This window comes from Coturnix japonica, chromosome 20 (genome assembly GCF_001577835.2).
Source record: "Coturnix japonica isolate 7356 chromosome 20, Coturnix japonica 2.1, whole genome shotgun sequence".
Classification (NCBI taxonomy): Eukaryota; Metazoa; Chordata; class Aves; order Galliformes; family Phasianidae; genus Coturnix; species Coturnix japonica.
In genome coordinates this window covers 3200637-3325833 of record NC_029535.1, presented here as the reverse complement: position 1 = coordinate 3325833, position 125197 = coordinate 3200637, and the positions used below count along the sequence as shown (strand labels likewise).

Genomic DNA, 125197 nt, shown 5'->3' with positions numbered 1-125197 from the left:
AAAAAAAAAAAAAGGAAAAAAAAAGAAGTGGTATTCAGAGCTATGGATGGTAACAATACATAAATGAAGAACTGCACTTTGCACAAAGAGGAGAAGGAAAAAAGAGCAGTGAAGAATGAGCTGAGAGGGCCCTGCTTTTCTGCACAAGCATTTAAGTTAAACAGCATCTCACCTCTATCACCCATTTGGCCACTACTAGAGTAGAAAACAGTTATAAGTCCTCAAGTTGGACAACGGCCTCAGGATGGAGGTGGGAGAAAAATCAGCATATGATAACCAGAGTATAACAACCAGACCCTCAGGACATTCATTACCTGCCCAGAGCACCCAAACACCAGGGGCAGGGCAGAGGGAAGGCAGCAGGGCTGCTCTGCTCCAAACAGACACACCAGCACTGCTGTCAGCAGCCATCAGGCAGCACTCACAGCCAGTTTGCTTCCAAACCTGTGGGTCTCTTTTATAGGTAATACAAAAATAGAGCTTGAAAAGTAACCCCACACCAATTTACCAATTGATTCAGAATAAATAGGCTGAAGGTTGCAGCCTGGGGATATTAACAACTAGAGATTTTAGGCTGTACTTACATTTCAGAAAGATTCATTTTGCAACCAGAAGAGCATCTAACCGGGCAAGTGTCATTAATGGTTTCATTTCTTCAGGCCTTGTTAGAGGACAAGGTGAAGCAAGACTCAGCCCAGTACTGATTTGCAGCCAACAGTTGCTGTTGCAGCCTCCCAGATCCACAGCACAACACCAAACCCCTTTGGGACCAGCACCTCCATTCCCTTGGGCTGTTGAACTGACAGAAGTACACCAGGGTTCCTCAGACCAAAGATGGGGCCAGTGAAGGGCAGACATCTTCCTGGGCACCACAGGGCAGATCAGTGGGCAATAACAGTTCCCAGGTGCTAAGAAGGAAAAGGCAGAGCATGAGGTCAACAGACAGCTAAGCAGCAAATCTTAAAGTAGGAAAATGGAGGCATTTTTCCATCATATAACATGTTAAACAGTGGAAGTTATTCCCACATTGTACTGTGGAAGTCACGAGCATGCATATGTGCAACTCAATAAATTCTCAGAAGGAAAATCCATCAAGGGCCATTAATAATTGTGTTCCTGTTGGCTTCTAAGATCCTCCATAATAGATTGCTGGAGGGATATACCAAAAGAAACACTATATGTATATAACACTTACACTGATCCACTTCTGGCCACAGCGGACCCCAGGTCTGAGAGAACAGCCATATTTTGGTTGTTTTTCAAACCTCTAATTTCCCTTATCTCTTTAAAAAAATCACTTAGAAACAAAAGCAATTCAATTTAGTTTAAAAGTAACATTCCTTTCCATTCTTTCAAAGTAAGTATTGAATTGAAATATTCTCCAACAAATATATTCAGGTGCTATTAAAAATCAAAGTGAAAAAGTAGTTCATTGGAGATGGCAAAGGCCGTATCAGAACTGGATGTAAGCTTGTCTGTCTGCACCCATCACTTTTGCAGTTAAGTACTTGTTTAATGCAAGACTATCTCACCTATTTTGCTTTCTTATATTCAGGGATAGGCCAGGTACACCAAGCTGTCCATCTAGAACAAAAAAAAAAACAACTTGATTTACAAAAAGTTAATTAATTAACCAGCTTTTATAATATCAAGGCTCAGCCTTCTCAGAAGTAAGTCCAGAAGGTTTAATGACAAAACCTGTTACCAAAGTGTATTGGGGAGAGAGAAGAACGCCACAGCCTGCTGCCACCGCTCCCTCATCATCCTGAGGATCAAGTCCAGCCAAGGTGCCACACAAACTCAGATTAGAGTTAGGGGTTGGGGAACTACAGCTATTGTAGTTTAGTCAAAGAGATGCCTGACGTGGTGGCTCTGTAGGAAATAAGGATTGTTATGGTTAAGAATGCATGGAAAAGCTTGTGTGTTCCTTTCCCCAACAACTTTTAGTGTTGCTGCTAAATAAAAATCCATTTTTATTCTTAAGGGAGCTGAGCAGAGAGACGTTGTTTTACATCCTGGCTTTTGCCACTGATGATGTATGTTCCTTTTACAAACTTATCTCTGGGTTTTTGCTCAGTTTATAAGCTAGGAGCAATCTTTCTTTCCTAAAGCTTCCTTCTCTCACAGTCTGGAGGAACCTTGAGATTTCCTGCCGGTGATTTAAAGGGCTATAATACTCGCAGGCTAGATTTGTTTTAGTGTCCATAAAACTCAAAAATTTCATAAAACAATTGGTGAAAATAAAATTACCAAAAAATGATGTACTGCCAGCAGACTGTATAATAGTTACGGGGGAAATGGAGAATATGATTCACTGGGGTATAAAAATGACAATGTATTTATTGCAGCGCAGTGACAAGAAACTAATTTGTCCCTTTTACTTTTCAGACAGGGCTTGAATTCCGATTTTTCTCTCTCCTCTGGTAGCGATGTGTTGGCTCTACAGCCTCTCAGCTGCAGGGGCAGATGCAAGCGATCATGTTGCTGCAAGAAGAAACAGCAGCAAGAACTGACACTGCAGAGTTAAAGACTCGCGAAGGCTGCAGAAATACTACAGCTACAAACAACTGGGACTAAAATAAGGAGGATTTCGCACCTCAAAACAGAAATCAAATCAGCCTTTTTGGGTGAGTGAAAAAAGAGTTCAGCTTACTCTCCTTAACTCCCTTTGACTCTCTCTCAATCTCTCTTAAAGACTGGATTATTTAATAGGTACAGAAAGTTCAAACATCAAGAAAACCCAGCGCTGGTCAGTGAGAATGCTTGGCATGATCAAGCTGACAGCACAGGGCAAACCAACTTCAAATTCCTTCTTTGGGGGGCACTTTCAGGTGATAGGACAACTAGAGCAAATGTCAAGTGTTAACATGTTCAAAAGATCAGGTCCTGGAGAAGAGGTGAGTACCTTGATGCCTTAGACCGCACAGAAAGGTTCTCTCTGCCCCACAACAAACCTTTATGTGTCTGCTTCCTATCAAACTCAGAGCTGAATGCAATAGCTCTGGTCTATTTCCCATTAGCCCCATGCCATAAAGTGCTTCCACCAGCAGGCTTTGTTCTTGAAAGCCCCAGAACAGAGCAGGATTGAGACCAGGAATGTATAAACCAGGTTTAGCGAGGCAAGTGAAGTGGATAAACACATTGCCCATGTCACTGTCCTAAAATACACCATAAAAATGCCCTAAGTTATCTGTGTTTTGGGGATGGAATGAAAAGCTTACATTTTTTTTCCAGCTTGCTCAGGTCTCTGAAGTTAATAAGTTCCTGTAGATTATAAAACCCCAGAACAGGATTTCAGTGCAATTTCAATTTGTTGTTCCATTCCTTGCCATTAAATACATTTGGTTTTAAGAGCCCCCATACTCCCTTCAGTCCCCAAAGAATTGGGCACATCCTGCTGTTTGGTCCTGGCCCGTAACACCATAAGCTCTCTTGGGCCCCACCTGTAAGCACTACTACACAACACAAGGCACTGGACCACCTCTACATGGACTGGTTTACAGGCTGATGTTCTGGGGGCAGCTCTAAAAACATGAATGTAAGGAAATATAGCTGGAAGAGGCCCTGCACACCAGCCTGGTGAGCAAAGTCTTAATTCACATACCCAAGAACCTGGTGCTTGACACCACTCACCAACCTCTAGGCAGCAGATGTGACCAAGCAAAACAGTTTAGTTAGGGAAAGAAACCACTACTTGCCTCCTGCTGCCTCACAGACCTGACACCAAAATGCAGTCTGTGCATGATGAGTCCATAGTGGTTATCCTCCTCACAGAGTACTGTGATGATGAAGCTCTCCCTCTGCTCCTGCACTTGGCCGCCCTTTCTTCCCCTTGAAGAGGTTTCTCCTCAAATGTTATTGTATTTGCATTATTAATGTCACCGTCTGAGTTCCTCAACCTACTTACAATAGCCCTTAGATCCCAATTTATTATCCAAATGCCAAGAGTCTCATTATCACAAATGAACTTTGGGAAGAAGGAGAACACATACACAATGGGCTGAGCTTATTTGCTCAGGTGGCATCTTTTAACTAGTGAAAAATCTTACCTCTTTAAATCACATGGCCCCAGATAACATCTATCTGCTCACAACCTGGTAACTGCTGGGAACGGGGTTGATGATCTTCCCTGTCACAACTGACAGCCTCCAGAACCAGGATCCATTCCCTGAGGCTTTGTCTGAAATAGCTCAAATTTCTCAACATTAAAGCAATCTCCATCTGGAAATAAAGAAATAAATAAGGAAATCTGTGAATTTCTGGACTGTAGATTAATTTCCTAAAAGACATAGGATACATGCATATGGGCCTCAAGATTAGCATGCTGTTCCTCTTGCTGTCATCTAATTTTGCTCAAATAAAAAGGAATAATGTGTTTTGATTAGATAATGAAACAAATGACTTCATTAATTTAATGTGTGCTACCGTACAGACTGCAATCCCACGACATACAGAGCAATTTTGTGATCAGACAGGTCAGTAGCAGATTGGTTGTGTCACATTAGTGCTGGGCAAAAACTGTGAACACAATACTTGGATTCACATATGTAAACTATTAGTTGGGTTATGGAGTACTGCTGCACACAGCTTTAAACTTTATAGATGAAAAAAAGCTTTCATACCATTAGGATTTTATAGTCCCAAGTTTCATGGGGGAGAACTTGATAGAAAGGCGTGAACAGAGCTGAAGCAAATTCACTAAAGATGTTACACACCTCCTTAAAACTGCACGTGTTTGGGAGTTCTGCTGGGCTTAATACTGAGCAACAGCCCTAGAAATCCTTGTTATTCCAACTGATGTTTTGTTTCAGAGAGTTTTGGTCCATCCACACACAGGATGGCGTTTCTGACAGAGATTTGCAGCGTTGGAGCTAAGGACCAACGCCAGCATCTCGTGTTTCATTTGTGGATGGACACAGCTGTCAGGCAGACACCAGAATGGTGGGGTGGAAGATGGACTTTTCAGATTATGACATTATCTGTCCCTTCTCTTCTGGCCATGTCTCTTAGGAGCTGGGACACTCACCACCATGCAAAACCTCCCACTGTCACATCACGTCCTGCCCCTTCAGAGCCTGGAGTCCATTTCCTTAATTCCGGTTGCAGAATTTCCTACAGCTGCTTCCACCCTTTCATAGTGGAAATTAACCATGAAAAACCATTTCTGCAGCTCACGGTTCTACTGCTTTGGCTTGCATTGGATTTGCAGCAAGTGAAGCAACTCTAGAGGAGGAGAGCAGAGTTTCAGATATTTCTGCTATAGCTGATGGCAGCTGTTCACCAATGTCTTACTTAGACCTGAGTTTTAGGGTGATAAAAAAAACTATGTTTTTATTTGCCTTCTAGTTCCTGAGTCTTTACAGTGGAACCAGATCACGTTTTAAAGGCGTTCTCTCGAACTGCAGTTAGTAGAAATGCTTCAAAACAGAAGCCAAGATTCTCCAGCAGCCATTTGCCTCCAGGAGCTGGGACTATAAACACAAGACCAAATATCTCAGTAAAAGTACAAGCAGGCAATGCTGTCTCCTTTCCAAAGCTTTAAAAGATATTAAAAGCTCTGGTCACTAGAGGATGTAAACCAAATACTTAAAGGATCTGTGACTAGAGATCCTATTACACAAATTGATTTGCACAGCTCTAATTTTATGGATGAAGCTCAAAAAATAAATATGCCACGTAAGGGGCTATTGATCAGCTCACCTGGGGCAAGTAATCCTTGCATCGATGGGCACTGGCAGAAGTGAATGAGCCGTGTGCCAGGTGAGTGCAAACCCCAGCAGCTGAGCTGGGCTTTGTGGTTGTAAGATCCAGGCAGGTCCTCTCTTTGACTTCATGGCCAGATCCAAGAAATTCTGCCTGCTTTTTCTCTAACTGCTTCACAGTTCTCTTGGAAGGGAAAAATAAGAAGAAGATGGATAGAGGAAGTTGGCTTTACTGTGACAGTTTCAGACCCAAAGCAGCTCAATGGTTCTGCTCCATTTGCCAAGAATATTGATTTTTGGTCAGCCCAAAACTCTTTAACACCCCCAAAGTGCCACAGAAAGTTGTTGAATTAATTTGCAGTTTCTCACCCAGGTTTCACTCTGTCTGACACCTCATATGCTCAACAGGAGGAAGGGATTTCTTCTTGCAGGTCTGGTGTACTGCGAGGAAAAATTCATTGTAAGATGGAAGAGTTCAGGAAGAAGACAAAGGATCACAGAGCTGGATGTGCTCAGGGGTAGGAGGGTCCTGCCCAGGAACCCTGTAGACTTTTAAATGAGGTAGATCAAGAAACACCTTGCACAAGTGTAGAAGATGTTCTTTTTTCTTCTTATCTCTTTCTGCACCTAAACAATGCATCACTTATATTCATCCAGTAAAGACTGAGCAAAAATACGAGCAACCAAACAAGGAAATGCATTCTGTAGGAACATCTCAACACAGATAAATGCAGCCTGAAGTCTTTTTATCTCTGTACATCAAAGATGCGCTCAGAAAGTCTCATCCCTGGGCTTTTAATAGAGCACAAACCTCCCCACTCCTGGGTCCCAAATCCTCAGTGCTGTACATGCGTCCCTTCTTTTCTTCAATACTTGTTACCCTTACAAACCATAACACCAAGACACATCCAGTCCCTGAGCAGAGATGCTTGAATTTACAGTGCTTTCATCTAAGTTGTAACTTCAGCAGTTGCTTCAGAAGGAGCAACATAGGCTGTATGATCACAGCTCTTCCCAAAACATCATTAAATTGAATTAGGAAAGGACTGACTCTTGTTGCTCATCAACCAATCTCTGTTTCTAGATGGAAGAGATAGAGACATTACTTATGAAGCAAAGGACAAAGGACTCAGTCCATCTAGTTATGGAAGTCTGGGAGATCAGCAAATGCTTTCAGTATGGTATGTCCTGCTGCATGTGCTGAGAACTGAGTCAAATCCTGACTGGCTTTTCTTTCCCACTGATGTAGTATTAATCACATCCTGATTATCAGGTGACTTCAAAGCAATAAGCATACCTCACTAGAGGATTTCCAAGAGCCCTGCCACCAGTCATAGCTTTTACATGATTTCTCCATGCTGTTCTGTAAAGAGCAAAAAGAAGCTGGGACTTTAGGACAACGTAAGGAAAGAGCCTCAGCTTCCAGGTCTGTATTGCACGTCAGAACTTCTAAAGCTCGGCTCATGGCACTGAGAATAAGCAGCCAGCCAGTCCACTTAGGTTACCCCCGTGTGCACTCAGAGTCCTAAAAATAAATCTGCAAAATAAAAGCTCCCGCCTGCTGCACCAAAACACAATGGGCATCAAATTGCATTAGAATGTTTATATTGAGGAAAATTGCATCCTGCAAACTTAAATTATCTCTCTCCTCCCTCTCCCCTCCCACCTGCCATGGCCCATTTCCTATTATATTTTTCTAACAAACCAATAGATGCTTGAAATCACGGAAAGCCATAAAGAATTGGAATCAAATTAAGTCTACATTCTAACTGCATTAGGTGCTGTCAAGCATAGTTTACTCACTTTTCACAGTTCTATCTAGAGGCTAAACAATTTTGTACCCTTTCTCTACTAATCAAAACTGATTACTCTGATAATGGACCCCTGACGCTGAACACTTTATGAAGGTAAATTATGCCATATCGAACAGGAAGGGGAATGGAAAAATCACCCAGAGATAAATAGGCCTAAAGATGCATATATTGATCTTGCACTCATTCTTTCTCTCTCTTTCAATGCCTGCAATGGCTAAAGGTTTAATCAATACTTTCAGTGCTGTAACGCCATCTTTTATAATACCATCGTAATTGGCCGTTACCACAGCTTGCCCTCAGATTGGCTTGTGCTGGGCCTTTCAGAGCCAAGGTCTTTTGTTTCTTCCCTTCCAGGGCACATAACTGCTGGGTGGGTTGAATGCAGCCCCGGCATTCTCCAAGTTAAACCCTCCTGGTGCACCAGGGCAAGGAGAAAAGAAATGCTCAGCCATCAGCTGAAGCTGCTGGGAAATCCAGCCAACAAGCATCTTCTAATTCACTTACCAAAAAAAATATTGAAAAGAAGAGAAATTACAGTCAAGCACGTGGATTTTTGATCTGAAGACACAATATAGCCTTACTGTTCTGGAACTTCAAAACTCTTCCCAGCCCAAAAAGAAAGGATGGCTTTGGTTCATGAAACCTCCAGCAGCTAACAGAGCAGGTGGCTCTAGGGAAAGAAATTTTGATTAGGTGACTGTGTGGGATGAATTTCTATTCTGTCAAAGAACAAAACAGCTTCCCATTCCCATCCCAGCAATAACCAGCTTAGGTTCCCAACATGGTGCCCTTCCCTGGTGCCTGTTAAGGCCTCACCTTGCTGAGCACAGCTCTGCACCAGCAATGGAAGCCTTTGCTATTAGAACAGCTCACAGAACCCTCCAGGTTCTGTGAGCAATATAGGCATGAAATTTTCTATAACCTCAGGACAGGGCATGATATGAGCTCATGGAAACTTGAAGAGACCTCTTGGAAATCAGTAGGGGGAAAAGAAATAAAGAAGTAGGTAGAAAAATAAAAACAAGTCAGCATCTAGCTCTCTGCTGGATGCTCCAAGTATCTGCTCCAAGAAGTACAAGCAAATCCTGATACAATTCCTGTATTATGGCTATAAATGTTCCATAAGTTTCCTCCACTTTATCTACAGATTGGATCAAGACTTGAAAAGTCTCCAATGTTGACACCTCCCCAGGTCTCCTGGAGCCGGCTTCTCTCAATGCAACCAGCTCACTGGCCAGCCTTGATCAATGCAAACAGGGATCACAGCATCACCTCAGCACCCAGCCAGACACGGACTCCAACACAGCCATCCCATGCTGATGGCCAGGGCTGCTCACAGAGGCTCAGCAAGATAAATGCCCTCCTCCATGAGACGAGATGCCTATCCCACAAATCACTGCTCTCTTCCCCCCACACCTTCCCTTCCCTCTAACCCTCTTCCATTACTCATCTACTGGAAGAAAATGCAAAGAGTAATAATAATTAGACAAGTACAAATAGCCGGGCTGTGCCATGGCTGGCCGTTGTGCTAAGTAATGGCCGTTGCTATACCAACGGGTGGGCTGAACAGCGGCCTAACACTGCTCACAGGCTCTGGCAGTGGCACATCATCTGTTATCCATTCCTCAGCCTGGCCTGGGCCACAGGGTGCTGCCGGGTCCCTTCCAGTTGGTTGGACCTGCTGCCTCTTACAGCTGATGTGCCAGAGGACTCTGTGCTGGCTGCAGGTCGAGCCACAGCTCAACTCTGCTTTGAAGGGGAAGGATGGGGATGGAATAAGCCCACTGAGATGCTCACAGGCCATTCATGTCAAAAAAAAGCCCTCAAAAACTTGGTAAATAGAGAGGGCTGTGTAGGAAGAGCTGGGCAGCCATATGGCATTGCCCTGGTTGGCTGGAATGCCCAGACGCAGAAGGGCACATATCACATCCACTTCCCAATACCTGTAACACAGACTGGCTAGACAGGGTCTCTCACAAACAGCCAGAAGTTGTAAGACACTGATGAATCAGCAGGGAGCAAGCTGTGGAGGGATTGATGACCTTGTCCTTTGAGACAGCAGAAAACATGCTACATTCCTCACACTTCCAGCCATGGGTCCAGCGCAGAGATTTTGCTGAAAACTTAAAATGCTTCATTATGTTGCAGACACACAAAAAAAGGACATCAAATAATACTGGCTGTTGGATCTCTGAGCCCACATAGCCAAACAAAAATCATACGAGGTAGCAGTGCTTACAAGAACTCAGCTACACAAAGGTGGATGCTCTGAAGGAAAGGAAAGCCTCTGTGTCAAAAGCAGACATAACAAGCTTTCTCTGTGGTTCTGCTAGCAAAATTAACAACAAATCAAGTTCAGACTGTTTTGGAAGAAGCCCATAGCAGAGGAATGATGCTCTTTGAAGGTCAGTACACACCTCCCAACGCATGTGATGCTGCGGGGCATCCCAGATCCAGCTGTAGGTGTCCCTGTTCACTGCAGAGGAGCTGGACTTGGTGACCTTTAAAAGTCTCAAATTACTCCATGATTATGATGCTTCTATGCATCACTATCTGTCCAACCCTTTAACGCCAGACAGCTGACAGCAAGAGGTTTTCCCCTCTGAAATTCTGGTTACCGGCTTTTCTATCACACAAAGAATCACATGATGGAGAGAGGAAGAAGTTAAACTATTGAATTTAATTTTATTAAACTACTGAAGAAGTATTTTGTGAACAAACAGCTGTTCCATCTCATAGTGAAGGTCATCATTTTTTTTCCCCCTCTACGTTTTTATTTAAGATTTTATTATGAGGCTTAGGGTTCACATATTGATTTAATTAATTTAATCTCTCTTTGCTCACTGATCTGTCCTTGCTGCATGTAAAATAGTCAATGTCCCAGTTGAAATCTGCAATGCGTTTCTAATGGTGATATTATCCATCACAATAAGCACCGCCTTCTGGTCTTAGGGCCTTCAAATCTGAATTTTAGGTGCAGCTGTTTCTAGTATCATAAAGAAACGTGATGAAGAGAGTAATGAGGTTAACCTTTCTTCCCAGAGCTGTATAAATTCCCTTCTCTGTCAGCTTCCTTCCTTTGCGGTCTCTTCTCTTCCCCCACTACAAAACCTCTTCAGGAGAACCTGGCAGTTTCTGTGCTAAAATTATTCATTGTGCAGATGCTTTTAGGATGCTACAACAGAGATCTCACATTCATCTTCAGCAAGCAAATTGGTGTTTGTTTTGTCTTCCTTTCCCTTCTTTACTCTACAAGGAAGGAGGACAAAAGCCATCAGTACCACCACAAGAGCCATGGAGAAGGAGCACTGCAGGAGCACTCATTTTATGTTGCCTCGATCCTGAGCACGATTGCAGCCTGAGATTCCTGAGCAGACTTATGTTGGCCCGATGGAGCCCTGCAGCCATTCCAGATACAGCTTTCAAAGCCACCAGCCCTCCCCAGCATCACTCATTCCTTGCTCCCCTCTGGAACAAGACCTGCTCAATTTGCAGCCCCCCTTTTAACACCATACCAAACCTTCATGCATTCCAGCTCTTCACCTGTGCCTCTCTGCAAAGCAGCCTCGTCCCTTTTGCACTGAACGAGACAAAGAAGATGGTTAACAAGAATTTTTGCAGATCCATTTCATTTTTACTTTACAGACCTTCGCAAACCAACTCATCTGCTCTCACGGGCTCCTTGCTGATACGTCTCACTTTATTAGTGACTTTGGCCTTGAGCGTCTCAGCTGTTTGATCAATACTGCAGGAGGTCAGTGATATTTTCTCACTTTTAGTGGCTCGCTGCCTTTAACTTTGTCACCTGATGAACAGCACTACCCCTGGAACGCTTATCTCTTATTGATTTTCTCCAGGCTCCTGCTGCATTTCCAGCCATCCCACCATTTCCCCCCCTGTCACCGCATGCCCATTTAATGTTAACTTATCCCCTTTCTCCCAAGCTCCTCGTTCTCACAGAGGATTTTTTCCCCCCCTCACACACACACACACACACTCCAGCAGATTGTCAAAAAAACAGCATTTCCTTTATCCACCTCTGACTCATTGCTATCCTTCAGCCCACGGTTGTTTCCCAGCTGGGCACCCACAGCTCTGCATTGGGATGGCTCCTGAAGAAGAGCAAAGGCCCCAGTGGAAGCCCCACATACTGTGCCTCCCCTACTCAGCTGAGTAGAAAAGATCATAAGCAAAACTTTACCGTCCTCACCCAGAGCAAAACCTTTTTGCTTGCCTCAGTAGTATGGAGAACAAAACAGCGTGCATTTCACGTGGGATGGAAAACCAACCAGCCATACCAGCAGCTTCCAAATGCAGCTCAATAAAACAATGTTGACTTAAGCCAAGTCCAGTGGAGTTCTTGGGAAGCCCCACAAAGCACAGGGCATTCAGTCACACCATAGAACACACTGCTCTGAAGCAGCTGGAATATGAGAAAGCCTCTCCACCCACGTCGCTGGCAGTTGGCAGCTGGTTATAAAACTAACCTGGTGCTGCCCAAGGAGAAAGTTCATTCTGTGTTCAGCAGTGGCACAGAAAACCATGTCCCCCTCCATCCTGCCTCATTTGCAGGGCTTCAGGGCTCCTGCTACACGAGCTCTACCAGGTGGGTAGGGGCACCACTCACATCACAGAACAGAACAGCCTGGGTTGAAAAGGACCACAGTGCTCATCCATTTTCAACCCCCTGCTGTGTGCAGGGTCACCAACCAGCAGCCCAGGCTGCCCAGAGCCACATCCAGCCTGGTCTTGAATGCCTGCAGGGATGGGGCACCCACAGGCTCCTTGGGCAACCAGTTCCAGCGAACCATCCTCAGCTGAGAAGTGATTTCTGCTTAGAGATGAAGAACTTCAAAACAGCTCCAGGTACAAACGGAGGTACCTCCATTTAAAATGAGTCAATAGAACACCACAACAATTCATCTGGAGTAAAAAGTAAATTAAAAAAAATTCACAGCATCCAGTGGTTTTTGCATTCCAACAGAAAAAATACAAGGCAAAAAGTTGTTTCCTTTGATATTTAGCTTTTAAATTTTCAGGCCTTCAAATGCCCCCCTCCCAGCCACCCTAGATGCTCCGCTTGTCCTTCAAGCAGTTGTATCCACGCTCCCATCCCTCAGTGAGGCGTAGCCTTCTCTCCCCAGCATTAGACTCTCAGATTTAATGTACACGGGCTCTTTTACTCATCTAACAAGTTTATTCCTTTGTCAGGTGCAGCCTCATATCAGAGGGCTGTGTCTGAGGTGGTTACACAGGGAATTTATTGCTAGAACAGGTTTATTCTTACAACACCTACTCATTTATGCAGGCTCCCTCCTGTTTGGCATCCTTGTGTATAGCAGCAGCTCTAGGCAGCAGTGAGCCTGCATTGCCCTCCTGCGGCCAGCCAGCTCTGAGAGCCCGCTCATTAATCATAGCAGCAGGAGTGTAAAATTCAATTTTACCTCTCCATTCATTCTGAGATAAGTTGAAGGCCGGCCTTGTACATATAAACCACACTTTACTTCATCAGAGCCCCGGTAACAAATGGAGTGTCTTCTTCGGGGAGTTTAACCATCAAAAAACACCGCGCCATTTAATTCCACGCGTGCCTAGGGTCAAAGCAGGAGCTCTTGGCATCAGCAAATGCTTCAGCCCTCAGCTGTGCAGTAAACTATGTTTTAGAGATTGTTCCTCAATACGAAATGATCAGTCCATTTATCTGCTCAAGCAGCCTGTCTCTTTGTTCAGTCTCCCAATATTTTTTCCGCTGACCTGATCTGGACAATAAACCAGAGTCATCTTAAGATATTCACCGTTCAATTTGTTACTTGAGTGCCCCTGCGCCCGGCTGTCCCTGCTGCCAGCACCACACACTGCCCAGCACCCACCACCACACTGTGTCTGCGCTGGAGTCCCCGGCCCATGGGGGGAACCAGCGCAGTGACATCACTCATTGTGCCCAGCTTACAGGCAGGGGCTCCCCAGCTGCAGTAATTGTACAACCCCAATCCCTGCCACATCCCAAAGCCCCCCCATGGTGCTCTTCTCTCTGCCTGCCCTCTCACACTGCATGCACAAGCAGCACTCACTCAGGGATGGGGTCCCTCAGCTGTTCACAGGGCTGCACTCACACTCCTAACTCAGTACACATTGGCTGTCTGCTATAGAGGAAACTGACGTGTACCCAGAGGATGCAGAGTGTCCCTCTTTATCTTTGAGTCCCTCCAGAGGCACTGAGTTTTACCTTCTACCAAAGAAGAAATCAAAGCCTCGCTGCAGGCTCCTAAGTGGACGCATCAGGCATGGAGCCATCACATAGAGCAGGGATTTACTACCAGTCCATCCAGTCCCACAGACATAACGACGAGTCTTCCAGCAGTGTGGTACCACAAGCTAAATCCAGCAAGGCTCCCATGTCCTTACGGACCTCTGTACATGCACTATCAAAGGTCAGTGACATGGTATGACCACGTTTATCTGCCGCAGAAGGACTTTATAACCTGTGTGCACAACTATATCTATGTTGGACATCAGCATGCCACTGGCGCCTGGATTTCCAATTTTGGAGCTGGCACATGGATATCTCTTTCACCTCACTGGAAAGGCTCTAGAAACTCCAGAAGGATTGAACTGAGGATTAGACACCTACACAAGGCTGCGGTGTCCACTGCAGGAGCCAGACATGCACAAGTCAGACCTCGCAGATCCCTGACTCACCCCCAGAGCCCTTTCATGCATGTAGCTGTAAATAACTAATGCAAGTTTACACTACAGTGATGGAGGGATTTAATCTTCAGAGATGTAAAAAGTGCATCCAAAACCACAGAACCATACTGGCTGTTCAGACAAGAAGTTTCTTAGTGAAGCTGCTCCTCATAATCATTAGTTTTCATTCACTTGCCCTTTTTCATTACACATTTGCCTCCATGTTGCCCCATTTAGGAGTCCCATATTGCCTGTTTGGCACTGTGCAAGCACCAAGATGTTCACAGCAGCCTGCTGATAGCAGGAGCTTTCTCAATGCTTCCCATCTCCATTGCATCACACCAAGTACTTCAACCCAAGCAACACAGGTGCAGCAAAGCAAACAAGTCATGCCTGAGGCCTCACACATGGGTGGCACTTTCATTGCCTCACAAAGGCCCAGGGAGCTGGAGTGCTGTAAGCATGCACGTGTGTGCACAGCACAACCATGGAGAGGAAGCCTGAATGGCTGCACAGCAGCAGAGGGAGCCATAATTGGAATCCTTCCATGAAACCCAGCCTATTTGTGCAAAGAAATACAGATCATCTGCATGCATGGGGCCCAACGGCCTCCACCAGGTTTACATACCTGCCCTGTTTCTCCATTTGCTGGAATAGGAAGCCATTAACTTGCCCATAAGCTAGAAAATCACCAGACCTAGACTGAGTCACATGGATCTCTGGCTCTGATAAGCTCCCTTTTCAGTCTAAAGACACACACATAGGCTGATTTAGCACCGTTTTCCCATGCTTATCTGCAGTCTGCTTATTGCAACACACACAGAATTAATCAATCTTAAAAAATAAGTTTCATATCTTGAAGCTTAGATAACACTGCTCTGTGCATGTAACAATAACCGACAATTATTCCATGGTACATGCTAATACTAGTATTCTACTACACAGATATTTTTTATCATAAAGCACTGAGAAGTGCATATCCCTAAACATTTGATGTAGTTGCTTAAGAACTGGTCTTTCTTCAGATTAAACAGAGTTGTGACTGTTTTCCTATCCATTTAACAGAATCCTTTTTGATCTATAAGAAACACATTCCAAATAACATTGACTTTGTCAAATTTCTATTCATACTGAGCAATAACTCTTTCTACTACCGACAATCCCAATGTCAGAAACACTGAGTGCACTTCCTGATGGATTTCTGGAGCACAGCTTTTTTTTTGCCACAACAATTTGAGACTAATGGATTGTAGGCTTAGATTTTAGAAATACTTTCCTCCTCTTCAGCAGCAGCACAGCTTTATTCAAACAGCGTTTTAATTCCAGACGGCAGCATTTTAACATCAATCCCCAAAGGCCAGATTTTACATCTTTAAACTGTTTCATAAACTTCTTTTCATTCATCTTCAAACGCCACCAACCTCCCCCGCAATAACACACCAACTGTTTCTCCAGCAGAGCCAACAAGGCAGGTATCCATCTGCTCCATCAAAGTTACTTACAGAGCTACATACAGGTCTAGCAGAGCTGCAGGTCACAGCTGTACAAAGTAAAGAGATTTTTGGTCCTTTCAAGTTTTGGGTCTCTGCCCTCAAGCACCTTCAAAGAGTGCACATTTCTGAAGATAGCAATGCTTTCTCTCTAAAGATACCCTATGCAGTCACTAAAAGCACCTACCTTAGCCTGCATCTCACACATAAGCGTTCTACTTGTGTGTGCACCTCTGGCAATACCCCACACTGGGAATGCAAGTCTCCACTTCTGCTTTTGTTTACAAAAGACCTACCGTGCCTATTCTTACACCAGTACAACTGCTCACAGCTTGGCATGGAGCTTTTACATCCCTGGCTGTTCAGCTTGGCAAAATGATGTGCAGCTTCACAGCCAGGCAGAAATACACCTGGAGAAGACAATCAGCCAGAATCAGCCCAAGTTCCCCAAAGAATGAAGTGACAGCGGCCATCCACCATGTGCACACCCACCACGTGCCCATCACCATTCAGACCAGCACCACTATCCTAGGGAATCACCTCTAGTCTCGCTGAAGTGAGGCACTCCCAAGCTTCCTTGATTCAATGCCTTTATTTTTCTTAATATTTCTAGAGGACGGAGGGACACAGACGTTTTAAAAGTCTTCTTATTCAGTTCTTTCTCTGATCCTTTAAGAGAAAAGAAGAACGACAAAAAAAAAAACTGTGAATTGAAACTCTTTAGTAAGTGCCAGCAGTACTCTCAGCTCTGGTTAGGAGACAATCCCTGCCCCAAAGAGCTTCCATTCTAAAAGAGAGTTAATACAAAGGTGAGGCTCACAGTGATAATGACAAAGAAGGTGATACGGTTTGTAACGCTGCTGGTGCCATCCACTGGGACCAGTGCACCTTTCTGTGCTGGCCATCATAAAGACACTGCACATGATGGAACATGCTCTTTCTGCACTGGTCAGACAGGAGAACATAAAGAATCATCCAAACAAGTTTCCAAGGCAGTCCTGTGATAAAGGAGGCATTTACTTTACATAGGGATTTTTGTCTATTTACACATTTCATTCTCTTTTTTTCCTCAATTAAAAAAAGAAGATTATGGTTAACATGTCAAAAGCATTCATCAAATCAACTGCTTTACAAAAATAAAGTTTTTAGACATGTTCATAAAATAAATATTGATAGAAAAAAATAAATATATGTATACATCATACCTTGTTAAAACACACTAAAATACAGGTCTTTACTGAAAAGCAGCCATGGAATCCTGGTTTAAGCAGCAAACATTCAGAGCATTCTTCTCTTACAGTAACATGTGCAGCCCCAAGCAGCAAAGGACAAATTCTTAATTAGAAAAAATACACAGGACTGAAGTTCTGTAGTTTCCAAATAAGAATATTTTCATCTCTGCTGAACAAGAGGCAAAACCAGTGATCTCTGGTTTCCAAGCAGTGAGAGATTAACAGTTTTTCTTCACTAGGGAGAGCAGAGAAAAGAGTGAAAACTCATCAGTGAATTTGAGTAACTGTAAAGATGTGTGTGGTCCCTTGATTGAGGAAAAAAGTTAATCCTTTATGAAAAGGTTGAGCCACTCTCCCTCCCCTTCCCCAGATAAGGACTCTCAAATATGCTTGTACAGAATTGAGACATTATACATAGTGTGTTACTTACTGAAGGACAGGGAGCAAGAGACTTTTACTGCTTGGGAGCACAAGCTGCACCAGTTTGGTATGGTCTAACGTGAAATCAATGTTTCCATGGCAGTCCCTTGCATTCCAAGGGCCAGTTCATTGCCCTGAGCTACCTGCTGTCAGGAGTCAGTCTCAGTTTGGCCGGCAGTAGTCACAGTGCTCTAGGTAACAGGAGGCAGGGTACCCCATTCCCCACTCTCATAAGGCAGACATATCAACTCCAGGAAATTCATTTTCCTTCTTGAAGGTCTTTTTTCTTCCTTTTTTATGATCCTACATGTCCTCTTTTTTTTTTTTTTTTAAATAATTATTTTTTGTCTATCTATTTAAAAGGAGCAACATGCCTAGATTAACAACAGTGGTCAATTAGGCAAGGAATAAAATGTCCACAACGCAAGCTCTACATAGGTCTATAGTGTACTGGTCATGCACAAATCCCTACAGATCCTGGCAGGCATTTAACATTTAAGTTGATGTAAGATCAAGTTGGTAATGAACTGACTGCTGGATGGGCTGTGGCCAGCTTCAAATCACTGGTAGATTCTGCATCTGCCATCACAGGACTTAAGTCACATCAAATCAGTGGTCATCTACTTTAGCCCTTTTTGCTTTCAAGGAGAGATGCTGCAAGAAGAGAGAAAAAAAAACACTCAGCATATGCACCACAATTACATAAGTTCAACTGGAACGCTTCTACTCATTAAATCTAAATTAAAACAAATGCAAAGATGTCAGACCACCCTTCCCAAGCCCTTGCTTATCCCTGATACAGCTAAAATAAATCCATGAAATCAAACAACCTCCACGCATCCAAAAGTAACACCTCGGCTTGGTGTAAAATATCTTCAGGTACTTCTGTATTAACTCCAAGCACATCAACAACTCAGCACTTGAAGCAGCTTGTCAGTGTGTATAAGTGCACTGAAGGGTACATGTGTTCCCAACAATGCATCAACACAGACACCAGGAACAGAGGCATAAAGAACAAGATTTTAACAAACACATTAACACTAAGGCTACAGTTTCACTGCACCTTGGAATCCATATGCTCTGAAAAATAAAGGCACACAATCGTGGAACAAAAACATGAAAATCACCTTCTTAAACCACTGCAGAAGTTGAATGAGACAGAATAGTCTGAAAACATAATCAAATTGTAGGAACAAGTCTTGACAGAGAATCCCATTCAGGTTCAATTGGGCTTTTTTAAACCTGATATGGGAATTCAAATGATCCCATTTCAGGGATACATTAGCAAAGTTTTAAGTCCGATTTTCAAGGACTTCTATCTATACACCTATGAGGTATATGAGGAAGCCCTGGCTGATGAGGATAACTGACTAAACCAAAAGAGGTGTTTTCCCTCAAAACTAGCTCTACCTCCAATAACTTTCATCAGCTTTAGGATGAAAGTAACACTTCTGCCACGCTGCAAGCTAAGTACAACCTTATTGGATCAAAAAGGCTGCAAGCAGAAGAATCAGGTTCTGATGTGATTTTACAGAATATCTACAACAGTTGTAGCATTTCAAGACAACTCTCCTCTTCCAAAAAGCAATTCCATGTTGCTTAAACGAGTCACTGAATCACATGTCCCAGCACCACCTATTTAAAGGAAAACCTCAGACCACGCTGTAGCCCATGGAGAGGTTATATGGTAATAAGATGTGTTATTTATGGGATATTACAACATGTAAATACGTGAGTCAAAAGGATGAACTGTTCCAGTAGCAGATTCAATACAACAGGAACGCTGCCTCAACATTTACCACACCTGCAGAATATATCTGACTGCAGCTAAAGGCTCAAGGGTGTATCCTGCACAGTCATTACTACCTTTGTCATATGCATTATAGAGTAAAAGGCAGAATGTATTCAACTGCTTCGTAAATGTATTTATAGCTGGCAAATGTCTACGCAACTGAGATGAATTATCAAAGCTCAACATCTATTAAACAAAAAAATTCCTCCCATGTCAATTACATGAACACCAATGTCCCTATATACTGTAGCCACATAGATATAGAATGTATCTATAGATCCATAGATGCTCCATGCTGTTCAGTGCTTTTCTTTTTTCCAAAAAGCCCAGCAAAGCAATGCTTCCTGATGTTTGGATAGAACTTGTCGTGATCCACTTTGTGCCCACTGCCTCTCATCCTGGCACTGGGCACAACTGAAAAGAGCCTGACAGCCTTCTTTGCATCCTCCCTAGAGGTACTTATCGACTTCTCTTTCTTCTTCCTCTAAGTATGTATACTACACAGCAAAGCTTGCAATAAAGGTTGTACAAACAGCTGTCCCTTCCATGTTTTTAACAGATCAGAGGTGACTTTTTGTAGTAGATAATCAAAAACAAGGAGTACAAACATTTACAAAGAGTAGAAAGACTTGTGAATGATTGTGCAAAGTATGACCACTTTCAGTCACACTGATGGTCTCAGAAGAAACCTCAAACACCTATATTTAAGCATAGAATAGGTTAAGATTTCATCTTTTGGAGGAATATGTTGTTCTGTAACTTCTCAATCATGTCTGTTGTTTGGATAATAGGGCAAAAATCTTTCATGCATCAATTTACTATTTTCTTCCTTTACATTAAAACACTTAAAACACTTTTTTACTATTAAATGGATGAAAACAATGACAAAGCAAAAAAGATTAAAAAAAAAATCACTGAAAAATTCAGATACAAAGCTGTTAATACAGCAGTGGTACCGTTTGGGCTTTATGCCGATTCCGTACCGTTCCTTGCTGGTAAAAATGAGGTGCCAGTTCCACGAGCCATGAAGATTCAATGGAAGTCACATCTCTCATGTAGTACTTGGCAGTCTGTATGACTTCATTGTACACGACCCTAGGAGAAAGAGAAGAAAAACATGTTTGTGCTATAAGGAAACAAGGGACAGAGGTGATTAACACCATATTAAGAAACACATACAAGCTGACATATAATACTCAAAGCAGGATAAGGAAGTCTGTAGATTGTGCAGTAATCTCTTATCTCTTTTTTTTCCTGGGTTGTTCAGAGTACTCTAAGTTAGACAGTCTTTAGACCACCATAAAAACAAATTCACATGGTAATAGGACAGACCAATGCAAGGTTTTAGAAGAGATAATGGGACCAAGGGTATTCATAGCAAATACTTCGGAAGAGAATGTTAGTTATTCTGTGCTGTCAGGGGGAAGGATGCTAAAGACACCAAAAGCCTGGGACCACAATAGGCTGGACCCAAGTCACAGCACGAACATCCCTCATGAAGACAGAATGGATAATGATTAGAGCAAGAAATCAGCTTTACTTGCTGCCAGGACATACCCTGGAAGAGGTTTAGAAACAGCCAGCTATATGGACTCAAACATCCACAACCACATGAACAGAGAGGACAACCTGTTTCTGAGGATACCCTAATGCAGGGAAAATCAAAATCATTTCTACCAAGGGAATGCAAACCCACACTCTGAACAATTAGTCACCAAAGCCACAAGTCACTATCAGCCTCCTACACACAGTAAAGCTGCCACAAGTTTCGTGGTTTCTCATTAATTGGTATTTTGCTCTCAAAGCAGAGGAATACAAACTCTTCTTCTCTGCCAAATGGAACAATACAACTAAAGAGAAAGCTAAGAAAAAGAAAGAAGAATAAGAACACGTTTTACACACATCTGAAACAGATGGAGAACTGAAGCCTTCCATACAGAAGGTGCTCCTAAGCAACTGGAATTAAGGTTGGCAGGTATGGTAACCTGTAGGAATCCTAAAGGATTCCATGAGAGCACAGGGTTTAAGCTGGCTGTGGCAATCCTGTGTGGCCTTGGAAGGCAGCTCCAAGCAACAGTGCTGCCATCAACACCAAACAGGTGGTTTTCAAACATTTTGAATCACAAACTGTATGCATTTGCCCTCGTCTAGGAAGCCATGTACAAGCATTGCAGCGCAGTGCACTTATTTATTAGGCCTAATAAAAACAATCCTAGCTCTATCTAGGTATAGAGACTGCTCACAGACCAAGCAATAACACAAGACACAGAACCTATTAAAAAGAGTCAATTTGCTCTACAACCTCTACAATCTTTCTGATAGTTAGACATCACCCTCTTTCTTTGATTTACTTGGATATCACCTACAGAGTTGCAAAGGAAATACCATCTGAATTCTCTCTTTGGAAATCATGACTTTCTACGTTTATTCCTCCACTGATAAAGACAATCATAAAAATGTCTGGATACCAGGAATGCCTTATAAAGATCACAAAGCAAGCACAATTTGCTTTAACTTACCAGCGTGGAGGTTTCTCTGCATACAGTACTGAAGTAGGGTGGATATGAAGTTCATGGTCATCACGGATAGTCCTTAAAAGGAAGATTTATTACTTAAATTTGATTAATTTCATCCCCAGTAAGAACGTTAATAAGAAGCAACAGTGAAAGAAATGAAGCAAATTAATAAGATTTCCATTTAATGAAGAAGCTGTTGGTTGGAACCAGGCCTAAATCCTGGCCAAAGAAACAACTGATAATGTAATGATCTACACTAAATGAAGAAGCAATGTTTCAGATTTTTATTCAGTGCACTGGAAGTCATATAACAAATACATGGCGCTTGCTTGCATTTATACAAGTTAATTACTGTTAGTAACAGATTACCCATTATCAATAACTCAATATTTATATTTGACAAAGAGACATCAATGCAGTTTGAACACACAAACCTCCATAGATGTAGTAAATCAATCACCACGTGTTTCTTACTGCAAGTGTCCAGAAGCACACTTGTCTGCTGATTGTGTTTAGATTTACCCAATCAAACAAGCTTTTCAACTAAGCAACAGCTGTAATGAAACTGCATATATTACCTGTAAGCTCCAGTAGAGTGGAATTTAGCTGCGTTAGCAAAGAATCCAGAAACGATGCATCTTAGAACAGGATCTGGATCACCTGAAGAAAAGAATTTTTCTGTAAAATCAGTCAATGGAAAGATAAAAATCCCTTAAACATCATTTAATCATCTCAGACAACTTCTAATGCTGCATCAAGCTTTGATAGCAATTAAAGCTGGAAGGCAGATGAGCCCTGCAAACTCTTGTAAAAAACAGTAGCTGCCACTGATGTCTCCAAAAAGACAGATACAAAGTCCTTAGGAGCAGCCCTGTGTGACAGCAAAGTATTAAAGTCAGATCGTTCACAGCAATTAGAAATGAGTGCTGAAAACCAGTCATGGCATTCATATCCACATAACACAGCTAGCAATCAGATCTCAATGTCTATGCATCATCATGAATACAGCACAAAAGGACAGTTTTCTAAAGCCAGAAGAAGAAATGGGGTGACTTTCTTATAACTTCTTTGTAAACTTGTCCTTTAAATCCTTTAAATCCAAGGTTAATGGTGATAATCTCTTGCTAGAAAATGTAACTAATGAAGGTTGGCCTAAGTGCTTATTGTAAAAATACACCAATTTGCTCATTCACTGTCATTTTTAGGAAAAAAACATGTATGGCTTTAATTAATGTTATTTTTAGGCCATGAAAAAAAAAAAATACAAGAATGGCAAAAAGCACAATGGCAATTTAGAAGCTACCCTCAAAACATACTGGATACAGATTTAAAAGAAAATGAAGGAAGAAAGAAGCAAACTCTCACCTTCACTGGACTTCTTTGGCACTTTAAAGCGTACAAGAAGCTTTTTGAGCTGCTCTCTTACAACAGAAGCTCTAACAAGTCCTTTGTAGTTCAGAAAGTGTTCCTGACACCACTGAGAACTTTTGCTGTGCTGTAGAGTAAGGAGAAAGAAATTACCATGAAAAGCCACCAGTAAAACAAAGACTATGATCCAAAAGAGATTGATCATTATGTTTTGTTTTGTCTTCTACAATGTCATTTATTGTCCTTTTTGCTTAAAACCATCATCTTACACAGCAGCTAACAAAAGTAGGTAGCAACAGTAATCACAGAGCATGTTTCAAGCAACCCCTAAATGGCAGCGTAAATCTCAAAGGGACATTTACTATTCTTCATTTCTTTTTTTATGTGGTAAAAGACAAAAGCATCCATCATTCTATTTCCATACACAAATGCATCATATAAAAAAAAAACAGTCTGTTTTTAATCTCAAAATGTAAACAACATTTTCTTTATCCTGATTTCATTGGTCTCCTTCTCCAGAAGCCAGCACTTAGTCCAAGAATCTCTGCATTCAGCTGCTTTAAGAGACACGTGCAGACTCAAAGTCAGAAGGGCAAAAGTTTCATTTAGTGCCAAACTGGATAAGAAGAAGAAAGTTTCCTGTTTAAATACTAGAGTAGTTATATTGGTTCAACTCAAGACTTTTAAAAAGATATTGTTATAGAAGCGCTCCCTATCAGCAAACTAATGAGGCAGTGTTTTAAGGGAAGACAGCTAGAGCTGGATGTAGTTTATCATCAATAGAATACAAATATCTCTATAAAAGGGATGTAGGAACACAAATTTTACTCAGAATTTGAACACTTGTTTTTACAAGACCCTTTCAAAAAACCCCATCTCTCTGAAAATATCATTATGTACCAGTAAGAATCCTGGGCCATATCTAAACTACAGAAATCTTACTGTTCTGTGATTGAAGGAACTACAGAAGATCTGTGGCAAAATAAGACCAGAGTATCTTTTAATGCTGAACTATCACATAGTAGACTTGGCAAGTCCTCAGCTTAGAGGATTCTATCTCCAGAACTTCAGAACAGGAGATACTTCACATTCCCGCAAATCCACATACACTTGCATTGACTTACTTTGACAAAGGCTTCATAAACATTAAGCATAGTGAGATGATCACCTTCCTCCACAGCAAACTTTCTGTGTTGCCTGGCCTGGAGGAATATAAACGTGTTTTAAAAGCAGTCATGTTTAATGACCTCAGTTCCTATTGTCTCTGTATTTCCTGGTGACTATCAGAATTCTTACCATAAAGAATAGATCTTCAACACAACATCTATATTCTACCACTCATATATATTGAGTTGGTGTTCTCAGACTTAAATTAGAAAAATGAACTGAAAATAAATCCCAAAAATCTAAGAGAAACGCATTAAAATTAGGCTCCAGATACCTATCACCTGATACTTTCCTTTTTGTTCTCTGAAAAGGAAGGACTTGTGGAAGTTTGCTTAGTTGCTCAGCTTGTTTTTATTACCCTCCTCCTTCTTGAACAACCTCTTATGCTGGCCAATATAGCTTTATAAGCCTTCACATTTCTGGTCCTGAAAAGGAGTCTGTTTATAGTAGCAAAGGACACATGGACCCCACTGTCACTCAGTTTCCCCTTTTACCTAGAACCATTAGGTACAGTTCAAAGCTTTGTTGCATTTCCATATGAATTTGCATGCATTAATAAAATACTTGGTGGAAAACTAGAAATACAGAACGCACCAAAAGAAATAACCAAAGTATGACTGAACTTACAGCTTGCAATTTTTGATTTGGAGGGATCAAGAAGATGTTTTGAATCTGCATCATTGCAGCAATTGTTAAAATCTCCTGGGAGCAGCCAAAATTTCCTGACAAATAAGTGGAGAAATTCAGTAAAGGAAATGCTCTCCCATTCATCTTACCACACACACAGAATAGAGGACAATGAATTCAAAAAAGATATACGTTTATAGCATAACAACACAAAGTATCTACTGTGAATGTTCTCATGGACAATTGAAAGAATATACTAATTTTTTTATGTGTTAAATGTTGGTTACTGTTAGAGAGGCCCATGAGTTTAATGGCTCTTTTTACTAAACACTACACCAAGACGGAACAGACTGCATGCTTCAAATTTAGCCTATATCTAATAGCACGCTACTATTACTAGAGGCAATGCCCACTACTCAGAACAAGGCTATGAAGAGAACTCTGTTTTTCCCCACCTACCTGATTCCAGAAGCATCTTTGCAAACATTGGATTCAGAGGAAACTCTGCTATTCTCATTCCCAGAGGCTCAGTTAAACGGCAGTGCATATCCAAACCTACAGCACACCAATAAATGTATTGAGGATCCAGGTAAAACTGTGAGCTAAAAATACAGCAAATACACCCAGGAACATTCCAAGTTACATCTGTTTGGATCATAGAGAAATAATTTCACAGCATCTAAACCAGAGAAGCACAAATGATTCTCTGCAGCATATCCTGCTTTGTGTGTCAGTAACTGAGCTAACAGCCATATTCCAGCTATAGCCTTTTTACAGGAGCTGGAGTGGTACAGGTTTGAAGGCATGGCAGCTTGGTTTCCAGAGCATGAGAGAAGCCACACAAGGACAAAGTGATGGGAGCAAAGCATCAGGACACTGGAGCACTGTAGACTGCATAAATAACCACACCAGAGCAGACTGAGGAACCATACATAAACATGCTATTTGTCAGACCAGGTGGTGGCAAAAAGCCACACAGAGAAAACCCAAACCACAAATCAAGTCAAAGGAGGACAGCTCCAACAAGCCGTGTCAGCACACCCAAAGCCACAGCTACCTCTGTCAAACATTTACTTTCCTCTATTACTTGATAAGACTTTTATTGAACTTCTTATGACAATACAGTAAGTTGCACACCACACCCCTACACTAACACAAGATACTGCACCTACTGTAATAATATTTTCCTTGGAGACAGGTACAAAATGCATCTTATGTGTAGTGATGAAGTAAGGTATCATTAGTTAGCACTTAAGCCTTGGTCAAGTGGTATCTTAGAACAAGGAGCACCTAATTTAGAGAAATGTAACTGGGTTCCAAAGTAGGGAGGAAGAGAAATCATCATCCTTTCAGCTTTCTACAGGTATATTAAGCCATAGCCTATTGATTTCTGCTGAATTCCTTAAGTGTCAGTGCAATTGTGTATGGACATACACAGCTGGTGTGCAGATGTCTTTGTAGCAGTAAGCCTGAATTCACAGGGAAGGGCTACAATGGACACAAGTTTGGAACAGCTTTAATGCAACAATCTTAGAAGCAACTGCTGTATACAACTATGGAGGAAATCAGAGCTCTGCTTGGATAAAGATATTGAAAAGATTACTACTGAGCATGCTTCAAGTACCTTGTCAATAAGAAGCTTCAAGTACAATCACTAGTAAATGACGGGTTAAGGAAGGAAAACATCCAGTTTTAAACCTGGCTGGACAGCAACATAAGAACAAATCTTCAACAGAATACTGGCTCTGAAGTAAAGCTATAAATAAAATCACTTCTTGCCTGCTTATCCACATTCCTTTAAATTATGCTTAAAAATAATAAACTCCAGCTGACAACACTGACTTTCAAATGGGCATCAAAGGAGAAGGCTGAAAAAAGGTGCTCCCAATGTAATCTGTTCACATCACTGCAAAAATAATCAGTCTGAGAACAGTGATGTGTTTATTCAACAGAACTATCTCAGCCTGCACAAGTTGCTCCATAGGGTACTGACCCTAAGCTGCACGTTTACATGATATTACAATGCAAGTGTCGAAATACAGGTTCATACTTGCATAAGAGAAATACAACCCTTACTGCACTTGCCAATTCCTGGGCAGCTTTATCTCTTAACTTATAGAAATCTTCATGAAACCAGCAAAAACCTGAACCTTCAGCAAAAATCTCAGAGCTAACCTGTGTCACAGGCACCGCATGCATTTCTTTCTACCTCAAACACCAATATCAGAGCTTCTCTGTTTTGCTACAAAAGCTGCACAGCCAACAGACTAACAGCTCCATACTTTCCTGTGAAACTACTGTGAGTTTAATGCTTTTGCCAAAACAGCAGACAGATGATCTGTGAGTTTACTGACCTTTCCTCTCCATCTCTCTAAGGTGGCTTTGGCTGCAAATTCATCCTTGCAACATACCTCAGAACCAGCAAGAAGGCACTTGTTCCAGGCCGAAATGGCTGCCAAGAACCTAATGCCTCAGGTGGAACCCTCCTTTGCTAGATGAAACTGAACCAGCACAGAAGAAACTCCCAGCCAACAAGCTACAGCTCCATGAGAGTAAGAATCACACCACCTGCCACAAATTACAACACAGCATTCATAAGTGATGTAGAAAATGGCCACAGACCACTGGAAGCTTCCAGAATTTACACAAACTCTTCTTTGCTTTTCCTCTTGTTTACATTATCACAGAATGGGGGGGTTGGACTCGATCTCTAGAGGTCCCTTCCAACCCCTACAATTCTGTGATTCTGTGAATCATAGAACTACTGAGTTGGAAGAACTTTACAGCTCCCCCAGCCCCATCCCTGCTGTGTGCTGGCTGCCCCCCAGCTCAGGCTGCTCAGGGCCCAGCCATGGCCTCAGGTACCTCCAGGGATGGGCACCCACAGCTCTGGGCAGCAGTGCCAGGACCTCACCGCCTCCTGAGTGAAAGAATCTCCTCCTCATAACTAACCTAAATCTCCCCTTTTAGTCTAAAGCCTTCAAAATCATATCAATGAGGGGTCCAGAAACTAATGCTTCACACCTGTTGTGCTGAGCTATTGGGAAGCACACTTTGTTAGATTTTGAATCCAGTCTCCAGGCTTTCTGCTCTTGATCTCAAGTATCAGATTGTACTTACAATGCACAGACAGAGTCAAGATCAGATAATGAATGTAACAACGTTAACAGAAAAACTGCAAATGCTTTCTATGCTTCTTGAAGTCCAACCAAGGAAGAAATAAAGTAGCAATTATATTGAATATGATAAATTCTCTTTTGTGGTCAGACTGATTTTAATAATACGGGTGTCACACCTTTACTTCCAACTTGTTTTCTTCTTTATACCTGTTTATACTTGAAGTTTCCATCACTGGCATGGTAACACAAAATGAAAGATTGAATATCCAACAACATAAATGCATATATGTGAATTTAGTGTCTTACTCATGTACTGGTCTCATTGGTGACCTACCTCCTTCCATAGCTTCATAACACTCTGTAAGAACTGGAGAACACAAGATCTGCCTGAGCAAATCAAGTCAACACTATCATCAGCTCAGAGCTCCATTCCTATCAATGGCAAATACTTGGTTCCCGCATGAAAGCACGAGGCAATGCAGAGAAGATAGCTATAAAATCTGCTTTTGCATGATCAAAACAGTTTAACTGTAGTTTATACTCTATGCAGTAGTTCCTCCCAGAAGGTCACTGCTGCCTTTCCTTGCTTACCTGTGTGAAATAACCACTGAACAAAATAAAGTAAGTTCTGAGAAGGCTGAAAGTACATTAAAAAAAAAAAAAAAAAAAAAGCTTGAGCTGACCCATGCTGCCATTTCTGTTCTGAAAAGCAAGTCTGACTCATGATTAATGCCCATCCAATCACCAAATCCAAATAAACAACTTTTTTCCCCACAACTCCCATAAGAAAAATGTAGTTAAAGCAAAGTATAATATTCTCACCTCCTAAAGCATACAGTAATTCTAAAGCTTGTACCATTGACTGTGCAGGAGGTGGCTGTGGAAAACAAAAACATGGATCGTTTTAAGTTCTCACCAGAAAATGTAATATTTTTCACAGAAGTTCTTCCACAAAATCATTCTAATTATCTTTCTATACATACAAAATTAAAAGAGTTCTCAGACTCTTCTTGTCAATCTCCTATTGACCACCAGTGCTGCAAATCAGAGCCATCTCAACAGGTTCAGGATCATCACTATGACACAAGATCCTATCAGTATACAGAATCAGGCCAAGCTATAAAAAGCAAGTTCTCTTTATCCAAAAGCAATGATGAAATCAATTACTTCTCGGTTTTCTCTTCTACTCTTTTCTTTACATAAGAGTAGCTAGAAAACTTTAGATAAATCCAATAACTGGTATTGCTTTTTTTTTTTTTTTTTAAAATAAGATGGACAAGAACAGCTTTAGCTCTGTATATCCCCCCCCCCCTCACAAATTCAGTGCAAATCAATTAACTATAGTTTCACAGAATCCCAAAGACTTTTCCTTTCCAAACTGCTCTCAGCTTCTCCACACTCATAACAGCAAATTCTAAGATACAACAGCTGTTGTTTCTAAGTTGTCACATATTACTTGCAGTAGTTGATGCATAAAAAGATACTTTGCCACCTGATAGTGGTCAGTGAGGTCGAATTCCCAAATCAGCAAGGCAACAGTTTCTGGTTCAATGGGTTACCAACAAGTCACCTAGTGATCACTGTTGGCATTAAAGGAAGATGACAGAATTCACAGTATAAGACTCACCGAAAGGAAGGGGAACCTGAGCACATTGTCAATTCCCAGAGCCTTCAGCTGCAAGATGACAGGTGCAAGGTTACTGCGCTGCATCTCAGGAACTGTAGACTTGGGCAACTTCTCAAAGTCTTCCTCTGTCACAGGAAATAGCAAAGATATTTGGGATTGGGTTTCAGCTCTTCCTGCGTGCAAGTCACCATGATAAAACTACCCAGTTCAACTTAAAACTATTGACTATGAACACTTAATAAGTGTTAAAAGAACTCTTTCTCAAAATGACATTATTTTAATTATTGAATTCTCAGTTACTTTAAGGTGAAAATTCTATATTTATCTACACTTGTGATTCTGTATTTGACCCACATTTCAACATTCATTCACTGGACACACAAGTTTATGGAACAAACCACGTCTGTCTTTAACATGGTAACTGCTGGCAAGCACATACACTTTTTGAAAAGATATGCTTAATCTCTCTAAGTCTCAAAGCTTGGTAACATCAGAGGGAACCTGAGGCACATAAGCAACTGCAGTGTTCAGCTGTAAAGCTTTTTCCTATCCAACAGCTGAGAACAGAGGCAGTTGGATTGCAGCATTTTGAACACTGCCGAGCAGCTGACAGATTCATTTATAACAGTTATTTTTGTACACTGCCAGCTTCAATTCTTCAAGGCAGCATTTGAAGTTGGCACCTATTGCTATGGAGACCACATCAGGAGGCTTTCCTCCATCAGCTGACAGACATCTGCAATCCTTCGTTAGACATGCAGTCCAGCAGACACTTCAGTCACAGAAGAGTGTGGCACAGGTGGCTGTTGTTAAGTGATGCAAATCTTTAGAAATCAAAATCACTGAAAGGCAAAATTCTGTGCAGAGCTGCCACTCTGAAAGATACATCAACACTGCAAGTTTGCAATTACTGAAGTTTCCCTGCTATGTTCGTATGTCTGTTTCATAACAGGATCCCATTTCCAGTGCTTAGCAGGTCTGAACAAAGCATTTCTAAATAAGCCGGAGTAGTAATGAAGGGAAATAACTATCTCTTGCTGAAAAGAAGATGCAGTTTTGTTCTCCTTAAGCTAACGCTAAAGCCACTGTAAAACAAAATGCAAGTCACGTCAGCAAGCTCACCTTCCCAATACGTCCAATTACTGACCTGTATAAAGCCTGTAGCATTTCCCAGAGCGGTTCCGGCCTGCACGTCCTGCTCTCTGATTAGCTGAAGCTTTAGATACCGGTACCACCACAAGGCATTCAATGGCTGTTTTTGGATTATAGGCTCGAAGCTTCACAAAACCACAATCAATTACATATGCAATGCCATGAATTGTGATAGAAGTCTCAGCAACGTTGGTGGCTACTATCACCTGCAGATATGGACACAACGATGACACTGTGAACCTTTCAATCTCAATTGTGCTGTCAGTAGCATCAATGCACCAGGGCTCACATGCAACATATTTAAAAGATATCAGATATGACAGTTCCAGGAAACGCACTCTGTAGTACAAAAGGATACAGTAAAGGCAGCAGAAATAGTTCTCAATTTGATCTAACTCTAGTTTTTACAGTTTCACAATCTATTTCTTATTCAGGTTTATTCCTTCTTAATAAACGTGGAAAAACTTGGTGTGTCTGCAAAGAAATGTAATCTAACTGTAAATCAAATGTTCATAATTAGTGAACTAAAATATTGTATTTATGCTCCTCAGTTATACTGAACTGGTAACACTGGGACAAGGCAGGAGGCAGGGGAGGATCAGAGCTGATTAATTGTCCACATTCAGTATTCCTGCACTTGTACACATGTTCTACAATATTAAAAATAATTGCTGCGAAGTGACAGGGGGAGATTTAATCCTTGTTTCACATGAAAATGAAACAGTAAATCTTAGCAGTTAATCATCCTGGAGAGAAAAGAGCTATTTATCACTCAACAGTCTGCAGCATCAGATGAACAGCATCACCCATTAGACTCCAGCAGGCACAAGAAGTACAACAACTCACTCTATGTAATTGTCAGTTTATCTCAGCCCCAACACAAGCTCTGCTCAAGTAGAAAACTCTAATCACGACTGATTAGATGACAGCGCTTTGATGTTAAACATCTAAACAAGGCTTCCAGAAGTCAAAACAAAGCCTTTTTTTTTTTTTTTTTTTTTAAACTCAAGTCAAGCAAGGTCTAACTTCTTTCTTAGATGCAAATAGAGCTTTCACCCACTCCAGCCTTAATTTTTCCTTTCTTGGTACAGAACAACTTAGTATAGGTACCTTGTCCACAGAGAGAAATGAAAACAGGTGAAAGCAGACTTCAGAATGTAACAAACTACATCTGGACAGAAGCAAAAGCTGCAAATGGACAAAGATAAATACGTGTGGTATGTAAAAAGACTCTTAAAGATTGAGAAGCTGAGGTAGAAAGGAGAGGGAGAACTAACATATCTCGGACTGATTAATGGTCAAAAGGGAAGGCAAAGAAAATGGTCTAGGTTCACAGTGTGAAGGATGACAGGCACTATTAGGAGATGCAAAAAGTTTTGCTCTGTAAGAGCGAGCTGACAGTCTCATAATGTGAACATTACTTGCATTAACCTGCAAAACACAGACAGCCTTCTGGATAGTAGAGATTACATTAAAACCTTACCTTCCTGACATTGCGAGAAACTCTCTCGAACACTTTCATCTGATCAGGAGAAGGCAGCCCAGCATACATGGGGAGAACACGGAGATGCTTTTTCATTCCAGAGCGAGAAAGGGCCCGAGCCTGTTCTATAAGCATAGAAACAACAGTCTCCACTTCCTCCTAGAAGCACAGCAAGACAGAAGAGCATGAGAGTGCTTTCACTTACAAATTTCCTACAGATATCACCTATGCAAGACCTGCATCAAAATAATCCTAATATAATTTTAGTTTTTTGAAATACAGGACCAACTGACCAGTTCCCTCCATTCTGCAATACTCTTATGTTAATTACTATTTATATTAATGCTGCTATTTATATTAGTTATGGCTGTTGTTCAAGGCAGTGTCCCATCACATATATATGAGAAAAATAATGAGAGATATGCTGAACAAAGTTCAGTAATAAGGAAGACCCATTTTCCTCTGCATCTCTCAACTTGTGAGATCAAAATGAGGGGCTGATCTGTTCTGACTGTGCTGTAGGTCTTAAGCTGGAATGACACACTAACAGCATTAACACCTATTGCTCAACTTTGCATTTAATCTCAGAGATCAACTGTGGCTCTCAAAAAAACAACAAAAAAAGAATAAGGTTTAAATATAATCTCATCAGATACTCAATTATCTCTTTCAAAGTCAAATCGATAATAAGCATGAAGAATTTCTTATAGAAACATGCAAGACGCTAGTGAGGCCATTCAAGGTAGTCTGTTCTGCACTGTGGAATTGTAAGCTCTCTCAAATTCACTGTTCCAGGCTGCAAAAGTAAGCTAACAAGCACACAGAAGTAAAACATAGTTGTTAGGTTGTTTGTTTTTTCTTAATCTAATCATACAGCAATTTGTTTTTCCTTTCAAAGACTTCAGATTTTAAGACTAATATACATAAAATTCCATTTGCATTAATTATTAACAGTGACTCACTGTCAAACTGAACAACTTTGTAGGTGTGACTATCACCAAAAAGCACACCGTTCATGTATTAACAAGGCCAAGATCATGCAGTATTAAATGAGAAAAGCCATCATCCCTTATCAGCTCTGATAAATTCAGACCATTCCATCAATACACTTTCTGGAAGTCCTTGGAACCAGTCTAATTCTGCTCTCATTGAAAGGTTCGTCACTTTAACAGCAGTAAAGAAAGGAAAGCAGGAGTCCAAAAAAGCTTCACAAAGTCAACAGCACAACACTGTAAAGCAAAAAAGTACTGTTGTCTATACCTGGCCAGTTAAAAATGCCAGTATATCACCATCATTCTCCATCTGGTGAATTTTCATTGCAGTTTCCACAGTTGATTTTATATAATCTGGAACAGGACTGCAGAGAGAGAACACAGAATATTGTTAGTTAGGGTAGTACAGTTAGGTTGTGGTTGGACTCAAAGATCTTTAAGGCCTTTTCCAGCCTTAGCACTTCTATGATTCTATATCTATTTGTTTAAAAATAAAAATAAAATATTGTAAAAAACAGCATTTTTTTTTACTGTTTTGAGTTTAAAAAGTCATTCTGTGCATGTTCTGCTGCTGCAAGCAATATCCTATCTCTTCAAGAGCTTTTTTAATGTCATTTTCTCAGGCAAATATTCTACAGTTCATACTTCAAACATAACTCACATGACCATGTGTCTGCTCTAAGAAAAAGAACATAATTTTGAGGTTTTACATATGTTCCTATTTTATCTTTTCCATATAATTAAAGTACCTGTCATTGGAAACATTTCTCAGCACATGCATGAAGAGTGGCATCTCCCCATGGGAAGTAAACTGACACAAATAGAACATGATTTTCATCTCTACAAATGTGAATTTACATGCACAAATTCAAAAGTTCTTTTGAGAACTCTGCTTTAATGTTTTCCACATATGAAACTGCAGTACTATGAGACACCTTTAAGAGTAGAATGGAGTAACCCAGTTGGAAGGAACCTTCAAAGATCAACCAGACCAACTGCAAAAGAACAAAGCACTTGCAGAATGGAGACCACTGAAAAATAAATCTGAGGAGGCTTTTGAGATGCTCTATGCATTTATTTAAAAAAAAAAAACCTCAGGGGTGGAAAAAAAGCTCCTTTAATTGGTCTATAGCTTAAGATGTTTCATCACTTTTGTGCTTAAATATATTCCTGCTGCTCACTTAAGTGAAAGATTCATTCAATCTTGTATCTGTACTTCTGTCCTTAATTTCTTGGTACCAAAACCATGAAAGTGTTTTGAAAAAAGGGCTATGTTTGCCAAATTGAATGTTGCACCTTGTTATAACTGGTCTGGTATGTACAAGTTAGACACCCTTAAGCACCACCAAAGAGACCAAACAAAAACACACCTCTGTATGTAAAAGATGTCCACTGGAAACGTTCTCCCCTCCACAGTAAGGATCACACTGGTATCTTTGCTGGGGTCACCGGTATCATTTTGGTTAAAGAAATCCCTGAATTTCTACATTAAAATAAAGACAAATACTTTCAGTTTGAAACTTCAAAGAATCAAGGGAGAAACCTAATGACATTAAGAGGTCAAATTACTATTACTTGAATATATTTTTCATAAACTTGAGTCTTTCCATAAAGTTCTAATTTTAAAAAAAAACTTTAAAAGTTGGATTTTGCTGCCTCAGATTCAGGCAATCAGCACTTCCACGGATGGGGCATCCACAGCTCTGGGCAGCCTGTGTCAGTCTCAGCACCCTCTGAGTAAACATTTTCAACTTTGCATCTTACCTAAACCTCCTCTCTTTTCATTTAAAACTGTTCCCCTTTTTCATCACTATCTGCCCATGTGAAAAGTTAGTCTTCCTCCTCATTATAAGCAAACTTCAAGTACTACAAGGCTTTAATGAGGTCTCCCCAGAGCCTTCTTCAGACTGAACAAGCCCAGCTCCCTCGTTCTGCCGTTGTAGGAGAGGTGCTCCAGTCCTCTGAGCATCTTCATGGTCTCCTCTGGATTCGCTCCTTCCTTCTTCAGCACACAGGAAAAGCTCCACATGAACAGAAGTGGAGCATGCACTTAAGTGCATGCTTCACTTCACTTTAAACCAAATTTGTAAGATATACCTCTGCATCCAAGGTGGCTGAGGCCACAATCAATCGAAGATCTCCACGCTTCTTTTGAATCTAGGATCAAAGAGACAAAGAACACGTAGAGTAAAAATGGTCTTCTGAGCTATAAGGCTAGAAACAAGTTTTAGAGCATACAGTAACTTCTCTATAAAAACAGTTTGTGATCAAGGCAGCTGATGAACTGAAGCACCTTTAGCAAGCCATGAGCATATCAACCCGGGAAATGCATGTGGAGCTCTTTATATTTAAGGCTAAGAAAGAATTGAGGGTATTCAATCTGAAATCATAGTTTGCTCATAATTTCTGGTGGGAGTCAGATCACAAATGGCTTTCAAGTCAGCAACTCCCTCCAAGGTCACTTCTCACAATCAGCATCAGCAAAATAAAGACTGTCTTTCCATAATGTAATATAAAGAGAAAATTCAGCCTCGGGGGGAGAATAATAGAGGATCCCAAGTGTCAGATGTGTAAACAGACAATACGTACAATGGGCTGTAGGAAAAACTCCCTCGAATGAGTTCACTAACAAAATATCAGGAGCAGTAGTTTAGTAAAGATGATGACAGAGGAAAGCATTACAGACCACATTAAAAAAATAACCACCTTTTTTAGTAATCCAATGGCAATATCTGTATAAAGAGTCCTTTCATGGGCTTCATCCAGCATGAGAACACTGCAAACAGAGCAGAAAGATAAGATCTATAACTGGAACGAATGATGCTAGAATCAGTATCTTCCTATATTAAATATCATTGTTTAATTTTGTTGATGATTATTGCTTACATTCATTTAGAAAACTTTTAACATAAGAAGGTCAGACTTCTGAATAATATTCACATTTTTAAACTTACATTAATCATACCTCAGCCTAAAAAAAAACCAAAACACCCAGCTGTTTACCAAGATACACTTCAGCAAATGTTCAGTCCACGTTTCCTTACCTGTATCTTGTTAACAGAGGATCAGCCATCATCTCTCTTACCAGCATACCATCAGTTAGAAACTAAAAGTGAATGCAAAGAAAAATGGTAAGAAGCCAAACAAACAAGCAAACCCAACAAAGCCTGGGAGGCAGTCCTAATTACACACGTGATGTATGTACTACAATAATTTTCTAAGCTTTTGCCTAAATTTTTACCTGCTTTTCATTTTCTAATGATCTGTGAAGTTGTTCTACTTCCAGCTATGGAAGCTAATGACTTTGAGTCAGATGAGGTCACACTAGTGCTGTACCAGCAGCTGGCAACAACCACCTTGAAAATCTCCTTTAATTTTACAACAGTGGCTGTCAGACTAGCACAATAAAACACTATTAAACTCTAAATAGCCCCAACCATTTCAGTACACTCTTGAGGTCTCCATCTGGAAAACCAAAAAGCTGTCTACTCTCTTTACCAGGCATCACAACTTTCCCACTGATTTTGCAGAAGTGCTTTAAGAGTTTCAGCTAACCCTTCCAGAATAACCACATACTGTTTCACCTTAATTCTTGTAGCCTGCGGATCTGTGCAGTCATCAAAACGAATGCAATATCCAACTTCATGACCCAACACTGCACCCCTTTCATCAGCAACTCGGCCTGCAACCTGACGATAGAGATTCATGTAAACAAAAAGCAGCTAATAGCAAAATTCATTATACCATTGTTTTGTCCATAGAAAGTCAGCATTAAAACAGAAACAAAGCTACTGCTTCAGAAGTATAACTTATTCTTAATCAGATGCAAAATTCTGTTTCATGTCACAGTGCATGCTGAACATGCAAGAGGTAAATAAACCTTTAAGATGCTTCAGCATGACTTGATCTGTTTCACACTTCTTAAAACAGGTTTAGAAGTAATTTTCTGTGAAAAGCACTGTCAGACCCACAAAGGTTGGCCTTCAAACAGTAACAAAGCTGGGGAAGGACCACACACCAGCAACTGTGGAAGTACAGTTTCAGAACACAGCTGGCATGCTAGAAAGAAGAGTACGCTGTTATTTGTTAAGCTGATATGGCCCTGAACTTACTCAGACTTTTACTTCTTTTCTTGTTATCTAAAGATGCTAGTCTCCTCTTCATAACACTTAAATTTCTATGCAAAAAAACAGATAGAAAAATGGCAGAATAACTAAAAGCAGCAACAATTTTTGGAAGAAAAGTGCACTGGACCAGTTTTAAGCAAATTATCTCCTTTAGCTGAAATCCTGATTTACTATTCTACAGAATATTAGGCACTAGCAGGCTATGGTTTCATCAAACTACAACAGGCAATTAAAAGCTAAAGACAGAATAAAGCCCCAGAACACACACATTAGTTCTATTAGAACTCCAGCAGTAAAGTTTTTTCAGTCATTCAAATGACATTCTAAGCCACACTGACAGGAGGGGAATGCATCATTTATCACTCCATTTTCAGGCAAGCACTCAGAGTAACTGTCAGCCTGAGTAATGCAAGCAGATCTTCAGGTATTTCTAAACCATGCAACCTTAACCAACTACTGCTCTTCACTTGGGACAACCTCCACACTCTACCTGAGAAAGCAGGTAAGCACATTAATTATAATTATAAAAGTCTATTTCAATTCACAACAAAGCAATAAATCACCAGAGTCTCTCATCTCCCAGCAATATTTATGTGGTGCAGGAAGCTTCCAACCACATTCACAAAGAAAAATCCTACTGTAACTATAAGCTAAGCCCTAACTGAGTAATCCTATTTTAGGCTTAAAAGTAGTAAGCTAAGACATAAAAGAGAAATATATTTGTTGTGAGAAATCACTGCAGTATATGCAGCATTTCCTGTAGAACTGCTCAATGTCAACTGAATGTCCTATGAAGGGGAGAAGGAAGGACACTGCAGGCAAACTGCCTAAGCACAAGATGCAGATCACTGCTACAGACCATTTCTTTAATGACAGTGGATCTAGTAAAAGAGCACTGGATGAGGTGAACCTTCGAGGTGGACAATTACTCAATCTAGTGCATTTTTACCAGATACATTGCAGGTACAGTTAAATATCATTAATTTAAACAAATCATTAATTTAACAAAACAGGCAAAATGAGGACTACTGAGGCACCTCAATTTACTGCAGAAAGAAGAATTGGCAGCAGAATAAATTCAGCTCACCTGATCAGTGTTTGGTGGCAGTTATGAAAACAAACAGCACTGGATGCTTTCTGTGCAGATTATTAACACAGAGTACAATTTGTGGTCCTCAGTATCTCTTCTCCTTCTCATAATACACCTAACTTACATTATGTGCTCCTAGACACACCAATTAAATGAAAAGACTATCAAATTTGTTTCTTCTTTTCTTTCACCCTCTTACCAGGGGAAACAGACAAAAAAAAGTTCAAGAAAATTAGGTATGAGCCACTAGAAAGAACTATACAACCTCCTCCACTGACCAGGTTACTGCACACAGACTTGTACCACTACTTTACTCAGGAAAACAAGCTAGAGACCATACAATCATAATTCTAGCTCAGAGATAATCACAGCTCAACCTTGCACAGTCCTAAACTCCCTGTATGGTTCTGCTGATGCAACTCAATTTTATTTCTAAGCTTCTTCATCTGCTATTCTGGCCTTGAAATTGTTGACAAGACCTACTAATCGTGCTGAATTCAGCATACAGTAACATAATTTCTGGAAGGAAGATAAGCAAAATCCCCTATTCATTCAGGAGCTCAGAGTTGCCATTCCTGTTATTCAGCAAAAACCGCTAGTAAACACGAAGTTATAATGATAATAAAGTGGGAAAATTTGGACATGGAGAAACTCACTGAAACAGCAGCAACCCGACGAGGCTGTGTCACCCCAACCACTCTTCCTTCGGCTGTCCAGCCAGCTTCTGCCAGGTACTGCAAACAAATATTTAGGGAAAGAAGTCCTTATGATTACAAGGTGAGAGCTCTCCACACTGACTGCTTTACTGATTCTGACACAAGCTTATGCTTGACCTGAAGCAAATCAGTTACTTTCTGTGCATTATTTGCCTCAGCATTAAAAACAATATAGTTTCTTTAATTGTTTTTAATTAAGAAAAAAAAAGTGTAATAACTACTTCCTAAGAACATCAGCGTTCAGAAGGTATGCTAAGAGCAATACTTTGAATCTCGAGTATTAATTTGAACTACTTAATTTTTTAATGCCTTGCCTGTATTTTATAACCTCCTTGAAGACAAAAAGCCAAGCAGCACAAGTCAAGTGCTGCTACTGAAACAGATGGCATTCATCATTAGCTTGCAGTTACTTAAGCTAAAAATCAAGAATAACTTATAAAAACTTATAAGAAACCCACACTTCTTTTCCTTCTCTAAACCATATTTTCAACAAAACTTTAAACTTAAGTCTGATAAAGTTATAAAACCATTCACTTTAGCAGAGTAACTACTATTCTTTCAGCATAAATGCATAGGGTATGCTCCTTTCCAAGAGGGGAAGAAGGCTTTGTATCACAGATATGCCAGCTCTTGCTATCAAATACGAAGCTTTACTTTTCACTCCTTTTGGTCACTCACACACACACCCAACAGTGGTAAACTCCATTTTACAGCACAGTTCTGGGATGCTGTTTAATATTTCATGCAAAACCCATTGAGGGAATACCAGATTTTACCAAGCTAAACACACTCTTACCTGTGGAATTTGCGTTGATTTCCCACATCCTGTTTCTCCAACAATCACCAGAGTTTGATAGCTCTCCACTAGATAAAGTATGTGATTTCTGAGCTGGAAGAGATGACATTTAGGTATCAAAACCAGATTTTTACAAAAATAAGAAAACTAACATTAGTATTTACCTAAGCAAATTCATTTTACAGAGAATGTACTATCAAAAGCTAAAAGATTCCTTCAAATCTACAAATATTATGAATGCAAAGTACAGTAAATAAATTAAACCTACAAAGCCCATAAAACTATTGGCAACAGCCATCAATGAGAATAATCAATTTCAGCAAATAAAGAGAATAAGATCATATAACAACTGTTCTATGTTGTAAAAGGTTTCTATGTTGCTTTCTCAATTACAAACAAACCCACAAAAGCCAGACAGCACCCAACTGATCGAATATCCCCCAGAACTTCTGTACCTTAAAAACAGGCAGCTTTTGTCTTTGTTGTTCAATAGACAGAGAAGCATAAGGATTATAGATGACAGTTACACCACTGCTCTCTGCAGGACTCTGCCTCTCCTCCGAGACGCTGACGCCAGGACCTTCAGTGCCTAGATGACAACAGTTAACCTTTACAGTACAACCAAAATCAATGTGTTCCTTGCAAGGAGGAATTGGGTGCATACTAGTATATATCAAGACACCAATTTTTTCTAGAAAATTAGTCAAAAATATTCTATATCAGCAAACAAGCCAAAATTGTGTCAAATCCAATGTCTTTCTCCTGCTAATTCACTAATAAGAGCACATATGTGAATTTCTAAAGGGGGGAAAAAAGCACATAGGAAAAATAAACAGCAAGATCTTAGAGCAAGATCTTAGGACTGTTACTTTTCCTTGCAGCAGTTCAGATACAGCTTCAACATTAATCTCAGTATGGCCACGGATTTCAAGCCAGCCAGCCACGTAACAGGTCTTATTTGGAGTAACATGAACCACAAATGCATTCAGCTTTGCCTATTGGTGAGATAAACCACTGCAGCTCTACATTTACCTGAGGATCTGAAATTCAGTTTATTTCTGCCCTATGTTAAAATAAAACCAGCGATAACCAAAAATACCAAATAATGCAGGCAAACCCAAAGCAAAAACTCATCTCAACAAAGGAACATATTGTCTCTAGATGCAAATTCAACTGGAAAAAATCTGAGAGCAAAGGAGCTTCCCCTGCTTCGTATTATTTGTTCGTTTGGGTTTTTTTCCCTCTTTTTCCCCTGTTTAAAAGCAATTCACCCCAACTCAAAGTTACCAAGTTTTGCAGCACACTGAGCAGCAATTAGCACTGACTCTGATAACCATCCACTCCCAGAATGGGGGAGGGAAGGCTCAGGATCCCACTGCCACTCACAACACAGAATTGTTTGCAATGAAAGGGACCTTAAAGGTCATCTAATCCAACTCTCCTGCAATGAACAGCGACCTTGAATGTCTCCAGGGATTGGTCTTGACAGGAGCTTCACCACCCTTAGTACAAATAGCTTTATTTCTTATATCCAACCTAACTCTTGCCTCAGCCCTCACCGCCCCACAGCTACAAGGGCCTCTCCTCCCGCCCACCCACCGGCTGAGGGGCAGAGCGCTCCTCCGTCAGCGTAACCCGCGCAGCCCCCCACCAACGGGGCCAGAAGCGCTTTAACCCACGGGAAAAAAAGGATAAATAAAGGGAAAGAAGGAAGAACCAACCCTCCCCTACCACACAGCCCTCACCCGGCTTCCAAAACTTCACCGGTCCCACGGGCGCCGCCATCTTGAGGTGAGAGGGTAACGGGAAGCGGAAGGGCTGAGCCCGTCGTCATGATGGCGGCCCACCCGTATCAGTGTGGAGGGGCTCATTAAGAAACGCCCGTCGTTAATTAGCAATTAACTAGGGAAGCTAATTGCTTCCCTATACACCGTGACTGGTGTCACCGCGCTGGTAGCGTAGCGATGACTACATCACCGCTATGATCACACAGGCAGTGTTTTAAAGGGCACAAAACTGCCTCCTTGAGGGCGTTTATGGGAAACGGAGTCCAAAATAAGAATAAAAAACACGACTTTTCGATTTCTTTTTATCGGGATAAAAGCTCACGTTGTCAAACTAGACTGAACATTTACAGATAGGGATCACACTGTTACATTGGCATGTTTGTAAGCAGAAAAGGACACCTATAGCTGTATCCAGATCAGCACATAGGCACGATGCAATGGCAAGAAATGCCATTTCTTAATAGATTTCAGGCCTACTCAGCTTCTCCTGTAAGATCAGGCAGCGGTAGCAACCATTAAATCTGTAATGCAGAAGGAAAAGGTCTGATAAGGCTTTGGTACTGATATTAGTAGGTTTTTAGTCATAAAGCCCCTTAACTGCAGGCATTTGGAGTGTGTTTATTGTGATGGTCACAATCCAAGTGTTCTTATCGCTAACCAAAAAAAGGTCATTTGAAATGAAGTCATAGCAAAAACGTTAATATATCTGAACCCGTTCTGCCCAGCTGCTCAGCTTCATGTAAACAGCATGTAATATTTAATAGAAGCCAGGCACTGATCTGGTTTCTAGCTCCCATCCAGTTCTGCATTATACCCCAGGGAGGTGGTTGAATCACCATCCCTGGATGTGTTTAAGAGCCGTTTGGATGTGGTGCTCAGGGATATGATGTAGCAGAGGGTTGTTAGAGTTAGGATACTACAGTTGGTTGGACTTGATGATCTTCAAGATCTTTTCCAACCTGGGTAATTGTATGATTATGGAACTCTTTGTGGAACACAAAACGAAGCTTTGACTGATTTCAGAACCATACAGCACTCCTGCTATCCATCTTTACAACCTTAAGCAATATATATTTTTGAAGGAATGTACATATAGAAAAAATGAGGCTACTGAACTAAGACATCGCCAACCCATTACATTACAACAATCAAAAATAGGTTGAAAAATGAAGAACTGACAGAGCACCAGAAGTTAATAATGGCTTCTCAGGCATTACAGAGGTTTTTGTTTGTGTTTCTGCAGATCAGACAATACCATAACTCTATCTGCTGACTGACATTGCAGAGGTGTTCAACTGAAATCACAATTCCAGTATTCCTTTCTCTCAGCTTGTGGTTGCCTTCCCAGCAGCTGGCACAGATATACTGTAAGGCAGTACGGGACACAGACCGAGGTTTTGCATTTCGCTCTTAGTGAACATGCAATTCATCTCTCTATGATCCAGTGTGGCCTCATAACTAAAGAGCCATTCCTCTTAGTCAGTGGTGGAGAAACATGCATTGCATTACTGGACACATAGACCGCTTCCCTTGAGGCATGCATCCAGTTTCGCTTCCTTTTTAGATTTCCTACAAATGCTCTAAGATATAAAAACTCCATTCTCAGAAAGTTTTCCCTGGTTAAGTCTCTAGAAGCCACTGTAATCCTGACCAGTTCATCAAACACCTTATCCTTCTTGCTGCTGGAGAACTCTTTGAGGCTGACAGGCTTTGAGTGTGCATAAAGAGTCCGAAATTCCTGGTCAAAGTGTGCAACTGCAGGACCCGACAGGATCAAAATGTTACTGCTGTTCAGCTTCCCGTCCATCCATGTAAAACTGGCAAAAGGAAGAGAAAGTTCCAAGTTAATTCAAAGTAATAAGAGATATCCAAGCACTGAATGAGAAGTCTCATAGCCTCATTTTAAGGCCAAACATTACAAGCAACGTGCTAGTAAGGAAAATGGTTTTAAGGCCATATGTTACAAGCAATGTGCTAGTAAGGAAAATGGTTTTTAAATGCTACTATTTCCTGTTTAAAGAAATCATATAAAGAAAAAAAACCCCGACACTTGCCTGTAGGAACCTGTTGTCACTCTAATGCCATCAATTAACATGAACTTTTCATGGACTTTTCCAACAATTTTGGTACCTGACCTTGTGCAATATGTGCTCCCAGTGATATTGCGAACTCTCATCAACTGTTAAAGAGATACAGAAAGCGATAAATGAATTTCAATGTTAAGTGATTGAAGTACATCTAAAAAAGTAACACGTGACAGTAAACAACACTGATGCACAGGTTGCTGTGTAGCACAGGATTAACCAGCCAGAAACAGCTTTGTATTGGTTTAGCCCACAAAGACAAAATACATGGGGCAGATCCATACACTGATGGTGCAGAATGTGCAATCGCAGAATCAGCAAGCCTGAGCGATTCCACATATCCTCTTACAAACTGGATATTCATTTTCTTCAACTGCTCTTCTGTCCCTATAAATACCACAAGACTCACCTTCTCCTGCTCCAGATCAACTCCCAGATCCCTGCACATTTTCAGGAAGTGGGGAAATGAAGACTGATCCAGCAGGATGTAAGCTTTGACTTGCCGTTGGCTACAAGCTTCCAAGAGGTCTGTGAAGATATCGGTGTCTGTGAAGGAATCCATAACCAGGGCGATCATCTGCAATGAGTTCCAGAGATCATGAAGCTGTTTCCACAGTATCCCAATGGAGAAAGGAGGAATGTGACTTTCAATTGAAAGATCTCCTCATCCGCCCACCCCTTTTTTCCCTCCTGGTGACTGCACAGGTACAATCCTCTGCAATATGTCCTTTAGTTGTTCAGAGGAACATTTGAAAGACGTGCAAGGGAAGAGAAAGGAACAGTAACTGTGAATGGACTAAAGCCCTTGGATGAGAATAGCACGTTGATACAGATGATTGCAGGCTACAGTTCACCAAGGCACATCACTTGTTGCTGCCATCACTTTTTCACATCCTTATGTTGTTAAATAAGGAAAAAATACACCCTGAGCTTATCATGGACAGAACCCACTGTTGTTTGACCCCATCCTGGCATTGTTTGTTCTGTTTATAACGTATAATACCTTGCGCAATTCTCTTTCAGAATTTCAGTGAAGGACTATGAAAGCCCCATTGCCTGGATGTGGATGTGTGGATACATTGGGCACCACTTGGAAGCCTACAGCCAAGAGCACCTTTACCTTCTTCAAAAAACAGGGGCTGTTTATGGCACAGCTCCATCTCCGTGGCACAATGACACAAACCCGAGCGTTCCTGCCTTCCCCCCCTCGCCGCCGCCGTCCCGTGTGTCACCCACCTGCCGCGCGGATCGGATCTGCCGCCGCACCGCCTCCTTGCAGCCGTACGGGCTGTCCCCGCCGCCCGGCTGGAAGTGCGCCTCCACCCGCGTCAGCCCGCGGAACGCGCCGCTGCCGAAGCCCGGCCAGCCCAGCTCCAGCGCCGGCGGCTCCGCGTCCGAGCGCTCGGGGAAGTAGGTGAGCGACGACGCGTCCAGCGACGCCTCGGCCGCCGCCTCCTCGGCCGCGTTGGGCGGCACGGCGCCCCGCGCGATGGCCTGCACCTCGGGCTCCGACAGGAAGGGCGGCAGCCGCTCCCGCCGCAGGAAGGCCCGCAGCGCCTCGGGGCCGCCCGCCACCAGCTCCTCCAGCGCCAGCCGCTGCGCCTCGCTGTACGGCCCGGCCGGCTGCGGCGGCCATTGCCCGGCGCCCTCCTCCAGGCACTGCGACGCGTTGGCCATGGCCACGGCGGGCGGGCAGCGCCAATATAGCGCCGGTACAGCGCCTTTATAGCGCCTTTATAACGCCTCTATAGCGGGCAGCCGCTCCCCGCCTCCCGCCCGGCCTCCCGACCTCACACCGCCGCCATTGGCCGCCCCCGCAGCTTCTCTGGGAACCAGCCGGGAGTTGAGCGGCTACAGCGCCCTGAGGGCCGCGACCCGGGGCCCAGTGCCATGTAAATAAAAGACGACTTGAAAGCTCCAAAGCCTCCCGGCAAAGTGAATTTATTTGTAAACAGTGCATCGCTGCTGCAAGTACCAGAACAACCCGACAGTGCAACTGAGTTGAGAAGTACACACAGCAGAGGTTACAGAGTTCATTTTACACATTCAAACACCGCCCAATGCCAGCTCTTAAATACAAAACCGTCTCAGAGAGGCTCTGAGCATTGCTTACTGCTGCCCCAATGCGGGGGAGAGGGACAGATGCTCTGACACAGCCTACAGCAGCAGCCAGACCTTCACCAAGGGAGACTGTAAAGGTGGAAGTGCCACAGCTGATAGGATAGAGCACATCTATGCTTCCATTACAGCCCAGCTGCTCTGGGTATTTCCCCAGTCATTTCTGTTTAGGGAATTGAATCTGACAGCTGAAATGTGCCATCTGCTGGACAGATACATCCATAAATAAGCAGGAGATATCTTAACCAAGCTGATTTCACTGCAGGATTCAGCCTGGTTAGTCACCAACACAGAGGCAGACAGGTCTAATAAAGAACAGCACAGGTCAGACCTCAGCAGGCACAAACACACACACACCTGCTGCAGTGTCTCTGCCAGTTGACTTAACCCACAGCCCATGTAGTGTTGAAGGTATTTTCAGAAGCTCTAGGGGCTCTCAGGTTCCCCAAACCACATTATTAATGGATAAAATAGAGACAGAGCAGGAAATACAGTAGTGGAAATAAAAGCCATTATTAAGAAGGGGAAATAAATGTTGATATTGCCATTCTGAGAACTTAAAGCCATAGCAATCCTAAAAACAAAACAAATACTTTCTAAGTCAAATATCCATAAGTACAGTAAACCTATACCACTGATGCTTATAAGGGGCACATGCAAGTGGTTACAGTACACATGAAAAACCTCATTGCTTAAATTGCATAGTGTAAAACAAAGTGCTGGAAAGTGATGTGCACGTGTATTAAGAAGGATAAAAGTACCAAAAGGAATTAGAAGAATCAGCAGATATAAAGTGATTGCATTTTGCGACCAGAGCTTTCATGCTCTGTATTCAGTGCAACAGTCATTTACTCCTAGAGGAGTGAAACATCCCGGGGGCTGTTGCAGGCTGGCACTGATGTTTCACCTCTACTTCAGGTTGTACCTTCCCCTGTAGTGGTTCATGTAGCTTTCAGGAACGTGTCTCCTCCAGGACAAGATATCCACCATGTGGCTGAGCTTGGATCTAATGGTGGAGTAGTGGAACTGCCTCTCCTTGTGCAGTTTTTGGAAGTACTGTGCCCTGTGAATGTTGGGGTATTCAAAGGACCGGAGAGAAGACAACGAGCTGGTAGAGCTTGTGCGAGACATCTGGGATGATGATGAAGATAGAGATCGCAGACTAGAATTTGATGAAGACTTTCCAGGTAGAAAAGATTCTTCTTTGGAAAACTTCCTGGAAAGCAGAGGGGTTTCCACATACTCATCTTCCCTTGTCTGTGTCACCGCAGCCTTCAGCAGAACTGTAGTCTGAGTCCCGGTCGTTCTTGTAGCAACTGAAGTTTGAGTGTCAGCTTCTTCTGTTAAAACATTGGTCTGCATGCCGACGTTACACATGGCCACTGCAGGCTGCGCTTCCCATGAGCCAGTCTGAGTTGATGCATTCTTTTGTCCCACCTCTGGGTCGCTGAGCCACTCGTTACTCATGTGAAGATGTCCCAGGTTACAAGGTTTGCCTCCAGGAGCATCTTCAGCCACATCTAGATCTTCTAACAGTTTTTTTGGAGTACTAGACAACCTGGCAAATTCTGCCCTCAAATTGCCCTCCACAGTGTATTCTTTAGAGGACTCTATTCTTTTCTCCAGGTGATCAAATATACCACTGTTCCTACAGCTTGATCGGCATTCAGGATTGATAGGATTTGACTGGGCATAAAGAATTCGAAACTGCAGGTCAAAGTGTTCAACCACTTGACCTGACAATAGCAGCAAGTTACTGCTGTTCAGCTTCCCGTCAGTCCACGTGAAACTGTTGAAAACAAACCAAGATTCTCAATTAAATTCCAGCACACTGCAACACGTAGTACCAGACAGCAAGACTTAGTGTAGAACCTAGAAGACTAAGCATCATTATGCACTAATGGATCCCAATACTTGCCTGTAGGAGCCTGTTGTCACTCTAATGCCATCAATCAACATGAATTTTTCATGGACTTTCCCAATAATTTTGGCACCTGATCTCGTGTAATAGATGTTCCCAGTGAGAGTTCGAACCCTCAACATCTGTTTCAGGAAAAGGGAAAAAAAACTAGCGTCAAATTTCAGTTTACTCCCAAGACGTTTTGATCATTAATTCTATATAAAAGCAACAAGATTGGCTGTGGAACACAGGAGTAAAACAAGCTTCCTCAAACTGACCTGCAACTGAAGTCCTACTGGTTCTGTAGTGCTAACCTTGTTAGACCATAAAGGCTGTAGAGAGTTAACCTGGAGAGAATGGTGAGCTCTAACTCATTACTGTCCACAAAGCTGGGGTGCCTCCCAGCAACAGAAGCCCTCACTTGGGTCAGAATAAGCCAGGATATAACACAGTAATGTCAGCTTACATTCAGAGGAATCAAGTAAGCTACCTGGGTCACATCCTCCAAACCCTGAAGATAAAACATGTCCCCAATGCCACACCACCCCTGAGCATCCTGTTTGCTTTCCTCAGAGCTATTTGCCTTGGCGAGCAGTTCTTTGAGCCATAGAATAAAGCTACTTAGATCTTCTGAAATTAAACACTTGGAAATAGCCACTTCTCCAGCAGGGATCACAGGGATCCACCCAGCACGTGGGGAGCTGCACAGTATGGCTGTCATTCCTATATGCAGGTATGTGAGGCAAAAAGTGTGAAAGTAAGCGTGCCTTTTCTGTGTGGTTTTTGATGAGTTTGTGAGAAATTTCACCCCTTTTGGATGCTTGCAGTACAGTCTCTAACCAAAGTGGGCCTTAACTTTCAGCACCTCCTTATTTCAGTGTCCAAACACCCAGAGTGCTTCAGACTTTTAAGGAAACCTGATGATTTGCACAGAGGTGTCTCTGATGTACAAAACCAAAGCAGAAGGAAAAACAAAACACCTCCACTCCATCACATTTAGTACTTACATTCTCCTTCTCAGGACAGACACCCAAGTTTTTGCACATCTCCAAGAAATAGGGCAGAAAGTCCTGATCAAGAAGGATATAGACAGGGACCAGGCGCTTGCTGTAGGCGTTCTGAAGGTCACTGAAGATATCGATATCTGTGAAGGAATCCATAACAAGGGCAATCACCTGTAAAGAGAAGCAGCAGTTCAAGGGCTTTAATTTACAGAGGACAGAAGTGGCTCACATGGCCTCCTGCACAGCTGAACATCTACAAACATTCCCTGTTTTCTCTTCAGGCCACATGATAGAAAGGCAGCTCTGTCCCTGCACAAATCACCAAGGCAACACAGCCAACTGAATGCATCTCATGAGAGCCTGGGAAGAGCACATTCTGGGTTCCATCCAACACCTTCACAAAAAAGAAACACCCATCCACTCACAAGCAGATGCAGATTCGCCATCGGAGTTCTTTCCAACAAGCAAGTCCAAAGATGGAAAGATTTTCATTCAGTGCAGGCCACAGACAAAGCGTTCTTACATTTCTAAACAGTCTCTCCATTCAGAGCAACACCACACACCATTTCCCAGATTTCCAGCCCTTTAACTTGGGAACACACAGCTGCGTGGGTGCAGACACAAAGGTTTGGCTTCGTGACTTACTGTTGTCCCGCCAGATGAGCAACGAGAGCTATTGCACTTACCTGCCCCTATCTGCTCACCTGGCACACACCCCCTGCTGTACACCAAGGCCCAGGCACACAGCGCTGTGTGTGTGGCACTGCTGGTGCTCAGAGGAAACATTTCCCACAAGAACAGACTCAGCTCTGCATTCCCACCTGAGCCCTGTCCTTAGGGGGTTGGCCCTAAACAGGCAATTCCTTAGTTATAAAACACAGGCAGGCTGCATTTCTAGATATAAGTTAGTTTATGCTTTTGTGCTCCTCACATACAGCCTCTGGTCTTCTCCACTCTGTCACTTCTCCAAGTGCCAGAGCAAGATGGAGAAAATTAGGGCAATACCGATGAGATGAGGTAGGAAAGAAATTAAAACTGAACAGTAAGAACACAAATTTTTTGGGAAATACTGCTGCCTTCAAACAGCAGCATCTGAGTTCTAATAATTAGCAGTATTAGCAGCTAAACAGGATAGAAAAGCTCAAAATAAAAGTAGTTATAGGAGGTAGAGAAAACCCTCTTCTCTGTGCTGGGCTCTTCCAGGTGCAGAGATAAGGCAGCAATTGCACCCACCTCAGCCTAAGCTGGAAGGGATCCTCAAGGATTACAGAGCCCAAGCCCCAGCTTCACACAGCAGCACCCCAACCCAAACCCTATGGCTGAGAGCAATGTCCCAACACTCCCTGAGCTCCAGCAGCTCAGGGCCATGCCCACTGCCCTCTGGGGCAGAGTCTTTCCCTGCTATCTCCACTGTCCCAGCTCCATGCCTTCCCTTCAGGTTCAATCTCTGCTCATCAGAGTTTAGTCCCTCAAAGTGAGAGGGAACTCAGCAGTGCCTGAAGCTTTCCTACTGCCCACATTAACCCTAAGGGTGCAGACACAACCAAACAGCACATCAGTCAATCATTTCCAGGGTGTCTGTTCTTTACCCACAAAAGCACTTCCCAGGCAGTGAGGAGAGCAGCGTGCCTGGCTGCTGCCGTGGTGCAAAGAACACGACAAGGAACAGCTCTATTGAAATACAGCCGTTCTATGGGGCAGTGCGATGATTCACCAGAGCCCCACACAGAACCCTCGGAGCGGCTCTTCCTGCACAACAGCCCCTGAGCCAAACCTGTGTCATGCTCATCGCTCACCTCGGTGCCACATGGCAGCACTGAGCCGGGCTGCCCCGCCCGGCAGGGAGCCGCGCTTTTCAATTTCAGCGGAGCCAATGGGACTGCGGCCGGGATCAGGAGCTGCTGCTGGGCGATGAGCTCAATTAACGACTCCCAGGGAACAGTTACGGCTCAGCGGGGCTTTCAGACCGCGCTCTGCATCGGCCCAAAGCCACGTGCTGCCTCTTTATGGCACAGCTCCATCTCCGTGGCACAATGACACAAACCCGAGCGTTCCTGCCTTCCCCCCCTCGCCGCCGCCGTCCCGTGTGTCACCCACCTGCCGCGCGGATCGGATCTGCCGCCGCACCGCCTCCTTGCAGCCGTACGGGCTGTCCCCGCCGCCCGGCTGGAAGTGCGCCTCCACCCGCGTCAGCCCGCGGAACGCGCCGCTGCCGAAGCCCGGCCAGCCCAGCTCCAGCGCCGGCGGCTCCGCATCCGAGCGCTCGGGGAAGTAGGTGAGCGACGACGCGTCCAGCGACGCCTCGGCCGCCGCCTCCTCGGCCGCGTTGGGCGGCACGGCGCCCCGCGCGATGGCCTGCACCTCGGGCTCCGACAGGAAGGGCGGCAGCCGCTCCCGCCGCAGGAAGGCCCGCAGCGCCTCGGGGCCGCCCGCCACCAGCTCCTCCAGCGCCAGCCGCTGCGCCTCGCTGTACGGCCCGGCCGGCTGCGGCGGCCATTGCCCGGCGCCCTCCTCCAGGCACTGCGACGCGTTGGCCATGGCCACGGCGGGCGGGCAGCGCCAATACAGCGCCGGTACAGCGCCTTTATAGCGCCTCTATAGCGCCTTTGAATCCAAACGGCGCCGCGCAATGCCGCCATTGGCCGCCCGGCCCGGCCCGCCCCGCCTCCCATCTCCACAGCTCACCGCTGAGAAGCCCCACAAGAACCAGCAGCGTTTTCTGTGTTATTAAAAGAAATTTAATATATATATATATATATTCTTTTTTTAAATTAAAAAATTCATTCTCTCTATTAAAGACGCGGGTCAATTGCTAATACTGTCAGACATACCCTTTTGGCATGAGTTTTTACATAAAATTGAAGATTCTATGCGTTGCTTCAATACGTTAAGAAACCACCTCTTCATACTTACAGTAACAACAAAGTCAGTTCCGTACAATATCAAATATCCATTAAAAAAAAAAAAAGTTTTAAATATATTAGACTCTGATTGCCAAAATGCCATTTTTATACACAAAGCTGCTAATACAATATACAGTCCTTAACGTTATTTTTCCTCACATAAGATACACCTGGTGGGGTTGGGCCTGCACACTCTGCAGTGGGTGGATGGGGTGAGGGTTATTGCCCTGTGCGGCTTTTGCACTGCTGTGTAACCCGTATCTCTGTCCTGGTGGAGGTCAGTGTGTTGGTGAGGTCAGAACACGCTCCTTCAGCGTTGGCTCCTCTACCACAGCTGGAATACAGCGCCATGTTCTGGGTCAGACGTTGCCTGAATAGCCCAGTGATACCCAGTGGGGACTGCAGCCTAGTGCCTGTGTGGGCAGGATGAACACAGCCGAAGAACAACCAGTTCTGATGTATGGCCATAAAGAAAACAGAACTCTGGATATTAACAGCACTCTGAGCACGTGTTGGACTCTGCTTAGTTAGAGCTGCTATACTGAAAGAGGTCAAAAAGATTTATTCAATTATCCTGATCCTTTCCATTCTGTGTGTTATAAACAGTGAACATGGGAGAAATGAACACACAAAACCTTCAACACCTGGCACGCTCTGAACTGTTTTGCCTTGCAAAAGCATTTTAGAGACCAACAACAGAGTAATTTTAGCAAGTATAAGGCACAGAAATACCCACAGACACAGGGAGGACACCTTCCAGCAAGATGCACAACAGTTAGTCCACAGCTCAGCACAGAACACTGCTGTTGCTTTCTCAGTTATTCATTTCAGGTAGTGCCGGCTGTGCTTCAGTGTGCAAGATTTGGGTAACCAGAGGTGCAAGATTAAACTAAAAGCACACTGAATGGATGTTGTAAAGCCAGCTGGGAGATCATAAGTGCTTTCATCTGCAACCCTGTGAAATAAGACCTTTCTCAGTACACCAGAGAATTCACTGCCTCCGTCACAGATTGCACTGATTCCTTATTGCTGCTGCCCCGCCACACACTGCTCCTTCCCTACCAGGAGATGCTCAGCCTCTGGGTGCCCAACCACACCTGCTACAGCACCACACCAGCTGGAGTCCCTTCTTGGCAGAACAGAAGGTTGTAGGATTCCAGAGCACCACAGAAGTGACACTGAGCTAAAATCACATCAAAGGGTACACCAAGCACAGATCCAGGTCTGAAGTCACACAGATCCCAGCAGTGGTGCTTAAGCCCTTTTCTTGACATTTCATTGCTGGGACTTCCTCAGCTGAGCTCAGTAAAGCAGGGATGCTATTTTGAGAGACGCTTTATTTTTTGCAGCTAAGGCAAGTCTTTTGATGCAGAAAGCAAGGAAGACTCTGTAAGCAGGGAGGTCATTCCTATGTGCAGCTCTGCCTACAGCAGGCTAGCACTGCACTGCTCAGATCTCTGTGTGGCCTTCATGAACCACTACAACCTTAGGCTAATGCTGTTGAAGCGTGACTCTGATCTGACCTCGAATCTGTATGTAGAGCATTATTGAACCCAGAGTCACTGATTGTAGTGTAAAAGCCTAAATCTTCCTCTAATAAGCCAAGTGCTTGATATGCCAATCAACACAATTCATAGTTTCCATGGCTTTTTAGCAGAACAAAGATCTAGTGAATTAGCCAAGGTGCTTCTGCAATGTGCTTTGGACCTTTCCACTATGATAGCCTTTACTCAAACACACAGATATAGAAAGCACTACTGTTACAACACTGCTAAGTTTCACAATTAAGAGCCCTGCTCCTCGGGGTAAGCTCCTACAATGCACACCTAAGAACTTCTATGTGTTCATGAATCCCCCCCCAAAGTCGGCCTCTACAAAACACGCTGCCAGAAGCAGGCTGAGTACCCGTTAATACAGAATCACTCATCCCAGACCTACAACCAGCAGCTCTGCAGGCACAACTGTCAGCCTTCCCTGAGCTTATTTGCAAGTGCTCTGCGGGCACTGACCATTACATCCAGAATGTCACCGACACAAAGGTGCATATCTACCTCAGGTCACTGTTCCACAGTCCTCCCAAGTCCTACCCTGATGCAACTTCAGCCCAAAGCCAGAAGGAGATAAAGACGTGGCTAAGAAACAAATCCTGGAGCACGTATCGATTACTGACTGTGCCATCTAAATGAGAATTGATTCCATCCAGCCAGACTTCAGTGAGCACGTTACCTTGAAGTGGTAATGCTGGAAGAGTTTATTATGGCCAATTTTACAGTTACAACACAAAGACCAATTAAGGGAATGATGAATAACCTAGAACCTGTAGCATCTTTCCCCTGACAGTAAATCAATTGCTGCTTTGCTCAAGATCACAGCTAGAATTAAGAATTCCTGGGGCTTCACATATAAGCAGAACGAGACAGCAATTAACTAAAATCTATTGGCCTAAAATGGACTGGCTTCCTACAGCTTTAATCTATCAGCAGCTCTCAGTGAAAGCAAACCTCAAACTACTTTGCACTGTTGCATTCAAGGGCCTCCTTTTCACTTATATGGAGTTACAGAGGATTCGATACACTTGATGGTACAAAACTGCTCTGAGAAGGAGAATGGTCCAACAGTGAAGGAAGGCATCGGCTGGGCTGAATTTGCACCATGTATTTTGCACCTAGTGAGTAGCAGCACCAAAGATCTGTACACTGAGCCCAGAGTTCTCAGGGGGATGGATGTGAGGAGGACCCCCAGCACCAAGCGAGAGCAGAGGCACCTGGAAGAACATCTTCCCCCACACAGTGACACGCAGCTACACTTGGTATCATTTCAGATGGATTTTCTCTAGGTGATCAGAAGACTCACTGTTAACAACACTTGGATGCTGTATAGTCTGTTTAGTTGCCAAATTACCCTCTTTCTACCAGAGAGTGGCTTTTAATTTCCCTTGAAGTTAAACACAAGAAGTATTTTCTGGTCTTGTACTGTTGTGTTCCAGTCATGGAGGAGCTCAGCAGTGCAAGCTGCCCAGTGCTATGTTAAGAGAAAGCCCAACTTCTCTGTTTGAAACATACAAAGAACCACTTTGCCTTTAACTGAATGAAAGTTTCAAAATAAAATAAAGTAAAATAAAATCAGATCAACCGCTGCGATTTCCCAGTTTGTTCCTAAAGCTGAGAAGGGGAGGAATGTTACACTGACGTCTACCAGCTGCAGCTAAAAGGCGGATGGATAGAAGCTGCATTTTCTGCTGCTTGGCTGAAGCACAACAGCATCACTGCAAGCAGGATTCAATCCTCTGCTGGCTTACAGAGACCCAGACACTCAAGCCTTGTTCTGATGGATGCTGATGACTTCAGCACAGAAGCTGGAAATAAAAGCAAAGAAGTCTCCTTTCCTGCTGCAATGTTCAACTACCAAAGCAATGATTTAAGTTACTCATCAGCCTAAGACTTCAGGTTAACACAAGGTAACACCTACAGAGATTAGAAATGCTTTCAGGCTTTTCTGGATTAGTGTAGACAAGCCCTTCCACTTCGCCCCTCCCGAGCCCCGTGGTTCTGGATGTCCCGAAAGGTCAGAACACAAAGCACACCGCCCCAAGAACCTGTGCTGAGCATACAGAGTAAACAAACAATCAATAGGAAAGTGAGATCAGCAAAAGTCCTTTTCAGTTTTAAACAAATTGAAGTCTAAATAGTACAAATAAGTGTTTTAAATTACTTATCCCAATATAGACCTTTGTCAGTATTTTATTGCAGGAAAATTCTATTGCCAGGGCCCCTTATTGCAACGTCAGTTGTAAAGCCTGCTGAGCGAGGCCTGCTCCAGGAAGAGTTCTGCATTACACCTGATGCAGTCTGCAGCGTGAGTTTCGATGAGCAGAACAGGACCCAGACAGGGCGCAGTTCCTGATGTTGAGCTGTCACTGCAAGGAGACAACACCTCGCAAACTTCCTACAGCAAGTGCGGTATCTACACGTAGTATCTACACTTGCTTGTTGCTCAGCCCCTGGAGCTGCAGGATCCAGATGCATGGAAAACAGCTCTGTCCTCTTGCAAACCTCCCATCAGGCTGACCTCCCCCCTCCAGGAAGCGTGCATCACCAGGAGTGAGAATTCAGGTCTGAACTGTTACCCTCAGGAAGTTTGGTGGCTTGCAGCAAGAGGCTCAGATGCAAAGATTTTAATTCAGATCACTTCTTCTTTCCAAGCCCTCTCATGACTTCCCAAGATTGGGGAGAGACAGTGCACCATACCTTCTTCCCCAGGGAGAAAGATGTAGGTATCTTTATTTGTTTTATATATCATATTGATGCGTATCCCTTCCTCTCCTGAGAGCCTTGCTCCGCCTGCATTACTCACTTGACTTCAATGGAAGTAACTAGCAGGGTAAAGTACAGTTCAAGATGAAGGAGACTGCCTCAGTCAGGACGTCCATAACCAGACTCTCCCCTTGGAATGCAAACAACCTGGCTGCAGTGATAGATCCTACCAGCCCACTCCCTTCTCGTTTCTTCCGAGGCGAGTCACAGGTGGAACTAGGAAATCCTGCAGCACCCATGCACCTTCTCTTCCATTTCCTCCATGGGAGCTTTGAATTTCAAGAGGGGCGGCTCCCCACTGGACACTGTGTAATACACCGAGGTCCCATTGGAGCTGTAGGGAGAAGTCCTGGATGCGATTAGGTGCGACTTGGCCTCGCCCCCGTTCTCGGCGACTCCCCCAACACTGCTGCTAAAGTGAGTGCTGAGGAAGGGGTGGTTGAGGAGCTTGGCTGCAGCCCGCTGCCGCTTCAGTTCAGAGAGTGTCTGGTGGCCCTGCTCCTTGTAGGCACCCCAGAACTGCTGCGTGTCGGGGAGTGCGGGGCTGCCGTAAGGCAGCACGTGGCCTGGGTTACCATCAGGGTCGGCGTGCATGCTCCACACATCCCCATTGGAGAAGGTGTATGGGTAAGTGCTGGCGGAGGCCATGAGTCCATTCTGGAGGGGGATTTCAGAGTCACACTGGGTGCTTTTGTTTGCTAACTCCGGAAAGAGGGAAGAGCTCTCCAGCAGTGAATTCTGCAACAAGAAGACATTAAAGAAGAGCATCTGCCCCCTGTTCTCCATCACACAGGTCATCCATGTGACAACTTCCTAAACCAGCTCACACTCACTCTTTCATCCAGAGGTATTGCAGCAAAAGCACTGAATTCACCCACCAACTCTAAAGTGCCAGGAGCCCCAGCCAGGAACACGGAAATGAAAAGGCAGCTCTGGAGAGGTCTGATCCTGGCCTTTCATATCTAAGTGCTGTAAGCAAGGGGACAGACTCTTCAGCAGGGTTCTGCTGTAACAGGATAAGGAGAAATGCTTTCAAATGTAAAGAGGGGAGATTTAGCTGGGTTATAAGGAAAAGTTTCTTATGAGGATAGTGAAGCACTGGCACAGGTTGCTCAGAGTTGGTGGGTGCCCCCATCCCTGGAAACACCCAAGGCCAGGGGATGGGGCTTTAAGCACTGATGGAGCTGTGGGTGTTCCTGTTCACTGCAGCTGGGTACATATCTCAGACCTCCCCATGCCACTGTAAATCCAGAGCAGCCTTTCCACTGGGGTGAGATATTCCAGTTTAAACTAAATTTGGTCTTTTGCTTAAATCTGACAGATGAGGCTTATGATTTCTTTTCAGCCACCTCCCATCCCATGAGCAGTGTTACCCGCCCCCTGCTGCAACTCCATAAGACAGAAGAGATTCCTTACAGGGTCTGTGTTCTCCTGGTCAGACCGAGTCTCCCCAATTTCTCCAATGAGACCTGAGTTCCTTCCTTCTTCTGCTGCCCCCAGCTGCTGCCACACGATGGCCTCTTTCTCGCACTCCTTCCTGTAGAGGTTTGTCCTGTCGGAGAGGCTGGCCCTCCTCACCACCTTCCTGTTGGGAAGGAGAAGGAGCACAGGGCTGTGAGCAGGGCATACAAGTTCTCCTCACCCTGTAGCTCTTCTCAGCCTCTCCTCGTGCTTCCCAGCATCTCCCACTGGAATGTAATGTGAATTTAGTTTCCTGGCACCCACGCAAAGCAGACAAAGACACTTGTGTGGATTATTAAAGGTGGGAGGAATTTTAAAGAGTTTTAAAGTAATACTGCAAAGGTGGGTGATTTTCAAGGAAAGAAAAAGTGAGAGGTTTTCAAGAGCCACAGAGATGTGGCACTGAGGAACACAGTTAGTGGGCATGGTGGGATGGGCTGGGGTTGGACTTGGTGATCTCAGTGGTCTTTTCCAATTTTAATGATCCTACGATCTCACACAGCTCACCTAATGGCTCTACTCTGCAACCAGTGGAGTAAATATAGAGGGCAAAGGCCCAGGGGTTGTTTAGGGAGCATTGTGGTCAGCAGGATTGCTTTGATGTCTAGAAAACATAAAGACATTTGCAAATGGTGTCTGAAGATAACATCTTGGCCACTCACCCCCGGCTGCCGGTGCTGGATGTCCTTCGGCTCAGGGAGGATTTATGTCTCATCTGAGACTTCATTATCACATCGTGCTTGTGTTTCAGCTCCAGAAGTAATACTTTGAATTCCTCTTCCTCACACAGATCTAAGGGACACCCAAACCAAGCCACCAGTCAGAGCATTCAAATGTGGTGCCATTAACACCACGTTAATGGTTATGCCTTCCTAGTAAGTAAAACTCCAAATGCACCCAGGAAGGAGGGAAATTTAAGCAAAATACGCTTATGCACATTTGTCTCTAAACAAACAGTGGTAGGCACAATGGTTTGGACACCTAAATGGGATCAGAAAGCAAGAGCTACTCATTGTGGCTCAGCTTTGCAATGATCCAGCTATTCAGATAGACTTTGTTCTACATCTGGTAGCAGGCTGTGCCTTTTCCTATGAATGGGTGAGAGAGATATTGAGCAGTATCTCTGAGCTCCAAGGTGGAAGGAAAATAAATTGCCCTAATAATCAGACTGTACCTCCCCTGAGCGCAGCTTTTTTACTTAAGCCTCCAAAATTAAGGAGAACAGACAAAAGCAGAGCAGGTCAGGGTAGGAGACAAGAACTTCTGTCCTTCAGAACGAGAACAAGTGGATTTTTCAGTTAAGACTCAGAGAACCTTTTGGCAAAAGAAAACACAGCATAAGACTATAATACACTTGGCCAGGGCTGCCTCTTTGACACTTCTACTTCCAGTCTGTTCCAGGAACTGAGTATGTTTTTCTTCTCCAGCCCCAACAGGTTGCCACACTTCATTGCATCAAGGCAGAGCTGGAGGCATTAAGTCTTAGGGCTGCACTCAACAGTTCCAGAAGTGATACTCCAAGCCCTGCTGCTGTGGGGCACATCCAAGGCCACAATGCAGGAGTAGGAGACTCCAAAGCACAGGAATAACAGGATGACACGAGAGCAAAAAAGATAAAAACTCAGTGCTCAAGAAATTAATTTCTCTTTTTCTTCTTTCATGAGTAGGAGGAACTATTTCCAGAAATAATGAATCAGGCTCTTTAAAACTTCAGTCCCCTTAAATTCCCTACAGCTGTGATTCTCGACATCTGAAAAATGAAACGCTAATGCTTCTGAAAGCACCATCTGAAGGCTCCGGTAAGCTTAAAGCAAAGAGCTTCTGAACACTTATCTTACTATCTTTGATCTCCTTTTTTAATCTTTGCAAACTCACCTATTGGCATCTCATCCAAAGATGTCCTGGCACTCAGGCTCGCCCCATGGGACACGAGTAACTCAGCCATCTGCATCTAAAGGAAGGGAAAGAAAGCCAGTTGACAGAAGTATTTGAGGCAATCATTTTCTGCCTCAAAACTGACAAGCTGGCAAAAGATAGGAGCCAATGGTATGCATACTCAACTCGCCCCTCAAATTATTCTGGTATGTATACAATGTTAAACATAGTTCCCACCATTCAACCACACAGAGATACTCTCCCCAAGCTTTCTCAGCAAGAGGTTCTTTCTGGAGCTCCAGGGCTATCATCTGTCACCATGCAGCATGCCCAAGTCCTACCACAGATTGCTTCCATTGGCAGAGTGCTCCACAGTCTGTCCAGGCAGAAATCAATGTCACCCTCATACCTGACATTTGCATCACAATCCTTACCTGTCCCCAGAAAGCTGCAGCATGAAGAGGTTCCCAGCCGTCCCAGTCCTTCACATCCAGGCTTGCCCCCTGGTCAAGAAGGACTTCAGCTGCATGCAGATAACCATTGGCTGCGGCTATGTGCAGCTAGGAGACAAGGAAGAGAGAATGAGCCACCTACAAGGATCACAAATGGGTTCTTTTTACAGCAAATTTCAGTGTAATTTTTGCACAGCATCGGAGTTTACACTTACACAGACAGCATGTTTTAAATTTGGCGGACTCATTTCCATCAGGTCAAAAGCACCTTGTTCCCATGACTGAAACTCAGCACTACCTGCATGTAATTCTGTTTGGAAAGGCAAGTGCTTAGGATCACTTACACATACAGGTCAAAAACACCAAGGGCTGCAGATGTGACTTTTTGACCAACTGCCCAGCTTGCTTTAATCAGCGCTCTCTTTGTGTGAGTGCATTTCCAGTCCCTTCTGATCGCTTTCACCATATGAAAATCAGAAACGTTTACGTCTGTGGCTACATCAAGTTAAAGGAATCTGACTTTTTCAGATCCCAGCCTCCAGCTACACCTGCCGCTCTGGAGACATTGCTAATTGACTGCTGTACTCCACCACAACACTTTGTACCTCCAAAGGTTTTCACAGTTGCTGCTGCTGCCTTTCTGAGCACAGCACTGACCTGGGCACCGTTCTGAAGGCACCAACTCCATTCACAGCTCATTCTTTTTCAGCTGTGCTGACGAGAAGCACAAAAGCTTCTTTTCAAGATGTTCCATGTGGATTCCACCACAGGAAGCTAAACACTCATCTGGAAAGACATTCTAATGCTTTCTGGACATTCAGTTAATTTTTACATACATTTTATGGCACTGACTCCTCCTCTAGAGGTCACGTGGCTTAACAAGGAGTCAGTTAACACTGAAAAGCAGCCAGACAAGCAAATGTAGGCTTGAATCTGATGCTGAGAGTTGCTAAAACGATAGATAACTTGTTCCAAAAGGTGCAGGGATAGGCACTAAGCTGTGCCACCTCTGCTCATGAGCTGTACTCATTTATCCTACAGGTCAATACCAAAACAGAGAGAACAACCAAAACAGCTTCCTTGCTTCTCTTAGCAACCCATCCATGTTGCTGCTGTACAACTGCCTGCCACAGGGCAGGTTTCATCACCCACAGGCTGCAGGAAGGTGAGATGAAGCCAATGCAGTTTCACTCACCAGCGTGGCACCTTGGGCATCAGTCCTGTTCAGGTCCTGGCCAGTCGCAAGTATGTCATGAATGTCACAAATCATCACCTGCTCCGGGGCAGCCCGCATTTCATTGATTTTTTCCTGTGTAATTCCTGTTAAAATTCCAGTTAGAAAGAAGAGTTGGGAAGGGTCTTTGTGTCCGGTGGCTGAGTAAAACTGGACTCATGACTCCCAGTTGGTTGGCACGGCCTCACATCCTTTTCGGAGGTGATGGAACTTCATTCTCATCATTATTTAGGAATCAGAGAAACTAAACAGAGGCAAGTGCCAGAATTCTATGCCAGGCACAGCTCTCTGCTTTTCTTGGGGGGGCCAATCAAGAGCTGAGAAGGTAATTTTTAGTGCTACATCGGCCCACTTCTGTGTTTTGCACATTCTCAATCTCCTTACCCTGATAGGCCATGCATGTCTCAATGACATCCAGGGTTGGCTCATCCTCACAGAGGTCATAGGGCATGTTGCCATCCGCATTCACTGCCAGCAGGTCTGCTCCACTGTGGAGGGAAAGAGGTGTTAATAGAAAGGACCTGGGCCATCCGAGAGCAGGCAGTGCCAAACGCTGTGATAAACACTTATTAAACCCTGGCTGGTTTTTGCTAGCTGCCCAGATGGCCCCAAGCTCTTTTTCTTCACCCAGAAACTGTGGGTGAAATCAGAGTTGCCAAAAGGGACAGACACAACAAGCCACCTACTGCTGGATGAGGATCTTCACCAGGTTGATGTGACCACACGTGGCTGCTGCATGCAGGGGAGTCCACAGCTCGTTGTCCTTGGCATTGACATTGGCCCCATGGCTGAGAAGGAGCTTGACAATCTCTTCATAGTTGTCTATGCAGCACTGTTGAGGGAAAGATGCAGCCAGATTGGTTTGGTTTTCTACTTTGGGAAGAAGAGGGCTCATATCTGCTCAGTTGTACCTGGACACGAGGACCTACTCTATGCTGCAGTGTTAGGCAACAAGCATCACATTCAGCACACCCAGGTCAGAAAGACACTGTGCAGAACACCCATGTCTGAAGGTGACTGGTGTTCTACAGGACCTTGTTTGGGGTTGAAGCAGTGGGGGAAGAACAGCACATACATATACAGCTGCTCCCCTGGGTCCTTCATACTCAAGAGCAAACACAGCAGAAATTCAAGTTAACCAGTATGGCCACATATGAAGGGATGAGCTGACAAGCTGACCTCCCCTTTTCTTAGGGAAAATCCCCCACAGAGGCACATGATGAGCAGCTCAGAAGCAGCTCATGCTACCCACCAATGTTATCTGAAGAGATGCAAGCTGGATTCTCAGAACTATGAAGGGCTCCACCTTTCCTGGATGCATTCACACCACAGCCCAGAGGCAGCCTGCAAGAAGGGCCCTGACTGTCTTCCTCTGGGGTAGGTGGAATTTGCTTTGATCCACCTCATGCTCACTTTTAGACATGAATGTGCCTATGAAACACTAGAACAAGATTTGTCCTTGTGCAGAGAGCCTGCTCGTTGGCTGTGCATTGCAGCAGACCCACGTACTGCAGCACAGGGCTGCTTACACCCACAGCAAGCATCTCGGCAGCGACAAGCACCCTGTGTGTATTTCTATTTCTGTTTACTATTTATATGGCAAAACAAGGCTAAAATCATGCCTGTCACACAGCCAAGTTATCACAGAACCATACGCTGCATCCTTGCCTGGAAGCCACTGGCAACGTATATTTGTGATCATTTGGCAGCTTCTTCCTGCTCAGGGATTCAATTAATTCTTGTGAAGGCAAAGCCCTCACCTTGATCACCAAATGAACCTTTACCAAAACTGATCCTTTAGTAGACAAAGCACTTCAGGGCTTCAGCAGGCAGCGGTGGGAAACCTCTGGGTGCCCCCTAGGAGCCAGCTGGCCTTTCTGGGCCAACATCCATCCAGCTCTGAGGACAGAAAGTAACTTGTAGAAAAGGTGAAAATCCCAAGTCAGAGGGATTGTTTAAATGGAGAAAAGCCACATCCCAGAGCTACACCATTGCTTTGGGTGGAGGTGGTGACTGCCAGGTACAGCCCCATCACTGTTCTGATGATGGCTCCAGAGCTAATTATTTAACATTTTTGTCTGGCTCAAGGTTGAAGCTCTGCTTTAAGTTCCAGATGTCCTGCTTACTTAGGAAAAACAACCTTCCTGAGATGGGATGTTTCTCTTCAAAGATCCAAGACTGCCATAAATAAGAAACAAGGACAGACATCCTTGAGATGAGGCACAAGTCCAAAACAGCAGCAAACCAGGAGGGAATGGTGCCCTTGTGCCCAAACATGGATAAAACAAGGAGTGGGACAGCTCTCCAAACAATCAAGGACCCCACGTAAGTGCAGAACATTCAAATATATTACGTACCCTTGTATTACATAATGCTATAAATATGCAGTAGGTAGGTATGACTTATATATCAGGTAGGTGTGCACTGAAAACCTTTTGGACTACAAATAGAAGCCAGTGCAGAAACTCTGCACATCTGATTTGTGCACCCTACGCAGAATAAATCAATGCCTTCTCTCTAAAGACTTGTCTTTCTGAACATGTTTTGAGAGACTTAAAATCAACAACACTGAGGCTCTGGTGCTGAGCCCCAAAGGTCACAGGGTGGGGATGGGGCTGTAGGAAGAATGACAAACCTTCATGGCAGGAAGGCTGTGAGGAAGGATGTAGATCTGCAGTAGGATGGCGGCCCTGTGCTTTACTGCCATCCGCTGCAGCCCCTTCACACAGACCAGCCCACATCCCTGGGCCTACAGAGAGCTGTGGGGGCTCCTCCGACACCTCTTCCATCATTTAGCTAAGCCCATTCCAAAGCAATGGTCAATATCCTACCAATGTGAATTAACGTGTTGGATCTCAGCGCACTGCCCAGCACAGCGTGCCAGAGCAACCCAGCTCTGAGCAAGCAGTAACACCTGGGAGCACTCCGTCCTGCAGCCTCACCTGGTGCAGTGCAGTCAGTCCATCCTCGTTGCACAGGTCGGGGCTGATGTTGCTCTTCAGCAGGTAGCACACTGCAAAGAGGAAGAGGAGAGCAAGGTCAGTGAAGGTACCCACCTCATTGACAGCCCCAGGCACCCTGCTGGCTCCATCCAGCAGAGAGCAGCAGCACACAGCTTTTAGACCAGCCTCCATCCAAAGGCGGCTTTATGACAGCTCCCACTTCCATGTGGGTGTGTGGAACAATTTATGTTTGCAACAGCTGAGTGCAACCTCTGCACACTGCAAGGGCTCCAAGGTGGTCTGAGAGCCTAAGGGTCTGGGTTTCAACCATGAGAGAGATCTCACTGTGGGAGGATGAGGTGTTGCCTCCAGAAGCCATCAGCCTGGTTGGTACAAGGTACCCAATGCACTCAGGGGCTCCAGCACATTAAAATACACCGAGGTTGCTCTGGACTCTTTGCATGAGTGGTTGGGTATTTGAGGAAAGCACACCAGAGGCTTAACTTTTTTGATTGCTGCTTTGGGGGGAAAGGATAAGATTTTTTTTCCCATTAAAATGCAAATTTTGGAAGCACACGAAAAGCCATTAACCCTTAGGTAAAAGATGAAGTTTGCTCTGAGATGCAGCTCTTCCATGTGGGTAACGGCTATAAGGCAAAGGAAGCAATCTAACAGCAACAGCAGGAACTCTTCGAATTCAACTCCACTGACAGGTTGGGATGATCCACACCCGCCCTCTGTTTGCTTTCTCACTCCTTGCTTTTTCTCCAGAGATTTCACTATCTAATGCTTTTTCCACCCCAGATGTCAGTGCCAGCAATGGCAGAGCCAGAGCTTGTAGCCGTTCCCCTCGGGACAAACACAGCAGCAAGATGCTCCATCCCCACCTGATCTGCTGGCAAGGACACAGCCACTGAGCAAAACCAGAGCTGCAATGTAAGGAGTGCTAACAGAGCTAAAAGGGCAATGAACCTCACTGCTGGCAATGATAACCGAGAGCGAAGGCAGTGAGCCCTGCAGCCCCACACAGCTCCGACCTGCACATCCCAGGGCAGCCAGAGGGGAGAGCTGGGAAACAGCCACGAGTAGAGCTGATGAACAAAGGCACACTTGCAAGACAGTCAAATTGAAACCCAAGTGAAAATCTGCGTGGATGCCACCAGTTTGAGGCATGTTTCCACTTGCTGGAAACAATACGAAGGCATTCAGATGTGCGAGAGAAAATGATACTAAAAAAAAAAGAGAATACAGCAAAGAACAAAACTCACCCCACGCAGCTGCAAAGCCCAAATCCTGGCTGTTTTTTCCAGCTCGGAGGCAGTGCAGGAAGCCCACATCTCTGCCCACGCACTAAGCAGCAACAGAAGCCCTGACCCCGCACACCCATGCAGTGAGGGCTGACTGACGAGCAGCCATCCCCACGGCTCTGCTCGGCTGTTACTTACTGTGGATGCTCTGCCATTCAGGCTTTAATTCAATCTCAGCCATTTCAGAGGCCCTGCATACTGATGACACACAGCCCCATAATCACGTTTCGGCTGATTACGGAGAATTGGACAAGTAGATGCTGGCGGATCAACCAGCAAGCACTGCCCCTCCATGGAGAGGATGTGGTGGCATAAATCCCAGCTGGTTATGGAGCAGCTTTGTGTAACTCAGCCCTTTTCCCCCCAGCTTCCATCCCATGCCAGGCCACACAGGCAGGAAACCCACATTCCATCTACAGGGACACAGATAACCTGACAGCAGCTGGTGGCTGCTGGGTGGGGAAAACATCAGCACATTGCAGGTGTGAACTCCTCAACCTCAGCACTTCTGATTAACTTCTTCCAGAGAGCTCTGTGCTGAAACGCTGAGCTCCTCCAAACCCGTCCTTCACGTGGGTGGGGGAGAAGGGGCTGCGTGTGGGGATTTGCTTTGGTACAGCTTGTGGGAAGAGCTTTCAAAGGTGCAACGAATGAAGGCCTGAAAATTATCACAATGAGAGTGGGGTGAACAAACCGTTGTGAATAATTCATTGCAAATTATACTACCCGAACCATCACTCAAATGCATTTTCCATTATTCCGCCTGCTCTGCCTCTAATTGAGCCTCTCACACAGCCAAGGTGCAGTGCATCAATCTTCAGTTTATATTTGATCATTCACATCTGTGCTGAGCTGCACGGAAAGTGCTCCCAGAGCATTTCACTTTCTGGCTCCCCACTCCTAAAGGTCTCTGTTACAAACTGCTGTGCTGAGATTTTGAAGGCGGTGGAAGGATTCTCATACATTCGTGCCTGCTTTTTTGGAGTAAATACTGAGATGTTCCACCTGCACTGACACACGCTTTTACGCTCCCACCTGGACACAGCTCTAACCCTGCTTAGAACTGCTCCCTGCACTGCATGGGCAAAGGTCCCAACCCTGAGCCTGGCCAAGATGTTTGCTACACAGGGGAACCTTTGCCAGATAGATAGCACTGAGGCAATGAGCACTTTGCCAATGAAGCATCCAGCCTCTAACGCAGCACGCAGTGATACTCCTGTCTGTGAGCACCGCTAAACACAGGGTGGCTATAGGATGAGCTACACTGAGCATCATCCTCCCCTCCTATATTGCACGCTGGGAGCCACCCCAGACCAGGGACAAACTCCGCAGCTCCCCGAGGCTTCCTGAACCACCAAAGAAATGACAGAAAACAAAACCCACACTCAGATTGCTTCAAACACCTAAAAATAAACACGGTCCATTTTGCCTGCTGAGCTGAGACATCCATTGCGGCTCAGCCTCCTCAGGAAGGTTCCCTGGTTTACAGCTGGGCACATGAATTCCTTCCAACACCCCCACAGAAGCGGGGAGGTTTGGGAGGAGGCCAGCAGAGTCCTGCCTGCCTCGTGCCACATTCACACTGCAGTGGGGCATCCGCCTCCTGCGCAAATGCACCACGGTCTGCTTCCCAGCCAGCCTTCATTCACACCAAGTGAGAGCTGTTGGCAACTTACACATTTGTTTAATGCATACAGTCCAATGCTTTCTCCCCCTCTTGGTGTCTACTTCAACCATTTTTGGACCCCTATCCATCATTGTAGTACCATGCACCAACAATAACACAGCACAGGGACTGCTGCCCAAAGAGATAAAGCACTCTGACCAATGGGCCACTGCCCAGGCCCTGCTGCAGCCCACATTTCTCTTGTTCTGTGTCTTCAGGACTTCAGGCTCACATAATCCACTCAGCTCTAGCGATGCTGAAGCATCTTTCTTTTATGGCTGCCATCCACCTGGGATTATTCAGATGAGTAACGCTATGCAAGCTACCCATCTGCAGCCAGCACTGCACAGAGGATGCAGCAGAAACAAAGCCAAATTCATTCCAATAGAGGAAATAAAAATTACAGGATGCTGCTGTTTGACAAGCCCTCCTAAGGATACAGCATTGCATGAAAAAGCAGCCCTGTCCTCCCCTTCTGCTTGCCCTAACTGTGACATTGGTCCATGCTGGAGATACTGAACACATAAAGGGAGGCTGAAGGTGGAGATTATTTTCTCTTTTCCCATTCCTCGTCTGTTATCAGAAGAATAAACTAATCATTTTGGTATGGTTTTTAAACAGATGATGAGCTGGAAGGGATGAGTGTTTTATATAATCCCCATGTTCAGCTGCCTTCAGCAGGATTGCTGCGGGCGGGCAGCCAGGAAAGCAGATTCCCCAGTATCATTGTGACAGTGACACCTGGGCTGCCCAGGAGCCTCTTCTCTCTTTAAGAACCATTTTGAAGTATTTTCTAAGGACTGCAACTCTCTGCAGAGGCCTTAATAAAAGCTTGAAGTCAGATTTATAGAGCTACAGGTCAAGGAGACCAAGGTGAAGTTCCCCATTAGTAACACAGGAGGTGTAGCAATGAGCAGAGCAGTGAAGGGCTTTGGGGTGCTGCAGTGCTCAGCAGGAGGCACTGCACAGCGTGCAGATGGGACTGGCCCTCTTCAGGTTGGATATTAGAAAGAGTGCTGATACAGTGGCACAGCTGCCAGGGGAGATGGTGGGGTCACCATCACAGAATCACAAGGTTGGAAAGGACCTACAACATCATCTAGTCCAACCATCCTCCCATTACTGTTGCAACCTCCATCCCTGGAGGTGTTCAAGAACCGCTGAGATGTGGCACTGAGGGATGCAGTCAGAGGACATGGATTGAGGTTTGACTGGGTGATCTTGATGGTCCTTTTCAACCTATGATTCTCTTTGGAGCCAGGCGAGACAGTAGTGTCCATATGGAGCTCCATAGGAAGCACCTGCAACTGGCTCCTTACACGCTGGGTTCAGTGTGCACATCCCTCTGCTTCACACAGAGTGAGGTGAAGGGCAATTACAGAAGCAATAAGCACTTCACCAGAACCTTCTCTTCTCCCACTGCTCTGGGCTCTTCCAGCTTTTTTCCCCCCAGAAATTCTTTCTGAAGCCACAATGCCAGCGCAAATCCATCCAGACAACACAACATTAAAGACTTCCATCTGAGCAGCACAGAGGATCCCACTTAAGTACCTGTTCAAAGGCTACTTGTGATGTAAGGGACCAAAACCTATCTACTGAGATGTGCAGCAGACAGCGCCTGTGAAGTCTATATTAAGCCTATTAGAAAATAAATCTTTCAGGGCAAAAAGAAAAGGCAGTAAAAAAATTAACTGGATTTAATAGCAATTACAGCTTAGGAAGTGTTTCAATAAAAGGGAGAAGAACTATCAGGAGGTACATTTCTCCAGCTACCCTAGCACACCCTGTTCCATTATCACAATAGCACAACAGGCAATAGGACCTGAGGAGCAGAAGTGCACAACCACCCCATGCTCTGCACACAGGCAGCCTGCAGGACTTGCAACGGGATACTCCAACCTGCTCTGTGCAGCAGGAAATAGTTCCTATTGCTGTTTGACAGTGTTATTAGGTTCCAGAGTCAACAGCCCATTCCTCCAGCTCGTGTTTCAGGCATTTACAGGCTCAGCTCAGCAGATGCACATTGACCTGAGCAGCAGGAATGCCTTCAAAAGGCTCAATTATAAAACAGGAAACATTCTATTTAGAGTAACAGAAAAGAGGTTGGGCTGGAGGGGAAGCATCCCTGTGCTTTTCAAGCTGCTCTGCATTAGCACAGAGCATTTCCCCATAGGGAGAGCTGCTCCCCAAGCTCAAAGCCCCTTCCTGACGAGCATCTCCAGCTTTCCTCTGCCTGTGGCTTTTTTGTACCTTCTTCACTCTTCCCAGCACCCACAATGACCTTCATTAGCCCTTTTAGGGTTTTTTCTTCCTTCAAAGTTGCCCCCACGTGCTACAGGATGCCCGGGGTGAAGATCCTGAAGACACACCAGATCAAACCCCACGCTCGTAACACAGCAGCTGCCTTGCTACAGCCCCAGTGCCTGCCCTGCTCAGTGTGCTGGGATGTGCAATGCCAAAGAGCCTCTGACCCAGCCCAGTGCAGGAGCTGCAGCATCCCCAGTCCCCCAACCCCAGTGCCACCACCCACTGCTGCCTGCACAGGAACCAGGGGCACAGCAGGTGTTACAGCACAACCTGCTGCATCATCACCCCCACCTGACAGCACAGCTTCTTACTGGAAATGCTGCATGGCTGGAAAGGAAACAGCTTAGTAGAAAGTCCTTTCTTTAAAATAGAAAAGGAAAAAGATTGTAGTTTCCTTTTAAAAAGCCAGCACTACAGAAAGAACACTTTCACACAAGTTAAGCAGCGCCCTAAACTGCACCAGGGAAGTCCCGGCTGCTCCTCTGCAGCCCTCCAGCTGGAGCAGCCTGCAATTATTCAGCAGCGGATTTTAAGTGACGCATAGATTTGAATTTCAGCAGAGCTCTCATCTAGAAAGGCAGCAGCAAGGAGCTCCAGCCTCTCTCCTGGGATTTCACCACCAGCACTTGCCTTTCTTCACAGATGTGACACCTCAGGCTGTGTTAGAGCAAAGGCCCCAGAGGTTCAGCCTTCTTTGCCAAGGTCACAGTGACAGCCCATGGCACGGCTGTGACAGCACCACGAGCCGCAGCTCCAAGCATGGCAGTGCTCCTGCTGTCCTCTGCTGTCCTCTCCATCGCTCAGCCCTGAGAACCGAGCAAAGGAGCTGAAATTATTGTGCATCACAGCAGCCTGACACCACAACAGGCAGCTCTCCCAGCCACCAAGCAGCTGCAAAGCACCCATCCACTTGAGAGGGACCTGGCCTGCAGGCACAGCACAGCTTTGTACCACTGTGCACCCAGCAAACCTAACTCCAGCCTAACACAGTCCAACTCTTTACACTGCAGGCTTGTTTTCAGTGCGACCAAACCCACTGCTAACAGCACATCAGCACACTGCTGTTGGAGGCTATGGAAAAAGGAAGCAGTGGCAGAGCTACAGGGACTCCTCTCTGAGCCTCTGGCAACCACAAACCATTGTCAGAGCAGTCAGAGATTACCCCTGAAGAACATTGACAAAGGTAATCAGTGTTGCATGGAAACTGGTTCACATGTTTAAGAGTTGAATCAGAAATTAATACTCAAGCTTGGCAGAAATGCAGCCCTTCCACAGCCACTGGAGGATTTGCAGTGAATGAGACAGACCTGGCAGGAGGCTCATAGAGAAACCTGCATGCTGGCTGCCGCACACAGGGGACACAAGTAACCCCAGCACAGGGCTGAAGCTGGAGACCGCTTGCCTTGTGGACCCCAAACTTGATCCTGCTGAGGATGCTCTGCTCAACAAAGGCCACAGTGTGAACCTGCTGCAGGTTGCTAGCCCTGCAACCCACCTCTAAGCTCCATTATTTTGAGCATCGATAGGAGAAAAACTTCATTTCCTTAGCATTTCCTAATTTCTTTGCAGAAGGTTGCACTCCCCTTACATGAGCCCTCAGAGACAAAGAGAACAGATCTACAGGTCGTCCCAAAACCAACAGGCCACCAGCTGGGTTGGTCTTTAATTGCGACATCGAGCTCTGCACCCAGACCAACTCCCCCCATGTTTGTGCCACCCACACGCAGAACTGAGGACCCTCTTGTATTCCTTCTCTCACAAGTTTTACCTGAGTTCTGCTCCCTACAAAGTTGATAAGCATACAATGAGTGCTCCCAGCAGGGCTGATGCATTACAGCTCCATGGCCACCAGGAGGTGAGCCCATGGGGAAGCAGCCTCAGTGCCTGACATGGCACTTGGCTTCTCCCTCTTTGTCCCTTCAGGTGGTCTCCAGCCTTGGGATGAAACAGATACTCCTCCACAGTACTGCAAGTCAACTGCCTTCCATCCCCTCTTCTCCAAAGAGTAAGCTCAGAAGAACGATCATTTTCCTTCCTGCAACAGTGGAGGAAAGCCTCAGTTAGCCAAAATATGCTGCGTTTCCCAACAAGACACCATTTTCAAAATAATTAAGCCATTAGAATTCCCCATCAGCTTTTTCCATTAGCAGCAGCAGGGCCGTTCTCCTCTCCACAGTGGTGGAAGAACTTTGCTAACTGCTCTATTAAAACCAGCTTTGTTAACGAACCATTTTATTCCGCTCGTGTTTGCGTCTAAGAAAATTCCTTCACCAGCGGATTCCCCACGTCAGGGAGTTCTTCATTATGTGTTTAATGCTACAAGAACCCAGGAGCAATGGGCTCAGCTGGGTGTCCTTCAGCCATGGCAATACAGGAGATGTGGCAATGAACAGAGGATCGCCCTTTGTGCTCCCTGCACCTTTCACACCTGACTGCAATGAACGCTTCTGAGATGCTTCCCATGTTGTACAGAGACTGAAGGAAACCCCACTCTATGCCTCCACTCCATCCCAGCCAGCACTTTGGCACAGCAATCTGTTTTCTCCCCTGTACCTCATCACAAAGTGCTGCTCCCAGGGAAAGCAGCCAACCAGACCAGGGCACCCAGCGGTACAGTTGTGTAATGGAAACCTGATCTACAAACCTCAAACCAAATTCTGGTTATTCTCCTCTGAAAAGAGAACGCACGCAGGTGGAGCTGACCCTGTGCTTCTCCTGCTGCCAGTCATTGAAGCTATGATACTGCACGGCTCCAAGCTGCACCATCACCTCTCCTCCAGCTTCTATAAGCATAAGGGAGATCTGAGAAGAAGAGTGAGCAAAACTGGGCCCTGGCTGCACAGGGGAAATGCATGCAAGCTATTGGCAGGGGACAGAGCACCTTGTGCTGGCAGGGTTGGAACACATCGTTGTGTCCTTTTGGGTAAGGGAACAAGGAGGGCAGGCAGCTGTGGAGCTCCCTCCTACAGCATGAAATAGGGAGCAGGGGAACAAGGGCTGATGTCCCAGCATAAAGCTCATGGTCCTCACTGAGCAGGTGGTGCTCCAGGACAGAACAACTGCAGGGCTAAAAGCAGCAAGATGACGATCAGGCTTGGCATGAACCACAGATAGTTGTCGGGACAGACCACGTTAACCTCTCTGCTGCTGGAGCCTCGCTCCCCTTTGGAGCTGCTCTTCATGAGGATCATTTCTTGAGGCTGACCCCAGGAAATCCATCTGGTTAAGCTGCAGCAGTCACCAGGAGGAAGGCAAGGGGCAGGGTGAGAGGCAGGGCCACCTCCTGAGACAGCACCAGCACCAGGCTGCTCCTCCACCAGCTGCACCTCACTGCCTTGTGCCAACAGCAGCAGAGAGAGGGTCTTGATGGAAGTGCAGAAGATGCAGAAGCCTTGATAAGTCACAGAATCATAGAATGTCTAAGGGCAGGTGGGACCTTAAGATCATCCAGTTCCAACCCCTGCCATGGGCTGGCTGCCCATCATCAGCTCGGGTTGCCCAGGCAAACCCACAGCCTTGGGCACCTGCAGGGATGGAGCATCCATTTCTCACTGGACATCAGGAGGCATTTGGTGCTGCTGAAGCACAACCCCAGCACAAACAGCAGCAAGAAGGGCAGTCCCATGGTGCAGAGCCACTGACTGCTCCCACTGCTGCACCACACAGGGCGATGCATCTCCCTCCACCAGCACTTCCCTTTTGTGAGTTTGATAAGAACTGCTGACTGCTGCTCACAGGAGCAAAACAAAACAAGCAGGCGGCAGGAAGCGGCTGCGTGAGGCTCTGTGGAAGATGCCCTTTGTGTCTGTGTGAGAAACACCAGGAGCACAGCGAGATGGATTCGAGACATCACATGCAGCTGCAGCCAAGGATCGCTCATCAGAAACCAGGTTATTTAACAAACACACAAGCAGCTTTTCTAAGCCCGGGGACACACAGGGAAGAGGTGCCCACCACTCTGAGTCACGGGAAGCGCGGTTTGCAGCCCCATGCAAGGCACCGCAACTGCATTTCCCCGAACTGCTCTTATCTTGTCTCACAGGAACACGAGGCTTGTTCTAAAACTCAGCCCCATGCAAAGCAAACAAACAGCCCACCGTATTCACCAGCCCCTGCTGTGTCCAGGAAAGCACAGCAAATCAGTGCACATCGGCACTGACTGCACAGCACATCAGCACATTCAGTGCTCCTAAAGCCAGGTGATTTAAATTCTGGGTTGTCACATGTTTTAACCCCGAGCTGCTTTTTTTTCCTCTCTTCTATGCTTAAAGATAAGCCCCCATCATCAAGAGAGCAGAACTCATAGGAATCAGACTTCCTGAAGATGGGGGATGAGAAAACTGTTTTTTATGGTAAATCAGTTCAAGAGTGGCTCAGTAAAGCACGATGGATAATTACTGTTTTCCTTCTGACAGCCAGGAGCAATTGTCATCCCCTTGAATCCAGCACACCTCAACAACAGAAAACTAACCTGTCTGAAAATGAAACAAAACACCCAGCAAAAAATAATCCCAGTGAATATCAGCTAAGATGTACAAAGTTGTACGCCAGAGCATCACCTGCATGAGACAGCTCAGCAGCACTGTAGGTAAAGTCAAGATGGAAAGAGCCTTCAGCTGAAATAGAGCTCCATTGGGCTGGGTTTCTCCTAACAAGGCAGAGCAAAAGAAAACTAACCTGATTAGGAAGGGGAGGGAGACTGATCCAGATTCATCTGGCAAAGCAATCGGCTATAAAGTGTCATTTATGGCTGTTATGATGGTGGCACAAAGCAGGCAGTACGTAACAGCAGATCTGGCCCACATTGATGGGTTAGGGGTAGACCCATTGAAATAAGGACACTGTCCCTCCCTGCAGCTTACTTTCCACGTCCAAATAAAATAGGCCATAAAGAAGGCCTGAAATAAAATTAATTATGTAGAGTAAGCGATGCCCATGGCTTGCTAGCAGTCACTCTGCCTCTGTAAGGCAGTCTGCCCCACATACCCACTGGCTGGAGCCTATGGCTTCAGCTCATTTCGGATGGCAGGCAGGGCTATGCAGGGGCACTGCACTCAGGCCTTGACATCCTGCTCCTAAGGAAGCTGTATCTGGGCTGAACCAAGGCACTTCTCAGCTCCCCAGAGCTCAGCACAGGCTGTGTGTGGTGCTGCATCATCCAGGAGCACAACGTACAAGCAGCAGCAGCTGCTCCAAGCCCTGAATCCATGCTGCAGCTCCAACACTGACCAGTGCCAGAGTGAGAGCTCTGCTCACTCTGAGGAGAGATGGAAAACTGTCACAGAAGAGTATAATTTGGGTCAGAGCTTGTTCATGGCCATTTCACAGCTACGAGATGGAAGCTATCAGAGATTGGATTTGCCATGAAAGCACACAGGGAATCCCTTCCAGTTGTCCTTTTACATAAAGCTCTACATCCACTGGCCCATCTCACAGGAGCAGGATGGACTGCGAGCACCCACAGCCCCCCCCTTACTAAAGGCTGCTATTTCAGGCTACCAAGCCAAGATCTGAACAAAATGAAGAGTCCCATTTAGTTGCTGAAGAGTCCTGCTCTGGTCTGATAGTTTGCTAATTAAAGATGCCCCATCTGAAATGAAAGAAAATAAACCAGGTCAGAAAAGTTCGAAAGCCACAGAAAGCAAAGTAGGTTGAAGCCAGCTGTGTGCAGGAGGCCATGGGCATGGCCTCACCTGGTCCCTGCACAGCCCACAGCCCCAGGGCTCAGCTGCAGCCCCCAGTTGGATCTCTTCTCTCTCCTCTGACAATGGGGAGATGCCTTGGCACAGGAAAACTGCTGTATGAATGTTTTCATTCACGAATATTTTCTTGGTACGGTTTTGCTCTTTTAAAACAGACATTTTTGACAGTGAAGCTGTGGGTACCCCATCCCTGGAGGTGCCCAAGGCCAGGCTGGATGGGGCCCTGGGCAGCCTGGTCTGGTAGGGACAGTGAGCCTACAGTCAGGGCTGGAAGCAGGTGATCTCTGAGGTCTCTTCCAACCCAACTGTTCTATGGAAAGCTGGGCAGCCGAGCCCACAAGGAAACAGTGAGCCGAGGTCAAAGCTTGAAAAATGTGGCTGCAAGGATGGATGCTGGTACAAAGTACACACTGAGCATAGGAAACTGCCTTAAGTCACTTTTTCTTACATGAATAACACTTACAGCCACTCTGCCTCATGCCATCTAGGGGGTGCAGAGGCCAAACTCAGCAATAAGCAGTTGCAAATTGCAGAGGCCTCAGTGGAAACTGCATCTGCTTGCTGGGAGCTGCACATGGGCTCTTGTTCCCCGAATTAAAAGGAGTGCAGGGTGCTTGATTGCATCTCGGCTCTTGATTACAAAGGCATCAGCAGACAGAATTAAACAGCATCTTCCTGGCCTATTTAGCATCCTCTGGGCAATGGGTTTGAGAGCAGCAAAGATATTTTCAATGGTTGTACCAGAATCTGATTTCCTTTCCTTTTGTCAGGGCATTTGCAGTGGGTGATAAGGTTTCCCAAATATCTGGCCAGGCTCCAGAGGAAGAACCAAGCAGTGGAAGTGTATGTAAAATCCACCCTGCGCTGGGTTACAAGGCACTGCCTGCACCAGCTGCCATAGCAACTGCTGTGAGAGAAAGAATTAGAGCATTCTTCACGGAAGCAGGAAAACTCACAGTCGATACACATAAGGATGGGACGCAAAGCAAAATAAAGGAGGATAAATACGAGCAAGTGAGGAGAATACACAGAGCTGAGCAAGAAGGAGTGCATGCACAGGTATATGCGCTCTGGTGCTGTGGAGGTGCCTATAAATACACTAAGATACCTAACCCCAGCCTCATTAGCAAGCATTTTAGATACAGTTGATCCTGCCTTGGGGCACGAGGTGGATTACATGACCTCCCAGGGCCCGCTCAACCTCTATTTTCCATGATTCTGGGAGGAAGAAACCTACACCAGCTGAGCAGCGCTGGCCTCCAACCAGCAAGGCAGGAATTTAAATCTGGAAAAAAAATAGATTTAATCCACTTTTCAAGTTCTCCTTGACCAAGAGAGAGGGCAGAAAGCAAAGTGTGCAGCCAGGCACAGCCAAGGCCCTCCTGCCCATGCATGCTACCCACATATCATATTCTCAAGTGCAGCAGGGTAAAGCAAGCATCGATTGTGAACAGCGTGGTCCTGCAAGAAGGCTTCACCTCCAAAAATATTAATTTCCCCACCAACACCTATTTGCAAAGAAGAGCTGGCCATGGAGCTGTGCCTTAACCCAGACCCAGTGGCTAACACAGCGATGCTGCAAAACGCCAGGTACCAGCAAGGGATCACGCTGATACCTTGCATGCCTCCAACAGAATTGGATTAGATATCAGCACACCTCTGCAGAGCCTTGGCTGGGGAGGTCACAGCCAACGTGGGCACAGAGCCGACATTTCACTCCAGGTTGCTGCTGCTTATTACACAGAAAATAGCAGAGGTCTCTGACTGAGCTGTTATCCACGCTCTCTTATTTCTCATTATTGGAGGGGGACAAAACACACAGTTATCTGAGCATAGGAAATGGCACACACCTGGAAGGCAGCCAGGCATGCAAGAAATGCATTGACTGCAGGAACCCCCACATCACAGCCCCACAGATCCAGGAGCTGAAGCAGCAGCCCCTCAGCCTCACCCTACGGAAGTCAGATCTGCTGCGAGGCATGATCCATTCCAGCAGCCACCACCCTCAGCCAGTCAGCAGGCAGCAATTCTCCCAGGGAAATCACAAGGACAAACAGGCTGGGAAGTCACCAGCTCAAAACTCAAGCAATAGATCAGCAAATATTAATGGGCTCAGATATAGAAGTTCAGGCTTTGACATTTGGCAGCTCACAGATAACAACCACAGCGCAGCCACCCAAGGCTGCCCGGCCACAATCAGAAGCAGAACAGCCAGTAGAGAGAACAGAGAGGTTAAACACAGGAGAATCAGAGCTCTGCTGTGTGCATGAGCACCCTGAGCCCCAGCAGAAGCAGCCCCAATTTGGGGGCTTCATTGTGGATAGTAATAAAAATAGTAATAACAATCCCAGTCAGGCTTCCTATATCACTGTACCCTTATGGAAATACTGAAATTCCCGAAAGTCACAAGAAAAAAAGAAAGAAAGAAAGAGCACCCATTTGTTGTGACAACAGAGAAAGTCACGCATTCAATATTGCTCGTGCCCCCAGCTGCCATCTCGTCGGCTGCCATATGCGAGCCACCCCGCCTTGGCATCAGGTTGGGAGTGTGTGAAAAAAGCCAAGTTAAATGCAGCCAAGTGTGTGAATCTGCTTTTGGAAGACATACCAGCCACCATTAACAGAATTAACAAGATCCTTCACTGCCAGGAGCTCCCACGCTCAAGGAAAGGGGTTTCAATTCCACGCTGATGGAGTTTAAAGACTCAAAAACCACTTTTGTTGTCGTGCAGAAGCTCTACATTTCTGACTCGCATCGTTCCCCAAACACACAGGTATACACTCAGACTGCTGGCAATAAAAGGCACTTTCTATCAGTGCTCTTCAAAGGGCACAAAACCCAGGAGAAAAATCTTCCGAGACAGACAAATGCACTCGCTCACAGCCTTGGACACAGGAACTCCATGTAAAAAGCTTCAGGAGACTAATAATGTGGGTGGAAAATTAAGGCACCTCATAAAAGGTTTTTAGTAACAAGGGAACAGATCGCATCAGCTAGGAAAGGTTAACGAAAGCAATTTATAGACACTAATTAGGGCCTCTCTTTAAAGTGTCTTTGCCATGACAAGGTTGGTTTTATTCCAAAAAGGTAGAAAGGAGCTGCATGGGGAAGGCTGTGCTTCTAGCACACAGGGCTTGTCACCCTCAGTATTACCGAGCACTGAGGAGATTTAAGGGTCATTACAAAGGGAAACATGGGGGATGTGCCTGCACAAATAAGCTGTGCAATACTTATACCCTCCCAGGGAAAATCTTCTCAATGAGATAAAAACCAACCTCAGCCTGCCCTGCACAGCTCTGAACTGCCAAGTGCTGGGGTGGGGGAGGACCCAGCAAACCCCAAATTACAAATGGGAACCACTCTGCTGGACACCAGAACCAACACTGAGCTTTCATTCCTCTTCTGGGGCATCAACCATGAGCATCTGCAGGATTCAGTTCCTCCAGAAGCACAGTTTGACATAACTCTCTGCCCTGACAGAGTTCTGCTCACAGGAGATGGGAGCTGAAGGACTCTAATGCTGCACCCATTGGGACACGTGCCCATGGAGATGGCAGTAGGAGAAACCAGGGCACTTTCAGCACTGCAGGAAGGTGAGGCAGTCCTTTGGGTGCTTTATTTCTCAGTCAGTTCCCTGAAAGGAGCACAGCCCGCTCACAGCTAGGGCAAACCTTCCAGTCTCCGCCACTGGAGCAGAAGCTCCCCCTGCATGTGGGCTGAGCGTGGAAAAGCACTTCCAGGCAGCAAATGCCACACATCCCTCTAGGCAGCCTCTGGGAGCTCCATCTTCCATTTAAAGGATGCCAGCCCCTCTCCTGCTCTCTGGGACTGCTCCTGCAGCAGCTCAGTGATGCAGAAAGCCTGACACGACAGCCTGGCAGCAGCCACCAACCACCCCGGGACCAGCCTCCATCCATCACCTTCACAGACTTCGGAAGCCCTTGTGATTTCTTGGCAATTAGTACAGTGGCTTGCAAAGCTTTATTGCATTATAAAGCATTTCCCCCTCCTAACTATCAAAACATAAGCTAAGCACAACAGTGCTACAACACAGCTAGTCTATGGTCCTTTCTCCTAGGCTAGCTTCACCCATCACCACCCGTCACATGTCCCACAGCAGACACAACTGACAGATCCTTCTGGATCTCCCAGTGAACCCCTCACCCATCCAACCCATCTATGTCACCATCCTGCAGCCAGATCAGGTTATGCCTTGGGCTGGGCTTAGGCCTTCAGAGTATTGTCATTTAGAATGGCTACAGACTGTGATGCTCCTCCAGAGAACAGCCTTCCCAGCTCCTCTGTGGGAGAGCACAGACTGGGGCCAGAGATGCCCATTCTCCCCTCAAGGCTGTCCGTAGATCCTTCATCTTCAAGTCAAAGAGCCGAGCCAAGGCAGGTGGCAGCCCAGGCCTGGTTCTGTCAGCAGATCACAGTGAGCTGCTCACAGCAGCTTGTTTGCTAAACCAGGGACTTTTTGACAAATCTGTTGCAGGAGATGCTCACAGCTCCTGCCCACACTCCTTGTCAGTGTCACCTCCTTTAGCCCCGTTTCACCACCTTGCTGTTCCAAAATGGGAAGCATGGTGGCTTGGTCCTTATCCAAACAGAGCAGAGATGAGGGAGATGACTGCAGGCGCACAGGAACCCACTGCAGTGCCCGCTATGGGGCTCCCCAAACCCTGTTCCCCAGAGACCAGCAGGGTTCCATACAGATGGCTCCTACTCCAAGAAATGCCCCACACAATTGTGCTGTATCCCACAGATGGCATAACCAGGGACCTGGGGCTATTCCAAAGGGCAAGGTTGGGTTTCCCCTTCACAGTCACCACCCCACAGGGCTCAGCCTTCCTCCAGCAGGAGGCCATGTCACAGCACAGCGTGCCTTCCTGAGAGAACATTAACCAGCTCTTCAGCTCTGCTCATCCCAAATTCATTGCATGGTGCCCATGTCATCTGCTTTTCCACCTCTGGAGTGAGAAAGTTAAGAATGTTATAAATAGAGAGAGAATATTAATAAAGGATGGTAATCGCACGCCTGCTCGGAGGTGGCTCAAGAGATGACAAGCACTAACAGCACCCCCAGCTCTAAACTTTCCTCACGTGAGCTTCTCAACTTCTTAAATCATTTATATTTCTCCTCCCCCTCCTCTCCCCACATGGAAACAAAAGATGATTCATATGCTGAAATCATCCCCAGGGACCTCCAGAAGGCCAGGAATTCACTCTCTTGGCCTCCAGCGTTCAGTAAAGAAATATTCCCAGTTTGACATCTAGCTTTGCTGCCATCCCCTCCTTCCCTTTATAGTGGTGCCACAGCATAGAGGGACAGAATCTGCCCACGGGCTGTTTGTAGGACTTAACTGACCACCAAAACAACTGAGTTTAATAAACTTGAGGAATCTGAGAATTTCAGCTGGGCAGGGGAAGCACCCATGGTTAAGGCCTACAGCCACCACCAGGGCCTGCTGAGGGAAAGGCCCTCTGATTCCAAGCAGTGCTGGGATGTAAGGGCACATGGTGATGTGTGAAAGGCCATCTCAGAAACAAGGACATAATTCTGGGGAGATTCCTTACAAGACCAGGTTCTTGCTTTCCCCCATATACGCTGCTTCTTGCAGATGTCAGAATCCAGAGCACTATTCACTAGCAGAGAGACAACACAACTCAGTAGGCTCCCAAGGCATCTTCCTTTGTCTCTGCAACACCAGTGGATCTGGAAGATCACACTGATTTCATGGCAGATCAGCAGACCCAAAGACTGTTCCAGGTCTTCCCTGTGAAATACTTTTACTTCTCTGTGGAGCATTTGCCTTCAGATCTCCATAGGGTTAAGCCCACTATTTTGATGTGGACTTTACGACACACAGTACACAGTGACTTGGCTGTTAGGAAACCAAGCAAGGACAGTGCTAATACCCAAGACACAAAGGAAGAGATGAGGCAGACAAATCTCTCTCTTAAAGTATCTTTCACCCCTAAGGCCCAGCAGCAGTGCTGGTGGCATCAGCAGAGCCTGCCCTGCTTCCAAACAAATGCCAGAGCTCTGGCCTTCCAGATTTCACAGGTTTTCCCCCATCCACTGCTGAAGCTAATTGGGATTGGCATTCAGGTATCTTTTTCTTCCCTTCATTTTAAACAAAAGCAATGATACCATCAAGCCATTTCCTGAACAATTTGGATCTTTCTCTTCCATGGGATGTGTTAAGCAAAGAAATGATTTTCATTATGTTAAATAGAGGAAAAAATCTACACAACCATGTAGCTCTCAATCAATCCCCCAAGCGGGGAAGCTGAAAAGATTTACACTGACATGTAAATCCCTGTGACAGACTTCTGAAAAGCCTCTAAAATAGGCACATCCAGAAGGCACAGAAGCGTTTCTCACCTTCTGTAAATGGAAAGTGTGAAAAGGAAAGAGATGAAAGCTGCCTTCCTTTTCCCAGATCTCGGTCATAACTCCTGCCCCATCTTGTCACTGTGCACCCACTCCTGGTGTCATTCTAGGTAATGCTGGTGTCTCACATTGCTTTGAATGCCCCAACCCGTAGCTACACCAGAGATAACACTCTAAAGATCAACACCATGCCAAGGGATGCCAACACAGATTCATGGTGAGGAGCTACATGGACATCCCAAGTAGCCAAACAAATGAACTGCCAGATGTAAGCTCCCTACCTTCATCCAAGTCGTTCCTCAGAGAAGCCTCCAGCAGAGCAACACTGGCTTCAAAAGACACTTTCTTCCTGTTAACAGCATTTCTCTTCTTTTCATGCTTCCTCTTCTTGTGCTGCATCTCCTTCTCATACTGTGCCCATTTCTTCAGCTGCTGAGCCCTTCGCTTCTGGGCTGCCCGCAGCCTCTCCAGCGTGGGCACCTTGTCCAGCAGCTGCAGCTCTGTCAGGAGGTCCACGTGGGCATCCATTGCTTCTGCTGGGAGAGGGGGGTCAAAAGATGTCCCAGCTGGAAATTGTGTCCTACCACAGGTCCTCGTGATCGCGGCTGCCTGGTGCTATACCAGCATCCTTGGGCCGAGATGGAAAGGGCCCATCACAGATTGATGAGAAGATGGTGGAAGCCTGAAATGAGAGGTAAATATGAGCAATCAACTCTCACTGCCCTATACAGACAAATGATTAAGATCAACCCACTAGAAAACTCAACAGGCACCACCTACCATCTTTTAATTAAATTAAAATGCATTTAATTGCATTTTCATCACTTGTTTCTTCTCATCGGTCTTTGTGATTCCACCTCTCACCCACTTCAAATACCCAAGCAAAAACCTCTTGACTAAGTAACAGGTCTAACATACAGTACATCCACGGCTGAAGCTCAAGGTAGCCCTCCTTTATGAGCAGAACAAAGCTTAAGTGAACTAACAGAAGTTCTTCCATATTGTTTCACAGACATCTTAGACAACTCTGGAGAGACACATCCCCTATCTGCCACAAACATCGCTTGTACCCCACTGGCCCCCTCTTACTCCAGTCTTAGCCACTGGTAGGCAAACAGGATGTGACTCCCAGTGAGGTATTACCGACACTTTAGCCACCTCAGCTACTTAAAAACATGGAGTTTTGTGTTCATTTTTTACCAGATATTTTCTTCACAAATGTAGCCCATTCTAGCTCTGCTATACAGCCTCCATGCTCACAGCAATGAGCACAATTCTAGTGCAGACCTGGACTCGTGGTGCAACCACAACACCGAGCAGCAGCACCCCCAGAGCAGTGAGCTGGGAGGCCCACGGGCAGCCACCATCATCTGCTGCACAGCAGAAGGAAACATGCCCCAGATTTATGGGTCAGCCCAACAGGGAAAGATGCACATGAAATAAAGCCAGTGCCACAAGTGAACTGAACAAGTCCATTCCAAATAGACCCACTGAACGTGTACCACGCCAAATAGAAGCAAGCTACAAATAGCCACAATATGAGAGCTCTGAGGAGCTGCTGTGAGATGTCCAAACCATGCAGTACATCCACTGCATCCCAGTGAATTGCACAAGGCAGAGACACCCAGTCCTTTCTAATATTGCCACAGACTTTCCACAGGGGTCTGACCTCACCTATAAATACCTCGGCTCTGACAGCGAGGCATTGCCACTTCCTGCACCAGATAATTGGTTTGAAAACTGAAAACAAACAAGCTCAGAGCACACAGGCAGGTCGCTTCATCCAGCAAAGGGCCAACAGAAGGGCAGCTTCAGTAGTCCCCACAAACCTTATTTTGAGAGTTTTGGGATAGACGTGAATGAAAATAAAACTGTTTGTGTCCCGTGAAAACTCAAGATTGCCAAACTAAATTAATAATAATAGTAGCAGTAATAATAACGTTTCAGTTCTACACAGGTACAAACCCAAAACCTTGTGAAGTTTTTCATTAAAAAGATCCCACCAAGCAATCCAAGGGCTTGCCCAAGATGCCCTCCAGCAGCAGCTCCACAGAGAGGGCATCAATACAGCCCTCTTCCCAAAAACCCTTCATTTGGAGACCAACACCCTTCTCAAGCACAGCATTTTGTTGCTGGGAAGCTCTTCCCACCTCCCCTGAACCCAGATCTGGCTCACGTGGTCATTCCTGCAGGTATCTTTTCTGGCAATCTCCACCGCAGTAACACGGGCTGCAGATCTGAAGCCTGCTGACAATACCTCGAGTGGCAGAGATAAGGGCAGGAAATGCCTCTCAGCATAACGCATCGGCACTCCCACCCAGCGCTTTTCCCAGCCCACTTCCACCATTGATTGCTGAAAGATGAATAAATACACCCCAAAGACACCTGAAGTAGAAACGATGGTCTAATTCTGCAGCTCTTCCAGGAGGTATCTGCTGCTCCTTCCAGCACCAAGAACCAGCTGGTCCTCCAGCCAACCTTTAAGGAGCAAAGAGGTTCCCAGGAAGGACTTCCTAAGGGATACGCAGCTTGGCTCCCAGACTTAGGCACAGGGCCTCGAGCACCCTCCATGGACAGAATCATAGAAGCCTTAGAGTTGGAAGGGAAATTTAAAGCTCATCTGCTCCAGCTCCTCTGCAATGAACAAGGACATCCGCAGCTAGATAGGCCGCTCAGAGCCTGGTCCATTCTGGCCTTGGGTGTCTACAGGGATGGGGTATCCACCACCTGCTGACCAACCCATGCTAGTGCCTCCTTCACCACAGAAAACCTTTCCCTTATATCCAACCAAAATCTCCCCTCTTTAAATCTGAAAGATCCCCCAAAGCCTCACAAACACCTCAGCTCCATCGCTGGTTTCCAGCGACCTGCTTCCCTTGCTGTGCCAAAAAAGTGGTAAGCTGACATCTCATCACACACACAGGACAGCCTCATTACAGCAAAGTTATGGGCCCAAGCATTTGTTTACCTGCAAAGCGACACAGAAGCTGGCTGTGTGGGTGGCTGCGGTTTTCAAGGCAGTGCATTTTGGTTTCTGTTTTATTTAACGAAAAGGAAAAGAAAGAAAAATAAGAACCCAAAAAGACACCACTTTGTTGCATGCTGTTTCCATGAGCTCAGCAGCTCAGAGCACAGCACATCCTGTGAGACGTGGGGCAGCGAAGGCAGCCGTGCCAGGGCCAGAAGGAGGGTGAGACACACAGTATTGTATTGCAGCTGCAGGAAGGACCTGCTGCAGCAGTGTCAGACAGTGGTGCCTGCAGTGGGCATGCAAACATGGGCAAACACAACCCACACAAAATAAAGTTTGCACTTCCTGTGCAGTGTGGCTCATTTGCATCCCACTAAGTTCAGGAGGATCATTTTAGGCATTGGCATCACTTGCACTACAAAAGACCCTGATTCTCCCTTGAAGAGCGCTTGGAAGGAGGAAGGGGACTGGTGATTTACATGGACACAGTGACAGGACAAGGGGAATGGCTTTAAACCAGAAGTGGTGAGATTTAGGTTAGATGTTAGGAAGAAATTCTTCACTCAGAGGGTGCTGAGGCCCTGGCACTGCTGCCCAGACCTGTGGGTGCCCAACATCAGCCTGAACTGATGGGGCAAACCAGCAACAGCAGGACTGGATGATTTAAGATCCCTTCTAACCCAACCATTCTATGATTCTATGACTCTGATTTCAGCTGCCAACCCTGCGCACAGCACCCTCAACTTGCCTTCAGCCTCTGTGTACAAACATTTTCCCACATCTGATACAGTGACTGGTATTTACACCCTGCAAAGAGATAAACAGAGCACACTTGTTCTCCTGCTCCAGGGCTGCCCCCCAGTCCATCCTACCAAGCACTCATATGCAGACATGGCTGCAGCTCTACTGAAGATGAGGCTGGGTCCCTGAAAGCAGCCCCACTGTTGGTGACAGACAAGGCAGAGCTAAGACCTGCAAATCCCCTGCCACATCTCCTCAAGGAGCTGCTTAAAGCACAGCATGACACCAGCAGAGTGCACACACTTGCAAGAGCCCTTCATGTAAGTGTCATCAAGCGACTTCATTTTTATTCCACTTCATTATTATTTTTTTAAGATAAATATAAATACACAAACTCTAGCAGAGCAATCTTGGAACGGGACACAAGGCAGTTGTTTCATAGCCAAAGAATTCCTTTAAGCTGAGCACCTTTCAAGCAAGAGCAAAATATACAAGAGCAGCCTCTGCTGCCATGGAAAAGATTGCTCTTATTCACTGGATTATTTGAGGGAAGACACCTGCAGGACTGGGCCCAGTTCTGGGTGAAACATCTGCATTCACAGCATAAAGACAAGTCAGAGGCGTGAAAAGCGACAGAAATAGCCCTCTCCTCTCCACCTCAAGTTAATCTTCTCTCAGCTGGAATTGGAAGCCAAGCACAAAAGCCTATAGCAGGGACCTGAGCACATAAGCAGCCTGCAGCAGAGGAGAAAGCAGAGCAGTTCTTCATCACTTGCAAACAGCAAGCAGAGACAACCAGAGAGATGCCAGAAAGCCACCAAGAATGCAGGGTGATGAACTGAAGGACCAAGGATCAAAAGTTTTTGTTTGTTGTTTTTTTAAATAAGCATAAGATACATCACGACAAGCATAAGATACAAGGGACTTGTTAGAATGAGCAGAGCCCTGAAGTGAGGTTTCTTGCTTTATTAGAGCACTGCATGTCTCACGTCCCATGTTTTGGGCAAACGGTTCATCAGAGCATCACTGATAATGATACTGTGCCAAGAAATACTGCCCAAACCACTGCAATCTCACACACCTGTAACAGGGGACTCAGCTGCTGGGTCTGCCCAGTGACAGAGGACAGAAGATCTGCCATCAGAGGCCAAGCTGGGAGTTCAAATCACCCACAGTTAGCACAGAGATGCACAGCACCTCCAAGGAATCCCAGCCCCAAACGCTTGCTTCCCCCTGCAGTGCCACAAGAAAGTCATATTTCCTACAAACCACAGGGGAGAAGGATGCCAGAAAGCCTGCGGTGAAAGGCTGCAATGCAGCTTCCCAGCCTCACAAGGCTTTGCTATTTGCAACTGAAATGTGCAATTCTCCGATACCACACTTCGCCAGGCAGGATCTCCACATGGTGACTCAGGTGACAAGGCACAGGGAGAGAAGTTACGGATGCCCCATCCCTGGAGGTGCTCAAGGCAAGGCAGGATAGGGCTGTGATTGACTCAATCTGGCTATGGCTTCCGATAGCTAATTCTTGCAGGCACTACGCAGCTCCTCCCGCACCCTGCTGTGAGCCCCACAGCATCTGCAAGGTAACCACACAGAGCACTGAGAATTATGAAAAATCACTGCCACGTGACTTCATTTCACTGCTATCTCAGAAGCAAACTGCTCCTTTCTTCACTCAGCATCTACAGCATTTTATGCAGCAAACATCCAACTTGAGCAAATGAAAGGAAATTCAAAGTGGTGAGAAATGTTATTTGAAAAACATAAGAAGATTTCAGCCAAGAGCCCTCAGGGGACACAGCTCCTCCAGGCTGCTCCAAAACCCCTGTGAGGAAGAGGGGTCACACACAGCCTCTGGGCAACAGATCCCATCAGAAATTGGGAGTTTCAGGAGAGATTCTTGGCTTTCCCACAGGTTCCCTGTATGCAAAATGAGTAACTTAATCTGTGCCCCAATTACCTTCTTGAAGCACAGACACCATTCTACCTGTTTGCAACAAGGGAAGTTCCACTGCTGCTCGATGCAGAGGTGAATTTAGCAATGGAGGTGAATCAACGTAAGTTATAATTCCTCACCGAACAGGAAACTCGAAACATAAAGCTCAATTATTTCCCTGGGAATTAAAAACATTTCGCTTTGGGCACTTTATCTCTGGTTCCAGATAATCTCTCTCTCCTCAGCACGCTCCTTCCGAGCAGAGGGAATGAAATACGAGTAAGGAGGAAAAGAGTGGAACAGCGAGTCCAAAGATCTCCTTTGGAGCTGATGCTGGTAACAGAAAAATGTAAGCGCCTCGTTCTCTTCTCCTCCTAACTGTCCCACCCTTAATAACGTTGGCTCTTGTTTGAGGAAAGCCCCCTCAATATTTTCACCATATATTTCCTGTGAACACCCAACCCAGCACAATATACATTCTTTTTCCCAGCACTATTTCAACACGGGCTTATTTTCTTCTCTTCCTTCAGAAAGGCCCCCTGTGCCAAGCAGCCCTCCCCTGCCTGAGGCTGCATGGGGACACACTGCTTCCCAGCAGCAAGGGAAACAAGACAGCCATGATCCCCAGATGTACACACAGTGTCCACTAAGCTCCTACAGGAAGCCAGAGCTGCTCTGCAGAGCTTCTGCCCCTGGTCCATGCAGTGCTCTCAAGGCTGCAGCTGAAGCAGCCCCTACTGGCCCTGCAGTATGAAATCCCAGTCGTGCCTTTTGCTCTCAGGTCACTCTGGGCTCCAGCCACCAGCCTGGAGCAGGGACAGGGACACGTCAACCAGCTGGAACATGGAGAACCAAGCCAGGAGTTTGAATCCAGATCAAATCAGAACTAAGTCCAAGGGTTTGGTTTCAAAGCACACACCGAACGAGCCTTGTGTAATAGAGAAAACTGTTCAATAGCCTGCAAATCTTCAGGGACCGCGCACTAATTGCATCGATTCGTCTTCTCCGATGAGGGCTGCATGCTTTGAGCCACGAGCAAAGTCCCTCTGCCCACAGCTGAGACAGGGCAGCACTTCACAGCCCCAGAGGAGACGATGCTCAGAGACAAGGAAATTGTGTTCCTCCAGGAATTCATTACACACGCTGCTCCCCTTTGCTCTCCCAAAGAAGAGTTATCTGCTAACAAAATTTATCTCCAGCATCAGAGGAGCAGCGGGATCCCTGCCCCCAGGCAGAGAAAGGAAGATCAGAGCGGGACTTCTGTGCAAACACGAACCCAATCCCAGCTGCCCTCGCACGATGCAGACCCAGCCCTGAGCCAGGCAGCTGGCAGGGAAGGCAAAGCATGCAGCGGCGCTGATTACATGGAACAGAAATTAATTGAGGGCATAAGTCTCCCATTCTGCTCTCCATTTATTTTTCCACAGCTCACCGTATGCGTGCGGGTTGCAGCGTGGGGAGCAGCCCAGCCCATCTGTGACAGCGGTATCACCACCTCCTGTTTGTTTTCCTGGTAAAGCTTCCGCTTCGTACCAGCCCTGCAAGGATGCACACGGAGCTGCACACCCAGATCCTCCTTGCTGACATCACATGCTACGAACTCAGAAGATTTGGAGCCTGAAAGCAGCAAGTGCCCACAAATCAGGCTTCAGGGTAAGACGTGGATATAAAAAATAAGGCTAATTTCCATCAGGATCTCAAAAGCAGCACTGCAGAAGCCCACACCCTTCCTGTAAGATACGGAGCGCTGCTTGCCTGCATGCTATGCTTTTTGACCAAAGTCCTTTTATTGTTTAAAGCCACTTGCACACATTTTGGAATATGGAAAAAAAACGAATCAACCAAACAAACCAACAGAGGGAACTGCTCTGCTGGGGACACAACACCAGCTCAGATAAGGGAACAGATTTAGCATGGATGTGTCTGATGGGAGCTGAAGGTGCCTGTTACACACCTGCCAGGAGGACTATTGATTCTGCGGGAGATGTAGGAGAAGATGCTCTTCCACAATCTGATTCATTCCCTTTAAATAGCAGTAGCATTTAATTATTGTTAACCAAATGCCTTCAGCTCTGATGCTGACTGACATTATTGAGCTCATCTATAACCATTCCAATGACCCTCCAGAGATCTCAACCACACAACAGAGGAGCCCATACATCTCCTGTTTGCTGGGGGCAAGGGAGCTTCCCACCCACCTGGAGCCTGCAGGTTCTGCTGGGAAGGAAACTTGGAGAAAAAACAATCTATCCACACTACAGTGCACAAAATGTTGCTCCACGAAGCTCATGCAACTGAGTTGGTGGCCTACGGCACTGCCCTTATGCCCTACTGAACTCCACAGTGACCTATTTGTTCTGTTACTAAGCCACGTGCCCACTGTTCCTCCATGCCAAAAGTTACAGACCCTTGTCCACCTCTACCCCAGGTTGGGACAAGGAGGAGGCCCTGAGGCTGCCAAACCCATACCCGTGGCACAGGGTATACCTACAGCTATAGGTATCAGCCCATGCACAATAATGGCAGTGAGGATCAGTGCCTGCTGATATGACCACTGCAGGGCAACCGTCCTCTTGAAGCCTATGAGTGTATTTCAGTGCATCTTTCAGAAAGCTGCCCCATAACACTTCCAGGGGATATGGGCTCCATGGCATGCAGACCAGCATCAGCTCTGCATGAGAAGCTGCTGACCTTGGCCAAGGGAAAGCATCTACACCAACAGCCACACCACCACCTCCCACCTCGGCTCAGCCTCAGCTCATTTTGTCTCATCTCAGATGCAAACCATCAGATTTAAACAATACGCAGCCTTCTGCAGCGCCAGCACCACCAGCTTCAGTCTTCAATCAAACACCCGCCTTGCTTGCAAGGCAGATTTTATGTTTCTAAAGTACCTTATTTTTAGGCGCAGTTATCAAACCATACGTCACCATACATGCCCTACTTTTCATGTTTTCTGTATCTACTCTTGGCCACAGTCAGAGATGGCACATTGGCTTGACTTGTTGTGCTGACACAAAGTTTCATCCAATGTTTATCATCTATTACTCTTCAAAGATGACTTAGGATACTTTACATTGAGTTGACTGCCATCACTGTACCAGAACTGCCAAGCCCTATACAAATCTCAGTAGAGAAAATGATGGTGGCCTCTCATGCAATATGGGGCACATAGCATCCTTCATGCTCCTCTTCTGACAGATATTTGACCTCCGAGCTACTCAGACAGCAGGTACACAGAGCTCACAGCTGTGCAATGCTGCCAGCATCCCATATTGCAACATGGAACTGCTGCAAAGCGATGCCTCGTGCTTGGGGTTTCCCATACAGACCATCAGAGGTACCATCACTATGCCACAGTGTCGCACATAACATCTGCAACAAAGGGAAGGTAACCAGCATGGATGAGCAGAGCTGTGCACCTCCAGCCTCCCCTCCTGGCTGACCTCTCTCTTCCCTTCAGAAACAATGGACTTTGCAGCTCAAGGGCAAAGCGTTGTGATGCTGGGTGCTGAGCAGCCCCTCACCTGCAGCACAGCACTAAGAACTAACAAGCAAACTCACGAGGGAGATCTCTTGGCAACACGGGGTGAGAGAAAAGGAGGGGAAAATTGCTGCCAGCTTGTTTGTGTGCACTTAGGGTGGCATTTCCAACCCTATAATTGTTGCATAATGAATTTAGCAATGGAGTTCAAGAGCTATGATTCATCCAGGCCAAAAAAACATGAGTCAGCCCCCAAAGCATCATGAGATGTTAAAATTATATACATTTAACTTGAGCTTGACAAATCCGAAGGAGCAGCGTAACAGCAGAGCGTCTCAATGCAACTCAAAACACCGTGCAAAGATCCCCGCTCCTCCCGGCCAACACGAGCTGAGCACAGCATTGCTAATAATTTACACCCAGCCCCAGCGTGCAGCTCAGGTTATCGGCTGGATATTGGCACCTGATGCTGTGTGTGCTGCGCAGCAGAGAAGGAGAGCTGATCTCTGCAGGGGGCAGCATGAAAGAAGGCAGATTTATTAGGGAAAGGGATGCCTATGTTAGAGTGATTGGCCAGTAGGCAATGCAGGGAACACCTCAAGAACAGTAAGATACTTTCCATAGGCTGCTTAAAGCACGTCCTGTGTTCTGACATCACAAAGCTTTCGTATCTATACGGAAAGAAAAGTCTTTCTGGAATGAGATAGGGTGCAAAGTCAAAGCAGAACAGCTATTCTGGGTTACCTCCCCAGGTGACTCCTCACTCTAGAGTGACACTGCCTTTTTCTAGTTTAATTCACTTTAAAAATAGATTAGGCCAATGGTTCTGATCTGCAAGGCCATGGTAGCCAGCCCACCACTTTTAGAGCATCCTTAATTAGAGCCTGGATATGGGGACATGCAGGGCTCCAGGATGCAGATCTGATGACCCAAATTTGGGAGCATTAACCTAGAGCAGGAAAGAAAGCAAGAGGGTCTGCACAGAGACAGGAGCTGATGCACAGCATCCACCCCTATAGCAGCCATACCAACATCCTTCAGCTTCTCCTCTCAATGTACAACAGAAGAACAGTCCATGCTCCACACTGCCAGCCCCAAACCAAACAGCGCTGTAAGAAACCCACAATCTGTGCTTTGCATGGAAGCAAAGCCACCTTATAAAGCCATTTCTGTTTCAGGTTCATTGGAGTTTACCACTTATCAAAGTTCTGTTTAGCCTCATTAATCACAGCCTATCAAGCTCTTTCAAATGCAAACAGAAAAGAGTACTCAACAAGCACACTTCGTGTTTCAGCCCTCTCCCACTGAATTACAGAAAGGCACAGAGCTGGAATGCCCACCCACCTGCCTCCTGCTTTGCAATCCCTTCCCATGGGATTCCATCAGCTGATTGCTCTGGAAAAAAAAACACATTATCTCTTCCCCTCCAGCTAGCAATATTCCAAAGCAGCACCAACACTTTGTGTGGGAGGAAGGGCAAGGAAAGGCAGGGGCACCACTCCTGGCTGTAGGATTCAGGGCAGTCTCTGTGTGCAGGGATGGCCACAGAACCTTTGTCAAAGGCCATGAACTTGTTACCCAGGCCTCGAGGGCAAGCAGCCCCGCAGCTCAACTAATCACATCAACTGATATACGTGTTTGCTTTGTATGGGTATCGAGGCTCAACGTTCCTGGAGCTATTCGTTCTTCTAGGAGTCTACGTGGCTCTGCTGACCACTGTATTTACACATTGCTGTGAGATCTGCAAGAAGGTCCAGAAGGAAGAAATGCATCACCACAAGAAGCAGGATGTGCCCCAGCAAGGAGGGCTGCCAAGGGCTCCTGCTGAGCTCAGGCTCACACTACACCTGGCACCGAGCAGCCAAGCAAGACCCAGCACAGGAACAGACATCAGGCTGCTCACCTTCACCCCAGCCACAAAAGCACCAGCATCTCCCTGAAAATAATACATATGAATAATTGTAGATACGATGTTTGTATTTATTATTAGGCTTCATGTATTTTTGTATATGCCATATTAGTTATATGTTTGCATGGATGCATAGATCATACCTACACTGATAGCTATAGAGACAGATATCTGAGTAGATACAGAACTCCCTCTCTACATGTATACATACACACACACATATACACACACACAAAGCAAACTACATTGTAGAGCAAGAAGCAGCAGCGTGCACAGCAGCAAACCCCAATCAGGAGCACGGCAGTGAACCAGCACCGATGTGCAGCAGCTGGCAGAAGGGCGCTGTCGAGATGAATGAGATAGGAGCACGTGGAGAGGAGCTGAGGAGACTGTAGATTAACAGAAGAAGACAGATTTCTAGTAAGATTGCGATAAGCCTCTTTAAACATCCCTGAAGGAAGAGCCAGCTGGCAGGGCTGCCCACAGAGGTGCTGTAACTCAAGCAGCAGTGCACAGCAAGCTGCTGACCCTGCTCGCACATCCCCGCTCACACCTGCAGCTCTCAGGGTAAAGCAGTGCACCCGAACCCTGCTGTGCTCAGCACAAGGAACTGCAGCACATCACCTGGATGAGGAGGATCAGCTCCTTAGTGCAATGAGCTGGGCTATGATTACCCACCGCACCACTTCTGAGCAGTTTCAAAGGAGACATCCAGCATTCCCCTCCTGCAATGGGCCACCCCAAGCACAGCACTGATGGTGCAGGATCTGCTGAATGAATGGGAGAGGGCAATTCAGTGCCCGCAGAAAGGCTGACCTCTCTCCAGCCAAGGAAATGAACCCTGTGCAGAGGCAGGCCCTCCACCTCCTATCTTCATTCATAACCACTAAAAACATGAGAGCTTCCCAACTTGAGCCACGCACAGATAAAAGCAAAGGAGATTCACACCCAATATCAGGTTAAGGAAGGTCACAGCTAAACGCCCCTTCACATCTAGAGATGCAGAAACATTCTTCAGGATGGGGATAAGAAGGGAAGGACACCTCAGAGACCCTTCAGCCCAATTCTGCTCTTTCATTCATTTACATAAGATAAAAACATGACACTCCTCCATCCACAAAGGCTCCATTATTTGTCAGCCTCAGACTCTGTCACCAGTATTCCAGTAAACTTGCTCGATGTTTTTCTTCTCACTGGATGAAACGTGCCTGGAGGCAACAGGCATTTATAAATTATTAAACCAAGGGAAAATGAGGTCCTAACAAAGTGGCTGCAGAAGCGATGTGGGAGCACGGGGAGCCGGTACCATTGGTACCATTGGTACCAGCACACTCACACAGGGCTGTTTTCCAGCTCGAAAGACCCAACAAGAAGACATTGTTGTTAGTGGGCAGCCCAGGCACGCGGCCCTGATGTCAGAAAGCAGCAGCAGTATCTCAGGGTTTCATCGCATCCAGTGCCGATATCTAAAGTTCAACACTTCAAACCTCGGTTCGGTTATAAAACACTCGTGTGTGTCCTCCAGGCAGAAGGAAAATAAGTTTTATAACCCCACGAGAGATCTCAGAACACAAAGTAAAACCCATAAAAATAACCCAGGTAGAGAATTTACAGCATCACGCACCGTTTTGGTTCCAACTCTTAGCGCACAGATTAAGCAAGGGCAGCACAAATGCAGAGAAGCTCTTCACATTCAGGTTTAGCACAATGAACGTGGCATCAGCCCCTCCAGACAGCTCAGTCTGGAGTGAGGGCCCCATCCTGCTCTGCCTGCGAGGAGCAACAGGGCAGCTCGGGTCAAGGTGAGCATGAGGGCAGTGCACCGAGCTGCTGCTCACCGTGCTGCTCCCAGGGTGTTTCTCAGGGAGCAGAGAAGGGCCCCAATGCAGACTGTTGTTTCCCAGCTCTGTGCTCCTCTCAGCAATCCGGGAAAGGCTACTTCAATGCTGTACTTAGAAACATCCTCCTACTCCAGCAGAGTCACCCTGGTGCAAGAAGAGACCTTTCCACAGGCACTAGGCAGAGATCTGAGCGAGAACTCGTGCTCTTGTCAGAGTCACCCCAAGCATCCCCAGCTCATCACACCCGGTGTGGAGGGACTGATGCTCCCCCAGGACTCACACCGCCAGCCTCAGCCGGCACCCCGGTGCCATTCCAGCAATTACGGCTGTTTATATTTACACTGCCTCAAGAACATTGCATCCACACCTCAATTATGCCAAAGGGGAGAGAATCTCCAAAGCAACGAGCAAAACCCAACAGCAAACCAAGCCAAACCTCCTCAGCCCCTCGGGTTCCGCACGATGACCCCCGCTATAAAGGCGCATTAAACACCGAAGCGGGTCTCTGCTTGGAGCAAACTGCCTTAAAGAGGTAATTACGCCTTCAGCAGCAGCCGTGTCCGAGATAAGGTCGGACAAATTCACCGAGGGATTTACCCGGAGCAGCGCCGCGTTATTCCAGCGCCCGCTCGGCTGCCCCCAACTCCGCGCCGTGATTGCGGCCACCGCTCGCAGAGCCCCGCAGCCGGGAGGACCCCTCGGCCCTGCCCCTCCCGCACCGCCCCGAACACGCTCCGGGGGGCAGCCCCGCTCCGCCGAGGGTCCGAGGGACACCCGGCACATCGCCCTGCCCCCTATTCCTCCCCCAGCCCCGCTCCGCTCCGCACTCACCCGCGGCGGCTCCCGAGGCCCAACGCCGCGCTCCGAGCTCTCCGCTGCTCCGCTGCTCCGGCTCCGCCCCGAGGTGGGGCCGCACCGGGGGCGGGGATGGGGGGAGCCGGGGGAAGCGGGGCGAGCGGCGCTGCCCGCCCCTGGGACGGACCTTCCCGGCAGGTGCGGGGCTGTCCCGCTCCGCCCCGCAGCATTCCGGGGATAAGCGTGCGGCCGGTGGGTGATACATTGTAGTTGCTTTGGGGGTTTTTTAAGGGTCTTCTGGTTTTTTCCGTCTTCCTGAGGCTGCCGAGAGCGGCTGGAAATAAAGGCAAACCCCGGCTGCTGAAGTTTGAAGGGCCGCGGAGGATATCCGGGTTAGAGGCAGCTTCGCCCCTTTTTGGTCAGCAGAAGTAGCCGAGCGTGGCAGCGGTTCCTGTTTGTCACAGCGCGAAGCGATGCAGGAGACAGCGGTATTTTAAAGGAGAAACTCCAATGCAGCGTTCACATCCCGTGTGAGCACTGAAACTGACCGATGCTGAACACAAACACTGCTCCTTTCCCAGGCAAGCGAAGTGAGGCGGCCCAGAGCCTTTGCTGGTGCCCTGGGAGCTCAGCCAACAAGCGCCGTGCTGCCCAATTCACCCTGCAGGGCCGATGCTTCTCAATGCCGTCAGATCCGGCCCCGGTGCTTTCTGCGGGGCTAATCGGGTTTCGGTAGGTTTGGAGGATTAATCACCATCGGCCCCATTTCCTCCTGGGAAGCAGCCTCTGCTCGGCTGCAGGTGACAGCAGCAGGAGGTGGCTCAGATCAGCGTGCTGTGGGGTCTGTTACAAAGTCCTAACGCAACAAATAGCCCCGGATTGGGATGTGGCTCACTCCTTTGAATTGGACAATGAGGATTGAGTGGTTAAGGATAATGAATGAGTGTCTCTGCAGCTGTACTGGGGTGTGGAGGAGCACCCAGAGCATCGCAGTGCTTTAAGGTGGGAATCCCATGTGATGGCATCTCACAGAATCATTAGGGCTGGAAAGAACCGAAGATCCCCAGGTCCAACCCCAGCCCACCCCACCGTGCTCACTGCCCACATCCCTCAGTGCCACAGCTCCACGGTTCATGAACACCCCCAGGGATGGTGACTCCCCCACCTCTCTGGGCAGTTGTGCCATTGCATCACCGCTCTTTCCATGAATAAATGTTTCCTAATATCCAACCTGAACTTCCCCTGGTGCAGCTTAAAGCCATCACCTCTTGTACGAGTCACCAGTGACACATGGAGCAGTGTCTTAACCATATGGACTTGTCTGACGAATGCATTTATAAATGCAAACATCTGGAAAACAAAGCTAACAAGAAGGAATTACAACTATGTCCCTCCTCCTCAGTGCATCACAGCGGTGCTGTATGGGAGGAACGGGAAGATGTTCAGGCAGGATGAAGGTGAATTGTGGCTCTGGGAGCAGCCTGAGATCCCCACCCGCCCCGAGGCTCAGGAGTGTGGGATGCTCCAATGCTGGCAGCTGAGCCCCGGGCTGCAGGAGAGCCAGGCAGCTCAGGATCACGCTCTGAAGCCCATAATTCAGTTTGTTTATTGAAAATGTGTTGTAAGCACAGCTGCTTTCTGAAGCACGTATGGTAATGATGGGGGAGTCACATACATATACTGGCTCCGGGCCAGCGCAGTGAGTCAGTGCGGAGAGATGAAACGCATCTGAACAGTTGACAGGACTGAAAGCACAAAGATTCATTTTCTGTTCAGCAGTGGGGTACAAGCGTTGCTATCAGGAAGAGAAGGGCAGCTCTGTGTCTGCAGGCCCTCACAGCTGAGAAGGTGGAGGAGCTGCAGGGCCGAGGGAGGACACAGCTCTGCCCCTGCTGATCCCTGCAGATCAAAGCTCTCCATTCAGTTGCCAACACAAAGATTTGGAGACAGAACAGAAATGCAGCTGTTTGGTTTTTAATGCCATCCAAACTCCTTCGGTCGGGTAGTCTAACGTTTGCAACAACAACAACAAAATGGCAAAGATTTTGGTTCTGCCTTGAGCCCTTGAGTCCTTTGCTTGGGTAAGTTCACTCTTTGCTGGGAAGGTCTGAGAAGAGGGTTTTCCTCTCATGCTTTTATGACACGTGGGCTGCTGGGGGAGCAGACCAGGCACCAGCATCCAACTGAGTCCTTTGGAGAAGAAAGGCTTGGCAGAAAGCTGCAGCGCTGCAGCAGTGGGTGGAGGGCAGCAAGCAGAGCCTGCAGCACACACAGGAGCTGCCAGCCCTGAGCTGAGGTCAGAAGTGTAGAAGTGAGGGCACGGCAAAACAGCCTGAGCTCCATGTGCATGCAGAGCTGACATGTTTGTTGTCTCTGCGTTGCACAGGAACAGCTCGTCACAGCAGGGAGCAGCCCCATGCCCTGAAATCCACAGTGCACCATCCAAAGGCATTGCCCCGCATTCCCTCTCCCCTTTATTTTATGTTTCCAAGACTACAGGTTTAATTTCCTAGCAAAGTTTCCTTTTCATGACCTTCCAAGGTCTCTTGATGTGTTATTCGAGGTTGTGGTCGCTGCCATCACAACGTGAGGCCAATGGTGAGAGGTTTGGAAAGGCCTCCAGAAGCCCCACACAGTTGCCGTCTGTGCTAAAACCCACCCCAGCTGAGCACAAACCTCTTGGTGTCTTACAGAGCGAGTCATGGAACAGCCAGGGCTTGACTGCAAAAGGAGAATGGGAGGAAGGAAACCAGCAGGAGAGAGGAGGCAGGAGGGCACTGGAGGAAACCTGAAAGTGACAGCAGAAATACAGGCTAAGGCAGGGATGGAGGGGCAGGTTGTCTGCCTGCATCCATATCTCCTTGTTCCTGTGAGCACAAAGATCAGCTCTCTATAAGTAGAACACTTTGCACCAGCTTCTAACATCCAGGATTTCCCCAGACAAAAGGCTACTGCAGGCACAAAAGTCAGGAGCAGGCCAAGAGTAAACTTCTCCAAAGCACTGAGCCAGGGCCAGGCTGACCTGTGCATGTGATGGAAGATTTCACGCCCCGGCAGGTACGGAATAGCAAAGACCAACAGCCTGCAGGGTCTGAGGAGCAGAGCTGCGTGGGGCAAGCACTGACCTGAGCAGTTCTGGGGGAAGACCAGCTGGACACCACGATGATCACTCTGCTCCCAGCACGGTTCAAGGGCTGAAAAGCTTTTGCATTATAACAGCTTTGCATCTTGTTCCTCTCCTCCAATCCTTGGGCTGCTGTTAATGCCTATTACTTACCTTCTGCACAGCGGGGTGGGAAGATTAATTAGGAAGATTGTCTCAAGGTGCAAACTTTGCATCTGGCTGGAAATTTTGAAGGTCAGAAGGAAGCTGGTTGAACCCGGTGTCTGTGTGCCTGGGAGAAGGGCTTTAAGGGCTATCACACAGAATAGTTGGAGGGCTACCTCCAACTTAAAGTCAGGATAAAGGCACAGAATGCTTCTGGTGCTGCACAGCCTTGTGGTGCTCACATTCGAGGCTGTTAGTAGGGATGACAGCTCTGAAGTACCCTCCTGTTCCAAAGGGGCTTTGAATCAGGAGGGCAGCCCAAGGATCAATGTGTTTTTAGGGAAGAAACTTCACATAGTCAAAGCAAGGTGGTGGATATATTGAGGGGATGGCTCAGCTTTGAGATAAAACAGTTATTTTCAGCTGCGTCCACTCCCTCCTGTCAGTGAAGTAAGTCACTGCCCCCCATAATGGCCTTGAATTTCTTGTGTTTTGTCCTTGAAGAAATCATTCTGCCTATAACTCTCTTTGTGGAACGGAGCTGCTCAGTGTGATTTTGCCCATAGCTTTGCTTTGACGCTTTCCACCCAGCTGTCACGTACTGACCTCACTAAGAGCCCTCCCTCCTCCTGCCAGACATCTATTGATCAGCAATTTATTAAACTATCTCTCTGTGATGCACTTGGACCTCATAATGGTTCTCATCCATGAGCCTTCTCCCAGTATAAGCAAATACAGCCCGATAAGCTGTGTACACAGAGTGCATGGTGCTTAGCCATAAAACCCCCAGTGGCACTCAGATATTCGACAAGGCGGGATGTTTAAGGGCGTGCCCAGCATTTGTTTAATATACAATAGTTTAATGAACGCCATCTGAGCTCGGCCTCCTCTGCAAAGAGGAAAAAGCAAGTAGGTTTCCTGAAGCATAACCCAAGTGGCTTTTGGCAGACACGTGCTGCAGACCCTCCAATGGGGCTGCATGGGGGTCCCATCCCTCTGGAGCAGCAGAGCATGAGGAGCAGCCAGAGCTGGAGCCGGGCAGCACATGCAGCCATCAAGAAATGGAGATCCCGGCGGGCCATGCAACTTTAATGCTGCTGCTCAGCAGAGCGCACATTTGATAGCTGAAGGCATAAAAGCCTCCCCAGGAGCAGGCGTGTCACAAGTCTTTGTCTGTCTTTTAGGGCCAGATCCGGTTTCTGCAGTTAATGAAAGTCGCCCTATTTGTTCTAGCGGGATTTGAATCAGGGCCTGAGCATGGGATGGTGCAGCTGGGACACAACAGGGATGGTACAGCTGGGACACAACAGGGATGGCATCTTTGAATGCACCTTCCATGTTCAGAAGTTCCTTCTCCATAAGGGTGGCCCAGCTGCTCAGGCACAGCAGAGGCAGCAGGAAGCCTGCACATGGATGGCTGCTGGATCACACACCAGCTCAGGGTTTGTTCTGCAGCATCTCAGAACTCTTGTGCTTTCATTGAGCTTTTAGCAGACACAGAAAGTTACCTCCTTTGTTACTGCAATCAGCCTGGACACAGCACCAATACTGCAGGATGAGATACAGTACCTCTGCTTCTATGTGTGCCCTTTAGCTGGTTTTGTTAATGTAGCTGGGTTTGTTAATGTTACAGAAGAAAGGAAAGACCATCTTTCAATCAGATCCTAATGAGTAAGCAAAACCCCAAAACAGCTGTAACGAGAAGTGCTAATGACAACATACACCGTGCTGTAGTAGTTGCGATGAGAAAAAAAAATTGTTTCTAATCAATATTAATGGGAAGTTTCCTGCTCTGAGAGCTTGAGTGCCTGTTAAGCATCTGTCTCCAGCTGTACCAGTGAGGTGCTGCATTTCTGCTGCAGGCTGGCAGGCCTGAACTGCAGACGTGCAGCACTGAGCACAGCCCTGAGGCGAGTGGTCAGCTGCCAGCCCCTGTGAGCCCGGCCAAACCACACCTTCCCTAAGGGCTGTTAAGAGGGATTATTCTGGAGGAGAATGAAAGAAGGGGGAATTTGCAGTGCCTCACCTGAGTGTACTTAATTTCTCAAGGAGTTACAGTATGTGAATATCAACACACTCAAGAGAAATCCAACTCTGCAGCTTCTTTACCTTGAGAGAACTCAGGAAGGTTTGGGTGCTTCCACCTCTCCCACCAGCCTGCACAATGATCCCTTCTATCTGACCAGATGCTCTGCCATCAGCACTGCACTGCTCTCCAGGGGTTCTTGCAGGGCTTGAAGCAGATGTTGGTCTCCTCGTGCTGAGGGACCCCCACAATGCAGCCTTGCCATCTTGGACAGATGCTCTCAAAACCTTCCAGAGTATGGAGATTGGGTGACCCAGCTCCTCTGCAGAAGCCTTTGTTCAGCATTTCAGGACTCTCAGCACAAAATAGTACAGCTAAGCTTCTTTGGTGAAGCCTTAAACTGTCCAGGTGATGGGCACGTGGAGGGGCTGAAAGGTACCAGTGAAGTCAGAAATAGAGATTTATATTCAGTAAGCCTTAAATCATACCCCAAAGAAAAAGCAGCAATACCTGGGCTACAGCAATGTGGTGCTGCAACACTGCTGCTGGGGGAGGGGATTCCCAGGCAGTGCCTCTCCACCTCTTCTCTGCTGCGAGAATCTTGCACCTTCCCTCCTTTCAAAGTCTGAAGTCTCTCTGTAGCACACTAAGGGCACCAAATCTGACCTGCAGTTTAAGGTGCTGACACTCAGTGCCCTGTCAGCTCCTTGAGATCACAGCAGGGCACCTCCAGCCCCCAAATTGCAACAGGACGCGCTGCTCTTAGCATGACTGCCACCAAAAGTGCCCACAGTCAGACATGTCTGTGTAGGTCAGCACAGCGTACAGACCACATCCCATCACCAGCAGAAAATAATAACTTGAATAGTTTGTTTGTGTCCTCTCCAGCTTCACCCTTCACGTGCATTCATGCAAGACAACAGTCCCTTGCCCTTGGCAGCATCCCCGGGACTGAGGCAGCCACTGCCAGGCTTGGGCTTGGCAGAACCATGAAGGAAAGGGCTCATCTTGGGGCTGCTCACATGCCTGGGTGATCCCACTCAGCCCAGCACTGCTCCCCATCCCACAGCCCCCAGCAGGTCCCTGCCCGGCACCCAGCCCCAGCCAAGCTACAGCAGTGCTCAGTGCTATACAGACATTGATACCCTGCAGGCTGGGGCTGCTGAGACACTTCCCCTCATCTCCTGCCCTCAAAGGCAGTAAACTCTGCCTGGGAGTCACTATTGAGCCTTTCGATAAATTCAGTTACTAGAACATTGGTTTATGCACACTTGCAGCTTTTTCTTTGCCTTGCTCAATGGCAGCTGCTCAGTTAAGTTGTTGGTTGATTTTCTTCCCCTTCTTTTTATTTTCCCCATGAACATTTCAATTTACCTTAAGGCGGCATCAGGAACTGACAGCAACTAAATCCCTCAGCAGCCCGGGCCTGACCTGCTGCAAATTTCTGCCTCTGTCAATAGTGCACAGCCACATTCCTCTGCTGAACAATACAAAGGCACAGGGATCCACTTACCTTCAAGCCCTGCTTAAAACCGGTGCTGCAAAGCTCTTTATATAATCATGAACCAAGAGTCAAATCCGTGTGAACAGGCAGGTGAAAATGCATTTTACTTGTCTGGCCAGCCTCGAGGAGCATTGTTAGATATTTTCTATAGCTCTTTCTTTAGAGGCTCACAGTTTTTCCTTCTCCTCCCTTTCCCTGTTAGGTTCTTAAATCCTTTTTTGCTCAGCAAACATTAATTTTCCTTTGTCCCAATGTGCTAAAGTTGACATCTCTGTTACTCCCACTTCCTGGTACAGCTCACTGACCATTGCTGCTAGTGATGCCAGCAGTGCTGGGTGGGATGCTGGGTGCTGAGGGACCAAGGGAGATGCACTCTCTGCAGCAAAGCATTTTGCACTTCAGGTCCTGCTCCAGTCCTATCTATCAGCTTAAATCCTCCTCTCAAAAGCTGAATTATTACCAAAAAACCTTTCAGTTTCATCCTTTGAGGAAGTTCTCCTTACTCTGAGAGGTTATTCCATCTTATCTCTTGGTGGGCAAGGAACTTAAACACCATCACATTCATTACAGCTCTGCATTTCGCATGAAGCTATCATCAGATTACGTGGATGTTTTAAGAGTTGTGGCAGTGCTATTAAGAAATGATGGCATTAAAGGCTTGCATTCAAAATGCTTAAATTACACAACTCAGAAGAAGCTGATGCCACATTGAGGGAATTAGAAGGAACAAAACTAGATTTATGTCTGTTTACAATGTAGATTTAAGCCACAGCACCTTCTCTGAATAGAGGAAGGAGGACCCTGGTTGCTCATCCTCTGGCACAGCATGGGAAGACAAAACAGAGCAGGAGCAGCTCAGCTCCCTGCTCTTGGCAGGACTTCACTCGCTGGGATTCCACCGGCCTGACAGGGATGTCTGTGCCGGCCCCAGGCTTAAGGAGCGACTTCCTGAGCCAGAAACCTGGAGCCTTTCTGTGCACATTTCAGGCAAAGACTTCCTCCAATTCAGGAGGTGGAGCAGCTCCAACACCCGTCTGGAAAGGAGACAAATAGAGGTTGGTGTGTCCTGCTGAGAACGGTTTGCAGCGGGTTCTTTCGGTGCAAAATACTCAAGTCAGAGCAATGGGATTTTTCTTGATCAGTTTTGCTTTTATAATACCCACTTCTTACAGCGTAGACAGGTTCAGGTTGGACCCAGCTCTGCTTCCTGCACTGGTGCTGCCATGCTGGAAAGCACCTGCAAGGCTGAGCTCAGCTTGAAGAGGGACCATCATACCAAACCCACCCACAAAGCCCACGGCCTGAAACAAACCCCTGCCCTGAGCTCCCATCTCTGACCATAGGGCTGCATCTGATACTCGATAAGAGCTCTTCTTCCTGACAGCTGCCTCCTGTGATTGAGTTGTCAACTGCTCATAGAAACAGCACTGAATTTGCAATTAAAAGCATCTCGAGCCTGTGTAAGGCATAGAGCGTAACCAGGGCTTAGATTCCAGCACATAAAACAACAGCAGAGGAGGTTGAAGGGTGACACAATATTATAAAGCGCGTGTTGAGCTGTGTAAACAAGCTGAGGGTTTTACAGCTTCTGGGAATTGTCTTTTCTTGATGCCTTGGGAGCCTGATGTGAAAGAACAAAACTCATGGGGGTTTTTAGTGTACCCAAGAAAGCAGCAGTCAGGAGTGTGAGCTGTCCCTGACAGGTCTCCTTGCTGCCCACAGGCCATTGTGGATTGCACGCCGTGGGCATCTCCCCCCTGCAGCAGTGACCCCACGCCCTGAGCTCAGCGCAGCAGCTCCGCAGCTCCCGGCTCTCCCTCCTTTCCTAGGAACTCACACCCATTAGAGGCACCAGCTCAGGGGCAGCGCATGACGGCACACGGCTCAGCTGTCCGCTCCCTGCGCTTCCATCTGAGCTCGGGGCACCACCTGCCCGGCAGCAGAGCGCAGTGGGCAGCCAGGCTCAAGCTCTTCCTGCTCCCCCCCGAGCCGCATATCAAAGCTGCCGTGAACAATATCAGCCAGGGAGCACAAACAAAGCCAGACGAGAGGTCACAGCCGTTCCCACAACAAGAAGCTCCAGTCACAAAGGATAAAAGCAAAGCGGGAGCCCCCGGCCCCGATTCCTTCCATCCCGAGCACCGCGGTGTCCATTGCTGGGAATCAAAGCTTTCCTCTGCCCCGTTCCTCCTGCAGCGGGACACCCGTGGCCGCCTGCCACGTGGAGTGGGATGAAAGCAGCCCCGGCCCTCACACCCCGCAGGGCTGCAGAACAGCCGCTGTCGGAGCAGCACAGCATAGAGCTCATCTCAGCAACCTCCTTACAGACCGCAGCTCACGGCACAGCGCGGTGCTGCCACTCCAACAGCCACCTGCGAGAAGAGCTCTGTGATTTGTATTCCTTAATCCAGACACGTGGGAGAGGGCAGAGCCTTGAGATGGAGCTGGATCCCATGCAGACAACCCTGGGCACAGCACATTTCCATACCTCACTGCTCACCTGGCGTCAGCCTGCTGTCATTATTGGCTGCCTCCTCTTCCTGTTGTACACACGCTGCTCCTGCTTGGTCTCCTACAGGATACAAGTGCTCCAGGGCAGTTCTGAAACTGCTGGCACCGCTGTCACTGCTATGGGTGAATGCTGGAGCCTCCCTGCAGCACGGACTGAGCGTTTCCAGGTGGCTGCAGCACATCAGCCCTATGCAAGGCCACCATCATTGAGCGCTGTGACAAACACTGTGTGCTCCTGCTGCCATGGGACACCGCTGTACTGACACCCCCAGGGTCAGCACCAGGACCAGACTGCAGGAAACTTCATGATCCACAGTGTAAACCCATGGCTGAGCCTGGAACAAAGAACTACCTTCACTTGATAGTGAGCATTTTCCAATGCAAGGAAATAAAGCAAGGTAGAGCTTGGGCAGATTGCAGCACCCAGCAGGAAGGCCCAGTGCCAGCAGCAGGAGGTGCCCGGTGCCCTGCCTACACAAACAGATTAGAGCTCAGCCCCCACCCAGCAGCTCCCTCCATCACTGTGATACCTGCAGCACAGCCAGAGCAGAAAGCAGGGATTGAACAAGGAGCTAAAAACACCACAAAACCATGACAGCCACCAGTAACAAAAGCAAAGCTTGCCATGTGGGGCTACCTTCTGGAGATTTAGATCCTAAATGGGACTTTTCATGAGAAATCCACTTAGTATTCCTCTAAAATTCCAGGAGGGTGAAATCCCCCACTCCCTCATCTCATTAAGATGAAGGAATGCCAGGTATGTGGCAGGAATCTGGGGGTGAGAGGAGGAGTGGGGTATGTTTTAACCAAGCGGCAGCATGGAAAATGAAATTATAGTGATCGAAGGGTCAGGGCTGGAAATGCATTTTGTGGTGCTGAGAAACAACAGCAGCCAGGAGCATCCTGCTAATGCAACACATCCAATCCAAGGGGCAGAAAACTGAGTTTAAAGATGACACACACGCACAAAAAGCAGCCCTGCCACACTCAGCAATCAGAGCTGCTTTTCCTAATACTCAACAAGCTATGCAAGGAGCTTACTGAGTGCTCAAAGCCAGAGCTGCCAGATGGAATCTACCTGGTAACACCCTCTGCGAGCCTAAAAAGCCATGGTGGAAAATCCAGGTTACTGCGGATACAACCTATAAAACAGCTGGGGACACTGTAAAGGTATTTTGCCTCTGGAGTGCTGACAACAGGTTCTAAAGACAGAGAGCAAACAGAATTATGTCTGGAGCTGAGCAGGGAACAGCGTCGCTGCCAGCCCTCAGGGCACCCCCAGGGCTGCTCCTCACCTGGTGGGTCAGGCTGCAGAACAAGTGTCAGTGAGTCAGGCTCCATTTCCTGCTTTATTACCATAAATAAAGTTCAGGTATCTCACCTCACATCCTCCAAAAACAAGGAGCTTCCATGCTTTCCTTTCCAAAGGTCTATTTTCTCTGGAATTCAGTGGGTTTGAATGAAGCCATGCTAACGTTGCATGCTGTGAAGCTCAGCCAGACCCATCCAGAGCGGTGCCCTGAGCATCCCCTGGGGATGAGCTTCCTCTTGTGTTAACAGCCTGAGCACAGCTACTGGGAACACAGGAGCCTGGATGCCTACAAGGAATCTGAATGACAACATGAAACACGCTTTCCCCACCAGCACATCGCTTCTATTCATTTTATTTCCTGGCAGATAAAGAGAGCAAACACTTCATTCTTCACCTCGGTCCTGAAATAAATTAACAGGTAAAGAAACCCTGTCCAGGACTGGGAATTCTGAGAGCATAAAAGTCAGACCTTAAACCCAGTTTGTTCCATATTCTGACAGTGATCAGCAGCAATTGAATAAGACAAGTACAGAGTGATTCTTACACCACTGCATGGCTCAATCAGCTTCAGACGGTAAGTGGTCAGAAGGCTCCCACCTGCACCTGATCCATCTGAGCATGAAACATGGACCAGCTCCCCAGGGCTTTATCTGACCTCCCCCTACAACCCTCTTTTCTTCCTTCCCACCAGCCTTACCATCATCTGCAACTGTTACACAGTGTGAGCAGCCCCTGCCAACATGACTCTGGGGTTAATTTTGCTGTTACAGACGCTGAGGCACAGCAGCAAGGTCAAAGCAAACAAGCACAAACTGGCTTGTCAGGAGTAAATAGAGATGAAAATGAAGGCAGCCCTCCTGGCTCTCCATCTAGTGCTCTCATTATGGTCTCTGCTGCCTTAGGAAATGGAAAGCAAGCCCACTGCTCAAAAAAGGGAAGAAAAGATCCCTAAGGAAGTAGAAGAAACAATGCAATTAAAAAGAAAACAGAAAACATAGAAACTAATGGCACTTTGATGGCCTAAGAGCCAAGGCTGGGCTCAGAAACAGACTAAAAGGTGTGCAGCAGCAAACCAGGGGAGGCTGAGCATCTGAAAAGAGCAAAATGCAGCATGGAGGGTTGTTGGTAAACCACACCAGCAAACTGCAGCCTGAACCGCTTCAGGCCGAGCAGTTCTGTTGAAGCTCATGTTCAACCACTGGCAGTGGGAGTGAATAATGGGACGCAGAGCAGCTGCTCTGTGCCTGACGTGTAGAACCAGGGTGGAAATCCCACCATCTGACTTGGGGGATAACGTTAAATCCATTACAGCAGGCTGCCTTCCCCAGCTCATCCCACACAAGCTTCACAAGTTCTGCTTTACGCCTGGCTGCTACATGAGCATTGCAGGCTGTCTGCGGAGGGATAATCCTATATTTTAAGTGACAGGGCATCTCCTCTTTCTTCTGCAATGCTGCCTTACCCAGCACATTAACTATCCTGGAGATTAATAATTGGAGCAAAGAGTTCTAATGTTGGTGTCCGAGCAGAGATTTAGCAAAGAATGGTTTGTGTTTGAAGTCGTCGTGGCACAGGAAACATAAGAAGCCTTGAAGACCAAAAGCAAACCCTGCCCACAGCACAAGAGGAAATCTGGGACATGGGACACGTGAGCCGTGTTTAGTCCCCAGGGCTCCTCACTGACGTGGTGTTCCCACTCCCAGCAGATCTTAGGGACCCTGTGAAAGGTGGAACCCAGTTTAGATTAAATAGACCGAGCTCACCAAGCCTGATAAATTGCAACTTGTACTTTTGTATTCTTTGACCTGAATTAGGTGATAACTCCGTTGTATAATAAGGTTGTGGGCTGCTTTGAACCTTAAGTACTGAGGACCAGCTAAGGACCACTAGACCAAGTCAGGTTGGCAACTGCACTTGTCAGCTTGCAGGACACCTGTGAGGATACACTCCCTGCTGCCCACAAGGCTGCCCACACAGCAGCTCTACCCATGCAGTTCTACACAGCCCGCTGAGCACCTGGCAGAGGCCCTCACAGTGCCATCACCTGCATTCCCTGTCCACAGAGCTGTATTTCTTCCTCTCCAGTAACAATTCCTCCTATAGCTCCCCAAAGCCAGACAACACTCCAGAAAGAGCCAGAAAGGCACCTTACTGGCCTCCTCCTCCTTTAAGTGGTGTAAGCCAAAGCAAGGGAGGAAGGTTCCAAGCCCCCTCTGGGTGTGGTGCACCCTACATTGGTTATATGGAAAACTGACACCAAAAACCTTGCTACAGAAATGGCACCATGGTGGACATCCAAGAGAACTTCAACTACCAGCACTGCTTCCTCCTGCCCTCATTCAACCTTTGTGCCACCACCACCACCACTCACGTAGCACTTCAGCAGAACAAATCAGGGAAGCAAACCTCAGCTGGTAAAAATCAATCCTGTTTTCCAACGTCCACCCTTTTAATGTTGCTTCTCCGAGCAATTAAACGACACCAGCGTAGTTAGCACAGCTTGTGACTGCAATTGTATTGCCCGAGTTCATTAGATACTCCAGTTATTACAGTAACAAATTAACAGCTAATATTTATAAGATTATAAAATCACGCTTCCTGGAAGCAGTCAAAGCTGCTGACTTGGCAACTCTTTGCTGCATTGCACAGCTCTGCTCCCAATCCATAAGCAAAATGGTTGGAACAGTTCGGCCAAGCATCAACACCGTGAGCACTGTGCCCACCGTGACAGCTAGAAATGGGTCAGAAAGAGGTCAAACAGCAATGGGACACCAGCCCAGATCAACAAAACAAAACCCAACAGAAACGCTTTGGTGGGGTGTAACATTTCTGCATCTCAGCACAGCATGTTTGTCCACATTCTTTGAACACCTCAAATTGCCTTAATGTTCTTGAAAAGCGGGAGGCCTGGAGGCAGCTTGGGATGGCCTCCAAGCTGGATTGCTGGTCCTAGCTACAGGCAGCAAGCTCCCTTCTCCTCCTCCTTCTTCCCAGTCAGTTAAGATGAAGCCAAAGGGAGAAACCAGTGCCAGGAACCAGGCAGTAGAGCAGGTCCACACCACTTCCCCCTTTACAGTCTCCAAGAATGCATTTAACTTCTGCACACAGCTGTGACCTCAGCGTGCAGGACCTGACACATTCAGCTCTTCTTAAAGTCATGGGTCTGGTTAAGATTTTTGCTATTAGATACGTGTACCACATCCTATGGCAATAAACTTAATGCTTCAGCATCAACACGTATCTCACAGCCTTTGTTTTGACTCAGCAAGATAACTTATCTCAATGCTCCGCAGCTCTCACAGGACTGACTGGAAGCCACCACCTGCTTACCCTCCTGATACCAATTATGACCCAGATAGTTTCCTCATAGTCCTACTTTTTCCAGCCCAACACTTGAACTTTAGGGCTCTTGCCAAAACTGCTGGTGTTTGCTTAGATTTCAGTCCAGCATTTAGCACTGATTATTCTTTTGGTAAAACAACAGCAAGTCGTTCAGTGCGAGAACTGAGTTAAATTTCAGCTGGAGCATGTTGTGCAGGACAGGGGCCTGGCTGCAAACCTGTTTTCCAGCAACATACAATCACTCAAATACCTGCTTATTGCTGTACCTATTGAAGAGCTCACATCACTGAAACACGTCAGTGATAAAGCAAAGCGTTGGCTTTATTGCTAACAAGATTTTCAGTGACCATCCTCTGCTCTGATTTAGTCACAGTGCCAACAATTCAGAAGCAATTCAAGTCAAAAGGTAAATCTGACCTTCAGCGGCAGCTAACAACCCTGACTACACTCACATTAGCACCCTTTCTAGTACTGAGAGCACACTAAGCATGGCAAGGGATTTCTGCTAGGGGACAATCTGTCCTCTTTCCCACCATTGCTATAACATGGCTGACACTAATGGTTTCAGGAGAACGTGCTACCAAGAGGCTTCCAATGGAGGAAGCCAATGTATTGTGTATCATGGAATATAGATACAGATATGCAGGTGCTCCCAGCCAGCTTTCAAAGAGCAGCACAGTCACAGTCACACTTGTTGAGAGCTGCCCTGCTCAGCCCCCACTCCTGCAAAATCACCTGCAGACTCCACAGGACTCAGCACTCCTTCTGATCTGTGCTTTAAGAAGGGCTCCTCCTTTACAGCTGAGCCGTGTTCTATGTGATCACACCTCTGCTTTTAATCAAGATGCCAGCAGCTGACAAACTCAGAAGTGTCTGAAACCCCACTGATCATGCCGTGGTTTACCAGAAGCACGAAGCAGGATGGACATCAATCAGGACACCAGCCCAGGCAGCCTCAGGAGGAGGCTGGAGGCCAAGAAGCTCCTATAGCACAGCTTCACAACAGCTCACTTCAACGAGCAATAGAGACACCTGCTGGACTGACTCGTGCAATACAAGCCCAGCTTCTGGGCTGTGCAATGAGAGCAGCATACAACCAGTGAACTTTTAATTAAAAAAACCCCACAAACGTTTTCAAAAAAACCCTGAGTCTTATCATACAAGTTCATAAGAGAGTATTTTCCTCTGGAATGCATTTTTCCGGCGTTCTGCCTTGTTGATTCACTTTCCTGTGCTATGCAGCAGTACAATCCATTACAATCACTCCAGCTGATGCTTCAGAGCAGCACTTCTCTTCCAAGCAACAGATGAGACACTTTGCATTCCCAGAGCAGCCAACAGGGAGAGCCCAAGGCTTCTGCTCTACACACAGCTCAGGCTGCAGAGCATCAGCTTTTCTCTTTGCATCGTTCCCTCCATGGGAGGGGCTGTTACAAAGGCTCATCGCACTACGCCTGCTCACAAGGATTGCCTGTACCAGCTGCCAGTGCCCTGCTGGGTGCCAATGCCTCTGTAGTCTTTGGGGCCTGCTTTGGAAGGCGGATGGGCACGTAGACATTTGAGGCACAGTGTTCCTTGAGGTATTCTCCCCCTTTTTCTTCATAGTCTTTTCTGGTAATCCAACCTTCTTCACGGGTCATGTGTTCCACTGCCCAATCCCGAGCCCCGTACCAAGCATCTAAAATGGGACTGGAAGCAAGGTGAACCTGGAAGGAAAATACAAGAACATCAAATGCAGAACAATCCCAGCTTGTTTAAGATCTAAACACAGGAGAGAAAAGCCCTTTTTACTCCAGTTACAATGCAAGTCACTATTTCCAAATTTCAAGCTGGTAATTCAGTGCTTCTGAAAGTGATTTTAGGAAAGGATTTGAAGCATGTTTTCACCCTCGGATCAATTCCCCATGAAACTGCTGAGTTTCTACAGCTTCCAGAGCACGTGTATGCATCACATTCACAACCAGCAGCACTAACAGCTCAAAGCCAATACTGGAAGAGCTGGTGGCAATGCAAAACAGGTATCAAGAGCTCCAGCAATGCTTCCTACTTGTTTGAAGTGGCAAGGTGGAATACTGCAAGCTAAGAAAGCACATTGTGTGGGAAAAAGACTATATGTGCTCCTTCCATGTGCTCTTTTTTCTCTTCTGGAGTAGATTCATGCTCCCATTTAAATGATTCTTATTACTGCAGCATAAAATGCTTCCTGCTGCAGCTACAAGCCGGCTGAACAAGGCACCCTGTAAGCATTATACATAATATCTATGAAATGACATTTCTGATAGAACCACAGCACGGAACATTTGAATGGAAAAAAGAAAGCTCTTCTTTTTTCATAGGTTTCTAAGACACTTTTTGCTGCTATTCCAGATAATCTTTACCTGTAAGGACACCAAGTAACTTCATTTCCAAGTAAGCGCAGTTTTTCCCAGCAATGATTCCTAACAAAGGCTGATTGTTTCAGAAAGTAACTGTCCCAATTTGCAGACATTCAGCCAAACGTGCTTTCTTGTGAGTGCACAGTCAGAAGCAACTCCTCCAAGGCAATTCTACTCTTTCTACTGTATTCAGAAAGACCAACTGCTTATCTTTGTTCCACCCTCATTCTCTCACTGTCATCTGCCTCGTCATAAAACAAACACACTCCATTCCCATGCTCTGATGACACCCACTCTGTACTTCTCCCAGCCTGAACTATTTTTTCCACACAGATGAATGGCTATTCATGAAAACATTATATCAGTATGTGTACCTGAAAAGATGACTGGAACGGCCTCATTTCAAGGAGTTCTTTCTGGACTCTGGCTTTTAGTCCAGGATACATTGCATTCCCACCAGTGAGAAAAACATTCTGGACAAGAACAGCTTGTTGCTCTTTTGGATACCTACAAGGGAGGAAAAAGACCCACAAATTCTATCTTTTTCAGGAATGTTACTTCTCTGAACTGAGCAGCTACCAGGGAAAAACACAACAGATTGTCTTCAAGATTCACACCTTTACATATTTTCTCCACCTCGCTGGCATGAAACCCTGTGTTCATTAGGTTTCTGTAAATTCAGGGGATGGGCAGAAGAAAATCCTCAGAGCACTCTGAACTGTATCCTTGTAAATCAACAATTTAGTAGAGCTGGAGTTCTTACTTCCTGGAAAACTTGACCTCATGTACTCCTAGAGTTTGATGACTTGCAAACATCACTGACTTTGGTCTTACAGAAAGAGATTGATACCTTATTGTTTTAGGGGATAGATATTTTTGCAAGGGTTCTTTGTTTATCTCCACAACAGCTTGGATCAGTAGTCTATAAAGCAGGATGTGTACAAGACAGTGTACCGCTGTGCGGGAAGTCCTTTTCATAGAACCATAAGGATCTCTTCCAGTCTCAGTGATTTTATGATTATTGAGTCCAACCATCAACCTGACACTGCCAAGTCCACAACTAAACCACATCTCTAAGCAATATGTCTACACATCTCTTAAGTATGTCCAGGGATGGCAACTTCTTCAGTTCACACAGTGCCCCAACATGTCTGATCTAAGCCTCCCTGGCACAACTGCAAGCCATTTCCTTGTGTCCCATCACTTTACTGCTCAAGGAAAAGGGACTGACAGCCTCCATGCAGCAGCCTGGTTTCAGTCATAGAGAGCAATGCCTGCCTTCAGACTCCTCCAATTAAATTCAATTCCCTCAGCCATCTCTGATGTCTTGTTTTCTAGTTCCTTCACCAGCTTTGTTACTCTTCACTGAATGCACTCCCGAAACAACTCAGCATCTCTGTTGCAGTGAGGGGCCCAAACTAGTTTCTGTAACGTTAATAAAATACTCAATCTTTGTCTCAACCTCCTTCAATTTCTACTTTTATTTTACAATGTATATATATGTTAGTTGAGTAGCACATGTATCTGATTTATCAATAAATACATATATATCGACAGTTTACACTCTAGAACTTCAATAAATACAAGTGAATAACAAAAAGAGTTTTAAGACCACTGACTCAGACAACCAAACTTAGAATTGGTTTCTAGAACAGAAAGGCATCTCTAACCTTCAACACTCAAGCCTGCCAAAAAAAGAACTACTCAAACATGCCTTTCTCAAGGTACTGTTAAATAACCAGCATTGTAAAAGCTGGTATCCAAACAAAGGCTTGTTTGAAGAAAATGCCCAGTTATCTCTGTAAACTCACCTTTCGAGTACATATTGCATCGTTTCTGCTATACCGGTTTGGTCTTCTCCTATCAGGGAGGGCTGGAAGATGATCTCTGGAGCTCTTATTCTTTCAGTGCCAAGAAAAAGTTGGTGGTATTCTGCCAGGTTAAACACGGGCTTTAAAAATAGGAGATTGAAAAATAGGAAGTTATACTAGAGAACAGAGCGAGCAAAGTTTCCAGAGAATCTCTACTAAAAAGACCGTGATATTCTCTCAGAGACAGTGCTGCAAAAGGTTCTAAAAGGATAAGGAAAACTGACTTCTTTTTTTCCCTTCATACTTGTTACTGTTCAGTCCTAAAGCTCAGTGTCAGAAAGTTTTGTTCACACTAGAATGGGATACAGGCTATGAGTCACACGCAAAAGCTTAAGCAGGACTGTTTCCCAAAGAACATGGCATTGCAACAGCATGCAGAGAGCTGACTGCATATACTCATGCTCAAACCATCAGTCATGACTGTGAGGACTCCTGTCTTGAGCACAGTTCAGGGGTTTAAGAATCTCCACCACAAACAGACAGCACTGTTCACATTTGGAGAAACAGTCAAACAAACAGCAGGCAGTAACCTCTGACATAAGCTGTAGGTATTTAAGTCAAACCTGCACTGCAGCAACAGGCTTCTCAGCTTCAGGTTGTTCCTCAGCAAATAAAGGTTCAAACTCATTAATACTTTCGACATCTTCCAGTGACTGTTCACTGCCCAGTGGATCCAAGTCAGGTGTCTAGAAACAGAACATGCAGATCTGTTAGCCCAGATGTGCTGGGCACATATACCACATCAATGCTGCTGACACATTCAGAAGATGTAACCCTGATTCCTGCACATCCAAACTCTATCATGCTTGAAAACACATACGTTGCCCTTCAGCACGGAAGACAAAAATCAGAACAATGACAGCCCAGAAAACAGGAGTAGAAAAATACATTCACTCTAAGAATAAAAATCAAGCATTTTCAGACTTCATAATTATTATTATTACCTTGAAGACAGCTCAGAAATGAAAAGCCTTAGTCAACAGGTTGAATGCCAGGACCCTGCTAGCATAATAACATATTAAAGCTTATTAAAATAGCTTTTAAAGTTGGTTGAAACATGGTGCTCTCCCAGCACCTCTAACTGTTCTATAATTACCACTTAATTCCCTGCTTTGCTTGTGTGGGACTGGAAAACAAATATTTGCAAGTTAAAACGCCAGCAGTTTTTGACAGTTGCCTACTTGTAACTGCTCAGCATTTGCACATGGGATATAAAAAAGCCTCACTGCATTTTACACAGACAGAAAGCTGCTCCCAAAGCTCCTTCCTAATGAAAAGCATCACTCCAGATTACAGAACACTATGGTGAATTAGGAGCAATTATTTAATTACCTCATTTATTCCTTCATTACAATGATGTAGATTCCTAATTTTGTCTCCAAAGATCTGGTTTTGCCTTGTTGTTCTTCTTTAAATGTAAGGGTTTGTCATGATATTTTGCAAGCAATAGCAGGATAAAATAAAGCTGGAACATTTAAACCTTCTGAAGCTTCTCGTTTATCTCATTTAAAAGACAGATAACTACTCCAAATCGATGACATGCCCATTGTTAAAGCAAACTAATGGAAGTCACCTGATGTTATCTCCAGCATTTTTTGGCTTCTAAAAAGCAAAACAAAATCACACCAACAGCAAAGCATGACATATTTAAAGCAGAAGAGCTGGCACAAATCCTAGGACAACATAATTAGCTTCTAGCTCTTTACACAGCCCGCAGAGATGGTCTGTCTTCACAAATGGATTCACTGGTAACTGTAAGCTTTCTCGCAAAGCCCAGACCAAACAAAAAGGCTCTTGCCAAATTTCATATCAACGTATAATTGAGATAATTAGGTATGCCTGGTAGGCTGTGATATGTTGGTAGTAGAAGAGGGGAGGATGATATAGGGAACGTAGGCACAGCCACCTGGCAGAATCACAAGGAGCCCATAGGCATTCAGCTATCGCTTTCTGGAACGTTGGTAAAATCCACGATCTAACCCCATTTTGCTCACATGCAGTCACTCTGATTCTTACATAAACTTCCCTGATAAGGACAGAACCCAGAAGAACCATCTCACTGCCTAGTTCTGGCTGTGTCTCAAGTTCTATATGAAACATGAGAATTGTTATTTCCAGCACCACTGTCCTCTGTACTTCATCCTTCTGTTTTCTTGCCTACCTTTTCCTGAGCAAAGACAGATAAAACTAAAATGAAGGAATAGATTTGGACCATCTCTTAGAAGCAGTTGGTACGTGCTGGGCCTGTGTTAGTCTGGCAAAGCAAATGACTTTCCCTTCTCAGAGAAGACTCCATAGATGTGAGCTTTATACGACAGCAGTGTCTGCTTTGATCTGCGACCGAGAACCATACCCAAAACAAAAGCAAAGGGTTGGTTCTTTACCATAAAGTTCTCTGCATTTGAAAGCAAAGAACACAAAGGCAAATACCATTTTCAAAAGGAGCTTACCTTTAATGCTAGGTTACAAGCATTTAAGTAGTGGTGGGTCAGACAACCATACAACAACTTGAGTTTTAAGTACTTACAATTCAATGTCATCAATTCTCTTAAAAAGAAAGAAGCAGACCTGATGCATTATAGATTATTTCAGCAAAAGTAATGCAAAAGTAAAGGAAGACAGGAGTTTGCAGCATGACCAAGGTAAGTGTGTTACCTGCTACATTTACAACCCTATAAGCAAGCCACCCTTCAAGCAAGGATTTGTGATGGCTTGCACTTCATGTGCATCAGGAATAATAGTACAATATGGAAGTGGCGTGACTATCGTGTATGATTTATTTCAGGCTGCTTTATTCTTTTATCCCCAGTTGAAGTTTTTGAGGAAGCTTACTGCCATTATATAATTATGTACTTTAACCAGCATCAGCAAGCCTAGAGGTTATGCTTAGAATTGTGAGAAATCAAACAGTAAGACAGATCCCAGAGCACACTGCAAGAAGGGTTACTGATTTCAGGCATACTCTTAAACAATCATAACTCTAAACTTCCATAACTGCATAAGGAAAGCTGCAAATGAGGAGCAGCTGCCAAATCAGCAACGAGAGTATTAAAGGAAAACCTTAGCCCATCAATAATACAGATATTTACACATAGGGAACGTTTTAAGACAGAAACTTAACCCTCACAGAGATTAGAATCAGATCAACTTGGAGGAAACATACCTCTGGTTTGCTGTCCACAACATCCACTTCAATATTGACCTCCGCCTGTAGGATTTTCTGTTTCGTTTGTTCAACGGTCAGGCTCAATTTGTTGATGTAAGACTGAAGTTCCTCTGCAGAGTCCATGTTCAGCTCCACTAAAGCTTTGTGAAATTGATCCATTTGCCTTCGAATGTTCCTGAGACAAATCAGATGCGGTGTGATATAACCAAAAAAGTTAAAAAAAGAAAAAAAAAAAATAAAAAAATTAAATAAAAAAAAGAAAATGATACAAAATGCTACTAGCTACGTATATACACTGCTCTCATTATGGGAGACTCAAAATACCTCACAGAAAAGTACTATTCAGAACTCGTAGGCATATCACAGAACCACAGAATCACAGAATTGTAGGGAAGGGAAGAGACCTCTAGAGATCATCGAGTCCAACCCCCCTGCCAAGCAGGCCCCCTTACAATACTCATACACAGCTCGTTCAGTTCGGGTCTTTGAATATCTCAGAGATAGGAGCTCCACCACCTTCCTGGGCAGCCTGTTCCGTTTGCTCCTCCCTCACCTAACTAGGTGAAAGATTCCTTCGCACATTTGTGGACTTCCTCATGCTGTACTTTTTCCATTACCCCTTAGTCGCTTTCCCCACACATCTACTCAAAAGAGACAGCCTTGCCTATGGCCCCACACTCAGGTTATTTATAACCTGGATCGATCCCTTCCTGCGGTCCTTGTTTGCTTCAGGCTAATTACAGACAGTTCCCTAAGTTTCTCTATAGGGGAGTATGCTCCAGGCATTTCTTTTTATGCCTCGATGGCTTCTTTCAGAGATTCCCTAGTCTTTTTTGTACTGGGGAGCCCAGATCTGACACATATCCAGATGAAGGCTACAGTGCGAGTAAGAGGGGAAATCAACGTCCTCGACTTGACTGGCTGCTCTTCTTTAATACACCCCAGCGATTGCATTTGGCTTTTTTTGAGTACAAGGACACTGCTGGTCCTAGCTGTCAACTGTGTCCACCAGAGCAAGGTCCCTTCAGCAGAAGTCCTCTCCAGCTAGGCTCTTCCCCGCTGTATGGTGCATTGCATTGTTTCTACCAGGTGCAAGACTCTACACTTGCTTTTTGTTAAATCTATCGGTTTCTTAATGCCAGCTCATCCACCTGTCAGGTCTCTGATGGACGAACAGCTCAGCGTGATCAGCCCAAATCTCCAATTCGTTGTCATCACAAAATTGCTGAGGGTGTCATATCCCTCATCCAGGATCGCATGATGCTTGAACAAGACGGACCGCACAGACCCTTGGGGAGAAGTCATGAGTATACATGCCTCAGCAGACACCGCACCGCCACACACACCTCTGCACTTGCCAGTCACAAATTCTCGACCCACTTCACCGTCCACTTCATCTATCCCCACACTTCCTCAGCTTGTTATAGGGACGTCATGGGAGCAGGTTATCAAGCCTTATTGAAATCAAGGTAGACTACATCTACCGCTCTCCCCCCGTCCACCCAGCTAGTGACATCTTCATAAAAGGCCAACAAGTTGGTCGAGCACAACCTCCCCTTGGTGAACCCATGCTGGGTACTCCTGATAACCTCCTTATCTCCCAGTTGTCTGGAGATGGCATCCAGCACAAGCTGTTCCATCACCTTCACAGAATCACACAGAATCACAGAATTGTAGGGTTGGAAGGGACCTCTAGAGATCATTCTGCACATTCGTGCAGAACTTCCTATGCTGTACTTTCATCTCAAATCTCCTGCATCAATTAAGTCCCAAGAGAGCTGGAAAAAGAACCTGCCATGATTACCTGCACATACAGCAGCCTGTCCAGCCTCTCCTGGTCAAGGTGCAGCTTCTCTTCTCTCCGACGTGCATTGAGTTCTTGAAGTCTACGCAACTGCTGCTGCCGCCTCTCCTGCTTTTCCTCTGATGTCAGAGTGCTCCCCAGGAGTTTGTTAGAGAAGGGCAGCTGCATCTTGTGCACGTTGTTCTCGTAGTACTCTGGTGACCGCCACTTCTGTAGTTCTGAATATTTGCGAAGAACAAAAATTATTTTGTCAGGTTGAACAGGATGATTCACACATCATACATTCTCCAAACCAAGTTCAGACTTAAGAGAAAGCAGGCAACAATCCAGCCCAGGATTCTGCCCACTTCTTGGCAGTCACTCCTTTATTTAAGCTGCCTCCTCAGAGAACTGAATTCACGTCAGACTGAGAGCAAATGGCTCTTAGCACTCTCTTCTCCAGGAGGCAACAAACAAAGGAACATAGGGCACAGAATGAAGTTTCAGTAAGCCACACATCCAAGTACAAAAAACCAAGCTGGTTCTACCTTCTGTATAGTCCTCCGCAATGTAGCTGTGCTCATGAAGTATCTCTTCCATGCGACTGAGAGTGATGGCAGCAAAGTGCCCGGGGTATTTGAGCTGGAGGAGGCGTTGCAGGTACACAGCTGCCTGACACCCACCAAGATTGATACGTTTGCAATTCTTAGCATCCAACCTGAAAGTCCAAAAGAAACAACTGAAATCGAAGAGAGACCTTCACTGTAAAAGTGCCCTCCTGTTCTAGGCAGCATTATCCATTTTAACATGGTCAAGTGGGGAGATGAGGTAGTTCTTTCTCTTCAGTATAAATTAGGACCTGGTAAGAAGTCACATTGCAGGAGCTGTAAGGCTGAATGCCAGAGGAATAGGTATTTTTACCACTGACAAGAAGAACTTATTGGGTTCTCAGGACATTAAGAACTCACCTCCCTTCTAGGATAGGCAAAATATGCGTACACTGATAGCCTGAAGATATCACCAATCCACTGCAAGGCCAGTTCAGCTTCTTGTTGTGGTAAAAGCTGTACAAGCTATCCACCCCATAGGACACTTTAGGAACTTGATAGCATTCAAACAGGAGCTCTGACATCATTTGCCTTGAATACAAAGGATTGCACACCGCTTCTGTCAAAACTATTGGATGATCAACACAACCCTGTAAAAAACAAGAGAAAAGAAGGAATAAAGGATAAACAGAGATAACTTTCCTTCTTTTAAAGTCCAGCTTCAGCTCCTCCCAAACAACAACGAGCACACACATTATGTGCAGGCTACTGAACACTTACATTACACCCAGTGCTCAAGGGGATAGTGCTTGCCTATAGGTGGGCTTGCCTATTAATTCAACCAAGGAATGAACTGCAAAACGTGGAGATGAATGGATTTTAAAAGCATACACTGAAAGTTCCATGCAAACACATGAAAGAGCTTCCCTATGAGAGCAGCAGGGCCACGGGCCAGAGCCTGCTTTCCACAGGGGCTGGATCTCCTGAGGTCCCTCCCAACCCCCAAATTAACCAAAATCTATACAGCGTGGAGGCAAAAAGTGACTGCAAACCGGAGATTTAGTTCTGCCTTTTTCTAATTAAGGAAACCAGATACAATTATCAGCGTTTAATCTCCGCCTCAGGAGGTGATCCCGGATGGTTGGGCTTGGCTGGTACCTGCGAGGAGACCCCCAAGCGTTGGAAGACGTGGTCGAACAGCAGCTCCTGCAGCTCCAGCTGGACGGGCACGTTGCGATCGAAGGGCGAACGGAGCAGCCAACGCAGCGGCTCGGGGCTGCCCAGGTCGTTGCCCACTTGAGTCTCGGCCCCGGCCCCACCGCGAGCCCCGCGGCTGCGAGCCGCCAGAGAACGGAACCGGAGCAAAGGCTCAGCGGGGACAGAGGGGTCGGCGGCGGCCCAACCCGCTCGTGTCTGGAACGAGCCGTTGTCGATCACCAGCGGTACCGGCTGTGGGCTGCGCACGGCTGGGCTCGGAGCCTGAACCGGGTCCGGGGCCCAGCGAGCGTCGCGGAAGGGGAACACCCGCCCCGCCGCCATCTTGGGCGCACCACAACGACTCCGGGCGGCAACGCGGGCTGCGATCGGGTTCCGGGGCTCCGCTCTGCTCTCCTCAGGAGAGATGTCTGACTGGAAAGGCCTTTCCAAGCGAATGGTAATAGGACGGTGATGAAAATAGTATATGTTCCTGATGGATTCACTAATAGAATGAAATAGGCAGAGAAAGTTAGAAATGGGGTCTGTACTAATATGGGATGTACACATACCCCATGTCAAACAAGAGCACCTGGCATAAGCAGTTTTTAACTAACTAGTAGTAGCCTGATTCTGCATTACTGAGTTCTCAAAAGTCACCTTCATTACCAGTTGCAAAGAGCAATTGAAGTGCTTGGTTATACTGCATTAGAATCCCTTTAACTACCACTTTAACATCAGCCTTGAGGGCTTTCCAATATATACTTACCCTGTAATTACCAGCTGAAGCAATGACAATCAAATCAGATGTTTTCTCGGCTCTCCTTATCCCGTGCTTAATCCATTTCACCTCCTCCCCACCCTTGCAGGGCTGTTCCTCTTGCTGTCCATGCTGAGGATATCAGTGGTCCTCTTGTGATTAACAGTGATGCAATCAGAGTTATAAAAAGGTAGTTAGTAAAGAACAAGCTGTTCTAAACTTAGATTAACCTGAAGCTAAGCAATGAAGTATCCTCCAGTTCCTTTGGTGAGCGAGCTGACTTTGCCTATCTTCTTTTGTCTTTCTTTGCCATATCTGCTAATACTGATTATAATGGTGGTCTGGCTACGGCTCTTACTTAATGAAGGTAAGTTGGCTGCATGCATGTAGAAAGGCTTTGTCTCTTAACTTCATCTTTAAAGCATTCTGTGAGCTATTTTTAACCTGATGCCCCTCATCACAGAGGGAAAATAAAGGTGTGGTTTGGTGGTTGAATGCACTTTGTAGATTCCCATTTAAAAGAAATGCTTCCTAATAACTTTGCGTGGTTTTCAAATGCTTGTGTTGTAGTTCATCCTCTCTGTGTATTTTGGGTAGGGAGTGGATTTTTCCAGGGGAGCTGTTAAGGGATTCTCTTGTTAATGTTAAGGCTGATAAAAAGCAGTTTCTTAAAGGAGCAGGACGTGCATTTTCATTTCTTTGTGTATTTTGCATCTCTTTCTGCTCTGCCACTGTTCTTAATTCTGACATGTCAGTAACTAATAAGATGCTTTGGTTTAGGCTAATAATAGGCTTGCTGATGTACTCCTGGGCATAAAGCTTGGCTGGTTTTGCTAATCCTGGAGCACAAGCAGTTGCAGCTGAGGAATCAATCGTAAGTTGACTGATTCCAATCAAAAGCAGTAATTCTGCCTTTGAGGGACAACTGTAGGGAGGAAAATAAGAATAAAAACTGGCTTCAACAAGCCAGGTTCTTACTTAATGTTTTAGTAACCATTTCTATAATGGATCCCCAAGGAGCAGAGATAACCAAATGATTCCTTTGGACCCACAGACAGCAGTGGAACAGAAGGTGTTCACCACAGCTGAGGCTTATCTTCTAATCACCTTTCCTGTCCTGCCTTCACGTACTCGTGCATTTGTTGACTCTCAGCTCCTATTTTTCAGTTTTAATGTACAGGTGATGCTCATAGAAATCCCTGCTTGCTGCTGGCTGATTCTCCGCACATCCGAGTGCACTCTTTTGGATAACCAATGACAGTAACAAGAGTGCCGGCTCTATGGAGTTCTGATAATGGTACAAACTACCCTGAGTAGCATAGGCATGGCTTATTTCTAATGTCTGAAAAGCAGAAGAAAATGTATTGTGTAGGTGAAGGGGAGCTGTGCCTTGTTCTAATGTTGAGTTTGGGTGTCAATTTTTCCCTGGACAGAGGAACTCTGAAATAATTTGATGCCTTGATTGAGTTATATATGTACATACGTATACATACACATATGTATTTTCAGGTTCTGTGTACTGCATTTACCTTTCTAATGCCAGGCCCTAGGATGGCTGTTATTTGCATCAGGATCCCATGATCTAAATTCCCTCTCAATCAATATGATTACATGTGTTACCAAACTTCAAGATACTGGTGTGCTTGAAGAACTGCAGCATTCAAGTATTTCTCTATCACTCTTAAGAAACTGAATAGAGCAATGGTCTTTTTAATATCTTCTTGACTAATTAAGTCATATTCAATTATCTTATGCCACTTTAGGTGCAAGTGGGGAATAAAACAGGTGCATAACTCAGCTTTACCTTTAACGTAGTTGCTTAATAAAACTTAATTAGCTAAGATCAAACACTTGTACAGGCTTCTTGTTGCCTAGCTGGGGTTGAAAAGCCTTAATTCCAGGTGGAAGGGGTTCAGAAGAATTTTGTCCAGCTCCTAGAGCTACTAACTGTAATGTAACAGATCTCTAAATCTACCTTCTAGAAGAGACGCCTCCTGCAGAAGCAACTAAGAAACAATCTGATGTGTCTCCTTCTGAATCTAAATCTGAAGATGAACCAACAGATGCTGAAAGCCAAAATGATACAGCAAGTACAGAATTTGAAGAGGACAAACAACCCAGCGGCCCTGTGGGACAACCAAAGCCCAAACTGCTTATCTGAGTTCAAAAGCCAAAAGCAAACTACCATCTCAGGCGGCTGGTCTCAGAACCGAAGATAAGACCCTCCCATGTGGAAAGGAGTGTTCTCTGCAACATCATGATGGTGAGTGCGTGACCAGACTATCTATCTCTTGGCATATCTGTTGTTTTTGTGCCTCAGCTCGTATTATTATTTTTTTCCATCTCTGCCTGAGATATCTTCAGGACTGGTTTCTGCCTCGTTAATGAACTACAAGAGGTTTTCTCTCCCTGTCATCCCTATTTGGAATGATTCCTGTTGTATACCAACTAAAGGTAGTACAAAATTGAGCAGAGTCACTACAGAATCACAGAATGACCCGGGTTGGAAGGGACCTCAAGGATCATGTAGTTCCAACCCCCCTGCCTGGCAGGGCCACCAAAACACACACCTTTACTTAGATCAGGTTGCCCAGGGCCCCGTCCAACTGGCCCTTGAACACCTCCAAGGACAGGGCATCCACAACCTCCCTGGGCAGCCTGTTCCAGGGCCTAACCACTCTCCTAGTAAATACTAACTACCCTCTGTATGTATAAGTGTGTGTGTGTATTAGTAAGGCATGTATATGTATTTGCAAAGTCTTTTGAGACTGCATGCAGATTCATACAAATACCAAAAGATACATCTGAAAGAGTGGAAGAGATTAGGCTTGTGTATGGCTTCTTTCCTTGCTCTTTGGCTGCATACCCTGTTGCAGCAGGGGCTCAGAGGTAAGGCTTATTTCTGCCTCCTCTGTCTCTGTGCTGTCCTCTCTACTTACATTGCATGGATTTTAAACTGCAGCAAAAGTTACCCACGTTTACTTCTACCAGCTGCGCTGGCTGCTTTGTTAGGCCAGAATTGTGAAGGACTGGTATTGTCTTAAACTGCTGTATCTGTTGACTGGCACACCCTGAAGCTGACTTTAGCATGAACCAGGAATATCTCATCTTAAATGATCTTTGGCATCGGATAGAACAAGAGCAGTGTCATGAGATTTTGTTTTTAATTATTATTATTTTTTCCATTACTGGTACTAGAAGAAAAAATGCTAAGAATAAGCCTGGAATTGGCTAGGTTACGTTTTGGCTCTCCTAGACCTCTTTGCATATACAAAAATTCACTTCTTCAGAGCAATCTGAAGATCTGGATTTAAAGCTCATCCCTTATAGCATAGAGCCATAACACACAGGCTTGTTGGTTGTGTTGGGGTGGACAAGAGAAGGGATAGCCATGAATGGTCTCACATTATTTATACCCTACTTGGGAACTTTACCTCTTTCCAAAGTGTGCTTTCCATGACAGTTTCTCTTTCCCCTTTTCTTCACCAGCTGCTGTTCTCCATGCTTTGTTCTCTCGCTTGGACTTTTCTCAGCCATTTGCTCCAGATCTGTAATGTCCTGAGGATTCAACTCCTGCCATCCTCTGTGGCTGTCGATGTGGCTTGGCTTTGTGATTTACTGCGTGGCAATGTTGTGAAAATCCTGGGGCTCCCCAAAGGCTACAAAGCAGAGAGCTGTTAGCTTCAATCATGGGGCACGAGATATGGGAAAACAGAACAGAGTGCAGCTCAGAGGACTGCCCTCGAGGTAGAAATGAAGCTGGTAGTTCTATGGCCATTAAACAGCAATCCTGCTCAGCATCAGTGAGAGCTACTCCCGTGTGGCAGGGAAGGTTTAATTCTCTAATAAAGAAATGAGGGCTAAGCTGATGCACTCGGGTCACAACAGCTGCTTTCTAAGTGAGCAGTATTGATTGATTCTGTGTTATTAAATGGACCACAGCAAGCAGCATCCTCCAAGCACAGAGCTTGGAAGTGTGCTCTGCAGTAGGAAAGTAGCAAAGTACAAATCACTTTTAGAGTGGCTAAACACCCTTAGCACCCATGGAGTGTGTTCCCCTTCACTGCTGTGCAGAATATACCCTTGTCAGTGCACAAAGGTTGGATTCCAGTGCCAGAGACAGTCACTGCCAGCTCTGTGGGGCCATGAAAGGAAGGGGCAGGAGGGGGATATGCTACAGTTCTGAGTGAAGGAAACTCCCCACAGCCCTGCATGGGGAGACTGTATAACGGTTCTGCTGCCTGTAATTACGAAGCACGCCGTGTTTGTCTTTTCCCACAGCCGTCCACGCGTCCAATATTTATGCAGGGCAGCGTGCTTTTTAAATAAAACTTGTTTGCTGTCCGTCTTTGTATCCGCGCTCATTCATTTCGATATATACGGACGTGCTATTCACCAGAAACAAATTCGCCTTTAGCCATCACAGACGGGCACCGCACCGGGCAGGGGCGGCTCTTGACGGGGTGGGCGGAGCCGCGGTCGCTGCG

General features: G+C 45.9%; 6 protein-coding genes and 1 long non-coding RNA gene across 9 annotated transcripts in view; 1 reads left to right on the top strand and 6 right to left on the bottom strand.

Annotated features, from left to right (window-relative positions):
* LOC107322869 overlaps positions 1 to 7335 on the bottom strand; it is a 14122-nt gene extending 6787 nt beyond the window's left edge. The window contains exons 1-6 of the long non-coding RNA XR_004309446.1: positions 6072 to 7335; positions 5701 to 5886; positions 5027 to 5223; positions 4050 to 4221; positions 1533 to 1584; positions 585 to 908 (exon numbers count right to left, since the gene is read on the bottom strand). This is a non-coding gene — a long non-coding RNA (uncharacterized LOC107322869). The remainder of the gene's footprint in view (positions 1 to 584; positions 909 to 1532; positions 1585 to 4049; positions 4222 to 5026; positions 5224 to 5700; positions 5887 to 6071) is intronic.
* An 8931-nt stretch (positions 7336 to 16266) lies between these two features.
* Positions 16267 to 41876, bottom strand: DHX35 (DEAH-box helicase 35). 2 transcript variants are annotated; one of them, XM_015881398.2, is made up of 22 exons: positions 41663 to 41876; positions 40373 to 40506; positions 39918 to 40010; positions 39062 to 39139; positions 36773 to 36877; positions 36233 to 36294; positions 35895 to 35964; positions 35286 to 35345; positions 34559 to 34671; positions 33457 to 33553; positions 32197 to 32355; positions 30709 to 30919; positions 29562 to 29686; positions 28757 to 28811; positions 25275 to 25370; positions 24816 to 24910; positions 24146 to 24223; positions 23019 to 23148; positions 22232 to 22313; positions 21657 to 21728; positions 20094 to 20232; positions 16267 to 17999 (listed from the first exon to the last, which is right to left on the bottom strand). In XM_015881398.2, the coding sequence occupies exons 1-22, from the start codon at positions 41700 to 41702 to the stop codon at positions 17955 to 17957; spliced, it is 2139 nt and encodes a 712-aa protein (XP_015736884.1). In that variant the 5' UTR covers positions 41703 to 41876; the 3' UTR covers positions 16267 to 17954. The 2 variants fall into 2 exon arrangements, with proteins under 2 accessions (XP_015736884.1, XP_015736885.1); XM_015881399.2 differs by having other exon boundaries at positions 20121 to 20232; positions 41663 to 41874.
* A 114-nt stretch (positions 41877 to 41990) lies between these two features.
* On the bottom strand, positions 41991 to 45625 carry LOC107322878 (protein FAM83D-B-like). The gene is made up of 4 exons (XM_015881408.2): positions 45025 to 45625; positions 44198 to 44365; positions 43759 to 43883; positions 41991 to 43521 (listed from the first exon to the last, which is right to left on the bottom strand). Exons 1-4 carry the CDS (start codon positions 45463 to 45465, stop codon positions 43131 to 43133), a joined length of 1125 nt encoding a protein of 374 aa, XP_015736894.1. The 5' UTR covers positions 45466 to 45625; the 3' UTR covers positions 41991 to 43130.
* Positions 45626 to 45699: 74 nt separating this feature from the next.
* On the bottom strand, positions 45700 to 51472 carry LOC107322877 (protein FAM83D-B-like). Its single transcript, XM_015881407.2, has 4 exons — positions 50908 to 51472; positions 48814 to 48981; positions 47825 to 47949; positions 45700 to 47695 (listed from the first exon to the last, which is right to left on the bottom strand). Exons 1-4 carry the CDS (start codon positions 51346 to 51348, stop codon positions 46816 to 46818), a joined length of 1614 nt encoding a protein of 537 aa, XP_015736893.1. The 5' UTR covers positions 51349 to 51472; the 3' UTR covers positions 45700 to 46815.
* A 495-nt stretch (positions 51473 to 51967) lies between these two features.
* PPP1R16B (protein phosphatase 1 regulatory subunit 16B) lies at positions 51968 to 95977 on the bottom strand. 2 transcript variants are annotated; one of them, XM_015881406.2, is made up of 11 exons: positions 83547 to 83652; positions 81652 to 82052; positions 63991 to 64061; positions 61735 to 61880; positions 61433 to 61536; positions 61010 to 61134; positions 59797 to 59922; positions 59363 to 59438; positions 58150 to 58279; positions 57443 to 57611; positions 51968 to 56764 (listed from the first exon to the last, which is right to left on the bottom strand). In XM_015881406.2, exons 2-11 carry the CDS (start codon positions 81896 to 81898, stop codon positions 56243 to 56245), a joined length of 1716 nt encoding a protein of 571 aa, XP_015736892.1. In that variant the 5' UTR covers positions 81899 to 82052; positions 83547 to 83652; the 3' UTR covers positions 51968 to 56242. The 2 variants fall into 2 exon arrangements, with proteins under 2 accessions (XP_015736892.1, XP_015736891.1); XM_015881405.2 differs by lacking the exon at positions 83547 to 83652 and adding an exon at positions 95087 to 95977 and having other exon boundaries at positions 52588 to 56764.
* Positions 95978 to 106007: 10030 nt separating this feature from the next.
* ACTR5 (actin related protein 5) lies at positions 106008 to 122874 on the bottom strand. Its single transcript, XM_015881397.2, has 9 exons — positions 119915 to 122874; positions 119177 to 119406; positions 118757 to 118926; positions 118198 to 118447; positions 116423 to 116600; positions 113823 to 113945; positions 113200 to 113339; positions 111763 to 111895; positions 106008 to 110719 (listed from the first exon to the last, which is right to left on the bottom strand). Exons 1-9 carry the CDS (start codon positions 120518 to 120520, stop codon positions 110462 to 110464), a joined length of 2088 nt encoding a protein of 695 aa, XP_015736883.1. The 5' UTR covers positions 120521 to 122874; the 3' UTR covers positions 106008 to 110461.
* Positions 122868 to 125197, top strand: part of ARHGAP40 (Rho GTPase activating protein 40) — a 47248-nt gene continuing 44918 nt past the window's right edge. Inside the window, exon 1 of the mRNA XM_015881403.1 lies at positions 122868 to 122973. The gene's annotated coding sequence lies outside the window, so the exon portion shown is untranslated. The remainder of the gene's footprint in view (positions 122974 to 125197) is intronic.

What these genes read in the sequence shown, in the direction of transcription:
- LOC107322877 (XM_015881407.2), bottom strand. Translation starts at nt 51,348, where the DNA reads ATGGCCAACGCGTCGCAGTGCCTGGAGGAGGGCGCCGGGCAATGGCCG. An exon ending in AGATCCGATCCGCGCGGCAG is followed by an intron (nt 48,982 to 50,907) that starts GTGGGTGACACA and finishes TTCTCTTTACAG; the next exon opens with GTGATTGCCCTTGTTATGGA. An exon ending in GTGACAACAGGCTCCTACAG is followed by an intron (nt 47,696 to 47,824) that starts GCAAGTATTGGG and finishes TGTTTTCAACAG; the next exon opens with TTTCACGTGGACTGACGGGA.
- LOC107322878 (XM_015881408.2), bottom strand. Translation starts at nt 45,465, where the DNA reads ATGGCCAACGCGTCGCAGTGCCTGGAGGAGGGCGCCGGGCAATGGCCG. An exon ending in AGATCCGATCCGCGCGGCAG is followed by an intron (nt 44,366 to 45,024) that starts GTGGGTGACACA and finishes AACTCATTGCAG; the next exon opens with ATGATCGCCCTGGTTATGGA. An exon ending in TTGATCTGGAGCAGGAGAAG is followed by an intron (nt 43,884 to 44,197) that starts GTGAGTCTTGTG and finishes TCTCTTTAACAG; the next exon opens with TTGATGAGAGTTCGCAATAT.
- DHX35 (XM_015881398.2), bottom strand. Translation starts at nt 41,702, where the DNA reads ATGGCGGCGCCCGTGGGACCGGTGAAGTTTTGGAAGCCGG. An exon ending in TTTATGAAGCCTTTGTCAAA is followed by an intron (nt 23,149 to 24,145) that starts GTAAGTCAATGC and finishes CTTACTCTACAG; the next exon opens with CACAGCAAAAGTTCTCAGTG. An exon ending in ATCGGCATAAAGCCCAAACG is followed by an intron (nt 18,000 to 20,093) that starts GTACCACTGCTG and finishes CTCTTCTTGCAG; the next exon opens with CATCTCTCCTTGAAAGCAAA.
- PPP1R16B (XM_015881405.2), bottom strand. Translation starts at nt 81,898, where the DNA reads ATGGATGCCCACGTGGACCTCCTGACAGAGCTGCAGCTGCTGGACAAG. An exon ending in GACATGCATGGCCTATCAGG is followed by an intron (nt 61,135 to 61,432) that starts GTAAGGAGATTG and finishes GAATTTTAACAG; the next exon opens with GAATTACACAGGAAAAAATC. An exon ending in TCCAGCACCGGCAGCCGGGG is followed by an intron (nt 57,612 to 58,149) that starts GTGAGTGGCCAA and finishes CCTTCCCAACAG; the next exon opens with GAAGGTGGTGAGGAGGGCCA.
- ACTR5 (XM_015881397.2), bottom strand. Translation starts at nt 120,520, where the DNA reads ATGTGTACATCCCATATTAGTACAGACCCCATTTCTAACTTTCTCTGC. An exon ending in GCTTGGGGGTCTCCTCGCAG is followed by an intron (nt 119,407 to 119,914) that starts GTACCAGCCAAG and finishes TGTTTTTTACAG; the next exon opens with GGTTGTGTTGATCATCCAAT. An exon ending in AGCCTGTTGCTGCAGTGCAG is followed by an intron (nt 113,340 to 113,822) that starts GTTTGACTTAAA and finishes CTATTTTTAAAG; the next exon opens with CCCGTGTTTAACCTGGCAGA.